At 44.8% G+C, this 144,179-nt stretch overlaps 1 protein-coding gene and 1 long non-coding RNA gene across 2 annotated transcripts; one reads left to right on the forward strand and one right to left on the reverse strand.

The window, feature by feature from the left end:
- Positions 1 to 47,559: 47,559 nt before the first annotated feature.
- LOC148684572 (uncharacterized) lies at positions 47,560 to 69,128 on the forward strand. Its single transcript, XR_015945938.1, has 3 exons — positions 47,560 to 47,634; positions 65,681 to 65,758; positions 68,997 to 69,128. It is a non-coding gene; the product is annotated as an uncharacterized LOC148684572 (long non-coding RNA).
- LRIG3 (leucine rich repeats and immunoglobulin like domains 3) lies at positions 56,622 to 116,734 on the reverse strand. The gene is made up of 19 exons (XM_035127224.3): positions 116,303 to 116,734; positions 103,908 to 103,979; positions 103,500 to 103,574; positions 78,884 to 79,018; positions 78,232 to 78,375; positions 77,519 to 77,662; positions 77,121 to 77,264; positions 76,584 to 76,727; positions 72,679 to 72,759; positions 71,226 to 71,297; positions 70,511 to 70,582; positions 68,673 to 68,836; positions 63,909 to 64,229; positions 62,594 to 62,875; positions 60,954 to 61,406; positions 60,576 to 60,740; positions 58,775 to 58,918; positions 58,376 to 58,651; positions 56,622 to 57,999 (listed from the first exon to the last, which is right to left on the reverse strand). The coding sequence occupies exons 1-19, from the start codon at positions 116,605 to 116,607 to the stop codon at positions 57,752 to 57,754; spliced, it is 3,441 nt and encodes a 1,146-aa protein (XP_034983115.3). The 5' UTR covers positions 116,608 to 116,734; the 3' UTR covers positions 56,622 to 57,751.
- Between the last annotated feature and the right edge of the window lie 27,445 nt (positions 116,735 to 144,179).

A 144,179-nucleotide genomic window follows, 5' to 3' on the forward strand; every position in this document is an offset into this window, starting at 1 on the left:
TATGTTCACCATGCTTCGTTCTGTATCATAGCAGGCCAGTTAGTACTATTTGCCACTCTGCATTTCAATTCTTTGTTCATCTTAAGAAAATTGTGGCACTTAAAAGAATTCAGTGCAAATCAAAAGACCTAACTTGCCATTTGAAGTTCTTGCTAGAGAGTTCAGAAGCAAAAGATTATTTGATGTGGGAGGGATTTCAGCTTTTCTGTCACTAACTATAATTAGCACAATAAGACAAATGGGCTTTCCAACATTAGATCTCACAACAATGACACATATAGATCTCTTGTATTTGAAGCAGATTTAAATAGACACAACATTTTGTGATTAACGCATCCAAGCCAGTTTGATGAAGCACAGTGGGGATGCTACCCTGAGTTTGACACTTCTTTCTAAGCAACGTTGGCTCAGCTTCATGGCATTGAACAGACATAAAACATCCTCAATTATTATTGTGGATCTAATCCAGGCCTACAAACACTTATGTCCCAAGAACAATCCAATATAATGCATTAAAAATAAACAAATCTCCAGGCTGCATGGATATGGATTTTTTCCCTTTTGCAAAGTGTGGAAATGAAGCCAAATATTTTATGAGGTTATAGTTTGTGAAGATAGTGAGGCACAGAGGCAAAGAAAACACCGGAGTCTGCTCCAACCAGACGGTCTACCGCCCACCTGACCTCTGCTGGGACAAAGGACATCATCACCTTGACAGAAAGATGGAATATAAAAGTACTGGATGAATCAAAAAACCCACATGTTAATGGTTGAAAATTATATTTTGTTAATGCAGTTAGCTGCCTTGATTTGCTGAAAGGCAGGATACACATCTCTTGAATCAATCACTATTAATCAAGCATGCATATGGGCTCAATCAAGATCAATGAGTTGGGTCTCAATCCAGAGATAGATGTGGACAACAAGTAGGTTGCTGCACATTCTTATCACAAGTCCCCAGCCTTCCAACAGGATGATTTGGAAGGATGGAGGGTGAATGGAAGTCCTCCTTCTGTTGTGTCCCCTGGTGAAAAAGTCAAGAGGCTCACAAGCATCAAAGGTGGTGATCAGCACCATCAAAGGTGGCTGCATCTGATTGTCTGAGCACTGATGCAACGCCGGGGGTTGTCCATCCCATTTCACCACCTAAGGCGAAACAGAAATGTGCTGCCCCCCTGCCTCCTCTCCCCCCCCACTTCCACCCCATGACTGAGACACCCACCATCCTGGGACAGAGAAGATGAATGGCAATGCTGTATGCAGGGATGCCCTGCTCTCACCAAACCATTCAAGAGCTGGTAAAAGGGCTAAGAGAATGGCAGAGCTGCACGTGTTTTACAGACCCTCCACATGCTTTGCAGACCCTCCAAGTACCTCTATTTTCCAGGGACAATCCCAGATTTACAGAAGCTGTCCCAGTTTCTGACTTGATCCCTGAATGTCCTGCTTTTCCTTAGGATGTCCCTATTTTCATCAGAGAAGTGCTGGAGGGTATGGAGTTATGCAACCCCCGAACCAAGGAGATAAGTAACTATACAACCTTTAGGACAGGCATAGGCAAACTCGGCCCTCCAGATGTTTTGGGACTACAACTCCCATGATCCCTAGCTAACAGGACCAGTGGTCAGGGATGATGGGAATTGTAATCCTAAAACATCTGGAGGGCCGAGTTTGCCTATGCCTGCTTTAGAAGATGGTCTTCAGTGAAATTTCTCCGATGAAAATATAGATGTCAATAATAATAATAATAATAATAATAATAATAATAATAATAATAATACCGGTAGTAGTAGTAGTAGTAATAATAATAATAATACTATTTACCAGTTTCTTATGAAAATAGGGATGTCATAAGGAAAAGCAGGACATTCAGGGATCAAATCAGAAACCAGGATGGCTTCTCTAAGTCTGGGACTGTCCCCGGAAAATAGGGACACTTGGAGGGTCTGTAAAGCATGTGAAGGTATCTGAACACTGAAAGCACTATGCAAATATTGAATCTTCTTACAACATAGATAGGGCCATGTCCCCATTTCTAAGCAGGGCCATCTTTACCCGGGGGTGCAAGGGGTGCAGGCCACCTGGGCGCCAAATTCTGGGGGGCACCATGTGCCCGCCGCTGAAGCCGTCTAAGCCATCTAAGCTCTTAACTGTCTACCTGTTATGAAATAATAAATAATTTTGATCAAGCTAGAAAAACAAAATACATATGTACCTAGGTATTACCGAAATGTATACCTACTGTTTCACTAAAGGACTTTCGACTTTGTGTGCTCTTTTACCAAAGACGCACCGTGCCAGTGGTGGCGCTTGTCATTCACAATGGCGGCGCTTAACTCAACAATGGCGCCGTGCATGCAAAATTAACTCTTACATCATAATAAAAGTTAATTTGGGGGCTAAACTAAATTTGGGGGCGCTGGGTGGATCTTTGCACCCTGGTGGCATATATGCTAAAGACTGCACTGTTTCTAAGCACTAGGTGCAAACATTCTGCACTGGGAGTCACATGTGCGGCTCTGTTCACATACATAACCCCCGCTGGATCAAGGCAGATTAGAAAATTCACATGTTTGTGGATTTCACAGTTGCAACCACTTTGTAGACCATGTGATGCAAACTGACTGGATGGATCCAACGTCCCTTAAGGATAGCATGTGCAATTTTCTGACCCACTGATGTACACTTTTATCTGCCAATATTTTATTTATATATGACCTGCACAACCCGTTTTATCCAGGGTAAAATCACCATCCCAGTACAAAAGTGTCTTAATCCATGCTGACCTTGCATATGGCTAACTGCACATTTATTTTGCATTTGGTTGCACTAAAAACGCCCCTTGGCATCATCTCTCCCTTGGATACGTCGGGGTCCTGGAAAATTAGTTCCATGTACATTTTAGGAAATCTTGCAAACAGCTGCGATTTTCCATTCATGATGGTTTCAAAGGCTGCATAAAGGAATGAAAGCCAAATGAGGCAAAGTTTAAGGGAGAAAACATGTGTGTGACTGTCGGCCAAAGAAAAGGAACAGTCCTGTTTTTAGGGAAGCAGGGAACATTTCTGCAGAAAAAAGAGAAGGAAAGTCAGGCACAAATTAGGAGCCACAAGCCAGATGATTAGTTGGTCTAAACACAGATGCATTAAATAACAACAGGCCCCCAGTCCAGATATATGGACATGCAACAATGGGATGGTGGTAGACTGCTTAGAGGGGAGGGGGTACATTTAAAGTCCTCACACCAGGCCTTCCAAGTGTCCCTATTTTCCAGGGACAGTCCCAGATTTACAGAAGCAGCCCCAGTTCCTGATTTGATCCTGGTATGTCCCACTTTTCCTTAAAAAGGTAAAGGGACCCCTGACCATTAGGTCCAGTCGTGACCGACTCTGGGGTTGCGTGCTCATCTCGCATTATTGGCCAAGGGAGCCAGCGTATGGCTTCCAGGTCATGTGGCCAGCATGACAAAGCCGCTTCTGGCAAACCAGAGCAGCACATGGAAACACCGTTTACCTTCCTGCTGTAGCAGTTCCTATTTATCTACTTGCATTTTGACGTGCTTTCAAACTGCTAGGTTGGCAGGACCACTTCTCCTTAGGACATCCCAATTTTCATTGGAGAAATGTTGGAGGGTATGGAGTTATGCGACCCCTGAGCCAAGGCGATAAATAACTCTACAACCTTTAGCAGACATCTGAAGGCAGCCCTGGAGAGGTACCGTAAGTTTTTAAATGATTAATGTTTTATTATGTTTTTTTATATGATGGAAGCAACCCAGAGTGTATAAATACAGTAATACCTCTGGTTACGAACCTAATTCATTCTGGAGGTCCGTTCTTAAGCCGAAACCGTTCCTATCCTGAGGCATGCTCATTTGCATCCTGGGGCAAAGTTTGCAACCAGGAGCAGCTGCTTCCAGGTTAGCAGAGTTCGTAACCTGAAGGGTTCGTAACCAGAGGTACCACTATAATAAAATTTATTATTATTATTATTATTATTATTATTATTATTATTATTATTGAGATCCTTAGTTTTATCAGAGAAATGTTGGAGGGCATGTTCAAAATGTTAGGGCCTAAATATCTGAGACCACCCCTGAAGACCATCTCAGATATAAAGATGAGCAAAGCAGCCTTCTTGGTGGTTCCACCACCCTCAGAAGGTTAAGGTGTGTAGAGACCTGGGAGAGAGCATCTTCTATGGCAGCCCCATACCTATCAAGGGAGGATTGGCAATAGTTTGGCACCCTTTTTGAGTGAATTGGATAACTTCAGGTTTTTGGTGAAATTCTGATTTTTCATTAAAAAAATTATTTAAAAAAAATGTGTTTTCGCGGGTTAAGTTGTCGAGGCCTGATATTTTTGCCTATGATAAAAACCCTTCTGTTTCCTAAGCCAAACATATCAGGGGAGGATTTGCTACACCATTCCTACACCACAATGGTGCATCTGGTATGAAATAAACTGCCATGTGAATGCAGCCTAAGATAAAGGACAAGACAGCACACAGGCACAACAATTCCACTACTGAAGTTGACTGGATTGGCAGCTGAATTTTACTTCCACAATAGGTGTAGGGCAGCATTCCCACCACCACACCTCAGGGCAGCAGATGGTGCATGGTGCATACAACTAGTGGCTCCTATTGCTGCCATCCTTAATCGGCATGTGCCACCTGAAGCACTTGCCATACTCTGCCTGTTGTCAGGGCTGGCCCTGGCAATGAGCTAGCTCCAGGAACAGGGCACACAACCATATGCAGACATGGTCCTGATCTATTAATCTGGCGCAATATATAAATTAAGATTTCACCCTATGCATTGATCTCATTCCTCGTGTAGGTTCCTTCATGCTGACTTGGCTCAGCTGGTGAACCAAGTGCCTGGAAGATCTTCCTACAAGATCTTGTACTTACATAGTAGGCCTAGAATTAACTTGTCCCAGTAGCACAAACACAAGATCTGCTTTTGCAAATGTCTATAGAGATACACACAATTCTTTGGTGCCTAATGTGGGCTAACAGCTGGATGGCAATTTTACCCAGACGACTTTCTGAACATATGGGCTTTCAAAATGTTATTGGTTTCTTGTTTCCCTTATACAGCACACTACAGGGCTGTCCACAGTTCCTCAGCTCTCTCACAGACTGATTATGAGAGGCTAACACAGGGCACCTCTCACCAGGTCCCCCCCCCCTCCCCTGGAATGTGTTGGTGGGGTATGAATATAAATATATTTATGCTTTCAATTGAAACCAAGTCATGGTCAGACCACATTTCCACACCTGAGCTATGTTTACATTGGAAATAGTTTATATGTAAAAAAAATAAAAAGGAGAGAGAAAAAGAAAAGCATCCGAGCTTAGGTCTCTCAAGCAAATAGTTTCCAGTTTTACTATTTTTAAGTTGGTGTTATGGTAAACTTTGCTCCATATTCTGAAGATTGCTGCTTAGCAAGAATCTCCAGAAAGAAAACAAAAGCAAGCAAACATGCCGGACATTCTTTCCACAGCATCTGTTAAATTTGATGATCTCAGGAGAATTTGTATGCATGTGGCCATAAAGTTGAAACCTAATTGTAAGATTAATTAGCTACTGGTTGCTTGGTGTTAAGATGAACTAAGATATTTACCCCAGAAGCATTTCATGCAGAGCCTACCAAACCTGTGAAACCGAGGACAATGTGTGGCTTAGGAAGAAGTGGAAGAAACACTTTTTAATGGTTTGGTTTTTTAAAAAAATAAAACAAGCTATGCATTGCATTCTCTTTTGTCTGTGATTAAAAGTCAAAGTATTTGGATTATACTACCTGTATGAGATGGGACGCGGGTGGTGCTGTGGGTTAAACTACTGAGCCGAGGGCTTGCCGATCAGAAGGTCTGCAGTTCGAATCCCCATGACGGGGTGAGCTCCCATTGCTTGGTCCCTGCTCCTGCCTGCCAACCTAGCAGTTCGAAAGCACATCAAAGTGCAAGTAGATAAATAGGTACCGGCACGCTCTGGCAGGAAGGTAAATGGTGTTTCTGTGTGCTGCTCTGGTTCGCCAGGAGTGGCTTAGTCATGCTGGCCACAGTGACGGAGCTTCATGCAGACAGCAGGCGGGGACATGGCTGGTGCACATTCTGGGGGCGTGGTGTGCTACACGTAGGGGCGTGGTGCACATTCTGGGGGCGGGGACCGCCACCTGTGGGGGCGGGGTGCCCAGTGCAGGCGGGGGGGCAGCCGCGATGGAGCCCTCAGGATCGTGCTGCCCAGGGTGGAGCGCCCCTATCACCCCTCCCTTCCTACGCCCTGGCTGGCCACATGACCCGGAAGCTGTACACCGGCTCCCTCGGCCAATAATGCGAGATGAGCATCGCAACCCCAGTCGTCCGTGACTGGACCTAATGTTCAAGAGTCCCTTTACCTTTATGAAAACCCTTTCAAAGTTCTTTTATTGCACAGTCCTATAAATGTCAACTCAGAAGTAAAACTGACTGAGTTTAATTGGTTTACTCCCGCGTAAGTGGAAATAGGGTTGCAGTCTTGCTTGGAAATGTTTCAATGGAACCTGATTCTAAATATATTACGTCCCACAAAGGAGCACAAGAAAAGTCATACTGGATCAGTCCAAAGGCTTATCTAGTCCAGCACTGGATAAGTTGGGTCTGGAAAGCCCAACAAGACATGAACACAATAGCCCTCTCCTACCCTTGTTACCCAGCAAGTGGTATAGAGCCACAATTTCCGTAATTCCCATTTATAGCCACCTATATTGGTATGGTAGCCATCACTACATTTTACGGTCCCAAATTCTGAACTTTAACTAGGCACTATGTGAAGAACTAGTTCCTTTTGTTCAATGATGATCTCCCATCATTCAGCTTCACTGGATGAGCCTGGTTTCTAGTGAGTGAGAGAGAAAAACTTCTCCCTACCCACTTTCCCCACACAATGCCTCATTTTATACCTTAGTCAAGTTTCCCCTTTTATCTAAGCTAGAAAGCTCCAAATGCGTTAACCTTCTTTCTAAGGGAGTTGCTTCACAAAGTCATACATTTCTGAACTTGTTGATAATGCTGTTACGTAGCCATACACATACCCCCATCTGTATTGTGATGCTCGTTCGAACCCTACCAAATATAGTCTTTAATATGGTTTGAGTGAGCTCCACAGTGCAAATTAGAGTGTGCATGCAGATGCATAAGTGAATCACCATTTGAATGACTTACGGTACTCAGGGTCAGTGGTTGCTACATGTTGTTACATGTGACTAGTTGCCCATCTTAAAGATATAAGTTTAATATGCATTGAATTTTTAAAAACATATCTAAAGGTTTGCATTTGCAAAGTTGAGAAGTTTGCATTATGCAGGAGGTTTCTGTCTGGCAAATGTGGCAGAAAAGATTGGATGTTTCCATTAGGCTAATAGATGACTTGTTGCTGGAAATCTGAGAGATCTCTCACAAGATGAAACCTGAGAAGTCAGCATTGAAGGTAGCTGCAAAAGTAAGAACTCAGATCAGCATTGTTGAACAAGCAAGTTACTTAGGAATTCTCTCTCTCTCTCTCTGGGACCAGAGAGTGGAAAGTTGAGTGGACTGCATTAAGGACTAAAAAGAAGGCTTCACTTGCTTGTTTGAAGCAATGTGTTACTTTGTACTCTCCAACATTTTTTTCTAACTGTTTTAAGATTGTTTCCGGTAAAGTTTCTCATGAGCAATGTCATTTCTACACGGCACAAGGTCCAGATCAGGGATTCCTCTGGCAGCAACTTTAACAGCCCACAGATACGACTGGATTGGGAATAGTGCAATTAGGATTAATGTGTGAACCTGCTTCGTCTAGGAGCAGAAATATTTCAACAAACAAGGAAAATAACACACACATGTTTATTTTTCCTATTGGTCCAAAGTAGTGATAATGAAGTGGGGGGCATGCTGTCAGTGACTGGAAGTTCAGCCAGTGGGATGAAGAAGGTGATGTCTTGTCGCTAAAATGACTTGAACCTTGGAGCCCCTGCTCCAGTTTAAGACTTGCCAAGGGGAAATAAGAGGGATGGGCTATCTAGTACAGGGTTGGCCACTGTGGTGTTCCCAGATATGGTTTGACTGCAACTCCCATCATCCTTGACCATTGGCCATGCTGGCTGATGGGAATTGGCTGTTGGAAGCTTCAGCAGTAGCAAAGAGGGAGAATCAAGCAACATCCTTCATCCTTTCCAATACTGGAGAGAGATAGCCAACATATTGGATCACCCAGAACCCATAGGATTGCATCCTTGGGTGGTTATCAAAAGACCTTAGTTTCTTGGAAACTCATCCCTTTGATGGAAGTCACTTATATTCCCATTTTGCAAATGAAGAAGTGCGCCTGAATGGTAGTAACTTCCCAGAATAATTTGGAGGCAAGGCTGTGTTTGTGTGAGGAAACAGAAGGTGCAGTGCTATGACACTTTGTTGGGTGTACGCCCCAGTCAACAGAGTGGGTCATAGTTCTGAGAAAACAGGCCCAGGTTTATGCCACACATTTCCAAGGCACATGGGTCAGCTTGCTGTGGAAATGTGGCTTTTGTGGTTTCGACTCTTTTTCATGGAGGAAGGGAGATGCAAGACTGACTTCCTTGAATTGTTCAGCAACACCATATGTACAACCAAATGCTGTCTTTGTTCAGGCTTGCAGCCATTGCGCCACACCGCCTCGTGCTCGATTCTAGACACATTGCACCAATCTGCTTGCTAAATCGAGGCTCGTTATGTCTCCCTTTAGTACTGTGCCAGTCTCCGCCTCGCCTCTGACAGAAGCTTGGCAGCTCCTGCAAAAGATCCAAAAGCGGGGGGTAAAGCAGAGAGACCCGCAAGCAGGATCCAATAGTGGGGGAGGAGAGCTGGCAGGCAGAAATGGAGCACGGATAATATCACCAGCAATCAACGCTTTGCACCGGGTGCCAGGGACATCTCACTGAATCCCACCAGGCAAGTCACTGCTGGATTTTACATCCAGAAACACAGCCTCTGTATTCCTCCCCAGCACAAAATGGTGGCTTAGAGCCACAGCAAAACATCGTGCATGGCTCAGAAGGTCAAAACCAAACCGAGAAAGGAAGATAATTTCCAAGTTGTTTGTTTCACCCCGAGAAGAAGTGTAATATGTATTCATCTGGAAATCATTAGCTTAAAAGAGCAGCCTGGGAGAAAACTATTTATATACGGTATTTTGAAAATGGAAAACAACATAGCATCTTGTATTTACTTGACATTGTGAACCTAAATAACAGAACAGGTGGTACACAAAGCATTTAAACCGGATTTAAGTTATGATCCTATACCAACAACTTATAATGTAGTGTGAGTTGGAGAGCTTTGGGTAACGAGTGGCTTACAAGTCTAAATAACAACAACAACCTGATTTAATGGGGCTTACTTCTAAGTAGACATACATAAGACTACACTGTTGCATTAGTAAAATGCTTTCCTGCAATATGATTCAGTTCACCTAGAGCACGGGTGTCAAACACAAGGCCCGGGGGCCAAATCCGGCCCGCCAGACCTCGTCATGTGGCCCGCCAAGCGCCCCAGCCAGCGGGACCCAGCAGTGGGACCTTGCTGCTGAAGCGCCGCGCCAACAAAGCGCCGACAAACAGCTGGGGCCGGGGAAATGCTTTTTGCCCCTGGGTCCCTTCGTGCTCTTTTCTGGCGCTGAATCAAGGCGGCGACCCCCCCTTTCCCTTTCTTTCTTCCTCTCTCTCGTTCTTATTCTTTCTTTCCCTCTACTTCCTTCCTTCTTTCTCCCTTTCCGTCTTCTCTCCCTCTTTCTTTTTCTTTCCTTCTTTATTCCCTTCCTTATTTACTACTCTTCTTTCTCTCCCCTCTTTCCTTCCTTCCTCTCTCCCTCCCACTCCCTCTTTTCTTTCTTTCTTCCTTCTTTCCTTCCTCCCTCCCCTCCCCTCTCTCTCCCTCTCCTCAGAAACATAGGATGCTGCTTTATACTTCTGGCCCTTAAACCCTGGAACCAGGAGAGCAGCTCCAGCGAGTCAACCTCAGCCAGTCCCTTTGGTGAAGGGTGGTGGCTCACTGGCAGAACATCTGTCCTGCATGCAGAAGGACCCCAGCATCTCCAGGTACCAGTAGCTCTGCAAAGCTCCTGCATGCATGAAACCCTAGTGAGCCTCCACCACCCAGTGCAGTTACCAAAAATCATTTTTCAATAAATTGTACAATAATTGTACACTTGAATATCTACTTGCCATTATTCTGACTATGTTTCTGCTTTCAGAGCTAGTTATTACTTACATTATTACAAAAAACAGTAATAATTGAATGCAGTGACAATAATTTATGATAATAAAGAGTGGACACATAGTCCTACAGATACAACCGGCCCTTTGAGGGTGACCAAACTGCTGATGCGGCCCCCAATGAATTTGAGTTTGACACCCCTGACCTAGAGAGTTCACCTAGAGAGTTCACCTAGAAATCTATACATGTTGTTGCCCATACAGACGCTGACCAGACCCAGACCTTGGCTTCAGCAAAGTAGTGACCACATGCAATTCTGAATATTATGAAGCAGATTCTCAGCAGTGGAATAATAAAACCATTTCTACCTGAAATTTGCAAGCCTCTTGGTACATCTTGCTTCAGGCTTTTAACAAACACAGGAGTTCTGGCAGTAAGCAGAGCAGAGAGCTAATGAAACTTCATGTTCCAATAGGTTGCACATTGAGAAGAAAGAGCAATTGAAAAAGCAAGCCAATAGATTTTCAGAATCTGCTGGCTGCATTTACAGTGGGGGGCATGAACGGTTATTGATAATACTAATTGTCCCCCTTTTACATATTACAACTCTAGACTAGTTTCTTTTGCACCGTAGATCTGAAGCATATGTTTACAGAGATTTGAAATGTGGTTAGATGACAAATTGTCAATAACAAAATTTGAAAAAGTTCCATCCCGTGCCAAGGTACAATCCCACGCCAAGGTACATTCTAATGATGAGGAGCCTGATCAAACATTGTCCCACCTAGCCTGCAGGCCAAGTACAGGTAATTTTGAGGTTAAGGTCCTGAGGAGGAGATTGCTGGATGAGTCTGGAAGAGGGACAACCAGGCTTTCCTTTCTCTGTTTCAACTATTACAACTTGATCATGCAACAACCATTTGCCAGGAGGTCAGGTAAGCATACCTGGTTTTGACCTATAAAGCCTTAAACGGCTCAAGACTGCAATGCCTCTTTCCATATGCAGTGGCTCCCTGTCTGTGGAATGCTCTCCCTAGGGAAGTCTGTCTGGTGCCTTCATTATACACCTTTAGGCACCAGGTAAATTTATTCCTTTTTAACCAGGCCTTTGGTTGACCTGATTGACATCATATACCCTTTTAAAATGTGTTTGGGTTTTTTTGGGGGGGGTGTTATTGGGTTGTTGGTTTTATTTTTATTATGTATTTTGTGGTTTTATATCTTGATTTTATTTTGTGAACTGCTCTGAGACCCCTGGGTATAGAGCGGTGGAAGAAGAAGAAGAAGAAGAAGAAGAAGAAGAAGAAGAAGAAGAAGAAGAAGAAGAAGAAGAAGAAGAAGAAGAAGAAGAAGAAGAAGAAGAAGAACTGTTTGAAGCATAGGTTCTAGATGGCCACCACTGAGCTATTGAATTTCATGCTAACTCTGTTCATATGCATGCTCATGCAAAATATTGTCTTAAGAGAAAGGTCCAAGGGCCTGTAAGCAAGGTTCACATATGAAAGACCTGAAAGTAAAAGAAGCTTGCTTCTGACTTCAAGTGGTCAGTGGTAAAGAATGATACTTTGGAAATCAGGAGATAAGCAGTCAAATAAACTTCGTTCACAGGTGATGTGCAATCTATGTCATTTACAACACATTCCCATGCTTTAAACAAGGAGCTTGAAATGAGAATGTGTGGAAGCAGAAGGAGAAATGAATCAGTTTAGGACAGGCATCCCCAAACTTGGCCCTCCAGGTGTTTTGGGACTACAACTCCCATAATCCCTAGCTAACAGGCCAAGTGGTCAGGGATTATCGGAATTGTAGCCCCAAAACATCTGGAGGGCCAAGTCTGGGAGTGCCTGGTTTAGGAGGCAATGAATCTAGAATACAGCCCTGCAGTAGTAAGCAGACAGTGTGTTCCAATCCAGCCACAAATATTAATACTTCTTAGGTTCTTAAATTGAAAATAAGAAGGCACTTCCCACTGGTAGCTAGAGCACTGCTTTTTTAAAAAAGAAAAGTACAGGCGCACAGGAAAGACTTCTCTGATTCATTAGAAAAAGTGATCATGTTACAGGCAAGACAATCACAGCATTGAGTTTAACATAAAGCTTTTTCCAGCCTCCTTACCTCTCTGATACATCATGCATGGAAAATCTCCTTCCAGTAAATGGCATACCTGTTCCACATATAAGGGGAAAGTGTTCATGTGTGTTTTATCCACCCCCAAACTACCTTGTCTTAATCATTGTACTTACTTATACCAAGCTAATAGAGATGTGCTACAAGAGATATTCATCATGGGCTGTGAAACATAGGAAATTCTACTACATAAGAACACAGTCAATTAAATATGCTTATCCACATTGGGTGTTTCAATTGCAAAGTTTATTAAAAAGGGTTTGTTTGTTTTGAATGGATTACTTTAATTTTCACTAGTTTGGAATAGCATACTCTACTTTACCAGCTTGGTAAAGGTAAAGGGGCCCCTGACCATTAGGTCCAGTTGTGACCGACTCTAGGGTTGTGGCACTCATCTCGCATTATTGGCTGAGGGAGCCGGCGGGTGGCGCTGTGGGTTAATCCACAGAGCCTAGGGCAGGCACCCCCAAACTTCGGCCCTCCAGATGTTTTGGACTACAATTCCCATCATCCCTGACCACTGGTCCTGTTAGCTAGGGATCATGGGAATTGTAGGCCAAAATAGCTGGAGGGCCGCAGTTTGGGGATGCCTGGCCTAGGGCTTGCCGATCAGAAGGTCGACGGTTCGAATCCCTGTTGCTTGGTCCCAGCTCCTGCCAACCTCGCAGTTCCAAAGCACGTCAAAGCGCAAGTAGTTAAATAGGTACCGCTACAGCGGGAAGGTAAATGGTGTTTCCGTGTGCTGCTCTGGTTTGCCAGAAGCGGCTTTGTCATGTTAGCCACATGACCTGGAAGCTGTACTTTACCAGCTTACTACCTGTTAAAAACACATACACTGGGCCTTCTGTAGGGCTAGGCAGGTCTTCAGTTCCACTTTGTTTCTCATTTTTCCAATCTTAACATCAGCTTTTCACCATTCTACATCAGTTTCTTTGTTTACGTCCTTTTGCAAATTCATTAGCATTTTAGCATAAGTGTATCCCGATGTACATATTTTTCTATGCAGTTTTGGTTTGCAATTTTGCCTAATACACATGGGATTTTTTTATTTTATTTTTTGCAAAGCGCTTCCCCTGATATAATGTATTTTTCTTTGTTTTCACAAACAGGCATTTTTATGCACCCCAGAGCTTTCCAAACTGTGTGTTGTGGTGGTGGCTGTTGCAGGGAATCAACAGGATGCTGAGGCATAGCCTGGGGGAGGGGGAAAAAGGAAAAGAAAGTTGTGTGAGGAGAGGTAGCTGAGGCAGTTCTCAGTGGAGGCTGCCCTTGCCCTGGTTGCCAAGTAGTGCTAAAAATTAAAAAAAAAAAAGCTCAGCAACTTTGGTGTCCAGATTTTCACTTTTTAAAATATGACAACCCTTTAGTTAAATGCATGCTATTAAGTAGCATCTGGAAACATAATCTATGATGGGGACCCCTGCTGCTGTTCTTTTTTTATGAAAAAAATAAATCCTACCAATAATTGGATTATATTATTTCATTATCTTTTTATTCTCCCCCCCCCTTATTATCTGCCTTGTGGTTCCCATGTTGTAGGGAAAGCAAAGGAAAGGAAAGGAGTTTTTAAAATATTTTAATAAAGAAATAAAAAATAAATGAGCTAAGTAATATTCTGCTCTACATGCCATCCATCAACACCAATACCCGATAAACTACAGGACAGCAAAAGCACTAGGTTCCATGCTCCAAGGCCAATGAAAAAAGTTTAGGAAGCAGCTGCAAATGACTCTTCAGGTGGAATCTTGCTAGCATTGCCTACAATTTGAGCTTATCTTGCCCTAGCTTTGAGGCTGTGCATCACTACTCAGATCTGGCAAAAGGAGCTTTGGTGAGATTATCTATAGCCACAAACCAAATTGTTCGCAGCAATAGACTAGGCTAGCTCAGGTGGGGGGTGGTTCATTTAGTGCAAACAGGGCACTGCCTCACCAACCTCTGCCTGCTATTAGCAAGCCTCTTCCTGCCTTATATGCAACTGGTCCATGTTGTAGCATGACCTGCCGGCTTCCTCCACCTCCACCTCAGTTGTGAGTAGGATAGGAGCAGTAATTTTGCTGGTTCTGGCTCCACCTATTCTGTCTTGCCATCTAACCTAGTGCTCCTAATGGGCACCAGTCAACCACGGTGATAACAAACCTGGGGAACCTGTAGCCCTCCAGATTTTGTTGAACTCCCATCAATCCCAGATTGCTTGGCAAGTGGTATAGGAGTTCTTCAACCTTGGGCCCCCAGGTGTTATTGGATTCCATCTTCCATCATATCACTGGCTAAAATGCCTGGTGCGGATAGGGGTTGTAGGCCACCAACTTATAGGACCCAAGCCTGCAGATCACAGATTAAGATGGCCACAGGCTGCTCCCCACTGCCCTAGCCCCTATAATGCCTCTCAGGCCGGTCTCACATATTTGTCTGCCATCTGAGTGCTTCAGAGATGCTGCTATTGTCCTGGATAGAAATGCCATGCTGCCTCTTTGTCTGTTTGTACCTCCCCAACTTTGCCTACCTCACAATCTGAATGAAGCCAGTTATGCCAACATTTTGCTAATAGGGCACCATCATATCTCTCATAGATTGTGAGTTATATTAGGAAGAGCTTCTCTGGAACAGCCAGATTTATTAGTGTATATCTCCATTCCTATAAACAGGCATTACTTAATGCATTTTTTAAGCATAGCAAGTCGTTGAACTATCCATTTATCTGCCGACTGTGGAAATCTCAAGGTTAATATTAGGACTATTGTAAAAGACAGAAAGTAGCTACAAGTGCAACTAGCATCTTTCATTATCGTTGTTTGACAAATGCGCCATGAGCTCCTTAATGACACCATGATAAATCAATGGCAAGCTTCCGAAAGTATTTTTAAGGAAATCAGACGTGACAAATGTCACAATCCCACCCACCCCCTGAACTGTTAACTCACAGAACAATTTGCTTACTTGCTGCTTTTCTCCAAATGAAATTCTTGCAGATTCCCTTTGATTTACTAGTCTAATTTGCAGCTATAGCAACTGCCACTATCCGCCTTATTTATGCTGCTCTGCGTTTGTCACCCAGGAATCTGTAATTGCCAATACTGTGCTTCTTTGCAAGACAAAAGGTTTTTATTTCTCCCAGCGGAAAACTACTGAGCTGTAGTACAGTTGAGCATGTAACATCTTATAGCTCAATCCTATTGCTTTAGGCCAAAATTCACCAGGAAATTCCCTGGCCACATTTTTTTAAAAAAACCCATAAAATAGAGATTGCACAAGATCATTCAGTTCAATGGGGTAGGTTCAAGAGATGTTTGCAGCGGTTTATGCTCTTTGGCTGCAATGCATTGTGCACTTAGCTGAGCATAAGCCCCAAACAGCAAGATTTACTTCTGAGTAAGTATATATAGAATTGTACTGGTATAGAAAAATAAAACCACTCTTGCTCAAAGCAATAGTATGTAATGGAATAGATGTAGACCAATGAGGCAAGACATATAAAGGGTATAAGGCCAATAGCCCATCTAGACCAGCATCTTGTTCTCACAGGGTATTACAGGGCTTTATTTCCAGCTGTAACTCACCGGAACTCAGTTCTGGCACCTCTCTGGTGGGCCACCACTGTCATTCTAACAGAACAGGCATGCAGGTGGCACTGTGATCTAAACCACTGAGCCTCTTGGGCTTGCCGATCAGAAGGTCAACGGTTCGAATCCTTGCAACGGAGTGAGCTCCCATTGCTCTGTCCCAGCTCCTGCCAACCTAGCAGTTCAAAAGCACACCAGTGCAAGTAGATAAATAGGTACCACTGCAGCAGGAAGGTAAATGGCATTTCCGTGTGCTCTGGTTTCCGTCACGGTGTTCTGTTGTGCCAGAAGTGGTTTAGTCATGCTGGCCACATGACCCGGAAAGCTGTCTGTGGACAAACACCAGCTCACTCGGCCTGAAGCAAGATGAGTGCCACAACCCCATAGTCGCCTTTGACTGGACTTAACCGTCCAGGGGGTCCTTTACCTTTTTTCCTTTTTTTTACAAGAGAACAAGGGAGGTGTTCAGGGTGAGTTTCAACACCCTCTTTTTCTAGAAAAATAGCACTGGGGTATTATACCATGCACATGATACCCCCCTGTCTCAAAGAGGTGGTAGCACTGGGCACCAATAAACTACCAGGCCAGGTTGAAGGCCTAGAGTTCAAAACTCTTTACAAACATTTGCTGTGGTATACCCGGAAGCTGTCTGCGGACAAACGCTGGCTCCCTAGGCCCATAGAGCGAGATGAGCGCCGCAGCCCCAGAGTCAGAAACGACTGGGCCTGATGGTCAGGGGCCCCTTTACCTTTACCTTTTACCATATAATATACTAATATAGTAGTTCCCAAAGTGGGTGGTCCCACCCCTGGAGGTGGTAAGGTTACCCAGGAGGAACATTAAGAGACAAGAGGACAGCAGGGGCAAGTTGGAGGTGTAAATGGCGATTAGATTTTGAAAAGCTGGGATCACTGGATCAAGTTCATTAATTTAGTTGCCTTAATCAAACTTACTAGATTTAATTGGATTTTGAATAAATGTGATGATGATGATGATGATGTTTGGTGTTTTATGGCGTTTTTATATTTGCTGGAAGCAAAATAAAAATACAGTATTTATACCCTGCCCATCTGACTGGGTTGCCCCAGTCACTCTGGGTGGCTGTTTCGAATTGTTACTACGTTGATTTTTGTGTGTGTTATCATCTTCCTTAGCGGGTTGTGCAAATAATGCTTTTTATGGCGTAGGGTACTGGAATGGGCACTGGAATGGGTTTATTGAACTAAAGGGGTGGTGGCCCCAAAAAGTTTGGGAACCACTGGACTGATATTCCCAGCAAAGTACCAAAGCACAGTGGCTAATAATAACACTTGTCAAATATTCGCCAGACTCAGGTAGGAACTGGAGGTTCTTTATAAGGAAGCAGGTTGCCACAGCAATAAGAATTGCCTGCCAGCTGCATAATTAGCATTAGCTTTGCCAAAAAAAACCATCCACCTTTCTAAGAGTTCTATTATGGATGGGAAATAATTGCTGAAATGCACCAGATGAGCCAAAAGGATTCAGGATAACCCACGTGTGATATTTGCGTCTCATTTTCATTATTTGCTCCAGCCTGATGAAGGTCTTTGTTACTTTTTTTTCTATTAAAATCTGAGGGCTGACTGGAAGTCTTTAGCACACACAGGCCGTTCCTTCAGAGGCAAGAACAAAGACATTAAATGTGATTTTTTATTTTTTGTTTTCACAAAATTGTTTCACTGTTTATTCTATCTCGGTGTTTTCAATGGAGCCACTCAGTCTACTGAAAGAAGGCTGCCAATTTCTTAACCATGAACTGACATTTGAAATGGTTTATTAGATGGGAAGGAGAAATGGGGGGGGGGGGACAGAATACTAAAAACATAGCGATTAATTTTCAGTATGTTTTAGTTAGTAGTACACCTCAGAGGATGTGCTAAAATGTTCAGCTCATAAATTTGGGAAAGGTTAATTAATATAAAGTGTCTAGGTTTGTGGACAATATAAACTTCTTCAGCTAGCTGCTGGTTAGCTGGAGAAAAACTTCAGCACTAAGCCAGCACTGTCCGGATATGTCTGGGGAGGTGGGGTAGAAATTAAGACACAAAGCACACCTTTCTTTTTAATTCTGTTGTTTTTAGTTCCCCTTCTCTTCCAGATCCTTCACTTCCTTCCGGTTCCTCCACAGCAGAAATACAGTGCACCCTCTAAGCATGTAGAAAGACTCTCTGAATAAAATTTGGCTTACTCTTTGGTGAGTTCAAGACTGAACTCCTCAGTCTTTCCCCTTTCACAGCTGTAAGCAACAGTGACAAGCCTCTAGGTCAGGGTTTCTCAAACTTGGGTCTCCAGCTGTTTTGGACTACAACTCCCATCATTCCTAGCTAGCAAGATGATGGGAGTTGTAGTCCCAAAACAGCTGGAGGTTCAAGTTTGGGGAAAATTGCTCTAGATCAGGCATCCCCAAACTTCGGCCCTCCAGATGTTTTGGACTACAATTCCCATCATCCCTGACCACTGGACCTGTTAGCTAGGGATCATGGGAATTGTAGGCCAAAACATCTGGAGGGCCGCAGTTTGGGGGTGCCTGCTCTAGATCCTGGTGGCCAATGTGCTGCTCTCTAAATGTTGTTGGGCAATATCCCTCATCAGCCCCGGCCAATGGTTAGGGTCACCTTGAGGGTCCACCTTCTGCTATCCCTACCCTATTAGATACATGTTGCATTTTCTGGACAGGTTATTTTAGGACATCTAGAGCAGGGATGGGAAACTGGATCTAGCTAGCAGGCTAGATCCATTGGCTGGATCCCACCTGTCAACTACCTCATGTCACAGTCTTGTCAGGTGAGCCATTTTTGCCAACACAGCTTGAAATCAATCAGGCTGTGTTCGCAACCTCCCGTTTTGGCCCAACCTGCACCACACCTCCATGTTGCATCTTGCCTCAGGTCAGTGGTGGCAGGTGTCTACTGGGACATATGGGGCAGAATGCATGAAGCCCAGCAGTGGGTGGAGTAAGAACCTACAGTGGGTGGAGCCAACTCTTTATCATTTTGTCCCCGTTCTCCTCTAGCGAGTTTTAGAAGAGCAACGCTGAGGCTAAAGAGAAGGAAGCAGATGGCCAGAGCCAACCTCTGGACTGGTTATAAGTAAGAAAGCAGGTGGGCATGGATGAATTAAGATGGTGGTTGGTGCAGTGGTGCCCCATTTGCATAGCTGCCAAGTATCCCGTTTCCGCCGGGAAAACCCCTTTTTTCCTACCGTTTCCCGGCGGTCTCCCGTTTAGGTTTTTATCCCGATATTCTCCCTTAAATCTGCTTCTGCCGGCGGCCATTTTTCTGGTGCCACTTTGCCCTTCTATGGGCACCAGAAAATGCCGGCGCCGGCGCCGGAAGTCGCTTCCACGCATGACCGGAAACGCGTAAAAGCGACTTCCGGTGGAGCTTTGCCCTTCTATGGGCATCAGAAAATGGCGGTGCTGGCGCTGGAAGTTGCTTTTATGTGTTTCCGGTCATGCGTGGAAGCGACTTCCGGCGCTGGCGCCACCATTTTCTGGTGCCCATAGAAGGGCAAAGCGCCACCGGAAGTTGTGTCTACGCAACTTCCGGTGTCGCGGGCTGCCAATCCTGGATCTTTCCGTCCAGGACTTGGAAGATATGCCCATTTGCCCCATTGGACCAGCCTCCATTCCCTCAGGTTAAAGGCAGGTGGCCGTGGCTTGACAGAAACAGACATGCAGCTCGAACAGGGAGGTCTGGCCTATAGACTGGAGGTTCCTCACTGCTGAGGTCATTCTGCCACTATTCTTGGGCAGTAAGGGGATGGAATGAAGTGAGGTGGCAACGCTGGCCTTTGCAGAAAACTTAATGGGAAGGCAGGGCTTTCTTCCTAGCCAGGCACACATTGTACCACAAAGCCAATCTTGTAATGTTTAACACGCCTGCTTTCTAGCAGCAGATTTCATAGGAGAAGAATTACAGCAAGACAGTTTGTGACTGCGTAAGCCAATGGCTTCGAGCTGTTTCAAGATTCTTTGCCAAAAGGCATTTTCACACAAAGCGGCGGTTGCCTAAACCAGTCAGTAATGCAAATGTTTAATCCTCATGTCTTGAGCTTTTTGCATTTTTGGAAACCTACCTAAGGTTTGTTCCAAGTCGACACCACCCAAACACTTTCCATTTCTCTTTTCCCCACCCCTTTTCTTTGTCCTGTATTGATGCTTTTTCGAAGCTCACTGTATTTGAGCAAGTTAGAGCCCAAAGATAATATAATGCCATGATCCTGGCTTTGTGTCATATCCAAATGTTTCTGAAAGAGATCAAAGAAGAGTGAAGCAACTCAGCTTACTGATCTACAGGTGATGGTGCTCTTAGAAATTAGAGCTTTCTCTCTATTATCACAGTGCTCAGGACAGTCTTCCACTTCAGGAAATCTTGGGAACACCAAACAGACTATAACTGGTGGAGGAGACGTCAAGAGCTGGCAGGCTTCTCAGCATGAGGCTGCCCCATGTGGTGAATCACTGAACTGCAGATGGAAGGCTTCTCAGTGAAGACTCCAGAAGACTGACTCCACCCACCCAGACTGACCATTAGATCCTTCTAGGAGCGCTCCTGCATCCTTGGTCATTCATTGGTCCTAACCATACCTGCCAAGTTCCTGCCGGAAAAATAAGGGATCGGCAGACCGGAAGTCGCGCTGCGGCCATTTTGGAACTGGGCAGAGCAGCATCGGAAGTCACATCTGAGCATGCTCCGCCCAGTTCCAAAATGGCAGCTGTGCCAGAAATCACTTCTGCGCATGTCCAGAGACTCCAGACATACGCAGAAGGAGCCTCCCCCGGCCAGTAAGTAAACCGAGGGGAAACAAAAAAAATCTGTTTTTCCAGCTGGGAACGGCTGGAAAAACGGGGGTTTCCCAGGGAATACGGGAGACTTGGCAGCTATGGTCCTAACTTGTTCCAGAGCATCTGGTTCCAGCTCACAACTCACGCCAACCCACTTCTCCACCAGCAATGGGGGCAGAGGGTGGCTGCCCAAGGCTCAGCAACAAGGAGAGAGGGTCCAGTAGACTGGTCTCATTCCCTCCAACATTTTTCTGATGAAATTAGGGATGTCCTATTCAATAACTACTACTACAACAGCAGTTTCCTTATTTGTACCCCGCCCATCTGACTGGGTTGCCCCAGCCACTCTGGGTGTCTTCTAACATATATAAAAATATAATAAAACATTAAACATTGAAAAACATCCCTATACAGCTGCCTTCAAATGTCTTCTAAAGGTTGTATAGTTACTTATCTCCTTGGCTTGGGAGTCTTATAACTCCATACCCTCCAACATTTCTCCAATGAAAATAAGGATGTCTGGATAAAGGGGAAACCATGGAGGGGTGAATGGGAAGTAAAATATGTAATTAACTTTTGAAAAAAAACTGTAAAATGAAAGAAATGAAAAGGAAAAGCGGAACATTCTGGAATCAAATCAGAAACTGGGGCAGCTTCTGTAAATCTAGGACTGTTCCTGGAAAATAGGGACACTTGGAAGGTCTACCTCTGGGGGGGGGAGGGAGTTCCACAACTTAGGGGATATCACAGAGAATGTCCTTAGGAGGAAATGGCCCATGTGCAGTTTGGGGTGTGCCCTGGGAAGTGGGCATTGACTATGGAGAATCCTGGGAGCCATATAGGGAGGCCCAGAAAGCTGCATTCATCCCTTGAGCCTGATGCTCCCCTCCCTTGGCACAAACCCTATAGCTGCCATTGGCAAGGACACAGCGAATGGTGTTTTTGTCAAAGCATCTATATTTCTACTTTGCTGATCATTCAGCACTGGCCCTAGAGGCACCCAGCTTCTGGCACACCTGATCACACCTGGCACACCTACAAGGGGAGGGGGGAGGATTTTGATTCATCTCCAGGTGCTGAACAAGGTGTTTGAGTTGGTTTGCTTCATTGTCAGGCCTTCATTTTAAAACTTCAGGTGTTTCTAGGTGAATGTAGAGGCAAATCAACGAAAGGCTGGGAAAAAAGGCGGGGCGGGGCGGGGGGCGCGTCAATCAAATATATAAAATATTATGATGAGCTTGGCAGCCTTCTGAAGCTGAAGGCAATGAAATTTCACCACTAGAGGAATTGCATAGATCTCGATTAAAAAAATAAAATGGCTTGCAAATGGGTGTAAATAAAATTATTGATTTGCTTATTTATTTAGTAATAGTTTTGTATTTGTGCCCTGCTTTTGACTTTACAGTGGTACCTCTGGTTACAAACTTAATTCGTTCTGGAGGTCCGTTCTTAACCTGAAACCATTCTTAACCTGAGGTACCACTTTAGCTAATGGGGCCTCCCGCTGCCGCCGGTGCACGATTTCTGTTCTCATCCTGAGGTAAAGATCTTAACCCGAGGTACTACTTCTGGGTTAGCGGAGTCTATAACCTAAAGTGTTTGTAACCCGAGGTGTTTGTAACCCAAGGGACCACTGTACTTCTACCTGCAAATGTAAATCACATGCAGGTTGTTTGTTTGTTTTTATTGAATTTATATCAGGGGCGTCTTAGTCATAGAGGCTAGTGGCGCGGGGAACCACGGCGCCGGGCACTGGAGGGTGCCAGGGAAGAGGTCCAGGGGTCACGGCTCGGTAGGGCTGGCAGCCTGCCCATGAGCTGGGCGCGCAGCGATCAGCCCTCCCTCCCTCCGCCCGTCCCTCTCCGGCTGGTCAGCGCCGCAATTGGTGGCCGGAGCGCTTCTCCAGCCTTCCACAGCAGTCAGCCAGCTCCCTCAGGGGCTGCCCTGCCGCTTCGCGATGGAGCGTGGGGAGCGTGGAAGCGAACTGGCACCAAGCGGCGGCGGAGGAGGAGAGTGGCGGCGGAGAGAGGAGCTTCCCGGGGATGCAGCGTTGGCGTTTCTCTCAGCCTCGCCTGCGCAAAGAGCCCCGCTGCCTTTCCCACAGCCCCGTGCCTGTTGCTGCTGCTGCCACCTCCGCCTCCGCCTCCTCCTCCCCATCCCAACTGTCATCTTCCAGCCCCTGTGGCGGCGGCGGCTTCTGCCTTCATTTCCCTCCCTCCCCAATGGCGTCCTCCATCCCAGGCTAAATTTTGGGAAGGGAGGGGGCGCCAGAGGGACCTTTGCGCCACGGCGCTGGGTGTGGTTAAGATGGGCCTGATTTATATACCACCCTATACCCGGAGGCTGTACCAGGCCTGCTGTAAGCAGAGCAAGAGATCATATGTAGCAATGCAGGAATGAATTCCAAGAGGTTGTTCACACTAGAGTTTACTGTGTGTTTGTCCTCCCAATTAATTTCCATAGTCCACATGACATTGCCTTCAAACAATGCCAATCTTGAAGCTTTCCCCTTGTAAATGTGTGTTTATCTGAATGGGGGTATGCCAATAGGTTGAGGGTAATCGACAGGGGAGGTGCATCCCATTTTGCTGCCTGAGGAGAAATGGAAAGGTGCTACCCTTGCCAAGGCCTTCCTTACCTGGGCCACGCATGGGAAATGATATATAATGAATCGAAAATAATGTTGAAAATAATGTTTGTTTAAAAAAAATCAGAAGCTTTTCTTTTGGGAATGATAGGGGCAGAACTACCTAAACTATATAGGAATTTATTTGTGTATGCTATTACAGAGGCAAGAATGCTACTCGCCCCAAAATGGGAAGAAGCAGAAGTCCCAGCAAAGGAAGAATGGATACAAAAACTGATGGAATATGCAGAAATGGCAAAACTTACCGGAAGGATAAGAAATCGAGATAACAAACTTTTTATAAAAGAATGGAAATGGTTTATTGAATATTTACAGATGAATTGTAAACAGATAAGAGCATTGGCATGATTATTGTAATAACCTGCAGTTTTATAAGAGTATTGTCACAGTGGCCGGAGTGGACTACTTCAGAGTAACGACGCTACGCAGCTCTGCATTTTATTCTTTTATTGGTGCTGCGTATTTACAGTGCTGAAGTCATTGCTATTTACACGGAGTGATGTGATCAGTCGGTTTCAGAACCTCCTAATGGCTTTTGGCGCGTCTTTCTCCAACACAAAAGCTTTGGCAGACCCATCCTCTTTCCCCTCCTCTTTCTGCGTAGTTCTGGCGTTGGGGGGATGGGTCTCCCTCCCTTATTCGCCCCTTCCTGTCCCACCTGGGACCCTGGCTCCTCTACCTTGCCTGAGCCTCGGACACGACTTCCTGCTTCCCCACTGGAATCGGAACTCTCTCTGCTTTCCCCTGTGCTCGGTGATTGGCTTGAACTCAGGAGGGGAGGGACTTCGCGATATCCCCTGTCCCTCACATCCACCCCCCTCCCAAGCTCTCCTTCACCCCTCCCCAGGTCCCCCCCAGGTGTCGGTGACGACTGGAAGCCTAAGAACTCAGTGCTTTCCGAGCCCGTTGGTGTGAACACCTCCCCCCAGTCCTGCAAGCCCCCCCCTTCCGCCTGGGAGGATGGGAATCCCAAAAAGTCCGTGGCGTCAGAGCTGGTGGGGGTAAAAATGTTCTGCCAATCTGCTCCTTCCTCTGACTGGGTGGATCTCGGTGACACCCATACCTCATCCTCTGGTTCCTCAAACTCCGCTTCCCAGCGCCATGGTGAACTGCTCTCCCGTGCTTCCTCCCCCTCCCCCTCCCTTTCCATGTGCCAGGGCTTGGGTCTATGGGGAAAGAGGGCGTGAAATTCTTCTACCAGGAATTCCTCCTGTATCTGAGTGGCTGGGACCCATTCATTCTGGGACGGTGGAGCATCCTCCCATGCCATGAGGTACTCCAGTCCCCCCACCCCCCACCTTGAATCCAGGATGGCCGTGGCCTCATTGAGTTGCTCCCTGCCTTCCCTCTCCCCCCCTCCCTCAGGGGTTTGTTCGCTGTCTCGGAGCCTGCTGCTTTCCCTGTACGGCGACAGCAGCGATCTATGAAACACCGGGTGCACCCTCATGTCCTCTGGCAGTGCCAGCCTGTATGCCACTGGGTTGACCTGTTGCGTGACCGTGAAGGGGCCCAACCTTCTGGGCGCCAGCTTTTTGCATCGCCCTCTGATGGGAAGGCCCTCCGAGGACAACCAAACTTTGTCCCCCACCCTAATGACCTCCCCCGGTCGCCTGTGGCGATCTGCCCCCTTCTTGTACGCTTCCTTGGCTCTCTCTCCTGTAGCGCTCTCACCTGTTCCGCAAGTTGTAGCCGGTCGTCCTGGACCTTCTTAGTCTCTTCTTTAGCTGCCTTCAATTCCCCCTGCGCCTGCAGCGACAGCTGCTGCAGTTCTTGCTGGGCTTGCTCCGCGATCTGCCGCCATCTCTCCGCCTCTGACACGCTCATCCCGGCAACTCCAAAGTAGCCCCAAAAGGATTAGGAGGTTGCTGTCACAGTGGCCGGAGTGGACTACTTCAGAGTAACGACGCTACGCAGCTCTGCATTTTATTCTTTTATTGGTGCTGCGTATTTACAGTGCTGAAGTCATTGCTATTTACACGGAGTGATGTGATCAGTCGGTTTCAGAACCTCCTAATGGCTTTTGGCGCGTCTTTCTCCAACACAAAAGCTTTGGCAGACCCATCCTCTTTCCCCTCCTCTTTCTGCGTAGTTCTGGCGTTGGGGGGATGGGTCTCCCTCCCTTATTCGCCCCTTCCTGTCCCACCTGGGACCCTGGCTCCTCTACCTTGCCTGAGCCTCGGACACGACTTCCTGCTTCCCCACTGGAATCGGAACTCTCTCTGCTTTCCCCTGTGCTCGGTGATTGGCTTGAACTCAGGAGGGGAGGGACTTCGCGATATCCCCTGTCCCTCACAAGTATATATTTAAAGAAGGTGAATAAATGAGCAAATTAAGTTAATTTGGATATGCTGAAGATATTAAAAAGAAATTTAAGGAACCTCAGAAGGAGGGGGAAGGAAGTCAAGCTTTGAAATGTTAAAATGATTGTAAAATTAGTGAAATGTATAAACCTGGAAAGTATAAAATAATAATAATAAATACCTGAGCCACTCATCATCATCAGCAACAGAGGTGGGGGGGGGGTTCCCCTTCAGGAGCAACCCCTCTTGCAGTTCTGCCACATGGGGTGGCTGACCCTGGAAACCAGACTCCAAACTACTCCACTCAGGGTCACACACAATTTTGGGGGTGGGCGGTTCAATTGTTACTTTCAGGTGCTCCTCTTTCCATGTCCACTATTTCTTCAATTCTTTCATTTCTCTTCTGGCTGTGCTCGTACCTATTTCCAGTAGATGCTTGAACTAATCTTCTCTTCTTCTTCTGTTCCCTCAGAGTCACACTAATGCAAAAAACCTGCACATGCAAACCAGTGGTGTAGCGCAGGTTGTTAGTGCCCAGGGTATTTGTGTGCGCACCACTCCAGCCCAAGTCTTTACCACTGACCAAGTCACAGAGGTCTGAGCCAGTGATGAGTGAGGCAAAGCAAGGGAAGGGAGAAAGAGGCTCAAAGCTGCCCCATGGGGGAAAGTTGTGTGTGTGTGTGTGTGTGTGTGTGTGTGTGTGTGTGTGTGTGTTGTGTTTTCTCAATCTTCTTGAAACCTAATTAAAAGAAGTTTGCTAATTCCCATTTAACTATGGGCAAAATTACCCCTCAACAACCCCAAAAAGTGCTTCCAGGCAGTCGCCCCATTTCAGGATATATAAAATTATAAAGCAAGGTGGGCTGAACACTGCAGCCAATTTAGAAAGGTTGCTGTTGCAGTCTGCTATTCGTACAAAGAGGGAATGTGCAATAGGGGTGTGCTTTTGTGCTTTTGTATGGTAATGAGTCGGACAATGAAACAATTGGGAACCATTCATTTCATTTATTGCTAGTAAAGAAATGAATGTAAGACTTTCAATATTCCATTCATTAGGAAACAAATGCCATATATTCATTTGGAACTTATTTGGAGTCACTTTAATTTTAATTTTCTTCTAGTTGCTGCAATAGCTCACAGGAGAGACAGGGGAGGGGAGTGGGGGGATATGTTTAAACCGGGATGGCATAATTTGTGACCCTGTTGCTGGACAATAACTCTCCCCCTCCACTGGAAATGATGGGGGAAGTGTGATCCAGCCCATTCTCCTTGACCTCTCAAGAGTTTTCAATACCGTTGGCCACAATATCCTACTGGAGTGGCTCAGGGAGATGGGGTTGCAGGCACTGTACTTCAGTGATTGAGGGATACGGGTGTCGCTATGGGCTAAACCACTGAGCCTCTTGGGTTTGCCGATCAGAAGGTCAATGGTTCGAATCCCCATGACGGAGTGAGCTCCCGTTGCTCTGTCCCAGCTCCTGCCAACCTAGCAGTTCGAAAGCACACCAGTGCAAGTAGATAAATAGGTACTGCTGCGGTGGGAAGGTAAACGGTATTTCCGTGTGCTCTGGTTTCCAACACGGTGTTCTGTCATGCCAGAAGCAGTTTACTCATAGAGTCATAGAATCATAGATTTGGAAGAGACCACAAGGGCCATCCAGTCCAACCCCCTGCCAAGCAGGAAACACCATCAAAGCATTCTTGACATATGGCTGTCAAGCCTCTGCTTAAAGACCTCCAAAGACCTCATGCTGGCCACATGACCCGGAAAGTTGTCTGTGGACAAATGCTGGCTCCCTCAGCCTGAAAGCGAGATGAGCGCCGCAACCCCATACTCACCTTTGACTGGACTTAACTGTCCAGGGGTCATTTACCTTTTACTTCAGTTATTCTTCTCCTGCCTCCAGGGCCATAGTTCGGCACCACAGAAGTTGTTTGGTGTCTCACAGGATCCCACTTTCAGAGCCTCCATCTCAATCTGGAGAGAAGCTGGTGTGCGGAACGACGTGGGGTGGGGTTGGGACTTGCATGTGTGCCTCCACGCTGCTTTTAGTCCACATGCATCCAAGCAAACATCGGGCTTGTGAGTAACTTCGAAATAAATAGGATGAGGATTACAGGCAAAACCTGGCTCTGAGAAAAATGGCCACTGCTACTCATTTTAAGAAGATTTGCACATTCAGAGACCCTCCCATGCATCCAACCATCCCCCACCCCCCCAAAAACCCTTGTCATCCTACCCTTTTCACACTGAAGTAATAAAACATTTCAGTAGCCTTTCTCCCAATGTAAAATTTCCAAACGCTGACTTTCCTCCCGATCCAAGAAGAAAATGTGTGAGGCTAAAGGGTCAGACTTCCTCAGAGAACTGGAAATCCATTTCTTTGGCAGCCTTGCAAATGCTACAACCCTGTTTTCAAAAGGCTGCTTCTTCCCTTTTAGGTTGGTATTGGATTCCCCCCTTCTTTCTATTTTCTTTCTGTGCTTGCACGCTCTGTTCTGTTTTTCATATTGCTAGAACCACTCATCACTTCTCTGCATGATCTTTCTATTGGTCGTTAAGGGTAGGGCATCAATCAATCTTGAGGTCACTTTTTAAAAAACCACACAAAAAAACCCAGAAGTGTGGAGTTTGTATTTAATAAATCATTTAGCTGTGCCCTCAGCCACAGAAGTTCTATAGTTAGTTTACAATCATTAAAAAAGGAGTATAAAATAATCGCAACAAATTTTTAATGGCTGTGTTAAAATAATTGCAAATGTCTAAGGTCTCCTGCTCTTGAAAAGATGATGATGTAGATGCCATGTTCTCCTCCTATTGAAGATATTTCAACATTTAGGTGCTGCAACTAAAAAGGTGGTCTCTGGTTGATACCCAGCTCACTTCAAATGGCAGAAGAGCCTCAGAAGATGCCCTTTGTGCAGGGATGAGAACCTGTGGCCGTTCATCTGTTGTTAGATTCCAACCCCTTTCAGCCCAAGCTAGCCAGGGATGATGCTCATCCAGCAGTGGTCCCCATAGTGAATGGACAAATCCACTAGTTCTGCACCTCTGCTGTAGAAGCTGCAACTTTCAGGTGAGGAAGGAAGTAGCCTGGGCTCTATTTTAGGTGGAGTTCAGCAGGACAGACAGAGGGAAAGTTCCCTTGAAGAGCCACTTCTCATGTAAATGTTTTGGGAGGAGAGCTAGCATTCTTCAGAGGCATGGCCAGATTTAGGTTTGATGAGGCCCTTAGCTACAAGGTAATGGGGCCCTTTATATGTCCAGCTGTCCTTTGTCAACAGCAAATTGTCGCCGGTTTTTTGTGTTGAATATATGCTATATGGTAATTTATGGACCTAATAGGTCCATACACAACACATAACACTGTTGGGGTATGTAGGTTTTATTTTATTTGTTTTTTATCTTATATTTTGGAAATGTACATCCAGTTCTTTTTCTCTTTTATTTTTTTGGGGGGCCCCAAGAGAATGGGGCCTTAAGCTATAGCTCGTTTAGCTTATACATAAATCTGGCAATTTTCAGAGGTGTGTGTGTGTGTGTGTGTGTGTGTGTGTGTGTGTGTGAGAGAGAGAGAGAGAGAGAGAGAGAGAGAGAGAGAGTTCTCATTTTTATATTGCAATATATTTACAAGAGAGTTGGTGAGGGAGCATTTAATTTTTAACAATAGAGGTGAAAGGAATGGTTCTGCTTTCCCCCCTTAGTTACGACAATCGATTTGTATCAGTATCTGCAGCTGAGTAGAAACATGGGACCCTTTCTATAGCTCTATTCCCATTCCTACCAAGCATGCAGGCCTTTACACCTGCATACCTGGGTAGCTGCTTAATGTGTAACAAATGGAAACCCTCAGTGGAAGTGAATGAAAGCAGGGCTTGGACTATCTACCCATTACATTAAACAAAATACTGCTGAGAGAATTACTGTAATGTAATGGATCCTAAATAAAGCTACTGACATAAAACTCGGCCACTCTTTTCTCTTCCGGATTAAAAATAAACTGGAAATAAACAACCCCTGCCCATACCTCGTACAAATGTCATTTGATTCTCACGAGGGGCACGCGATGACATTGTTATTGTTTCTTTACTCTCAACAATATGTGTGGTGCTCACATCACTCAACTGGATACATGGGCTCAGGAGAGCTGTTCCCTTCCATAGGTGCAGCGTTCTTTGAAATTAACACCTCGCACTTGTCACATCAGGTTCGTAATCTGTTATTCTGGTGTCGCCTGTATAGATACCGTTAATCATTCTCCTCCCCCCCCCTTTCTTGGCCTCCATTCTATTCGTGAGAGTGACACCAAGGGAAAAGTAAGTTGTTATGGCGTGACAATCCTGGGCAAAGATAAGTTATAGTGCCGTAAACAGAGCCGAGGAACGAGATTATGTTCCACACAGTGATGGATATTCTGCTCCGTGTTTCACGCAGAAGGAATATCTGAAGTGCAACAAGGGTGGGTGGAAAAGGCTTTTCTGTTTGTCTGACTTTAAATAATATGCTATAAAATGTTTTCAGTGTTGTTGCTGTCGTGTTTAATTGCTCTCTCTTTGTTCCATTTAGAGTAGGCATCCCCAAACTTTGGCCCTCCAGATGTTTTGGACTACAATTCCCATCATCCCTGACCACTGGTCCTGTTAGCTAGGGATCATGGGAGTTGTAGGCCAAAACATCTGGAGGGCCGCAGTTTGGGGATGCCTGATTTAGAGCTTTAGAAAATGGGAGCCCCGACTTCCTGTTTCGGGACAAGTCCAATTTGAATGGGAGATTGATGTCAAGAATACTTCTGTGAAGTTGTATTCCGCAGAGAAAAGGAATGTTTTGCTGAAGCCATTACCATAGCCCAATAATCACAGTGCTTCAGTTGAAATACTTGATGCCTTTTCGTCCTTTCCATGGCTGATATTCAGAGAAGAGCTGCTAAAATTAACGGTCCTAATTTATGGTACCTTAACATTACAGATTGGAACGCTGTGAGGTCATTTCCTCCCACTGTGTTTCTAAGCTGCTTTCTTCAGCTGCAGTTCACACAAGATCGGGGGCAGGGATGTCTTCTCCCACATCAAGCTTCAATTCAGTGAAGATTTCATCTGTACACAAGCCAACATCTGCACATGTGCAAAATCTTCCCAATCTGTTCACACCAAAATGGAAATGTGACTTCCATATTGGAATGGAACGGAAGCTGCTTTGAGAGGGGGAAACACATCATACAGGCGTATTTCTCTAAAAGCTATGGGATACAATCAGATTGCAACTAACATTGTTTGAACCCATCTTAAAAAAACACTGTGCCGGCAGCACACTGGAGCCACAGTATGCAGTAATGTGAACACACCCTTAGTTATGTTCATTAATTTCAGTGGGTCTACTCTTTGTAAAACTTAGTGGAATACCACTCCATGATTTTGCATACAGGTGAAACTCCGAAAATTAGAATATCGTCAAAAAGTGCATTTATTTCAGTAATGCAACTTATTATTTTTTTATTTTTATTTTTATTTTCACAAATGCTTTCGTTTGGAAATTCCACAGTAATAAAACAAATAGTTACAATAATACAATAATAAACATGGCTATTACATTTCATTAATTACATTCCATTTATAATTGACCCGCCTAACGACAAATAATTACAACAAATAAAGGCTTGACATATCTTGCTTTGCATGCCATGCATCTATCTCATATATTGGTTTCACCTTTTAAGTTGCATTACTGAAATAAATGCACGTTTTGACGATATTCTAATTTTCCAAGTTTCACCTGAAGATCTCATCAGTTTTAAGGAGAACTGCCCTGTGGATTGTACCCCTACTTTTGTGACCATGTTTTTGCTAATATTAATATTAATATTTTGCTAGCTAATATTAAGAGGGAATGGGCTGGTTCTTGACAATTTCATTCAACTGCAGCTGTGTGCTAGTTGCCTGTAACTCAAAAAACCAAGATAATTCTCTGCCACCTTTCTCAAAGCAGCCGCCACCCATCTTGCCCCTTCATGTGGCCCAATGAAAACCCGTGTAAATTTACTCAGCTGGGAGGGGGGGGGTAAATGTGATTAAAAATCCTCTCAGAGACTTCAACCTCTTGAGGCAATTTGACTGCCCTTGAACAAACTGTCAGTAAGTTCTCGCTCAGAGATTACATTACACAGATAAATTACTTCACAACACATGCATCCTAGATTTTTTGTTGTTGCTGCTTGAAATAGTTTGAAAAGGGGGTGAAGGAATCAATCCTTATCTATCTGATTTTTTTGAAAATAGCACTGGCCCACCTGAGCTCTGGAGCTGTTGTAAAAGAAGGGAGAGGGAGTGGGGGAATCAGATAACACCTGGGCCTGCAAGTGGTGTCATTTAATTACTATTGATAGGCAAGAAAGGAGGACACATTGCTATGTCACACAATCAGATTTGTTCCCTCTTTGGGCACCTCCCCATCCTTTGGTCATGTAGAAACTGCATCCATCTGTTGGTCGTGTGTCTGCATGTTGAAGAACAACTTCCAGAGAGTGGAAATGGGACAAAAATTGATTTGGTTCACATTTAAAGGCAAGCCTTCCTAATTCCCACTTTCCAAAACCGAAAAGCAGTGAAAACGGCGCTTTGAAATTTGCAGCCTAGTAATGTGTACAAAAATGCACACACTATGGCGACATAAATCCACATATTAGTAAAAATAACATACAAAATGCATTACATGAGGGGAAATTGATTTGCAAAAATGTATATATTGCGGGAAATTGCATACAGAATTTTTCATTAAAATGCTGGTGAATTTCCATGATTTTAAAAAAAAAAGCAAAACAAAAGTGGGAACTGATATGGAGATGTGGAGGAATGAAGATGGGGAAAATGAGAAAGAGAGAGAAACTGAAATTGACATATCCAGTTGTCCCTCCTAAAGGGTAGTCTATGGCAACAAGACTTTGTAGCACCATGCAGAGTAACAGTGGAATTCTGTAATCTCAACTCAGAAGTCCAGTGGTACCTTGGTTTTCAAACAGAATGCTTTCCGGGAGTCCGTTCGACTCCCGGAACTGTTCAAAAACCAAGTGTGGCTTCCAATTGGCTGCAGGAATGTCCTGCAGCCAATCAGAAGCCACACCAGACGTTTGGCTTCTGAAAATCGTTTGAAAACCGGAACGCTCACTTATGGGTTTCGATCGTTGGTGAGCCAATCTGTTTGGTAGCCAAGGCGTTCAGCTTCCAAGGTATGACTTTAAATCCCATTGGGTTCAGTGAGCTTTACTCCCAGCCAGCTGAGTGAGCATGAGAAGGCAACCTTAAACAACTGAAGCATAGAGTCCACCTCTCATTGGTAACTGGCAGTATAATATTTACTGGCCCTAAAGGTTGTTCAGAAATCATTGCTGATATGAATAACATGAGCATTTGGCACTCATACAATAAGTTCCATACATAGATTTTTCAGAGTGTTTTATGGGTTACTTTAATTAATTCAGTGCTCCTAGCAAATAAAATGTATAAAACGAACAAATCCTGGAAAGCCATCAAAGCTGACAGAGCCAGGATTCTTTAGAACTAATTGGAACCTGTTGAAATTTGCAATTAACCAGAAGGACTTGTAACAAAATGTTGCAGTATATTCTCATCCCTTAACAGTAGAGCTGCTTTCCAGGGTCCCAGTCGGCTAGTCATGCCCATCTGCATGATACTCCATTTCGTTCACCCCAGTTTTCCATTTTTTTCTTTTCACAAGCGCTCTCTCTCTCTCTCTCTCTCTCTCTCTCTCTCTCTCTCTCTCTGTGTGTGTGTGTGTGTGTGTGCACTTCTGCAAACTTTGTGTTGTCCTGAGAACATACCCTCTAGCATTTCTCCAAATGAAAATAGGGGTGTCCTACAATCATTCCATATCTTAGTTTGGATTTGAGAATCTCAAGCCAAATTCTCATGAATTTTCAACTCTGCAACTGACTGCCATTTGCGGTTCTAAAATCATGTTAAGGTCAAATATAGTATGTCCAAAACACTGAAATGCCCCTCAGCCCAACCATCTGCTCTTGTCTTTAATGTTCAGTCTTTTTTTCATTCATCCATACTTTTGAAATATACATTCCCAATTTGACCATGCAAAAACAAAGGGTTAGTTGTGTTCCAAGAGTCCTGAACTGACCCTCATTCTGATGGGACTTTCCACGCAACTGGTTGAAGTGAGAACCAATTCCATGGATTTCCTACAGGAAATGCCACAGTACTTTGAGACTCAACTTACTTGGTTCAGGGTTCTCAAAAGAAAGAAATGGAGCAGATAAGATTTCAAACTTTGGAGCTCAAATCCAAACCACTTTGGTCTGGAACTTGAGACTTGAAATAACTCAAGCAGGATTTCTTGAAAGATTTCCAGGACGTTCTGGGGTTTGGCTTGTCCAGTAAATACTCTAGGAATAGCCTTTTGGAGGGATATTTTTCAGCAATGTTTGACTTCCTGTTGCATGCTGAACCAGAATATTCAATTTATTTTCTCTCCCTTTCTTTTCTTTTTCAAAGAAAGAACTTCCCACACTTATTTTAGAATTCTAGAAGGTTCATGCTCAGTTCAGCTAGAGGTTAGGCCACAGATTCCTCTTTGGTCAAAGGAACTGGTCTGCTTGTATGTGCTGCGTGACCTGAAAGCAATTGAGAACATTGCTGAATAGTAATATTTCCAAGATTTGAGACAGGAACAGAAGAATGAGAAGGCAGCTCGGTGCACTTTTGAATACTTTAAATATTTGTATCCACCACACAGAGTCATTGAAGGGGAGGAACCACATATCCATTTATAGAGCTGTAAAATACAGCTATATAAACAACCAGTTCATATAAACAACAACAGCATGGATTTCCTGCCCCTTCAATGTAATGATGTCTCGGTCTCCAAAGCTTGTGTTATCCTGATACAATGGGATAACTCCCACATGCTACATGGTTGTAGTCCGACGCCTCAAGACCGATATCTGTAGGATCATCAAGGAACTTCTGCAGAAGCTTGAAGTGAAGCTCAGAACACCAATAAAGAGAACAGAAGCAGGGAATAACCAGAAGCATCTAAAATCTGAAGCAGGACTACACAGCTTTGTGGCCCACCATACACTCAGGAAACTTCCTGGATCTCATGTGCACACAGAAGGTCCCAGGTTCAATCGCTGGGGCTCTCCAGGCAGGGTTGAGAATGTCCTTTGTCTGAAGTCCTGGAGAAGTGCTGAAACTGCCAGTCAGTATCAACAATAGTGAGGTGAATTGACCAATGATCTGACTCGGAATAGAGCAGCTACCTCCTTTTCTACTAGGAGGTTACAGGCAAGTGTATCGAACTCTGTTTTCATCACTGTCATCTTTCAGGAAAATACCTTTAGGCAGCTTCCAACTTGGCTTGTTGCTTCTTCACTTGGGTTAAGCTGGTCCTCAAAGTTTGAGCAGGCCCTGGCAAAATACCTTCTGGCGGACCTAGCGATTGAGCAGAAGCATCACTTTGATCTGCTGTGGGCTGCTCAGATTATCCACACGGCTTAGTGTTGCTGCCAGGGCATTCTGGGAAATTTAACTTGCAGCCCCATGTTGGAGGTTCTGTAGATGACTGAAATGGTGGGCAACTCACAGACTGAGCTGCTTGGTGTAGATCAGGGATAGCCAATGCAGTGCCCTCCAGATGTTGTGGACTCCCGTCGTTTCTGACCGTTGGCTAGGATGGCTGGGGCTGATGGGTATTGCAATCCAAAATATATGAAGGGCTATATTTGAAGCACGGGGACCAGCCCCTGCCCAAAGCTGATAGTTTGCACTATTTCATCCATTTACGTTCAAAGAGCACTATCTTCTGCCTCTTGGAAATGCCCGTTCTCACAGAGACTTTTATTTGCACCTTGAACAACTCTTTTCTCCCATAGACTGCTTCCTTCCTCCTTGTTTTAGTTCTGTGCTAGTGAAGTGAAGTGGAAGCAGAAAAATTCTTGCAGGTTGACGTGCCTTTAGAACAGGAGCTCACCCTGCTTTTGAATATGTTCCACTGAAACCAACAGGTCTTCCTCATGAAGGACGTATATTTAAAATACCTCCAAGCAGGAGAAGCCACACACATGCATCTGAGAGCAGTCTTTTTCCTTTTTCTTTTTCTAAAGCAACCCTCACCACATGAATTCTACAGCTGAGGTACCACTGAGTATTACTCACAGGCTGACGCAATGTGTGGCATTACACACACACACACACACACACACACATCACATATGTACAACCTTGGGGGTCGCTGATGGTACTCTTTCTAATTTCCAGGCCAGGAACAAGAGTGAGAGAGGATGGGCTGCGCAGGGGTCTGCAGAATCAGAGCTGCTCTTTCTTGAAGTGAGTGAAGGATAACATTGGCACCAGGTTTCCTTTGACTTGAAGCTAATTAACACACCCATGGCCACACACAAAGCAAGCCTGGCAGCGGATGAGCTCATAAACCACACTCTGTAATCGACGTTGCTGGCAGCACTTTGCTCTTGGGTTATGTTTGCAAACGGTTCTCTTGCTGACTCGGCTGAATCTTTCTGTGGCTGCCTTGGATAACATAGCGGGCCTAAACTGCTTTTATTAGCTATAGCTGCCAAAGGTCTATTCTAAGGCTTCATACAAAGTGCATGTGTGTATATGCATATTTATTGTGTGTTTGTAATTAATTAATTTGTGAATCACCTTCTGCATTAGTCTTAAGGTGATTCCACAAAACAACGGAGTCTAATTCTAATACTATTTTAATTCTATTTGTATTTAATTACATTTTCTATGTTTTTAGCTTGTTCTGTTTTATATGTGCATACCGCCTTGTGTCCAGACTGGGGAAAAGGTGGGAGATGAATAATAATAATAATAATAATAATAATAATAATAATAATAATAAATTTTAATTTATACCCCGCCCTCCCCAGTGAGAGCCGGGCTCAGGGTGGCTGACATCAACAAGATCACAACAAAACGTAAAAGAAAGAAAAACAATTGATTAAAATGTGGATTAAAATACAAACCAGATTCAAAAATTTTTTTTAAATACAGCCTCATTTTAAAATGGCCCAAATCAAAACCACAAGGGAGGGGAAAAATAGTGGTCAGACTGAGTCCAGCCCAAAGGCCAGGCAGAACAGCTCCATCTTGCAGGCCCTACGGAAAGATGTCAAATCCCGCAGGGCCCTGGTCTCCTGTGAAAGAGCGTTCCACCAAGTCGGGGCCAGTACTGAAAAGGCCCTGGCCCTAGTTGAGGCAAATCCAGCCACCTTATGGCTCGGGATCTCCAAAATATTGTTATTTGTGGACCTTAAGGTCCTTTGCGGGGCATACCAGGAGAGGCGGTCCTGTAGGTACGAGGGTCCCAAGCCACATAGGGCTTTAAAGGTCAAAACCAGCACCTTAAATCTAGAAGAAGAAGAAGAAGAAGAAGAAGAAGAAGAAGAAGAAGAAGAAGAAGAAGAAGAAGAAGAAGAAGTTGTTCTTCCACCATTGGACAAGGAAAAAAAGGTTTAAAAACAATACAAAATGACCTTTCCATTCCATATTTATATGCTTCTTAAGTTGATGAAGACATCGCATTAGAAAATAGGCATGCTTTGTTGAAGATAGAGGAACAATCCAGATGTTGCTAAACCACAACTCCCATCAGCCCCATTCAAGTCTGGTGGGAATTGTAGTTCAGTGGCAACTGAATGCCAGAATGAATCTGTGGGATGAGGAAGGAAGCAACTTTCAGGAGGCAAATGGCGGGCAGCAAGTCCACCTCAGAGAAAGACTGAAAATCTCACTCTCATATGCACAACTTGCTTCCTCCTTACTGAGCCAACCGGTGATTGGACCAATTCTTACTCCTCCCCCCCCCACTATAAAGAACCTTAGAAATGTCAGTGCTGTGGCACCAAAGTATGATTCCCTCCCCCCGCCCCCAAAGCAAACTGAAGAGGGATGTTCTCCAGGACCACAGCAGGGAAGGAAGGAGTAACCCCTCGCCCCATCCCTGCTGTTTATCAGTTTTCCCTCAGCGGATGATGCATCTTACATTTAAAATAAACACACACCCTGAACTTTAAATGCAAAAAACCACCACACATTTAGCACCATTTGCTTCTTTTAATGCGGCAGTGGGGAGTGGGGGAGAGAGAGAGAGAAACTTTCAGTTTTGCAGTCTTGGAAAGTAGGTGAGGTGGAAAGATGGAATATTTGCTGCAGTGGCAATTTAGGCTGGAGAAGGATTAAATCCAAGGTAAACCCTTTATCTAAACAGAGCTGGTGTTTGATGCCATCTCCAGCAATAGCTGGCCTAATCTGACATGTTTCCCTCACTATCAGCTTTTGCCTCCAGAAGATTTAGTCAGTGGGTAAATTTGGGTAAATTTGGCTTTTCCAATTGCCTTTAATGACATTGATCTTTATACCCAAGAACAATCGATGGTCTCCATCTCCTCTGATTTTTTGTTAGTTTTGGAGTACTTATTATATGAGCAGTTAATGGCACTTTGAAAAAGCCACACCTGGGTCATCAATTCGTACCGATGGTATTGCCCTAATAACAAAATATCAGCAGTGTCTGTCTAGATGCCAGGGCTAAATAGATGACAGGCTGACTGGAGAGATAACAGGGTCAATGCTGAGGGAAGAGATGCTTTGGAGACAATATCATTTGAAAAAAGTAAAACCCATAATCCAGGATTTCTGCCCATTATTTTTCTTCCCCCTCCCAGAATCAAGGACATTCAGCTGTCTCTCCCCTAGCTAACTTTGGAACACAGGATGACAATTAAGAATGGCGGCTACAGAGATTTAGATCCATCTCCTTACCATGTCGTAAGATCACCAATCTCAAAATATAAGGGTGTCTTCTCTGCTGATCAATCTTTCGCCACTACACAGTGAGAATATAAACATAGCCCCTTACAGACATGTGCGTGTGCATGTCCAGGTCCAAGAAACACCACCCAAAATATTGCTGTGACTTTGCATACAAAAGCATGGGAGTGATTCAACGAGAAGAAAATTTATGTTGTACCTATATTATATATATGTTATGTTTTGTATTATTTTAAACAATAAAATATTATTTTTTAAAAAAAAATCATGGGAGTGATGGGATCCGTTGTTAAATTCCTTCTTTCTTTCTTTCTTTCTTTCTTTCTTTCTTTTGTTCTTCTCTTTATCTTTGTTTTGTTGCACCTCCAGTTCTTTTTATTTATTTTCAATTGTTTTTATTAGAATGGTCCAAGGTGTCATACACACACTGTGTGTTGCTGCGGCAGCAGCCGCAAACATCGTTTCCCATGGAAAGGTCAGCACAAAGTGATACGCAAGTGACCAGACATGATGAGTCTCTCATATCATCAAACTGCAAATGAGAATTACAAATGGGGAACTGGGTGTAATATAAAACTAGCTGGCCAACCAGAGCTTTGTAATCACATATGGTTCCAACATGTTGCTCCGCGAAAGACATTTTAAAAATATAACTCATGGCGGAAATGTAATTTCCAAAGCAGAGTCCATTTTATCTACAAATCAGCGTGGCAGGGGATCTCTCATTGACTACTATACTTAAGTGCTGGTCGACCTGAAAACATTCAGATTATGTATCACAATTTGGACCAGAGCAACAATATTAAAACCATTTCTGTTGTTCCAACCCCTTTCAATGTCCATGAAAAAAATGAGAACTAAGTTCCATTAAGTTCTAAATGAAGATAGCATGCAAAAATAAGAGACTCAGGGCCAATGCAAGACCTTTTGCAGTCACTGCCTTCACCCTACTCGTAGCCCCCTCTCCACTGACTTCCACCCACCTCCTCTTCTGGTTACTATTAGCAGGTGTCCTCTGGGGGCCTTCCATTCAGCAATGGAAGCAGAGGATGTTTTGACTAAGGGCTTATCCACACACACTTACATATTGCCCCACACTTTCCAGGCACAGTTCTGTGCTTTAAAGCTCTATGTCCAAACCCCGGATCTTTCCCCGTGAAACCCCACTCTTTAAAGCTGAAGTGCAACAAATGCCAATTCAGTTTTTTTGCAGGTTGCAAAATCCAGCAGTAAAGAGGGGTTTCACAGGAAAAACTCTGGAGAGAGGTGGGGGAGGGGCTGAGCCACAGCTTCAGCCTTATGGAAACAACTGCACATCCCTTGGAACAGTGTTTCTCAACCTTTTTTGGGCCAAGGCACACTTGTTCCATGAAAAAAATCACGAGGCACACCACCATTTAAAAAGTTGAAAAATTTAACTCTGTGCCGCCCTATATTGACTACCGTGTTTCCCCCTTTTTAAGACACCGTCAGGGGATGTCTTATTTTTTTAAAATTTATTACTGTTTTTATTACAGTACTTGTATAATACAGTATTACAACTTGTGGCGGGCTGGACCATGTGTGTGTGCGCGCACACACACACACATACGTCCATGCCTTCCCTTCCTCCCCGCGTTCAGATGGAGCAGGCTGGGCTGGGGAGGGGGCACCCCGTCGACACTGGGTCTCAGCTTGCGCTGAGGGGCCGCAGCCACCCTGTCAGGAAGGGCCCCTATCCCGGGGTGTCCATGACCGTACTGCTAATGTGCCACCGCCAAGCAGCACAGAGGAGTCCTCCTCCTCCCTCCTCTCAGGCTCTCTGCTCCGCGGCGCTGCTGGGCTCTCCGAGCGTTCTGCGCTGCAGCAGCCACCGGTTCTGGGCTGCAGAGAGAGCAGGCAGGGCGAGCACGCGCAACCTGCGGGAATTGATGCACTCCCGTCTGCGGCGCGTGCAAATGCAAATGGCCCGGGAGGCCTGCCTCCGCTAGGTCGGGTCTCCACACAATGCGCCTTCGCCGCCGTAGTTGCAGGCTTCCCGTGGGGGCCGCCTGCAAAGCGCCGCGCCGAGGCTCCCCGGGAGAAAGCGCGCAGGGGCTGAAGCCGGAGGCAGCGAGGGGCAGATTCCGGCCCCGGTGATGTCAGGCCTCCCCATGGGACCGGGACCGGGGGGGGGATCTCGCTCAGCTTTGTCACTCTCCCGGACAGCAGCAGCAGCGAGAGGAGTGCACGCTCGGCCCTGGCGTCACGGCCTCGAGGCAGGCTGGGGAAGAGGAGGCGAAGGAGGCGCGTTCAGTGCGGTGGGGGCTGAGGCATGGTGGAGTGCCCCGAGCCTCTGGGAGCCGGCAGGAGGAGGAGGCGGCTTGCCGGGTCGTCACCCAGCAGCGCGCGCAGAGCACCCCGAGCCTCCGGCAGCCAGCAGCAGCAACAACAATCCCAGAGGCTCGCGGCACACCAGCCAGCGCCTCGCGGCACAGTAGTGTGCCGCGGAACAGCGGTTGAGAAACGCTGCCTTGGAAGATGCAGTTCAGAGTGAAACCAGGGACTGTGTGCCTAATGGTTAAACTCTCTTTTTAAAAAATAATAATAATAATTTTTATTCAATTTTCCAAATAAACAAACAAAATAAAAACAAAAACAAACTTTTTTTATACAATTCATCTTATGTTCACCCATCTCATTTCATTTCGCTCTGCCGAGCTGTGACTTCCCTCCCTCCCGTCATTCGGCTTTATTTCTCACTCTTATCTCGCAGTTCCTTTTTACCCACATTTTAAACCAGTTTGTAGGATTTATTTCAGTCCTGCAAGTGTCTTTAAGCTTCTACAGTTCTTCTCCATATAGTCAATGAATTTACTCCATTCCCTTAGGTACTTTGTCTCTCCCTGGTCATGGATCCCGCAGGTCAACTTTGCTAACTCTGCATAGTCCATCATTTTCATCTGCCACTCCTCAATCGTCAGTATCTCTTGTAATTTCCATTTTGGGGCTAATAAGGTCCTTGCCACGGTCTCTACATGAATAGTCTCTGATCTCTTTTTAGTATTTCCTCTCCTATTAGTCCCAGTAGAAAAGCTTCCGGTTTTTTGGGAAAGGTATACCTAAACATCTTTTTCAGTTCATTATATATCATTTCCCAAAATCTTTTAACTTTTTCACATGTCCACTACATATGATAAAATTCACCATCTTTATCTTTACATTTCCAGCACAATTTTACTACTTGTTCTATACATTTTAGCTAATTTTAGTGGTGTTAGGTACCATCTATACATCATTTTCATTACATTTTCTTTCAAAGCGGTACATGCAGTAAATTTCAATGTTTCACTCCACAGTTTCAACCACGCGTCATATTCAATATTGTACCCAAAGTCTCTTGCCCATTTTATCATCACATCTTTTGTCAACTCATCCTTTGTAAACCACTCTAACAAGAAATTATACATTTTCGACAACAATTTCACTCTGCCTTCCAACAATTCCTTTTGAAATTTGGACCTTTTATCCTCAAAGCCTATTTTCCTATCATTTAGCAATACATCATTCACTTGGTGGTACTGCAACCATCCTGTCAATACCTCTTTTATTTCTTCGTACAGTTTTAATTTCCAACCTCTATCTGATTTCATCAAAATTTCCTCGTATGTGGCCCTCCATATTTATCTTCTAATGGTTAAACTCTCAATGCCCATATGCACATAAGTCAACCTATTGGATCCTTAAGGAAGACACTTTGCAGGGCTCCCCACCACATCCCTTCTTCTTTCCCATGCCTCTCTGTGCTTCTCTTCTCTGTGGCCCCAAAGCACAGGCCACATGCTTCTCAGATTGCCCTGCAATCCCTGCCTGCTCCTTTCCTCTGGCCACCCTGGTCTATTTTTCTGCAAGCATTCAGGCTTCTCGCTTTAGTTAGCGCTCTCGGCCACACATCTAGGAGGACGCCAGTTCAGTGCACTAACTGCTCCTCGACATGCTGGGCTGCCATTTTCCTACAGTGTGCGTAGAAATGCTAAGTATGAAAAACAAGAGTTGCCCTCCGAGTGACATCACCCCTGGAAATCCAAGCCTAGAAGGACGCACCATCTGCGATTATGGGTTGTGCAGGTTTCATGTGTATAATTATGTAACCCAGGGGTTTCCCACTGATTCGTTTTAGAATGAAAAATCCACTTTGTCACTTTCGTACATCTAGCCAGTGTATAATTATTGGGGGTGGGAGTGGGGGAAGAGATAGTAGTGGAATCCACAAGCCCTACTCCCGACTTCCCTTAATTTTAGCCCTATTACATTTCTAAAAACTCAGCAACAAGGGGGAGGGAAGCCCCCTCTGCCCCCCACCTGTAATTTGAGCACTGCCACCAAGCAACTTGCTCTTTAGTCCAAAAATGTTACATTAAAATAGGAAATCAAAGCACGCAGCCATCACTAGAAACAAATGCATGAATCTGATGGAATTGTCTTAATTGTCATGTTCCTATACTACCATTTTATTTTATTTTTGTTATAACTGCACATATAAATAACTAAGGGCAGTGCTTTTTTCTGGGGGGACGTCGCAGGGGTATGCACACCCTTAAACATTTTGTGAATCTAATGGGAGAAGAAACTAAAAATATATACAGTGGTACCTCGACTTACGAACGACTCGACAACCGAATTTTCCGACTTACGAATGGGGGTAATGGCCGCGCGCTTACGAATGTCTCGACATCCGGGGGGAAAGCGGTGGTTTTAGATAGGAATTTTTCGACTTACGAATTTTTAGATAGGGTTGCTTCGACTTACGAATTTTCCTGTTTTCAATGCATTCCTATGGGAAATCGCGTTTCCAATGGCGTTTTTCGACTTACGGATTTTTCGACTTACGAAGGTGCCTTCGGAACGGATTGAATTCGTAAGTCGAGGCACCACTGTATAAATTTTTAGATTATTCTCTAGCATGGTGAATCGTCAGTTCCATTGCTTCCCGCAATGGCGGCCTTATTTCCTGTCACAGTGTTTCCTGAATCTCAGATGGAAGTGAGCGTTTAATGTGTCAGCTGTGTAATATGAGGTAATGCATGTTCTTTGTACTTTTGTCCATTTACTGTATTTATTTTTCCCGATTTGAACTATAAAATGGTGATTTTCTCCAGTCAAAATGAGAGTACCCCTAAACATTTTTTTTTCAGAAAAAAAGCACTGAACTGACTAAGGGTATGCCACAAAATTATTGCATTAACTTTGCTCTCTGCCTATAAGCTGCTGCCCATTACAAACATATGGTATACCAAGAAGAAGGGGGATTATTTGAAAGCTACCTTCTCTCAACCAGCAGGCGCATAACATGGTTAAAAATCTAGGAGATTTATGGTCACAAAGAGACAATTGCTAGCTCAGAATGTATAATCTGGGTGCCCTGTGGTGTGCTTAGGGCCCATGCTTAATTTGTCACAAGTTTATTGTAAGTAGCTTTTCCTCTACCCGGCCCAATTTATCACATCCAACTTCGCAGGCAGATAATGGGAAAAGGAAAAGGAGAGAAGGAAGAACGTAACTGAGTTGCAGCCCAATGGTAGTTTGCTATAGCTGTGACAGTATTTGACAGCAAGGCCAATTCTGTGCATTTGGTCAATTGAAAACACTGGGGGAAATGTGAAAGATAATAGCAGATTTTAGTATTGTGCTAGACTCTCTCACACACCCCTTGCTCCCCACACACTTTGTTAATTATGTACAAAATTAAAAATGGAAGACACTGCCAGAACACATAGAGAAAATACAAAAGATGACAGGGTGGTTTGTTCTGAAAAATGAAACTACCTCTAATGACAAAGGATATAAAAAATTAAATAAAATACTATCTTATGGAATATGGTTGTGTCAGCATGAAATATTTTATAACCAAAGAGAGAGGGGGAAACTGCCACATAAGCCAAAAGGGAGGATTTATATTTCAGAATTCAAGTCTCCTCATATGAAGTTGTACAAAAAGCTCTGTTAGCGACATGTGTCGATGACTTCCTCCTGGTTCCCATCATGCCCTGCTTTGCTGCCATGATGGCGTGAAAAAAAATCACATGTAGGCTGGGATGGGTACAGTGGGATCTTCTGCTGATGCACTATGTAATATTGCTTGAAGTAAGTTTTGGCATTTGAAATCAGATCTAGGGGCTGCACTTCAATTCAAATTAAGATATTGTTTCTAACAGCTTTGTGACGGTGCCAGAATTGCTTGAACCGATGTATCAGTTATTCCTGGTTGCTACTCAACTTAGTGGGTGATATCCAATGGTACGCAACTGGGCATCTGCTCGTGCAATAGGACCTTCCTTCCTTCCATCCATCCATCCTTCCTTCCTTCCTTTTCCTCCCCACCCCCTGCATGCCTCTTGTCCCAAACTGCCTCAGAGGGTTATGGGAGCAAAAATTCATTGCATTTGTGATGAACATGATTGGATGTCACACAATGATGTATGCCTTTGGATATCTTTAGGCACAGACACTGTTCTCATTTCCTTGGGAGGAAGAGTTAACTAACAGCTTTGTGACTGCTCTGTTTTGTTTTATAATTATTTTCATTAAGGATTTTCTTGGGTTACAAAGGTAGTGCAGTGTCTCATGCATCATTTCTACACATCAATTTTACTTGTTGAGACATTATGAGGAAGGGGGGAAAGAGGTGGGTGGGATGGGGATTTGGGTGTGGCTGATATCTAGGTCCTAACCCAAAGTCCTGCCACCCTCTTTGATAATCCAGTCCTGGCTAAAATGGCCTCAAATCACCATTGAGTGAAAAATGAAACCGAGTGCAGAAACAAGTACAGATAATCTCAACTGCTCCTCAGCCTTCTGCCTGAATAGAGATCATGGACATCACCATGTGAGAATCTCTGGTCCAGAGGCATGGCTTTCATCATCATCATTGGTTTAAATCACAAACAAACCATGTCAGTGGGGAGAAAAGACAGTACATTAACAATATAAAAAAAATTGAAGGCAATATATGATGGAGTACTAGCTTCAGAGAACAAAAAACAGAGATTGTTTCCTTCATGTCCTGTCCTGCTTACAAGTTTCCCAGAAGCATCTGGCTTGCAACTGTGGGAAGCAGAATTCTGGACGAGGCAAACCTTTTCCCTAGCGCCGAACTGAGCATTCTCAGCCAAGAATTTCAGTTCTAAAGGAGAGGTGGGGGAGAGAAGAGGAGTGAAATGTCTCCCCTTTCTTCACCATTTTCATTGCAGCTAGTTTAACAGCAGTGGTTGTGACAAAGAGAGCTTTTCTCAGCACAGTGACCAGCTGGCAGCTGACATTTTCCCCACCAGAAGGACCTGAGAAGCATGTTAGGATATGATGTAGCCACATTGCCAGCGTACTTTGGGAAAGTGTGTGCGCATGGGGTGAAATGGGCAGTTTCCAGCCAGTCATAATAATAATAACTTTCTTTCCAACCACCACCAAATATGATATTTTAGTTGCATTTTCACCACCCACTTCGATGCCCACGAAAAAATTATTTTCATAATGATTAGATCTGAAGTTGGTGGTGGTTCTTCAAGGTTTCCTTTATAGATTTGGATGCCAAATATTTGCCAGAAATTCTATGATGTGTGTGTGTGTGTGATTGTGTATGAGGTGTATAATTTATAATTTAATAAGTTAATTTAATAATTTAATTTACCATTTAATGTTTTACAGTCATACCTCGGTTTAAGTACGCCTCGGTTTGAGTATTTTCAGTTTCAGTACTCCGCGGACCCGTCTGGAACAGATTAATCCACTTTCCATTACTTTCAGTGGGAAAGTTCGCTTCAGGTTAAGTCCGCTTCAGGTTAACTACAGACTTCCAGAACCAATTGTGTTTGTAAACCAAGGTACCACTGTATTGTGTTTTTATATACAGTGGTGCCTCGCTTAACGAATGCCCTGCTTAACGAAATTTCCGCTTAACGAAAGGATTTTTCGAGCAGAGGTTGCCTCGCTAGACGAATTCGTTTTACGAAAACTTCGTCTAGCGAACCGCGGTTTCCCATAGGAATGCATTGAAATTCAATTAATGTGTTCCTATGGGCAAAAAAAATTCAAAAAAAAATTCAATGCATTCCTATGGGATTCGCTAGACGAATTTTTCGTTATAAGAAAAGACCCGTGGAACGAATTAAATTCATCTAGTGAGGCACCACTGTATGTTGGAAGCTGCCCAGAGTGGCTGTGACAATGCAGTCAGATGCATGGGGTACAAACAAGAACAAGAACAAGAACTTATTATTATTAGCATTGACTATGTATTGTATATTGATTCCTGAAGTTCATATTGCAAATATTCATTTAGGGTGATATTCAATGTTATACTCAGAATAGACCCATTTGAAATAAGTGGGACTATGTAACAAATCATTTTAATCCAATGGGTCTACCCTGAGTATGGCTATCATTGGCTATCATCATAAGCTATAAGGACTGTCATTTCACGAGCATTTCTTTGCCAACGTTTAGCACAGTTCTAACTTATTTAGCACATTTTTTTTAAAAAAAGGAAGGTGCATTGCTAAGCTCTGAGACAAATATGGATTGCACCTGGAGCTTCTTCTGTGAGATCAGCACACCACATACACAACAGTTTAAAGCAATCATTAAAGATTTTGACTGGAGTCATAAATACAGAGAAGTCAATCAATAATTCTAAAATATAGCATCTTTTTCTTTTATCAGCCAAGGGTGAAACACAGGCACATCCACTGAACATGGCTTTAATTGAATCACAGTTGCTTAAGTGTTCTCAGGAGGTGATGAATTAAAAAGTGTTATGCATGAAGGAAATAGGTTTCCACAACCTGGAAAAAGCAATAAGGCCTAAACTTGGTAATAAATTGCTGGTTATCCACAAAAACCAAGCTGCTACCAATAAAAATTATCTGTACACCTTTTTTCAAAAAAGAAGAAGAAGAAGGCAAGAAGAACATGTTTGCTTCTGTTCTCAAATTAACAAGGATATCTATAAAAGAGGCAGAATTATTTCCTGCAGCCAATGAATGTTGCTTTTTCTTATCCTTTGTGTTGTTTACAAGAACACCATTTAAATCAAGCACAACGACACCATTTAAATCAAGCCATAGTTAGAGACCTTCGAAGAATCGGCAAAGTGTATACACCAAACTCAGCAGATGTCACAGACTTTTCAATAAGATGGTAAGTGCACACATTAGATTTACTTTGGTTACTTAAACTTATCACAGAGATGTTCCAGCTTAGGTTTCAATATCTTGTGGGTTCTGAAAAAGGCTGGTACTTTCTGTCAGGCTAGTATTAATCTGCCTATTGTCCTTCTGACCCCCCACCTTTAGAAATCTCACACCTGAGGCTCCTCTATTGGAGTCAGCAAGGTTTATTTCTTTTAGCTGGAACTCGCCAAAACTCAGTTCCGACACTTCTCCGGTGGGCGCCATTGCCATTATAAGACAACAAGAGCGGCATTCACGGTGAGTTCTGAAACCTCTCTTTTTCTAGAAAAATCCCAAACCTAGAAAAGCTAGAAAATAGCGCTATGGCTCAGTATATTAGACCAGGGAGATCAGTGCACACTCCCTTTCTAAGTGGTTTGGGATGATTCTTCTCTCACTAGGAAATCTATTCCCTTCCTACGGCATTGGGAGTTCCCTCAGAACTCCACTTCTCTTCTTCCAGAATTCAGCTTTCTCATGTCTGTATACCCCTTGAAAAACAATAACCACTGTCTTTCAATCTAGCCCCCAAGCTCAGAGACTGCCTTCTCTGGCTGAAAATATCAGGGTGGACTTTCCACACCTCAGATGTTATACTGTTTTCCCAGCCCAATGCCATGAACAAAGGCCTGTCCCCACCCTCCTTCTGGCTAACTGTACCTGCCACCAATCACAGTGAAGCTCTAGCTCAGCATATTCCACTCTGGCGGAATTCCACCTGCACTGCTTTTCCTGGGCTTTCCATCACACCTACGCATTTGGAAACTAATGCAATCAACACCATTACCCAAACGTGTTAACATGTTAAGACGTAGGAACAGAACAAACCACCCGCTTCTGTAAATGAAGAAACAGTAAAAACACCATAGAAATGCATGAAAGGGTAAGTAGAACGAACACCCCAGCTCCGCAGTAGCACAACATGTGGGCAACCCGAGGAACAGGAACAGCAACTCGTGGCATACTACAACTACGGAAAACCACAAGACCACCCACAGTCATCGACAGTGCTGAGCTTAGCAGACATTTTTTAAAACTGGCAAGCCTCTCCTCGTTTCTCAGACGGTAAGCTGGTAATTTGTATTCAGCCAATGCGCCTCCCTGAATATTCAGGAATATAGAGGAGGAATGGAAGGTGACGGACTTTAGTTGTTTAAAAAGCAAACAGAAATTATTAAGTTGTTGTTTGTTTGTTTTTGCAATTGCCTGGCCCAAATGAGGACATCTCAGAAGTTCGCTGGCAGTGTAACTGACAGGTAAAGTTCAGAGAGGTGTGCATTTCTGATGTAGGGGGAAACATCTAATGCATGCATCTTGGTGGAATCGACTGAATGCCCATAATGGGGGTAAATTCGTTGTTGGAAGTCTTAGGTCCCATCCACACTGTACATTTGAAGCTGCATCATACCACTTGGCTTTCCCCAAAACATCTTGAGAACCGAGAATGCTGAGAGTTGTTATGAAACACCTATTCCCCTCATGGAGCTACAGTTTTGACAGGGTTTAACAATCAATCCTCCTTTCCCAGAGAACTCTTGGAATTGTAGCTGACAAATCTCTCCACCTTTAACTAACAACAGTTCATGGGATTCTTTTGTGGAACCCATTACTGTTTAAAGTGGTCTGTTACTGCTTTAAATGTCTGCATCAGCAACATGACATCAGCCAACATGACATTCCTGAGCTAAGTTCAATGTTTTAGTTACAGGTAGATAGCCATGTTGGTCTGATGTAGTCAAAACAAAATAAAAAAATTCCTTCCAGCAGCACCTTAGAGATCAACTAAGTTTGACATTGGTATGAGCTTTCGTGTGTATCTGAAGAAGTGTGCATGCACACGAAAGCTCATACCAATGACAAACTTAGTTGGTCTCTAAGGTGCTGCTGGAGGGAACTTTTTAAGTTCAATGTATTAGTGCTAGTGACCAGCCAGGTCATTGTCATCATGTGGAGAAGCTCTCTTGACTGTCTCACAGGTGTTTGTTTAGCAGTCAGTGGTGTAGCGTGTGTTGCCCTTGTCCGGAGCGTGCAGAGGGATGGATGGGAGAGAGGAAAATGGATGGAGTACGCTTGCACATTCAACTGCCTAGCAGAGATTGCAGCCAGAGAGATAAGAAGAGTCATTCTGTTGTCTGAAGAGGTCACTTCCTGATTTGCAAGGAGAAGCCGTTTTCAATGGAGCCCAATGACGGAAGTGCACAACTGTATTGAGGCAGCACCTGGTGTTGAATTTTTGCACCCCCTAACAATTTTGTGCCTGAGGCAATTGCCCCTGCCCCCCCCCATGCCACTATTAGCAGCTTCTGCTGGAACTACAGCTTTTAGAACAGTAGCACTAACCTTTGGGATACACTTCCTGTTGAAATTAAACAGGCACTTGCAAATCCTGATCTGTTCCATTGTTTGCTGAATTTTTTTTGTTTTGTTATGTCAGGAGTGTTTAGAGAACGCACTTAACTGAATTCCTTGTTGGATCACTTGATCCTGTCCATTTGCAAAATGAAAGGTGATTGTAGATGTTGCTTTAATTTGAGGAAACACTTCCACAATATTTCATTATAATGAGCTGCTGGTTTAGAAATGCCTTTATAAGTACAGTCATACCTCGGTTTAAGTACACCTCGGTTTGAGTGTTTTCAGTTTAAGTACTCCGTGGACCTATCTGGAACAGATTAATCCACTTTCCATTACTTTCAATGGGAAAGTTCGCTTCAGGTTAAGTACGCTTCAGTTTAAGTACTCTGTGGACCATCTGGAACAGATGAATCCACTTTCCATTACTTTCAATGGGAAAGTTCGCTTCAGGTTGAGTACGCTTCAGGTTAAGTACGGACTTCCAGAACCAATTGTGTTTGTAAACCGAGGTACCACTGTAATGGTGAACAAATACATTCACAGGTAATGCCGTCAAGCAAGCAGTCACCTTTCCTGTATTTGTGCATCCGGTTCTTCCTATCAAATTTCAAGCCATGCTGACACCAATTTGGATTCAGAACCAGTTTAATATAAGCTTCACCAGTTTCCCACTACATAAACCAGCCCCCCGCCCATTCAAAGAGCAACCATGTTGTGACTGGTGCCCACATAGTATTATTATTATTATTATTATTATTATTATTATTATTATTATTATTCTGAAAGTCTCAGGGTGGTTCACAGAATAAAATCTAAATATAAAACCACAAAATGCATAATCAAAATAAAAACAACAACCCAACAGCACTTGAAATGTGCTCACAGGTCTCAAAGCTTGAAAAACCTCTGATATGACAGCATGGGCACTGCCAAAACACAGTCTTGTTTTAGTTATTCCATACCAGGACCGGATGTAGGTTTGATGAGGCCCTAAGCTACTGAAGGTAATGGGGCCCTTTATATGTCCAGCCGTCCTTTGTCAGCAATAAATTGCCGCTGTTTTTGTGTTGAATATATGCTTTATGGTAATTTATGGACCTACCATAATAGGTATCGAAAGCCATTTGCACATAAGAAAATATGTATTTTATCAAAGTAATTGTTGAACTGAAATACAATGAAGAAGTATATTAATAGTGAAATGCAATGAAGAAGTATATTAATAGTAAACTAATTATTAAGCTCTAACTTAAAATTATTTTTTATTCAGAACAAACTTAATGCAAACACATTGGCATTACATCATAGGAGCCTACACAGCACAAAATACTGTTGCTGTATGTACGTTTTATTTTGTTTTTTATCTTATATTTTTGAAATCTACATCCTGTTATTTTTTTTTATTTTTTTTTGAGGCTTACAAGAGAGTGGGACCCTAAGCCAGTCTTCCTCAACCTCGGCCCTCCAGAAGTTTGAGACTACAGTTCCCATCATCCCTGACCACTGGTCCTGCTAGCTAGGGATCATGTGAGTTGTAGGCCATAAACATCTGGAGGGCTAGGGTTGAGGAAGCCTGCCCTAAGCTATAGCTTGTCTAGCTTATACGTAAATCCGGCACTGTTCCTTACTACATAAACCAAATTCAAAACTTTACCCATTTCCTTCGTCCTGCTGTATATAATTCCCATAAAATGCTTGGCAGGTTAAACCAAGCTATTATTATCCTAGAATTATCAATGACACTTAGCACATTAAAGCCAGACAATTGCAGAGTTTCCCCCCTTCCTTATCTGTTGGATTCTCACAACCTCCCTGTCCCTCCTATCAAAATATACAAAGCTCTTGTTTATATGTTATCATTAAGATTTCTTGCTGGGACACCAGTCTTCCCCGGTCTCTTTTCCATGCATGTATGTTTCTAAGCAGCGCAGTATTTATGCTCATCAGATGCCCAATATACATTGTAGACCATTTCTAACACAAAAATGTAATTAAGATAATGCTAATGACTTTATCAGATTTTTTTTTTAAAGTAGTTGAATGAAGTCATGGAATTTGGCTCATAGGAAGAGATCTCTCTACACACTTTTTATTTATGACTTGCTTTCCACCTACGCTGACACAGCTGGGAATTTACAACGGCACCAAAAGCATTACAAGTAGTAACCTCAGAAATTCCACATTTTTATCGGGCTGCATTATTATGGAACGTTTGTCATGCAGCCCAAACGCTGTCAGTTCTGTAAGTGATTTACGGCAACATCTGTTTAAAAAAAAAAATCATGGGGGGAAGGGATAGGAACTCATCCCTGTATTGGACCCTACTGTTTCAGAAAATATTCCTGCCACATCGCATTGAGGAACACACAGAACTAGAAAAAGCAGCATGCTTACAAGTGCATATCAGGAAAATGTGGCTGAAGAGGTCTAAAAGCAAAGCCCATCCTTTTCTAAACTGTAGTCCTATGCTTGCCTATCCAACAAATTCATTGAGACTTACTCCAGAATCACAAGTGTAGGATTGTGGCTTTAGAAATGTCACACACTAGTTGTATAAAACATCTGTTGGGGAAAATAAATTGAATTTAGGTCCTCCCTGAAAAATACACACACAAAATATGCAGCCTAGGGTGAACGTAATTATTTTAACAGGTGGGGCTCAATGAGCACACTGGTTTAATTTTTGATAATATACAGATGCACACAAATCAAAGCAGCAACAAACAACAAAAAATGAAGGCTTTTCTTTCTAAGAAGTGTCCAGTAAAGCTAATGAAATTCTAGGCTGCATCCACAGAAGTATAATATCCAGATCAAGGGAAGTGATAGTTCCACTCTTTGCTGCCATAGTTAGACCCCCACCTGTGTACTGTGTCCTGTTCTGGGTGCCACAATGTAAGAAGGATATTGAGAAGCTGGAATGTATGCAGAGGAGGGTGAAGAAGATAATAAAAGGTCTGGAGACCAAGCCTTATGAGGAATGGCTGAGGGATGTTTAGCTGGCAGAAGACTGAGAGGTGATATTAAAGCAGATGATGGGAGCAACCTTGTTTTCTGTTCTGCTCCAGAGGGTAGAGCCTGAAGCAACGGATTTAAATTGAAAGAAAAGAGCTTCTGATGAAACATTATGTCATTTCAAACTCGTGTCCTATCACCTGTGCTACACCTGTATGAATATCAAGCTACAAACTTTATTCGATATCTGTGTCAGACGGAAAAATAGCACAGCACAGCTCTGCGTTCCATGAGCGCAGAGTGTCAAGGTCAACCATTTAGACTCTTTCTAACTAATAAAACTCAGGTGCTAGAAATTGTGCGTGGAAGCAAACTAAAAATATATTTTTTGTAATGTTTCTACCTTCAAAAATCAATGTGTGGCAACATGTACTCTGGAACTGGTTCCTACATACAGGCACAAATCAGAATGAAGGGTGCCTTGTGAGGAAATAATAGTTCTTCCTTTCAAAATGTGCACAAACAGTGTATTTGTCCAGAGGCAACCTTCACAGCCAACATAAGCAGCAAATGTTTTTTTTTTTAACTCAGGAATTCCATCTGTAAGACATCTTAAGAGGTCCTCAGTGTCCAGCAATTGGGAGTTGACAATTGAAACTGGAGCTCCTCTATTAGCTGAAAGCGTTGCAATATGCTTAACAGCATGATACACTTAAGCATCATTAAGGCCCATTGAGGTTAATAGGAGATTTTAAGTACAGTATATGCCTATTTACTCTACTTAAAATCAATGGAAATCAGAGGTGCCCAACTTTGGGTAGACTGGGCCTTCTGACAAGATGTAAAGCCCTAATATGAAAAGCAGAATTTCACACTTGTTAGGGTCCCACCCTCCTCTATTTTGGTTTGGTGTCAATTCTTTCTATCCTTTTCTGGAATTTCCCAGGATTGGAAAGCCAACTTGTTGAAAGCCCTCTTCTAGGAAGAAGAGGGAAAGAATCCAAAAGTCTGCCTATCCATACACATCTCACTCTGCGGATCTTTAGCTCTTTAGCCTGTCTGTAAAATTAAACTCTCGTTAGTGTAAATCTTTAGTCTGTCTGTAAAATTAAACTCTCATTAGTGTAAATCTAGATAGAAGTATTGAAAATTGTTGAGTATGAGCATCCAATGAATAATAGGCTTACTCTCAGGAAAGTGAGTATAGGATCGCACCACTAGCAAGCAAATCTAATTTAGGGTTTCTTACATTACTGTCTCGGAGCTGTGTGTCTAACCCTGGAAAAATTAATTTCTCTCAAAACACCGTTAATTATCCCCAAATGCTGATATCAGTGTCTGCCACCACATAACCACATCTGGCAACAATGAAGACAAATTAACAATAACAGTCAGAAAACCTGGCAATTTGATAAACAAAAGCATGAAAAATCCATTCTGTACAGTTAAGACCACCGGTGACTGAAGATGGATTAGCTTCCTGTCTCCAATGCTAGGGCTGAAATTAAAGAGGGAAATTACACTGCAATCTGGATGCCAGGTTCCTGGATGGGGAGAAAAAGACAGAGCTTTGACTTCACTGGGAGGGGCAATGGGGAGGGGAAAGGACCTTTTGCTCCAGACTTACTCTCTGAAAGATGCAGCCTACAGAGTTCTGTTCCAACAGCTGCTTTCAATTAAGCTTTAAAAAGTCTGACAACAATATAAATTTGCACCTTCAAAGTGAAGGTTTTTTTTGTGTTTTTTTAAAAGAGACTCATGATATTAGCCTACAGGGAGCCACATGGGTTTAAGCACATTGTTGAGATGAGGATTCACAACTTTCAGGAGCCCTCGAGTTATGAACACAGATGGGGGAGGGTAAATTAGGCTTTCGATACCTTGACATACATTTCTTACCACTCCCTTTTTTGCTTAAAAATGGCGTGGTTGCGGGGTTCCCCCACTTTAAACCTGGTCTAGATGAATTGTACCATTTAACTGAATACTTAAATATGTGTCTTTAAGAGAAAAGGGAATCATGTGATTCCTCCATAAGTTGGCCTCCAATTCCTATCAACTGCAGCTACCATGGTCAATGGTTAGAAATTGTAGTTCAGCAGTATCTGGAGCAGGCATCCCCAAACTTTGGCCCTCCAGATGTTTTGGACTACAATTCCCATCATCCCTGACCACTGGTCCTGTTAGCTAGGGATCATGGGAGTTGTAGGCCAAAACATCTGGAGGGCCAAAGTTTGGGGATGCCTGATTCTGGAGACCACAGGTCAGCCATCCCCGCTTTACTTTAGAGTAATACATGGATAACATCCACTTAATATAGGGCTGCAAATACAATGGCTTCTCTGTAATACATGAACTTTGCACATGCAGGGAGAGTAGAGAACATTTTCAAGTAAGCCCTCTACTGTGTGTATATTTGGAGGTGATGAAAATCATCTCACACAGCTTGAAAAATATTTTGAGTCCCCCTTAACGCACTATACACAGGGACACGGGTGGTGCTGTGGTATAAACCACTGAGCCTAGAGCTTGCTGATCGGAAGGTCGGCGGTTCGAATCCCCGTGACGGGGTGAGCTCCCATTGCTCGGTCCCAGCTCCTGCCAACCTAGCAGTTTGAAAGCACGTCAAAGTGCAAGTAGATAAATAGGTACTGCTCCGGCGGGAAAGTAAACGGCGTTTCCGTGCGCTGCTCTGGTTTTGCCAGAAGTGGCTTAGTCATGCTGGCCACATGACCAGGAAAAACTGCGGACAAATGTCAGCTCCCTCGGCCAGTAAAGCGAGATGAGCACCACAACCCCAGAGTTGTTCGCGACTGAACTTAACTGTCAGGTAGTAGGAAGTAGCTTAGTCTCTTGAGTAGCACCAAAGAATCTCTGGCCTACAGGCCAAATGAAGGCATCGTTTGGTCCATGAGGTTGCTTAAGCCAAGCTATGCCCACCTGTCCTGTATGATCTCAATGTTGGGCAAGTAAAGATGCAGCTCCCTACCAAAAGGGACCAGCTGATCATCATCACCTTCAAAACCCTGTGCTTTTGCCCTTTCGGTTTGTGGAAAGGTAGTTTCCCCACAGGTATTGGGACCTGTGGTTTTTAACTTGTAACCTGGAATGCACTGTGGACATCAAAACTGTTCTGGGTCTTCCCAAACTGGGTGGACAAGGATTGAAATGGCAAATGTGATTCAACATAAGCAAGTGTTAAGGGAAGTACATCAGGGCAAAACAGTCTAACTTCCCATATACAGTGGTACCTTGTGTTGCATAACCTCCAGGTTTGGGTATACTTCCAGGTTTCGCCGCCCACACATGCACAGAAGTGCTCTATCATGCCTGGCGTGTGTGCAGAAGTGGTGCCTTTAGTTATGGATTTTTAATTAATTAAATCCGTAACCAGAGGTACCACTGTACAGCTTTGGAGTCTGAACTGACAGCGACTGACGACGAAAGTGTTTGGATATGTGCAGTGTAGCCCCACCACAAATACTTTGCCCATCAGAGTGTTTTGGCTCAAACAGAGCAGGGTGCCTTTTGTTGTTTTCGAGTGAGGATACATAAGAAGTAATGTTCCCAGTTACTTCTTTACAATTAGAAGACTTCACCAGTTGTAAGCTTTGTTCCGTTCCTAGGCAGGTAACCTTCTGAAAGTGTTATGAAAATACTTTATTGGGGTATGCTTTCATAAAGCAGGCTTAACAGACTGTTGAATGACATGATAAACAGGGTTTTAAATTATTTTTCGATCTTCGGCAAAAAAAGAAAAGAAAAAAGGATATTGGTAGATTTTTAGACATGATTTTGTTTGGGAAACTGAAATGGTAAAATAAGAAGCATAAAATGATTAACTCATATTTGTTTGGGAACGTTTTCCAGTGACTCAAGTGGCACCAAGATTCTTACAAATCAAACATGTTTGCCTTAAGGAATGCATCACATGTGGATGAGCTGTTCCTTTGCATGTGCAAAGCTCTACAGACAACTGGGAATGAGGCCAAGGTATGGTGGGTTTGAATATGCTGTTGCTCATTTTGCTCTGCAGAACTGTGATGCACATTAGCGAAACTGCCTAAATCAAAAGTAGCAGCTCAAGTAAAATAATGAACACTATCTGGAAAAGGAGACTTGCAAGTGCCTTTGTTCAGATGCCAAATATTTTGCTATGGGCGCTTATGCACTGTACAAATTGGTGAAAAGATGGCTGGAGGAGGGAAACGGCTTTTTCATTTCTCTGAACATAAAAAGCTGGTTGTATTTTTCTTTTTATTACAGTGCTTCAAGTGCACAAGGCAGCCCAATGTATTAAAAAGTGATATGGAAATATGACCATTTTACCTGCTTATAACTTTGGAATGACCATTAAATGCACGCATGCGTGCGCGCACACACACCTTGGAAGCAAAACTTGTACATATGTTGGTATTCCTTTAGAACACTTTAGCACCCATTTCAACAAAATGAAATCTGTCTTAGTAACAAATGCATAGTTATTATTCACACCGTTAATTTACAAAAAGGTACCATTCAGTTAAAACAAAGCTATAAAATTATTAGAAATATATTCTATAAGGAATGTATAATCTGCATAAAAATGTATAATGTTTTGGCAATAAAACTGCATCTGTATAAAAAAATGTATTTCTTTCTTCCTTTCTTTGAATCATAGCTCTAATAAAAAACAAGTATGGAGTGTCTTCTTTCCTCTCCTTTTTTAAATAATGTCCACTTTGAGGTAGTATATTCCTTTGGTTCATAAATCAGCTTGCAGGGCAGAGGGGGAGCTATGTATCCAACTCAGAGAACCGAAAAGCAGGAGTCCTAAAATTTTCAGCAGCGTGTCCGTATATACAATTGCCACTGTCCCCTTCATGAAACGTCCGGTCCTTTCTGTTATCATCCTCAGACTCTGAGTCAAAATTCAATGATTCATGAGGATGATTTTGAGAAGCGTTTGGCTGCCAAATTGAAGGCTGCCTACAACTTGAGAAGGAATCAAGCTGATGTCTCCATATAGGTTTTCCAAATGTTCCTGAAAAACACACAGAGAAAATATGTTTGTCAACTGCTCTCCGTTAAGAAGGGACAAGAGGCCACCCCACAGACCAATGAAATGTAATTAAATCAGATTCACCTTTCTACCTCTGCCTTTTGACACAGTTAAATGTTGAAGCAAGTACTGTAACAAGGTGCATTTTTAAAATAGTCAGCTCCCTGAGTTTAGCCAGAGGCTGTACACATGTGGCTGCAGATTTTCATTCAACACTATCGCCAGCTGGTTGGGGAATTCTGTGTGCAAATGGGTGCTGAATGTTGGATTTCCCGACCCAACGTTGAAATGGGGACTGCATGCCCATGGTTCACATTTATTTGCTTTTTAAAAGCTATTTTAACCATTGAAAGCATACCCATGAAAGCGCCGCTTGTAGTAAGGGGAGGCAGCTCTTGGTTTCTGCTAAATTCACACGCATCCAAATTCAGGTGCAAGCTTTTTGTTCCACTGTCTTCACGCTGAGTGTAAGCAGAGGGGAGCAATTTGCTACTTGGAGGGTATATTCCAGAAATGCTGATATACTGGTCAAAAGGATCTTCAGGCGGGTGGGGATAAGGGTAGCATTCCTTTTTCTTCAAGCAGCTTGAGTCATACAGGTCCGCACACACTGTCCTTTCCTCTGGATTGCAGCCTTAAACAAACAGCATAAACCAAAAACAAGGTTTCGTTAGCTTCACGAAGCAAAGAGAGCCTTCAAAAAGAGACAATGAAATGCAGCAAACTATTTTATATATACATATGTAATGAAGATCACCTGTGTGGTATACGTCAAACATATCTGGGCCACATATATTGCTTTTCAAATATATACTTCCTGAAGTTCCCAGATAATGACATAAGAATGGATCCGTTACAGCGTCCAAGTCATTTTCGCTGCAGTTATCTGCATGACAAATTCCTTCAAAACAGAAATGGTGTATAGGTCAGGATCCCTTAACATTCATATATGAATACATAATATAAAAAAGCTATGCAGTGAATAATTTTTTTATTGATTTCAAACCAGTATTTATTTTGAGGCACTCGTTTATTTCTTTATTAAGTATATTTCGAGTCCACGCTTCACCCAAAAGTCCCAGATATCATACAAATTTGAGAACTTTTTGAGATTTTCCAGTGTTAGTGGTTTCCAGTGTTGAGAGCTGTGCACCCAAAACATCCAGATCCACAGTGTCCATTTAGACGGTGTAGCACTGACCACACAGTGGGTCATCTCAGCTTTCTGTAAAAACATCCCTAAATTCTGTAAGTAGCTTGTCAAAAGGTTTTGGAAAAGCTGCTGCTTGGGCAGGGTGGTGGTGGAGAGGATCTCCTAACAACATTCCTTACAAAGAACTGGCTGTGTAGCCCTCTAGATCACAGTCATTGCCAGGGTCACTGTCGTAATGTTCCTTGTCAAGTTAGGTGCACTTGTCAACAACGAGAGCTAGAGCAAGGGCGGGAAATCTGTGGTCCACAATCTGTTGTCCCATCATCTCCGATCATTAGTTGAGGCTGATGGGAGTTGCAAGACCAGACTAATAAATAATAATAATAATAATAATAATAATAATAATATACAGTAATACCCCCATGAACGTCCACCTTGTCTAGCGTCCATTCCAGTGAATGTCCGCAGCAAACCCGGATGTACCGGAACGGGTTTTACTTCTGGGTTTGCCACTCGCGCATGTGCAGAAGCACAAACCGCTCCCTGTGGGTGGGCAGATGCAGCACTTTGCCCTGCATTCTTTTCAGCTAGCGGCTGGGGCTCCGGAACAGATCCCGGCCGCAAAACGAGATACGGCTGTATTGTTTATACCCTGCCCGTCTGGCTGGGTTTCCCTGGCCACTCTGGGCAGCTCCCAACAGAATATTAAAAACATGATAAAACATCAAACATTAAAAACTTCCCTAAACAGGGTTGCCTTCAGGTGCCCCTGGGGGGGGGGCACAGTCTCCCCACCTCTGATCTAGAGCGTTAAGTGTGGCACAAAATATGGTTGCCATGGTGTGGCCATAGAGTGTCACACACCATGTCCTTCTGTTGCATCTCACAGAAAGAGCCAGTGGATACAGACTTTGCCTTCTGGATATGGAAGACTAGGGAAAGTACTAACTTGGACAAAAGCGCCTCTGCTGGGGAATGGGGAAAAACAGAACTTATCCTGTCAAGACAGAAAGGTCTCAGCTGACTCTATTGCTGAAGACACTTGGTAGCATTCAGATCACAATTGATGTCCTTGGCCAGTGGTTGAAAAGCTTGGCTCCAGGTGGAAAATAAAAATGAAATAAAATGCACAGGAAAAACCTCCAAGCCATTTCCTGGAAGCACTCCTCAGCAGGATAAAAACATCTGAATTTGCATCTGTATACACCGATGATCTACTACAAAATGCTAAAAGATGGCAAGTGTTTTGATATTCCAATACCCTTTAAGGGATCATAGCCATGAGTTGACCATTTTCTCATCAACAGAGTCTATCTGTCGAAGAAGCTACCCTCCATGAATTAAGGACAATAGTGATTGGATCGCTAGCTTTTGGATGGTACATTTCAACATTCTGAATGCTTACCGCTGCTGTCTCTTTGTTGTAAGAAATATCCTCCCATGGATGAGGATGAAGATACAAAATGATGTTGACTTCCATTCTCCAATGACCCATATCCATCTTGCCTTTCAGCTAGAGTTCCCTGGGATGACAGATAGCTTGGAATATCAGCAGGCAGATTTGTCTCATCTGCGATTTAAGCAAACACACGGAGCTATCAGCATCGAGATTCTTTGCCACAGTTTAAGGCTAATGAGCAACAGAGGGATGTTATTTGAAAAGCTATTCGCTCTTCTGAATCGGAGTCAAGAGACACAAATAAGCCTGGAAGAAAAACCTCGGTAGGTTAACCACAAACATATTTCAGTCTGCTCTTCCGGTGCCAAGTTTCAGTTTACACACCTGTGTTTGTGATGCTGCAATCTTCATTTCTCCTTCTTGTGTGGTATATGATGACCACCCACACGAGGGAAGTGCCCACCACACAGCATACCACAGCTATGATCACAACGCCCACAGTGGCCCATCCATCATCGTCCAAAGACGGGGCAGCGTTCTGAGGAGAGTCACAGGTTGGCGTGGGAATGACGCTGAGGCGGATGTTGCCTCTCTCTGTCCCAAGAGTATTAGACATTTCGCACGTGTACTTCCCAGCGTCTTCAAAGTCTGTGTCCACAATGATCAGCAACTGGTTTCCTGCAGCAAAGAAATGCCTCTCGGTCACCATCAGAGTGCTGTCATCTTTGGTCCAGTTGAGCCGAGGCGGGGGGCTACCACCGGCAATGCACTGCAAGACGGCCGTTTCACCTTTCGTCACCGTCCGGTCCAGCAAAGGCCTCAAAAACGAGGGCGTTTCTGAAGGAAAGTGGGAAGGGGGGGGGGAGCAAATATATGAATGTTACCAAGAATGAATCTTTATTTGCGTCAGCCATCAGCAATAAAAACAACAACAATATGATATAGAAGTAAAAAGTCAATTATATAAAATATATTTTAGGGTTTTGAATCAATAGTCAAATAGTGGATCTTATTGTGATTGCCCCATCTAAAAACCTTGCAACCTTTGCTGTCACCTGCTGATCTTTATCTGCCAAGAGAAAGGACACTGTGGCAGTGGCTGGGCAACCTGGAATGGACAATAAAAGAGGGGTGATGATCTCATTCCTCAAGTCTTTATAAAGAGTGCAAGCCAGGAGGGCATGCACCACCAATGTGATACTGCCATATCCACAGGGGCATAAGCGTTTTTCGTGTAGAATCTGTTGGAATCGTCCCTCAAGTACAGCCAAGGGCAATATATTCAATCTTGCAAGAGTAAAAGCGCGTCTATATTTTAGAATTGCTAGGTTATGCAGATAGGGTGCCAGAGAGTCAAAATGGGAAGGTGGAAAATAGTCATACCATGGGCAATATTTCCATATTGTGGCCAAGTTGTTCCGACGCTCGGTATCATTTAGGTAAAGGTAAAGGGACCCCCGACCATTAGGTCCAGTCGTGACCGACTCTGGGGTTGCGGCGCTCATCTCGCGTTATTGGCCGAGGGAGCTTCCAGGTCATGTGGCCAGCATGACAAAGCCGCGAACCAGAGCAGCACATGGAAACGCCGTTTACCTTCCCACTTGGAGCGGTACCTATTGCACTTTGGTGTGCTTTCGAACTGCTAGGTTGGCAGGAGCTGGGACTGAGCAACGGGAGCTCACCCCGACGCGGGGATTCGAACCGCCGACCTTCTGATCAGCAAGCCCTAGGCTACCCGCGTCCCTTCATTTAGGCGCTGATATCGTTTAGGCGCTGACAAATTGTTTGCTTCATTGAAACCCAAAGTGAGTAGCCGTTGCGGTGATAAACCACAAGAGGGAAGTTTCTGATAGACAATTTTAGTCCAGGTGCTCTAGTGACAATCTTGCAGCACTAGGGATATTAGACCGGGGGGATTTGAGTCAAAGTCCAAAAATATCTCTAAAACTTTAATCATGTTATCAGCAAGCAAAGACAAACCGGGGCACCCCCAGTGTTCAGTTGGCAGTCACGTTTTATCTTACCTAACACAGTTAATGTTGCATTAGCAGAGGTGCTCCCAGCAGTGTTCTGAGCTGTGCAGCTGTAGACACCAGTATCTTCGATTTTGACATCCACTATAAAGAAGACATCGTCCTCGGGCATCACATGCATACGCCTCTCACGTGCTGCGGGAAAGTCAGTGCCGCCATCTTTCTGCCAAGCGATCTGGGGCACCGGGTGGCCGACTGCAGCGCATTCCAGTCGTGCCATCGCCCCTGCACGGATGGTAAGGTCCATAGGCATCTTGGTAAATGAAGGAAGCACTACAAAAAACACAGAAGATGCAAAAAAAGATACAAGTGAGTTTTCTTATTGGTTAGCATACAGATCGGTTTTCAGTATGCCCATACAATGTGAGTAGAATCGGTGTCACCATCGATTCAAGGACAATTGTTTCCCCTGCTCTCTACCAGCTCAACTGGGGTCTAGATTTTTCAATGCCCAACTCAGAAGGAAACATCTGCAAGTTGCTTTTGAAATACGGACTGGTTTCAGGGAAGTACATACAGGGCAATCATTTCCTCATCCCGAGCACTAGCAGCATAACATTACGAAGTAGCTGCTTTCTATGCTATTAATTCTGTTGCTGATTCTCTAGTTTATTTAGGGATAGATGAACCTGTCAATATCAGTTTCTCTCAGTGTGCCTTGTTTCTTTATCAGATTTTTTTAAAATAAAAAAGTCTGCATGAAAATCTGTATGCAATTCCTGCCGATATGCACATTTTGCATTCATACTGTGATGTGAGAAAGGCATCACAAAATTTGTAGATGTGCATATTTTGAATGATTGCTGCCTCCTGGTTTACGCATTAATTCTGGGAGTGTGAATTGTGTGAATTTCTCCCCCATGATAATGTATTTCATTTTACTTGAATATTTGACTGAATGTTCTCTTTAACTGGGTGTTATCTTGGATGTCAATTCTTTGAATCTTTGATGAACCAAATGCAGTCTAATTTCTAAAGAATCAAATGAGGTTTAACAGGTTGTGACGTACACAACTCAGGAAAACATATATATGAATTAATCTTATTTTAGACAGACCGTATTCATTCACATTTCACTCCATGGATAATTCTGGGACAACTTTGTTGGATACAACCCACTGAATCCCAGCTATATATGGTTTTGGTGCATTCAAATATAATGTGCTTTCACATTTGTTCCCCACGTGTCCAGAGAAGGCAGCAAACAGCACCTCAACTTCCAGTATCCAAATATTTCGGGTGATGCCTTTTGGATTACATACCATATGATTTTTGTTTAATGTACAGGTAATCACAAGATGCTTACTGTTCACTGTGAGTTTAGCTTTGACAGAGTAGGATGACCCAAAGTGATTGGAAATAACACATTGATATTTCCCCTCGTTGCTGAATTCCACATTGCGCAGCCTAAGAATGGTGGTATATTCCATCACTTCGCCGCCCTGTGCCCTGAGATGTGCGTAATTCTCCATTTCAGCATCATGCAGCAATTCATTGTCCTTCTTCCAAGCAAAAGTCATCGGGGAATCGCTGCTGCTGGCGGCTGAACATATAAAACTTAAATTGGAACCTTTGATTGCTGACTGTGTTTCAGGCTGTACAGTTATCTGTGGCTTCGGAAAATCATCTGTGAATATAAGAGCAAAAGGGGGGGGAAACGAATTGCAATAAGCTCACATGATTTCTTGTCGGAGACGAAAGTGAGAGACCAGAGCAGACCTTTAATTATAGGTTTGGAAGAATAAAGTACTTAAAAGAGATATGACGCGGATTTCCAATCAGCAGTCTAAATCAGGCATCCCCAAACTGCGGCCCTCCAGATGTTTTGGCCTATAACTCCTATGACCCCTAGCTAACAGGACCAGGGGTCAGGGAAGATGGGAATTGTAGTCCAAAACATCTGGAGGGCTGAAGTTTGGGGATGCCTAGTCTAAATCATGGATGGCGAGCCTTTGACTCCAACTCCCATCATACCTGACCATTTGCTACAGTGGCTGGGGCCTGATGGGAGTTACAATCCAACATCATCTGCAGGGCCACAGGGTCCTCCATCCCTGTTCTAAATTGTACTCTTGAGGGAGGTTCTTTTACCAACAGCTGGGGAAGCGGGTGACGCTAAACCACTGAGCCTCTTGGGCTTGCCAATCGGAAGATTGGCAGTCGAATCCCCACGACAGAGTGAGCTCCCGTTGCTCTGTCCCAGTTTCTGCCAACCTAAGGGTTCGAAAGTACATCAGTGCAAGTAGATAAATAGGTACCGCTGCGGCGGGAAGGTAAATGGCGTTTCGTGCACTCTGGCTTCCGTTACAGTGTTCCATTGCACCAGAAGTGGTTTAGTCATACTGGTCACATGACCCGGAAAGCTGTCTGCGGACAAACGCCGGCCAACAGCATCTGGTGCAACACTAGTTCTCCATCTCAGGTCTACAGAGTAACTTCGTCTATACTTCAGTTCATCTCAGAAACTGTGTCCGTCAAAGGCACCATCCTTTCCCAAATAAGGAAGCAGCACACATACACAAATGGATCCTCTGTTTCTTGTCTACAGAAAGAGGACGTTGCTGGATTGGGTGGGGCTAAGAGAAGAAGATAAACAGGGGCTCTACTGAATCCCGTCGGGAAATTGTTGTACTCTGAACACGATAACGTTTTGACCAATCAACTAATGTTTAGCATTTCACTCAAAAAGCAGAATTACATTCCAACTGCAATCCTCTGACAGCTGAGTCCTACTGAACTCAATAGAGCTTGTTTCTAAGTAGCCTAAGATTGTACTGCCAGTTTCCACCGCTTGTCAGCTATTGGCTTCGCCACTCTGCCAAGGGAGTAGGAGGTGGCATGTTAAAAGTCAGGTGTAAAATTTCATTGTTTATAATCGCAGCAACTTCCAAATTGCCTTTTCACCTTTGGGTTCCGCAGCTTTGGCTCAGGGGATACCAGCTGACAACTTCTATTGCATAATCATATGAGGATCATACACAACAATGATATACAGGTAAAGCCATGGATCAGCAAGATTATGTTATATTTTAAATCTCATTTTCACCACCTTCTTTTTTTTTGAAAAATTGCCTTTAGGTCTTAAATTTATCATCTTTTGATAGCTGGGAGAAGTACAAATTACATCAATTTTGAATTATAAGGACAAAGGAACCGGTAAGCACGCACTTTCATTTTGTTAAAATGCCCTCATTCTGTTTCCTTGGCTTCCTTTCTTCCCAGAACTTTAACCTGGCATGTTGAATTAGCTTCTAAAACCACATACACACAGAGAGAGTTGTTTTCATTACATTTAGAAAGGCATGTGGTATTTTTCTCCTGCTGAGCAATCATTTTAATGAATGCAAGGATGAATATTTAAATTACTGTCATTCAGCTGCAAGATCTGAGAATTAAGGAGCACAATTCTTCTTGACTGAAAATATATCTTTAAGCAACATTTCCCACTGAAACATTAACGTGGTAACTAGGATATGGAGATCAAAAAGTGTTTATATTCAATTCAATTAATTTGTTTAGTCCATTAAAGAAACCAAATATTTGTCCAATTCTTGGTATATGATGCAAAGAAAGTTTAATTCAAATAGTAACTCTCTCAATTAGACATGAGGGATTTATTTTAAAAGTTATTAAGAAGCTGTATTGCAAAGATGCTTTAGCATATATATTTGCAATGTACTGCATTTCGGTCCTTCCCAGTTGAATGCCTGTAACATTGGTTCAGCTGAAAGCATGTCTCTTTCTTGTAGAAGTGATTTTTTTGTGGCTTAATTTCCCATCTCTAATAATTAGGTCAATTATGCTTTCTGACCTACAGTTTCATTAGTTATATTTTACAGCACTTCAGAGCAAGCCATGGTAGGTTTTGCTTTTTACAAAAGCTGCATTTCTGCTGCCCGTTATGCATTCATAAATCATTTTCTTTTAATGCCAGTGTTAACTGTGTACAAAGCTTCAGCCCAAGTTTGCTTAGGGCCACCAACTATGGCCATTAACTGTGGCTATGAAAGAACACTTTGGACAGCGGTTCAATGAGCAGCACATAAATAACAGAAATCCTAGAGCTGAACCTCCCTGCTATTCAGCACTGGTGTGTTTTTCACTGTAAGAAAGATAAACCAGAGTTAACCCCTCAAAAATCCACAATGCATGACAGATTGTTTGCTCCTTCTGGTCAGTTCCTGTTACCACAGGCTCCCTGCTTCCTTAAAATATGCTCACATTTCATTGGCTGTCAGGGTTGGACAACCTCCCTCCCTTCCATTGTGAACCGAGAGATGCAAAGAGCTTCTCACTGTGAGTGAGGTGATGCAGCGGCCTTCCAATAGGGTCTAATGAGGAAAGTGCCCACATCATTAGGGCTGGGCGATATATCATCCATAATAATAATAATTTATTATTTGTACCCCGCCCATCTGGCTGAGTCTCCCCAGCCACTCTGGGCGGCTCCCAATAGAATATTAAAACAATACAGCATTAAATATAAAAAACTTCCCTAAACAGGGCTGCCTTCAGATGTCTTTGAAAAATAGGATAGCTGCTTATTTCCTTGACATATGTTGGAAGGGCGTTCCACAGGGCAGGTGCCACTACTGAGAAGGCTCTCTGTCTGGTTCCCTGTAACCTCACTTCTCGCAATGAGGGAACCGCCAGAAGGCCCTCGGCGCTGGATCTCAGTGTCCGGGCTGAATTATGGGGGTGGAGACACTCCTTCAGGTATACAGGACAGAGGCCATTTAGGGCTTTAAAGGTCAACACCAACACTTTGAATTGTGATCGGAAATTGTGCTCGGAAAATCAGTTTGAAGTCCATATTATGATATTGGTTTCATTTTTTTTTTGACCTGGTGATATATCGCGAATCATGATGTGTGTGCTATGCCAAAAACATAACTTGAGGAAAACCATGAAGACAGCCAATGTCTCCACATAACTCCATCCTTATTTCGGACATTGTGCTATATCAGTATATTGTGAAGTTTAGCTGGGGGTATGCTGAAAACCAGATACCGCCCAGCCCTACACATCGTTTTGTGGTCCAATCTCTTTCTACTCTTTTAGAAATGAAACTATGCCCCCACAAAATTGATAGTGGAATTAGAGCTGGAAAAGATATTGGAATTCCCTAATTTTGGGGGTGGTGGGTGGAATAATTGGGCTGAGTTGCAAGCACAGAAAAGTGAGTCTGTGTGAGAAAATAATTCCCTATAGATCATGAGCTCAATAGAGCTTCCTGGTCAAAATAGAACGGATGCCTTTGTCCCACCTCTGACTCTTCAGTTTAAGAGATGGGAGCCAGGAATGCTAGAGCTTTGTTAGAGCTCTCAAATGTTCTTAGATGTAGGAGCGCACAAAGACCATAAAAATGAAATATTGTGCTTAAAGATGACTTTGTGGATTCTGTAGGTGAACAAAGCTCCTGCGGAATGTCTTAACCTCTGCACAATGAAGGTGCTATTTATTCCTTCCAGTAACAACTTAGAGACCAACTAAGTTTGTCATTGGTATGAGCTATCGTGTGCATGCACACTTCTTCTTCAGATACGTGCATGCACACGAAAGCTCATACCAATGACAAACTTAGTTGGTCTCTAAGGTGCTACTGGAAGGAATTTTTTTTATTTTGTTTCGACTTCGGCAGACCAACACGGCTACCTATCTGTAACTGGTGCTAAATGCATTTTTGCATTTAAGAACACTAAGCATGCATCTGTCTAAACATTTCACAGCATGCCAAAATATTTAGAACAATGCTTACCTAAGTGGCATTCACATTTTAAACCTAGCAGCATATGCATTTCCCACCTCAAACCACTGAGCCTTCCTTTGCACACAATATGCAACTATGCAGTACACAAAACTTAATCCTAAACTGTCCTTTCCCCATCTGAAATAAAACCACAAACTTGAAATATCTGTAGTGCAGAGCTCATGAACAGAGTATTTTAAACAAACAAACAAACAAAACTATTAACCCTCACAGTTCAGATAATAAAGCTAAAGCTGTTTAAATCTGGACTGAAACAATCTAGACTCAATGAAAAAGGATTACAAAAAACAACAACCTTACCACACACAAAATCTTCTAGGCTGACAGCAAGCACATTCCTCCCTTTTAGTATCTGAGGGTGGGCACAAGTGGCATTGACGAAAGCCTGGAAATTGTTGTCCATCAGCCACTCGGGTAGCCATTTGAGCTGGCAGTCGCACAAAAGGCTAGACGTGTTTAGGTACCTATAAAACGAAACAGGAGCGGATTCCATTCGTAGGGAGCAGAACTTCACAGCTTCCAGAGCAGGAAAGCAGTATTAAATCAAACCCGAAGAGAAGTTAAGCACCAAAACTGATCACAAAAATCAACGGCGTTGCACTGATTTATTTATTTCGTTTGCAGCCTGGCCAGTCTCAACACCTCAGGGAAGGTTCATGGAAAGGTGAGTATCATGGGCTATCAGACGTACATGTGTTGGAGGGAACATATTACAGGCTTCTTGCTCATTCTGGTCTAACACATACATAAGAACCGAGTGTGGCAGTGTGCACAAGCCTCCTGCCTCACTCCTAACCTACCCAGATGTGCTACAAAGCCAGCATAGGAGGATTAACTTTTTATACGAACATAGGAAGCTGCCTTATACAGAATCAGACCATTGGTCCATCTAGTTTATTATTGTCCGCACTGAATGGCAGTAGCTCCCAGGGTTTCAGACAGATGCCAGGGATTGAACCTGGGACCTTCTGAATGCAAGGCAGATGTTTTATGGCCCTTCCCCTTAGAGGAGAACGAGGGGGACAGAAAGGAAACCTTCCCCTACCTTACCTCACTGCGCTAAATCCTGTGTTGGCTCCCTGGTATCAGAACCAGGATGGTGGAGGAGGAAATGACTTAAGCAGAGTCAAGCGTGATTAAGGGTTTGGCTTTGCTTCCTGTACATGCAGCTGAACAGGCATATAGCTTAGGGCCCCACTATAGCTTAGGGCCCCACTCTCTCCCCCCCCAAAAAAAATGAAAGAGGGAAAAAAAACCTGGATGTACATTTCCAAAATATAAGATAAAAAACAAATAAAATAAAACCTACATACAGCAACAGTGTTTTTGTTGTGTAGGCTCCTATGATGTAAGCAATGCCCCACCCCCCCGGCTAGCCTGTTCCCTAAAATATCACTGGTTTGCTCATTTCTATATATAGGGTGCCTACATTCTGCATGTGCAAATGGCTTTAGATACCTATTGGGTCCATAAATTACCATATAGCATATATTCAACACATAAAAAACAGTGACAATTTGTTGTTGACAAAGGGCCCCATTAAACCTAAATCCAGCCCTGGGTATAGTTCAGAGGTGCCCTTGCTTTAGGTAGGTGGGGAAATAATTTCTGTCTTATAGGACCAAACCAGAGTATTATTACTTGTTGAGCATGAACTTCTAGAATTATCCTTGCCTTAGCTGTATCCCTCAAAATACATACAGTGGTACATTGGAAGCCGGACGGAAGCCGTTCCAGAAGTCCGCTCGACTTCTAAAACATTCAGAAACCAAGGCACAGCTTCTGATTGGCTGCAGGAGCTTCCTGCAGCCAATCGGAAGGCACACCAGACGTTTGGGTTCCAAAAGAACGTTCGCAAACAGGAACACTCACTTCCGGGTTTGCGGTGTTCGCAAGCCAAAACTCTCGAGTCGCAAGGCATTCCAGAACCAAGGTACGACTGTATTTCCTTTTTCAGATCCACAACACTTTTTTTCTTAACTATGCCCTATGTTGTTCGACAACGACGTGAGAAAGTTGCTAAAGGTACTGCTTTTCAAAATAAGTGCATTGTCATTACTACCAATGTCGATTGCTATGATTATCTGATATATTCAAACATAACACACGTCTCATTGGGGCAAAGTAGAGACACTTACAACTCTTTAAGTTTCTTCATTTGTGAAAACGTGTTTCCTTGAATTGACATGATGGCATTGTTACTTAGATCTCTGGGGGTGGAAACAAAAGGAAAAGACAAAATGTAGGATCACAAGGCTAACAAAGTAAAAGCAAATTCTCACATTCTGCTACGGGGCTGGGGTAAAATAAAATGTGAAAAAGAAGCAGCTTGTACCCTATTTAGTACCACTACATAGAGGCTCATTTAAAAGATAATAAATCATAGAATTGTAGAGTTCCAAGGGACCATGGGGGTCATCTCATTCAAGCCCTGCAGAACAGGAATCTTTGACCCAATGTGGGGTTCAAACCCATGACCCTAAGATTAAGAGTCTCATGCTGTACCAGCTGAGCTACCCCAGTTGTATGATTTGACCATATTTCCTAGATACAAAGCCATTTGGCAGGGGAATGCCATCTATAGACCCTATGCTGCAACACAGAAAGTCGTCTCATACTCAAACCCTCTCTAGCTCAGTCTACACTGATAGGCAGCAGCTCCCCAGGGTTTCAGAGAGGGCCTTCTTCTCAGCCCTTATTGGAGATTGAAACTGGGATTGAAACTGGGAACTTGGGCGTGCAAAGCAGGAGGTCTACCACTGAGCTATATTCCCCCTTTGAAGGTTATCATCAAGTTGGCATCATTGTACATTTTAAAAATTGTCTGGTTCAATGTGATTTTCAACTACTTACAGGTGTTCAAGAGCATCCAGACCAGAAAACGCTTTCTTAGTAATTGACCTAATCCGGTTTCCTTGGAGTAGCCTGGAAATATAAAACACTTAACGTGTAACACTTAACGTGTAACAGATGAAAATGAAAATGAAATAGGTGCATGGTTACTGGAGAGATGACGGCATGTTCAAAGTCTTTTAATGTATATCATTTTGTGAAGTTGTTTTTTTTTTTTGGCAAGGACTGTCAGCTAATTTATTTCTACGTCTGTGCATTGTGAATAAAATCTTTGCATTCTAACAGAGCCATTGCCTCTGAATGCTGGATTGCCCTGCCAAACATCTGCCCTTGTCTGCCTTATGTAGCTTTCCACTAACATGACTGCCTCTAATTTCTACTCTGAAGAATCCTGGTCTTATGTGAAAGGTATAAGGACTGATTGCATGACACCATGCATGCAGTTAAGATAATCCAAAGTCTTTTTAACCGAAGAGTATTTGGAAACTATTTTTTATATTTAATGAAAAGAGAGATGTACTGAAGAGAAGCACATCAAGGAAGGCCAGGTTAAATTAAGGGGACTCCAAAGAGCAAATTAAGAAAACATCCTGGGGTTTCTGGACTTTTGCTCCAAGGTTTCATAGGATGTGTTATTTCCCACTCTGCCTGCCTCCACTTTAGCTAATTTCGTCTTTCCTGATGACCCTTCTCCCTCCAACTATAAACTAAATCAAGCATCCCCAAACTGTGGCCCTCCAGATGTTTTGGCCTACAACTCCCATAATCCCTAGCTAACAGGACAAGTGGTCAGGGATGATGGGAATTGTAGTCCAAAACATCTGGAGGGCTGAAGTTTGGGGATGCCTTAGCTAAATAAAGCAGATTAATAAAGCTTGAGAATCAAGCTTCTGGTAGCTTTGCACTGTTGCAGCTCAGACCTCAGCAGAGAGAGCTGTGTCAGGGAAGTTCAGTGGTACCCCAGAAGTTGAACAGAATCCATTCCGGAAGTCTGTTCAACTTCCAAAACCTTCGAAAACCAAAGCGCGGTTTCCGATTGGCTGCAGTAAGCTCCTGCAGCCAATCGGAAGCCATGGAAGTCGTGTCGGATGTTCGGGTTCCAAAGAACATTCGCAAACCAGAATACTCACTTCCAGGTTTGCGGAGCTCGGGAGCCAAAACATTCAACTCGCAAGGCGTTCATGATCCAAGGTACGACTGTAAATGTTAACGTACAGTCAAGCACCCTAGTGGCCAAATCCACCTGACAGATGACTTCCAGCTTCCCTCAACCACCAATCCTAGCAATCTTTTCTTTCCCACCCTTCCTGCCTGATCCTTCTTTATTCTTTACTTTTGCCTCCATTGCCTCTCTCTAATGTGCGAAAGAGGAAAGAGATCTGGAAGGACAATAGCAGCTGGGGTGGGGAATACAGAATCTGCATTTGAAGATAAAGCTGTAAGTTGTACTTACAGCCACCTAAGTTTGTCAAGTCCGGAAAAAGCGCCATTCATATCTTCAATTGTCCAGGAGATTTCATTGTTTTTAAGATCCCTGTTGAAAGAAATAGAGAAGTCAGATTCATGATCTTCAAAGTGTACAAGTACGTTTAAATCACAAAAGCAATTGATTCCTAGAAGGAAGCACATTGGGAACCCAGCGGCATGTTCACCCCTAGTCTAAATGTTTTACCCAACTGGAAACCCAGGAAATTGGTGACTCTTTCCACACACAGTGCTTAGAAGCACCCTCTTAAAAGTCATTTTCAAAAGGAGCAGCTGCATGTCATAAAATCAGCAATGTAAAGCAGCCCTATTATGCCATGATTTTACTTTTTGCTCAACTGATCGTATGACGGTTTTATTTTTTGCTTTTGTTTTTTGCGGCCTGTTGTGAGGAATTATTCTAAAACGTGCGGTATATATATATCTGAAATAAAATCCAAACAGCTAAAGTAGCTTCAACAGTTGTTGTCAATGCATATTGTAAGAGAGAGGGCTTGCAGAGAGCAGCCCACTCTGCTTACTTCCGTCAGATGGGAGAGCAGCAGCAAGTCTGGGAGTTCAAATCAGGAACAGGAAGGGTTAAGACGGGTCCAGGGCTCTGCAGAGTCCTGGTGGCTCAGCTCCAGGTTGGTAGCAGGGAAGCAGGGGAGGAGCTAGCTTCAGCAGGGGCTGGAAAGGAGGGAGGAGAGGGAACGGCACCTCAGGAGCCTGGTTTGGGACCACGGAGGACCCATAGAGCAAGGAGGAGGGGCGTTTGGAGTCTTAAAAGGGGGGTCAGAGCCCACAAGACGCCATTGTGGGCTTCTGCCCCATGCAGAGCAGACATGATTTGAGACATCTCACCACTGTATATAGCATGCACAATAAAACTATGAAAATCCAGAGGATGTGTGGAGTGCTTACTCGGGAGTAGCCAACACCCCATCTGTGACAGCAAGCCCACCATCTCTTGATGGCTACCCCGAGGGAAGAGGGCTGCAAATGTAGCAGCCGGCATGAAGTTGGCAGCATCTAAAGCAGAAGAGAGAGATGCCAAGGGAGGATTGGCATGCGTGAGGGGTGTAGCAGAGAGCAAGCTGCAGCCAGCACCCTGCAACTATGGAACGGCTCAAGCACCAGGTAGGCACCCGGGCACAGGGGAAGCCAGGCTTAGTGAACAGAGCAGCTCTGAACACAGCCAAGCCGGAGGAGTGGAGGCTGGACAAGCAGAGAGGACACTCGGGACGGGCCAGCACTTTGTAGGGCGACCCTCAGCACAAGCTGGCTCTAAGGCTGAGAGGCATGGTGGTGTGGAAGTGCAGGAGGCTGAGAGGCGAGTCCGGGCAGAGGGGACAGACGGAGGGGAAAGGCAGCGGCCACAAGCTCCCATACAGTCCCTGGAAGGCAGCTACAGCTCAGCACAGACCCCTCCAGCCAGATGTGATGCAGAGGGACAAAGCCCGCGCGCGGGTACTTTCAAACGCTGACGCGGGAAAACAGAGGGAAGAGAAAGGCGGGAGATGCCTTTACAATGCACCCAGCCACTGGGTGGAACACTGCCCCCAGAGGAAGGAATGGCGAGAGCAGGCAGGCACAGACACAAGCCTGGATGCCAGATCAGGAGGGGAGAAAGAGATGGAAGTAAGTCTGCAGCTGCCAAGAGGCCAGACCCAGGAGACAGTTGGGCTTCTCTGCAGGGGCAGCAGCAATGATTTCCTATCGGTGGACTTTGCTAGGCAGAATCAGATTCCCCTTTTCCCAAGGGAGCTGCCCATGAGCGTCTTGACCGTAGGCGGCCGGGAATTGCAGGAGGGTGAGGTCACGCAACAGACCCCCTCTCGGAAGATGACAGTGAACAAGCACGCAGAAGTGCTAGCTTTGGAATTAATGGACAATGACCCTGTGGGCAGCCAGCGCCGGGGAGATCTCACCTTTGGAGATGCAGACGGCAAGGAGCACTGCAGGAAAGAAGGAGAATCCTCAGGATCGCACCACATCAGCTCCCCAGGCGGATGGAACGACGCAGAGGCGGGGATGCAGGAAGAGAAACTGAGCCAACTCACCAAAGAGGACACTTTTACCCAGAACATACGGAGGGACTTGAGGGAGGGAGAAGGGGCAGGGGAAGAGCTTGCAGAGAAAGAGGGGTTACTCTTTAGCAATGATGCCCGGTATATGCCCCAGGACTCCCTCAGAGGGAAGATTCTCAGGCAATATCATGACAACCCCACGGAGGGGCATGCAGTACATGTCTTCACGAGGCTCACACCCAGTAAGGCCAGTCTTGGGCGAAACCCCAGAGCCTTCCCAGAGCAGGGGGAGGGGGAGATTGGGGGACCACCTATTGAGGCATGGGGTGAGAGGAGGGAAACAGTACACCAACAACTGGATGGAGACGTGGCAAGGAGCAATGAGGCTTACAAGGAGGGGGGCAGACCATCACGGGGGACTGGAGAAGGTCTTCCACGGAGGGGACAGGGTCTGGCTGTGGTCAGAAGGCCTTCCCATGGGGGGAAGGGGGAAGAAGCTGGCACCCAGAAGGCTGGGGCCCTTCAAGGTTCTGACACAGATCAACCCTGTCACCTTCAGGGGGGAAGTACCTACAGCGAGAAAGGTCCATCCCGTGGGTCACAGGTCTTTGCTCTCACACTTTAGGGAAAGCCCAAGGTTCAGAGGACGTGACACACATCCAACACAAGACGCTGACAGGAGGAAGGGGGAGGAAATCACACAAAAGACACTAGACAGAAGGGTGGAGGGAGAAGGCAGCCAAGAGGTTCCAGAAAGAAAGGAAGAGGAGGAGGTCTACAGTGCCACAGCGAGCCCGGGCTCCCGGTGGGGGGAGGGGGGGTTAAAATGTCTGATGGCCAGGCAGGGCACTCCTGCTTCCCAAAACGCGGAGGCAACCACGCACACCATGCAAGGGGAGGACCGCACACTGGAACTGCACGCTCCTTTCTCCCACAGACCCAAACCACCACACGTCAGTAGCACAGGGAACACAGAGGGGGAGGGCGATCCCAGGTGGGGAGCAGGGGAGACGCAGACCCAAGGAGCCCTCCGGGAATCGGAAGCAATTTTCCAGAGGGAGGAGGAGGATGACAATGGAAGGAACTACACGGACCAGCCACCCAGCACCGACTGGGAACAGGATTTTACACACACTACAGAGGAGGAAGACCTGTCAGGCTTCCAGCCCTCTTTACAGACATCAGACCAGGCAAACCAGGCCTCAGAAAGGGGGGGGGAGCCTGGAGGGGGGGTGGATGTAAGAGAGAGGGCTTGCAGAGAGCAGCCCACTCTGCTTACTTCCGTCAGATGGGAGAGCAGCAGCAAGTCTGGGAGTTCAAATCAGGAACAGGAAGGGTTAAGACGGGTCCAGGGCTCTGCAGAGTCCTGGTGGCTCAGCTCCAGGTTGGTAGCAGGGAAGCAGGGGAGGAGCTAGCTTCAGCAGGGGCTGGAAAGGAGGGAGGAGAGGGAACGGCACCTCAGGAGCCTGGTTTGGGACCACGGAGGACCCATAGAGCAAGGAGGAGGGGCGTTTGGAGTCTTAAAAGGGGGGTCAGAGCCCACAAGACGCCATTGTGGGCTTCTGCCCCATGCAGAGCAGACATGATTTGAGACATCTCACCACTGTATATAGCATGCACAATAAAACTATGAAAATCCAGAGGATGTGTGGAGTGCTTACTCGGGAGTAGCCAACACCCCATCTGTGACACATATCAATGGCAGCAGAGACGAAGCCTTCCATATATCAAGACGTATTCATCGTTTGGAATTCCTTCACATTCATCTACACTAAGATAGTATTGCTATTGTAGAGCTTTGAGAGAGAGAGAGAGAGAGAGAGAGAGAGAGAGAGAGAGAGAGAGACCCTACTATGAAACTTACAAAGTCTGCAAACTTGATAGTCCTCGGAAGGCACAATCGGCAATGTAGCTCACTTTGTTGTTCCCAACATTCAGCCTCACAAGTAGGCTTAAACCAACAAAGCTTGAATCCTCTAGTCGGGTTAAATGATTATAAGTTAAATCCCTGCAAGTTTGAGAGGGGGAGAAAAGTTTGCTTTAATCAGCATTAATAAGGAACCAAACCCAATTCACAATTCATCCCCTGATTAATTTCAGCCTGATAATTTTTGACAAAACCTTGCACACTATTTTCCATTACACAGAAAATAGCAGAATGGGTTTCCTTATTTTAAAAATTACAGTAACAAACATAACTTTTATGAAGAGGGGCGGAAAACGCAGTAGGCTTCAGCTTCACACAACAAAATATCATTGCATTAACTAACACACAAACAGCTGTTGCCACCTTTGGAAATCTTGTTACAAAAAATTCACAGCTCACTGGTAAGCTGCTCATGCTTTGGCTTGTACCCTGCTCTTAAAAATGGAAGAGTTTAAACACAAAACTACTACTCACAGCTCACTGAGTTTTTGGCAAAACTCCCAGGCATCAGGGCTGATTCTGCTGATAGCATTTTGGCTAAGATGGAGCTGCTGCAACGTGAGCAAGCCATAAAGCCAGCCTTTGGTAATCTCCGTTAGGTTGTTATGATCCAGCTGCCTGTACACACACAAACACATACGTAGAAACAAAGAAGACGAAAAAGACCTCAAGTTTCATAGGAAAACTTAAAAATCAATACATAATCAGAAGAAATTAAGGCTCCTCCTACTGGAAACAGAAGCCAGAAAAGTTTTACAGGTTGGTGGGTTGTACATTTATATATTGTTAGCATCACAGTTACTCAAAATAAGCAATGAACTAAGGGATTCAAAAATGGTTATTTTTTGAAGACTATGGAAGCGAATACTTACAGGATTTCCATGCTACTTAATCCCCAGAAAGCTCCATCCATGAGCCTAGCGAGCCCATTTCTTTGTATTCTTAAAGATTTCAAAGAAGGAAGTCCTTGAAACGTAAGCCCATCTATTTTTTTAATTTTGTTACGGTTCATTTCTCTGAGGGAAGAAAGAAAGAGAGTTCCAAGTTAACTAAAACAAGCTCAGACTTCTAAGCATATATATATATATATATATATTCTGGGCAGCTCCTCTCTTGGTACAAATCAGAACATGTGGCCCCACAAATTGTTGATTACGTACGTTGTTAGTAGTGAGATGGAAGAGCAACAAATAAAAGCCATATCTTCCTGATGTACCAGGATAACATTGTGAGCTGCAACAGTATGTTAGCATTCTTACTCAGAGCAAAGCAAGCAGATCATTATCAACATGAAACCTTAGGACAGGGATGGTGGAAATTGTGATCTTCATTGTCTTGTTGGACTACAGGTCTCATCATCCCTGACAACTGGCCACACTGATTGCAGCTGATGGGAGCTGGTGTCTAGCAACATCTGGAGCACAACCAATTCCTCATCCTTGGTTTAAAACATGAATGCATCAAGAGAACTATGCCTCTGTTCTATCTAAAGCTTCCCTGCCTTTATGTGGTTACTACTGAGGTTGATGCTCAACCGCTGCCAGAAGCCTGCAAGACTAATTTAAAACAGTTAGGCTGTACTTACAGATGCTGGAGATGAGGGAGTTTAAACATCTTCTGTGGGATGGCTGAAATTCGGTTCCTGTTCAGCTTTAATACTTGAAGTGTGCTAGACAGGTTGTCAAAAGCGCCTGGTTCCATGGAGATTATTCGATTATTATTAATGTGGCTGTGGAAACAGTGACAGTTAGCAACTATGGAAATTGGAGCAGATTTCGTACCAAGACCTCATTACCGACTACGTGGTAACTGCTAATCCTAACTTAAGAACTTAATAATCGCTTTAAAATATCCCCCACCTCTGTCAACTTCCAATCAGTGGTTAAGTGGAACTTTGAATGGAAGCATACGTTTTGCCTTCAGTCAACGTCTATAGCTCCTAGCAGACAGGAAATAACCAGAACTGATCCAATGGCAAATAGAATTTAAATTCTCAAATAATATTTCAATGACTGAAAAATATTCTGCCCTTCCACTCGTAGAAGGGACCATTCGATTCAACCCAATGTCTTTATAGGACAACTTTTTAAAAATAAAAATAAAAATTCACACATACTGAAAAGACTGTTTTTACTTTAGTCTACTACTTTATCTATGCTTATCAGACAGTCAATTATTTTATGATTTTAGAACTCAAGATGTAATGAAAGCCTTGTCTTAAATAAAGTTAAACTTACATGTACTTGAGCATCAGAGAAGGAAATGAATCCACCTTAAGCACAGAAATATTGTTGTTGCTCAAGTCCAAAGTTTCTAGAGACTGGAATGGTTTCAGGTCTTCAGGCAAGATGTCTGTAATCTTGTTACTTGTCCTAAATTAAAATTTACATGTCAAATTTAAGGCAGTTTCCAGACAAGTAATGAAATGATTGCACTTCCCAAGAACTTAGTTTTGCCAGAATGAAGTAGCAATCCTATATTCATGCACCCGGCCGTTTGTTTGTGTGTACGATAGGGTGCCACCAGCAAAAGAGATACTGTGTGCCATGCTTAGGATAACAGAAGGTGCTTTAAAATTTTCATAGTGATTGCAACATTTCATCCTTCCACATAATTTCAGGGTGTTTTTCTACATTCAGCATCCGACAATGACCCTCTGAAAACTCCTGCCCAAATTGGCGAAGGTCACATAGCAGCAGCTATTCTATCAGGCTACAGATGGGGGAAAATGAAAACACAGCTATTCCATTGCCTCTGGCCTATGCTCAACAGCCAGTTCCATCTTACTTCCATTCCAACTGGTCGTCATAAGAACTTTGTCATCAAAAACTGGTACCCGAGTTTTCTACCAACCCATACATACATACATACATACATACCGTGTTTCTCATATTATAAGTCATGTCTTATATTAATTTTTTCTTCAAAAAAACACGACATGGCTTATTTTTGAGGGATGTCTTATTTTTTAATAAAGTGCACGCGGCCGCTGTTTGCCGGGCTTGTCAAGCCCAGCAAACAGCGCCCGCCGATCTTCGGTGACAGGCGGGGGTGGGCGGAGAGCGGAGAACGATCTCCGCTTCCCCCCCCACCCCCGCCTGTCACACAGGACAGGTCCGAAGATCGGCGGGCGCTGTTTGCCGGGCTTGTCAAGCCCAGCTAGGAGCGCCCGCCGATCTTCGGTGACAGGCGGGGATGGGGGGAGAGCGGAGAACGATCTCCGCTTCCCCCCACCCCCGCCTGTCACACAGCACAGGGCCGAAGATCGGCGGGCGCTGTTTGCCGGGCTTGTCAAGCCCAGCAAACAGCGCCCGCCGATCTTCGGTGACAGGCGGGGGTGGGGGGAGAGCGGAGAACGATCTCCGCTTCCCCCCCACCCCCGCCCGTCATACAGCACAGGGCCGAAGATCGGCGGGCGCTGTTTGCCGGGCTTGTCAAGCCCAGCAAGGAGCGCCCGCCGATCTTTGGTGACAGGCGGGGGTGGGGGGAGAGCGGAGAACGATCTCCGCTTCCCCCCACCCCCGCCCGTCATACAGCACAGGGCCGAAGATCGGCGGGCGCTGTTTGCCGGGCTTGTCAAGCCCAGCAAGGAGCGCCCGCCGATCGTTGGTGACAGGCGGGGGTGGGGGGAGAGCGGAGAACGATCTCCGCTTCCCCCCCACCCCCGCCTGTCACACAGCACAGGGCCGAAGATCGGCGGGCGCTGTTTGCCGGGCTTGTCAAGCCCAGCAAGGAGCGCCCGCCGATCTTTGGTGACAGGCGGGGGTGGGGGGAGAGCGGAGAACGATCTCCGCTTCCCCCCCCACCCCCGCCTGTCACACAGGACAGGTCCGAAGATCGGCGGGCGCTGTTTGCCGGGCTTGTCAAGCCCAGCAAGGAGCGCCCGCCGATCTTCGGTGACAGGCGGGGGTGGGGGGAGAGCGGAGAACGATCTCCGCTTCCCCCCACCCCCGCCCGTCATACAGCACAGGGCCGAAGATCGGCGGGCGCTGTTTGCCGGGCTTGTCAAGCCCAGCAAGGAGCGCCCGCCGATCTTTGGTGACAGGCGGGGGTGGGGGGAGAGCGGAGAACGATCTCCGCTTCCCCCCCACCCCCGCCTGTCACACAGGACAGGTCCGAAGATCGGCGGGCGCTGTTTGCCGGGCTTGTCAAGCCCAGCAAGGAGCGCCCGCCGATCTTTGGTGACAGGCGGGGGTGGGGGGAGAGCGGAGAACGATCTCCGCTTCCCCCCCACCCCCGCCTGTCACACAGGACAGGTCCGAAGATCGGCGGGCGCTGTTTGCCGGGCTTGTCAAGCCCAGCAAGGAGCGCCCGCCGATCTTTGGTGACAGGCGGGGGTGGGGGGAGAGCGGAGAACGATCTCCGCTTCCCCCCCACCCCCGCCTGTCACACAGGACAGGTCCGAAGATCGGCGGGCGCTGTTTGCCGGGCTTGTCAAGCCCAGCAAACAGCGCCCGCCGATCTTTGGTGACAGGCGGGGGTGGGGGGGGAGCGGAGAACGATCTCCGCTTCCCCCCCACCCCCGCCTGTCACACAGGACAGGTCCGAAGATCGGCGGGCGCTGTTTGCCGGGCTTGTCAAGCCCAGCAAGGAGCGCCCGCCGATCTTTGGTGACAGGCGGGGGTGGGGGGAGAGCGGAGAACGATCTCCGCTTCCCCCCCACCCCCGCCTGTCACACAGGACAGGTCCGAAGATCGGCGGGCGCTGTTTGCCGGGCTTGTCAAGCCCAGCAAGGAGCGCCCGCCGATCTTTGGTGACAGGCGGGGGTGGGGGGAGAGCGGAGAACAATCTCCGCTCCCCCCCCTGCCTCTCACACAGGACAGGTCCGAAGATCGGCGGGCGCTGTTTGCCGGGCTTGTCAAGCCCAGCAAGGAGCGCCCGCCGATCTTTGGTGACAGGCGGGGGTGGGGGGAGAGCGGAGAACGATCTCCGCTTCCCCCCCACCCCCGCCTGTCACACAGGACAGGTCCGAAGATCGGCGGGCGCTGTTTGCCGGGCTTGTCAAGCCCAGCAAGGAGCGCCCGCCGATCTTTGGTGACAGGCGGGGGTGGGGGGAGAGCGGAGAACGATCTCCGCTTCCCCCCCACCCCCGCCTGTCACACAGGACAGGTCCGAAGATCGGCGGGCGCTGTTTGCCGGGCTTGTCAAGCCCAGCAAGGAGCGCCCGCCGATCTTTGGTGACAGGCGGGGGTGGGGGGAGAGCGGAGAACGATCTCCGCTTCCCCCCCACCCCCGCCTGTCACACAGGACAGGTCCGAAGATCGGCGGGCGCTGTTTGCCGGGCTTGTCAAGCCCAGCAAGGAGCGCCCGCCGATCTTTGGTGACAGGCGGGGGTGGGGGGAGAGCGGAGAACGATCTCCGCTTCCCCCCCACCCCCGCCTGTCACACAGGACAGGTCCGAAGATCGGCGGGCGCTGTTTGCCGGGCTTGTCAAGCCCAGCAAACAGCGCCCGCCGATCTTTGGTGACAGGCGGGGGTGGGGGGGAGCGGAGAACGATCTCCGCTTCCCCCCCACCCCCGCCTGTCACACAGGACAGGTCCGAAGATCGGCGGGCGCTGTTTGCCGGGCTTGTCAAGCCCAGCAAGGAGCGCCCGCCGATCTTTGGTGACAGGCGGGGGTGGGGGGAGAGCGGAGAACGATCTCCGCTTCCCCCCCACCCCCGCCTGTCACACAGGACAGGTCCGAAGATCGGCGGGCGCTGTTTGCCGGGCTTGTCAAGCCCAGCAAACAGCGCCCGCCGATCTTTGGTGACAGGCGGGGGTGGGGGGGAGCGGAGAACGATCTCCGCTTCCCCCCCACCCCCGCCTGTCACACAGGACAGGTCCGAAGATCGGCGGGCGCTGTTTCCCGGGCTTGTCAAGCCCAGCAAGGAGCGCCCGCCGATCTTCGGCTCTGTCCCCCGATGCGCGACGGCTCGGGGAAGCAGGCAGGGAGCTCCTGCTGGGTCCCGCGCCTTCGCCTCTCGCTCGGTCGGGGCTACACGACATGGCTTATTTTCGGGGTATGTCTTATTTTTCACCAACCCTTAGAAATCCTGTCATGGCTTATTTTTGGGGGATGCCTTAAAATATGAGAAACACGGTACATACATTCCTTTGGATGTCAAGCCTGAAAGCAGCAGGGATTACCTGACTATTGCTCTTGGAAGCTACTCTGGGACCCTTTTCAGCTAAAGGATGAGGGTAAAAAGGCTTGAGATCAACAAATAATTGGCAATCCTTGTTGAGATGCCTGCCAGCAGAGCCACCTCCAGGTTTGAGGGAGTACTAGGCAAAGAGCTTTCTGCTGGGCCTTCTCCTACATCAGGGTCGAGGAGTCCCCTTTGGGTATTGTTGGGATTCCCAACTCCCATCAGCCTCGGTCAACATCACCAATGCCCAGGCATGATGCGAGATGGAGTCCAACAAACATCTGGAAGGTCGCAGAGGTTCCTCGCTCCTACCCTTCATAGATAGATTGTTGGGCTTCTGAGGCAAGATGCCATGAGCTGCCTCTTTTAAATTGCCTTCAGTACTCCGCAGCAATGCAGGAGCCTTCTGGTAAATTAAAAATGGTGGTTCAGAGACCTAGCTGCCTATAGCAAGAAACCCAAAGCAGGCATTGTTGCTGGCGACCCAATTGCTGGGCACTGGGTTACTGGAAGTTGCTGGGAGCTGCCAAGTACTGATGCCAGGGCCCGTCAGGCTAATTTATGGGGCAGATTAGAAAATATGAAAGGGCAGAAACGTAATGTGGTTTATCATGTTCTAAATCTAAGCAGAGAGAGAAGCTGGCTTGCCCACCTCGATTCTGCTAAAATTATACCATTTGAGGGTAACTCTGAGCACATCAATGGGACTGTTCCTTCAAAATAAGTTGTTTCTATTTAAAACAGGATGTCTGGCAACTGAGGTACCCATATAAGCACTTAAGGGAAGTTAGAGGCTGAGATTAATCACCACTCATTAAAACCAAGAAATTGGCTAAAGAAGAAGAAGCCAGAAGTTGTGGATTAACTAGCCCTCACACCAGATGTGTTAAAAAGAAGTGATATTTTGTTACACCTCAGACATTGTTCTCACTCAGCATCAAGTTTCAGCCCTTGGCCTGTCGAGTCTAGGCTCTTTAAATTTAACTCTTAGCTGCAAGGTCTTATTTAAATCTTTTTTTAAAAAACCCAACGGATGAGCCGTGCGGCAGATTTATGAGTGAGCAAGACAAAGTTAGATAACAAGTTTAAGAGGCTTTAGTTTAGACGTTAGTGTTCATAAGGTAATTACTAATAAGGTACTAAAAACTGCCAATTACTTGAGTGACAAATAAAATTTTCCTTGCAGTAAAACTGTGCTTCAGCCTAAGCCAGCAATTTCCTGAACTGCACGCCTCCTAAATTGCAGTGTGAAAGTATTCAGTTAGGGAGAGTGTACACACTGCAGCCTTTGTGTCACCATTGCTTCATAAAAGAGAAATTTCTTACAACTGGCTGGATAATAGCCCCCGTAATCATGAATTTCAGCTGTTCCTAATGGATCTGAATAATCTCACCTTCAGATTAGATTTTAACTGACTGGCAAATTACTCCAAGGCAGCCTCCTTTACAGATAAGGCTTGCTGGAGCTTTATTGTGGGAATATGGGAAGAGAAAGAACATTCGTTTGTTAACTAACAGCGGGCAAGACATTAGTAGTTTAATTACATCTCAATATAGTTCAAAGGCAGAGTAAGTAATTAAACCACACTGCAGTTTGGGTGATGGTTATCTGAAAGATGCACTTGAAAAAGAAAGCTCTCTCATCTCTGCACTGAGTGTTACACTGTCTTAAAGGGCAGTCAGAGGTCCTCAAATCTTTCTAGGCCCACTGGCGCACACAGAGTTTTGAGAGCATGTCACTGGCCAAAAAAAAAAAACATTTTCTCCCTTCTGTTCTTCCTCCCCACAACAGGCAAACTCTCTTTTCCCCATGGGGCCGGAACAAAAGTCAAATCCAGCAAAATGAAATTAGATTTTAGTAAATTCACATAATTCTATATCCTCCTCTCCAAAAAAAAAGCCATAAAAATTAAAACTTATACTGGTAGAGTGCACCGTTAAAAAAACATCACAAATCCAAAGCTTGTCAGAACCACAAAAACACTGATTCCAATGCACAGATCCATATGGGTCCTCATGATTTATTTATTTATTTGGCAAAGGATTACAAGAAAACCTCCAATGAATTACAGAACACACCTGCGGATCACAGAGGTAACCTATAATTTGAGGGGATCCCCTGTTTTGAGGGGATCCCCTGAAAAAAATGAGGAAAATAAATTCAAGCTCTCACATAAACTAACCGGAGTTAAATTAGATTTGAATGTCTCTTATTAGCAGGAACACCAACAAAACTTTGACGTTTCCTCAGACCTCAAATATTTCCTTACATATAACAAGTATGTAAGAGCGCTGTCATGCTGCAGTTTGCATAAGTGTCAACAGGTGGTGCTACAAACTACAGGGGGCAACAAACTGGGCTGTCAGAGGTGTTGAGCCATCACTCCAGAATCAGAGAATGAGGAAGAAGCTTGAGGTAGCTGGCTGGTCCAGGTGAGTCACAGAGGAAGAGTCAGGAGAAGACTATCGGGGCAGGGCAGCTTCCCAGCAACCACTGTGCTCCGCCGCCGCCTGTCTCACACCGATGACGCCTGTTAGTGGGCATGTTGTGAAGGGACAGGGTGGTTTGGTTGAGCTGTAAGTGGGGGGTTGGATATTGTGAATGGAACAAGCACAGATACAGCTGTTGGGGCTCCCAGTATCGACACCAGTCTTTCTCTGCCTTGGGTCCTCCAATGCTGTTGGACTACAACTCCCATCACCCCCTAGCTAGTAGGACTAGTGGTCAGGGATGGTGCAATCTGTAGTCCAACAACACTGAGGACCGAAGCCTGATCTATACCAAGTGCTGACCTTGCTGGGGAACAGAGGGCGTTAACTGAAGTCAACTGGTGAGTGCAAAGGAGGAGGAACCTGAAGGATGGACACAAATCCCCAGATACTCTTATTTAATTGTGTACTTTTTGTTTCAAAATTAGCATTATATCTTAAGCACAAGAATGTGCCAATCATGGCTATAAATCACATCAAAGCTCAGAAAGATTATCAACAGTTGTGACCATTTACAGGATGTCTATCATTACCTTGAGCTTGTGGAGAGGAAAATAATGATTTGTTGCGTAAGATACTAATTAAAAAACAAATTAAAACATCTTTTAAATCTGGGTTGGGCAACTTGCAGTCCAAGGTCATATGTGGCCCTCTGTATTGTTTCATGCAGCAGAAAGGACAGACAAAAACTTCATGAAAGATGGGTGGCAACCCCCCCCCCCAAAATATACCTACAATAAAAATAAAACCACACAGCTATTATGAATGTGCTGGTGGTGACTGTATCCTTAATGAGAGCTGATAATTTATCAGTAGCAGTATTCAGATATTACTGTACCGTATTTCTTTTCCTTCCCAGTGGTACCTCTAGATACGTACTTGATCCATTCCGGGTGCCATTCTCACCCCGAAAAGTACGTATCCAGAGCGGCGCATTTGAGCATGCGCAAAGCACCGATAGAGCGCTTCTGTGCATGCGTGTGCGGCGAAACCCAGAAGTAAACACTTCTGGATCCGCAGCGTAATTAACCTGAAAATATGCAAGCTGAAGCAGACGCAACCAGCGATATGACTGTATTTTTTTAATCATCTTATTATTTCTCTTCATTAAATTTGCAAATAATATATATAAAAAATTAAACTAAACTTTAACAGAGTAGGGACAGAACAGGGTGTTCACTCATTTCAAGCTGTACTAGTAAAATCTGCCATTTTTGTAGTTGGGCCTAATACAGGTTACTCACACTTTTTGATAAAGATCAACTCCCTTCTTACTGCATTACGTTTTGCTTGGCAAGCATTCCGATTTGATGTCAGACCATTTGTGGCTCTACCTATGTATCTTATTTAGAGAGGCAGTATTGTATATTTTTAACTACTGATTTTATTTATACTTGGATTTTTGTTTAGGCCAACTTGTTTTCAACTTCTGAGTTTTACTGATAATTTCAATGTATCTTTTTTTGTTTCCAATGTATCTTTTTGTTCTACTTTTTGTTTAATGTACAGTATATTATTTTTGTTCTAAAACTTAAAGATTTCAATATTTAAACAGTGTATATATTTTTTGTTTGTTTGTTTGTTTTTTTAAAAAACCCTTAAAAGTACAGTCGCATTTTGGAAGTCGAACGGAATCTGTTCCGGAAGGCGGTTTGACTTCCAAAACATTCAGAAACCAAATCACGGCTTCTGATTGGCTGCAGGAAGCTCCTGCAGCCAATCGGAAGCCCTGTCAGATGTTAGGCTGCCAAAAGCCGGAACAGTCACTTCCGGGTTTGCGGCGTCCGGAAGCCAAAACATTCGAGAACTAAGCTGTTCGAAAACCAAGGTAGGACTGAACAGTGATTAAAGAAATAGAAATTCCAAGGTCCAATAATCTATTTGGTTTAGGACACTGAACATCTTCTATTGGGTTGTTTCTCTTGCTAGAGGACTCTCACTATTGTGCAAACAACTAATTTCATATCTTTCACCTCCACTTCTCTTAAATGCCAAAAGGCCCATGCCCTTTGAAAAGGAGGACTCCAAACATGACTGGCTCTCTTTGTGCCTGGAGAAGGGAAGCAGCAGCAGAAGCGAGAGAAAATGTCAGGAGAGATTCTGCTGTCTCCTTTCTCATCCAAATCATAAGAGAATCATAGAATGAATTGTAGAGTTGGAAGGTATCCCAAGGGTCATCTAGTCCAACCACCTGCAATGCAGGAATATTCAGCTATCCCCATAGGGGGATCGAACCTGCAACCTTGGTGTTATCAGCACCACTCTCCCGAGCCATCTCTCTGACTCTCTTCCAGGGCTTCCATGTTTCATCTGCCTGCGTCCAGAAAACTGCAGGTACTACTACAATAATAATAATAATAATAATAATAATAATAATAATAATAATAATACCCCGCCCATCTGGCTGGGTTCCCCCAGCCACTCTGGGCGGCTTCCAACAAAATATTAAAATACAGAAATCCATCAAACATTAAAAGCTTCCCTAAACAAAGTGGACCCCAGCTGTATTTTTTGCCTCCTGCAACTTCAGCACAAATGAGAGATGCTCAAATGGGAATACTGTAAGAGGAATCCTGGTGGACCAGATCAAAGGCCTGTCTGGCCCAGTATTCTTTCTTCCATGGTGGCCAACAAGCAGGACAGGAAGCCACGAGTTGTTGCTCAGTAACTAGTCCCCAGGTGGCGCTGTGGTTAAACCACTGAGCCTTGGGCTTGCTGATCAGAAGGTCGGCGGTTCGAATCCCTGTGACGGGGTGAGCTCCCGTTGCTTGGTCCCAGCTCCTGCCCACCTAGCAGTTTGAAAGCACGTCAAAATGCAAGTAGATAAATAGGAACCGCTACAGCGGGAAGGTAAACGGCGTTTCCATGTGCTGCTCTGGTTTGCCAGAAGTGGCTTTGTCATGCTGGCCACATGACCTGGAAGCTATACGCTGGCTCCCTCGGCCAATAATGAGAGATGAGCGCGCAACCCCAGAGTCGGTCACGACTGGACCTAATGGTCAGGGGTCCCTTTACCTTTTACCTTTAACTAGTCCCCATGGCCATACTGCCCCTGAAACCAGGAGGCAGTGTATAGTCGTCATTCCTTACTGATGAATCTTCACTTCCTTTACACTTCCGTGACCTCATCTATTTGGCAGGCGTCATACACGCTGGTACTCCCAGATCAGCCTTTGCTTTCTGTTACCCTTCCAACTTGCTCTACCACAGACCAAACATTTAACACACAGGCGTATTCTTCAGCTTTACCATGAACCACATTTAAGAGCCTGCAGAACCTGCTCCTTCCTCCCTCTGTTTGGAGTCCTTTGTCTGGTGACTCCCCCCCCCCCCCCGCAAGTAACATTTTACCACAATTTTCATTCCTGGGCCTGATTCCAAGTGGATTCCAAGAATGAAACCTTGCCTGTAATTCAATAGGTCATGCCTCCACCTTCGTCTCAAGTTCACAATTTCTTTTTCAAGGCTCACGTACCCTTAAGCTCATCACAACAAGTTGCTAGTACATGACAATTTAAACATCTGATTAAAAAAACAGTTTTGCTCGTTTCAGATATAAAAGCTTGTACTTTTAGACTTGTGGTCTGAGATCCCACCTATTTCCCCCACCCCAGTTAGGCCAGAAGACCAAAGCACTGGTCATGTTCACATCACTTGTACAGCTGCGAGAAATGTGACCATATGTGTCACAGTGGACATACAACTTTATACCTTCTCAAAGCACACTGGTTAACAAGGAGTGCAGGTTATATCTTATGGCTCAAAACAACAACAACAACAACAACAAACTCCAAAGGGATGAGAAACCAAGTTTATATATAACCACAAGAAACAAGGGATAAGCTTGTATGTGCACATCCATCACACAAAAACCATGCCATCAAGGAACGACTAACATGTGAGCAGCAACCATCAACAGATCAAGCAACACAGAACTTTTGTGCTAACATCATTTCACTGGAGGTAGTTCATATATTCATCTCCAACCCATCAGGTGGTGAATAATAAAATGCTGCATATGCCAAAATAAATCAGAGTTTAGTGTGCTATGTTTTTATTTAAAAAATGGGGGGGGGAGGGATAGCAGCTAGGAGCAACCTGGAAATCACTGAGATTTGCCCAGATAGCCAATTATTGTACATAGTGATCAATATCCACACAACACAACTAGTCATCTGGTCCCCTCCCAAAACAATTTATAAGCAAACACCAGAAGTAACCAAGGTGCCACATCAGATAAGCTCACATGATTAAATAAATTATTTGAGAAATAATTTAAACAGCCTAGAATGGTTAAAGTGACTGTGCCAAACTTTGTGTTATAAGGGAAAGTTAAATATTAATTATTGGGGGGGGGCATTCTTTTCAGCCTCAGATGTGAATGTTATTTAAATATAAAGTAGCATGCATTCACACCAATGCTCTTCAAGAGCTGATTTCCTTGGCCATCATAACACAACTGCAGGTCAAGGAGTCACTGATCTTAAGTTGTGACTAGCTGCAGCGCACAAAAGGGAATCAGAGTAACAGTTACACGCTTCCAGCAGTAGGGGAGCTACGTTCTCTGAGATGGGGTGAGGTTGGGAAAACTCTGGTTTCACAGTGGTGGAACCACAGTCCCTCCACCCACACGCTCATGTACTGCTGTTGGTTGTGACATTCTCCAATATCCCACTGGGGATAATAGGAAAACAAAGTTATGAGGATGAGGAAATGGTTGCTGAACTCTTCAGGTTCCAACTGAAATAGAAAGTCAAAGAATGCCAATCATTGATCAACTGGGCCAGTCAGCTCAACAGCCAAACTCTTGGGCACTATCTTATTTCCAATGGAAGGGGTTCTTCCAGTTTTTTCTAGGACAAAATTTGTCAGGCAAGAATAATCTAACATCTTATTTCCCTACCTGTTGCCCTCCAGCTGTTTTGGACCACTTCCATCAGCCCCAGTTGTAGTCCACAACAGCTGGTAGACACCATGTTCCCATTGTTCAGCCTGGACACTTAGGTCCAGCTCTGAGGGCCTTCTGGCGGTTCCCTTACTGCGAGAAGCAAAGTTACAGGGAACCAGGCAGAGGGCCTTCTTGGTTGTGGCGCCCACCCTGTGGAACGCCCAACCCATCAGATGTCAAGGAAATAAACAACTATCTGACTTTCAGAAGACATCTGAAGACAACCCTGTTTAGGGAAGTTTTTAATGTCTGGTGTTTTATTGTGTTTTTAATAAACACAGAGTGGATGGGTGGGGTATAAATAATAAATTATGATGGTGATGATTTACTCTATACAGAAAGGTGTCCCAAGGCAGCTACCTCCCATCATGCACATTTGTATCAAGAGCAAAGTTAGGATGGAATCGCACAGCTATTTACAGCACAAAGTCCCCTTGAAAACTTAACACGTGGTGACTCTAATTGTGCAACAATCTGATCACTTCTAAACTTCAGTAATGTTCAGAGGCGACATTCTCATTTCGGATGAGGCACGTGGAAGTGCGGGAGACATGCCAATATCCCAGCCCTCAAGGCGTGAGGATACAATGGACTAACTCTACGCAGTTATCACTACCATGCAGAGTTTCGGCAACCATCAAATTATAGACATTATATGGTCTGCTTGTCTTAACTCTACCACCACAAGATAACTACCAACCGTATTACATGCCTTTCTCAGACATTCATTACCAAGGCATACATTTCATCCCATTTATGACAGTTAGCAAACAGTAAACCTCACAGAAGCTGTAACTGCCCTCCTTGGGAGAGTATCACAAATGTACCCAGGAGAAAGAAGACAGCCAGGTATGCATGAAGTGTTTTATGAAATACAGTGGCACCTCAAGTTACAAATGCTTCAGGTTACAAACTCCGCTAACCTGGAAAAGTCACCTCAAGTTGAGAACTTTGCCCCAGGATGAGAACAGAAATTGTGTGCCGGTGGCACAGTGGCAGCAAGAGGCCCCAGGAGTGAAAGCACGCCTCTAGTTAAGAACAGTTTCAGGTTAAGAACAGGCCTCTGGAATGAATTAAGTTCATAACACTGTACTTAAAACCACACAACAGATGGCCTCACAGGTGTTTTGTTTCACTCATCACCGTTCTTATTGCAAAACTCCCTTTGTTCATAGGCTTTGTTTGCCCACCATTAGGTGTCTAGTACACACTGTAAGACTCTGACAAACAATAATATCCTATTACCTCACAGGTAGGTAGCCGTGTTGGTCTGACGTAGTGCATGCACACAAAAGCTCATACCAATGACAAACTTCGTTGGTCTCTAAGGTGCTGCTGGAAGGAATTTTTTTATTTTGTTTCTATTACCTCACAGTCCTCCCTCAGGCTTGTATAATAAGTAGACTGGACACAAAAGCCAAGTGGGCTGAAATGCTGAGCCACTGCTATGTCATTTTCACAGCGTAACCTTGTGCATGTATATTCAGGAGCAAGTCCTGCTATGTTCAATGGGGCTTACTGCCTAGGAAGTGAAGGACAGCAACCTTAGGTCCAATGGGTCCTCTCATACAACACATATATTCACATCACATTCCCAGCTCTAGCAAGAAGTCAGGATGCAGAAGTTAAGTGCATTAGACAACCGAAACAACCTGTGACAAACAGGTCTAATTTATGCAAGCACTTGAGAAGGAATTCCATCTAAAGCAACCCCACTGATGATGATAATAATATTTATACGCCGCCCATCTGACTGGGTTGCCCCAGCCAGTTTGGGTGGCTTCCAACCAATTAAAACGTCAAATGCAGAACAGCATCAAACATTAAAAACTTCAAATGTCTTCTAAAAGTCATATAGTTGCCTATCTGTTTGATATCTCATGGGAGGGTGTTCCACACGGCAGGCACGGCTACCGAGAAGGCCCCTCTGCCTGGTTCTCTGTAACCCTATTTCTTGCAAAGAGGGAACCTCCAGAAGGCCCTTGGAGTTGGACCTCAGCATTTGGGCTGAACAATGGAGGGTGGAGACGCCCCTTCAGATATACAAAAGATAAGGTAAGATTTCAGGGTATGGCAATTTGTAAGTCATTCATTCACAAGGGAGCTTTTTTAAATTCAAAAATGGTTTTGTGCATGAAAATGGAATGGCAAAGACACTACATGAGGACCTTAACAGAGTCAAAAATAAATGAGTGGATTGACCTTTAAATTCGTGATTAACTTGCACAACAGATTGTTCTATGCTGCCTACAGAACCACTCATTGACTCCAGCTTATCTACAGCAATCAGAAGGTCAATACAAATGTTAAATGTAAGGCCCTGGAGCCTTATTAGAACCTGTGGGATCCCACCCCTGTGCTGCCTGTAACACACAATTCAAGCATGCTTGAGGTGCCCTTGCAACATATTGCTTTCCTTGTACTATGAACTAAGTCAACCAGACATCACAAATCAGATTTGATAGTGGAGTCATTTCCAAAGCCTTGTTCCTTCCCTACCCTAGCAGGAGTATCTCTTCTCGAGATATGCAGTACTCCAGGAAGAGAAACACTTTCCCATAGTTAACAGCAAAAAGAGAATTTTGGGGACATGCTTTCACCAAAAGCACAATTGACTTTTTTCCCATAGCAAAAAAATACAGTGCCAATGAACATCTGTCAGGTACAGAATTCTGTTCTTATGAGCATCTGTGTTTTACACCCTACGGCCTACTCCATGGTGTAAATCCTTTCAATGGAAAAAAAAGGTCCTAGAGTCATCAAAACACAGTGGCTTTGATTGTGAGAATATATTATCTATCTTGAGTTGTTAACTTACTCCTGGTTAATTGTTCTGAAGAAACACCATGCATTCAGATAGGCAGGCTACTCCTCTGGCAGGAAAAAATACAGTGCACACTAATTTGGATGAAGATCTTCTATACCAATAGCAAACACATACTCCATGTGTGGGTCATTATCAGCCTCCATCACAGGCAGAGTGGGTTCTAGCTGCTCAGCCCCACTCCCTTGCCTCAGAGGACCTCAGTGGGAACTGTTGCCTGCTACCCACAGAACAAGTCTTGTCTCCATCACCAGCTGAGTGAGTGCCAGTTACTTAGCCTGACTCTCTTGTCTCAGATGCCACCAATGAGCTCTGCTGCCTAGTAGGGAAGACCAAGGAGGACGACAGGGAATGCCACCTGCAACACTCTGTTGGGAATCTCACTTGCCCTATTGATTTCAGTAGCACTAACCTCCCAGTTTAGAAGGCCTGAGCTGCAAACTCTATGCAAAAGTTCCCAGGGAGTAAGTTGCATTGAACCAAGTTCGACTTGGGCATTTTTCTGCACAGCTCAACTCTAAAATCTGTTTTTATCTGTTTGACATTCTTTGTTGGCTACTCCAGTAAGAGCCATACTGAAGGGCATGGTATATATATTTAAAAATAAACAAAATAAACAAGTACTCTCACTTCAAGGTAATCTCCCATGTGAGGAAGATGACAGCACAGTACTTACTTCAGACTTAATGAACGCTGGTAAGGTAAAAGGTAAAGGGACCCCTGACCATTAAGTCTAGTCGTGACCGACTCTGGGGTTGCGCGCTCATCTCACATTATTGGCCGAGGGAGCCGGCGTATAGCTTCCAGGTCATGTGGCCAGCATGACAAAGCTGCTTCTGGCAAACCAGAGCAGCACATGGAAACGTTGTTTACCTTCCCGCTATAGCGGTTCCTATTTATCTACTTGCATTTTGACATGCTTTCGAACTGCTAGGTTGGCAGGAGCTGGGACCAAGCAACGGGAGCTCACCCCGTCACAGGGATTCGAACCGCCGACCTTCTGATCAGCAAGCCTTAGGCTCAGTGGTTTAGCCCACAGCGCCACCTGGGTCCCTTAATGAACGCTGGTAGCTTGTATCAAATCCATTTGTGTCAGTATTTAACCCCAAATCTCCGGGTCATAGTGTTAAGATACACAATTATTATTATTATTATTATTATTATTATTATTATTATTATTACTGTAAACCTAAATTGCTCTATTTCACTGAGTCATAAAGTGGAAGATGAGTTTTTCCCCCATCTTGCACCAGATTACAGTAGCCTTTTTATTTTATATATAGTTATTCCAGTCATTTGCAGCCTAAAACCAAAAAGAGCCCATTTCATTCTGAAATTCAGCAACCTTTGTCACCTCAGAATTGGTGACCCCGGCTGCAAGTTACATCCAAATCTGGCAGAGAATTTTTTTTTTTTTAAAGCCACACAGACACTACTTTTAAAGCTGTGGTGCATGAAAGCCCCTAGATGTATCTGCCTACAATCTGGCAAGCTCCGTCCACTCTGGAGGGGAGGCTACGTTTGCAAATTTTATCCGCTCCTATGAAAAGTTTTCCAAACAGTTATAACCACTTTTAGATGCCCTGTTGTAGTAAAAAAAATTGTGTTTGGGGGGACGACAACTTTGTTTTCAACATATCTAATTCTGTTCTGCATGAGTCAAAATGGAAAGACACAGAGCAGCCCCAAAACAGATTGGGCTGCTTCCCAAAGCTGCCGAAGATATAGATACAAGTCAAATCTTGTTGCTGGTGCACACCCCTAGAGAATATTGTCAAAAGATAACAAAGTTTCATCCTTATGATTCATGTGCAGTCAACAATAAAGAGATATAATTTAAAGTAGCCTAAGCCACTGAGAAGCATATTACCAGGAAACAAGTGTGTGGGGGGATTTGCTCCTGCCTCCAACATTTCTATCAAACAGCATTTTGCAAAAACCTCCTTGGAGGGACAGGGCCACACATGGGGCTCCTCTAGCAGCAGCAACTTCTGTGAAATTACTTTAGCGGAAGAGAACGCTCCATGCCTTGTGGGGCAACTCACAGAGAGTTGACATCCTCTTGCAGTGAATTGGAAAGCACACTCTGAAAACTCCTCTGGGTGTGAACATCACAATGCACAGCAGGTTCCATGCCAAGTGTCCAGAAGCAGGGGAAAACTGGCCTCGCCATTAATATAACCGGTATGCGCATGGAAGAATAGAGCGTTTATTTTACCATTTACTCAACAATGTCAACCACACATACTGTTGCAAGACAGAAGGCAACCACTCCCTCTTACGTAGTGAAATATAGCACAGATCTGAATGAAAGCCAATGCAATCAAGAAGTCAAATGCTCTCTGAAAAGTGACAGCCTACTGGATGTATTGCAAAGCTTTCCATCATTCTTCATATATTGGTTGGCTATGTCAAAGCTGAAGGGTGAAACTTATTCGCTGGTGCCCTCCAACTAAAGTTTGAGAAATAGCAGCCAAACTGCACGGAGAAGGCAGAAGGCTGATCTTGCCAGTGGCGCAACAGGCTCTTGGCAAAGCACACTCCATCACTTTCTCTGTAGGACTGTATGAGATACAGCACTACTGAAAAAGTGCAAATTTCCATATAGATATATGAAACCCCCTGTTACGCAGGGGTTACCTTCCGAGGCACTGTGCGCATCAGTGAAAGCGTGCATATTTGAAACACCACTGAAAAAGCCTGCAAACACGCTGCTCCACACTTGTCCTGCCTCCATGCCACTCTAGAATATTAGTAGTAGTAGTAATAATAATAATAATAATTTATTATTTATACCCCGCCCATCTGGCTGGGTTTCCCCAGCCACTCTGGGCAGCTTCCAACAAAATATTAAAATACAATGGTCTGTTCAACATTAAAAGCTTCCCTAAACAGGGCTGCCTTCAAATGTCTTCTAAAAGTCTGGTAGATGTTTTTTCTCTTTGACATCTGGTGGGAGGGCATTCCACAGGCCGGGTGCCACTACCGAGAAGGACCTCTGTCTGGTTCCCTGTAACTTGGCTTCTCGCAGCGAGGGAACCGCCAAAAGGCCCTTGGTGCTGGACCTCAGTTTCCGAGCAGAACAATGGGGGGTGGAGACGCTCCTTCAGGTTTACTGGACCGAGGCCGTTTAGGGCTTTAAAAGTCAGCACTAACAGTATTATAAGAGAAGGCAGCAAACATCTCCCAATCCACTTTCTCCCCACCACACATGATCTTATAACACCTCTACCAAAAAACTCACACCATATGTAATCATAATTTCTTCAGTCATAATGCCGAGGAGTTGATTAATGGGTTGGGAGTTACCAGAGTTCTTATCATGACATCCCATTCTCATAGAGGCTGTCTATGTTATGAACCCTCCATGCATCTCTAATGGTGGATGGCTTTGAAAGCAGGTGGGGTAATGGCAATAGAACCCCTCTCCTTCCGCCACGCTCAAAAATTTATTGTGTCCAGACAGGAAAACCTTTCCTGAAACTTTTTAAACAAACAAACAAACACATCAGAGCATAACTTAAGACTGAAACCACATTTACAAAAGGAGATTGTCATGGGCATGCACCTTCACTTTTAATGAAACAAAGGAAGTATAACAGAAACCAGGTGAGCATCACTGCTACTTCATCTCACATCCACTTCTCAACTACAGGGCCAAGGGAAGCCTACAGAGCAGGAGTCAAGCTTGTCCACATTCACAAAAAAGTGCCTTTTTCCAATTCAGAGACTTCCATTCAAGCACAAATGTACAGAATGGAGAGAGTGAGAGTCTGCTTCTGTGCAGAGAAGAGAGTGCAATGTGCAGAATCTGTGATCACACTTCACAAGTGCAGAATTAAGTACCAGACACAGAATTCTGCATGCTAGAAATTTGAGGATATGTTTGTTTACAGCGAGATAGAATGGAATGCAGGTGGTGAGGGCAGGGTGGGGTTTTACTGCCCAACATAGACCTGAGAGCGGCAGAAACAGAATTATGCAACAGATGCATGTGCAAATTAGCTTCATTTCCCTAACTGATGCAGGCCACAGGCTCCAGCTTTTCTCAGCGCATTGTTTGGGGTATCCTGCTTCAGAATCTGGATTTTTCTTATTAGAAACATATGCCACGCTGGTAATAGCAGTCTTTCCCCAGAGTCAAGCTGCAAGGGTGCCAGCTGCACTCCTATCCTGCTCCAACTCATCGAGGGATTAGTAGTAGAGAAAGGAAGAAAGAGAGGCTGCCAGATATGGAGACAAAAAAGAAGTCCGTCTGCTTTCCAAAATAAGCCAAACGTGCTCTGGGAACGGGAAAATCTGACACAACGGTGGCAGGCAGCCCAATGCTACGCCCATTTTGAGGAGCAGTTATAAAAGCTCACTCAGTTCAATTCCCAGCTCGCATTTACCGTCCTCCCAATTCAAAAGGCCACTGGTCAGACTGGGTTGATACAAGCCATGCAGTTTTGAGCAGAGCGGTCAGTCTGCTTCCATGCCAATTGACAGGGCAGCGCACGCAAGAAAGGTCACACACAGGCATTGATGGGAGCAGCATTTATCTGGTTCAGTCAGAATTTGTGGAAAGATGCTAATGGGCACAGGCCAGGCTGAGATTAGGAGCAGTTGCTGCAGTCTGGCCAGAACACTAGTAAAAAGGTAAAGGGACCCCTGACCATTAGGTCCAGTCATGACCGACTCTGGGGTTGCGCGCTCATCTCGCATTATTGGCCGTGGGAGCCGGCGTACAGCTTCCAGGTCATGTGGCCAGCATGACAATGCCGCTTCTGGCAAACCAGAGCAGCACATGGAAACGCCATTTACCTTCCCGCTGTAGCGGTTCCTCTATTTATCTACTTGCATTTTGACGTGCTTTCGAACTGCTAGGTTGGCAGGAGCTGGGACCAAGCAATGCGAGCTCACCCCGTCACAGGGACTCGAACCGCCGACCTTCTGATCAGCAAGCCCTAGGCTCAGTGGTTTAACCACAGTGCCACTAGTACAGGCTGATAATCTGCACTGCTTAAAATGAGAAAGTGGTTACACAATACTGCCTGTTGCGCAGTGCTCGGCAAACTGAGACTCCTAATGCAGCAAGTTCTGCTCCTGAGCATACTTGCTATGGGGCTAATATTCTGCTCCTGGCAACACTGCCACTGGTTTTTGAACGTTTTGGAAGTCGAACTGACTTCCGGAACGGATTCCGTTCAACTTCCAAGATACAACTGTATATATACATTTAAAATAAATACATAAATCTCAAGAATGTTGACTATAATAGCAAGTTCTGGATGGAAGACCCAATTCTCTTTCACTGTGGGTTTTTTTTGGGGGGGGGGACAGGTGATCAGACACCTGTGAAAGATGCTGTCAATCCAGGTCATTCATCCCAATCTCTCATCACTCAAGTCTCCAAGACTGCAATATTGTGTTGTATGCTAGCAACACAAGCTTTAAGAGAACCCTGTGTTCACTCCACGTGGTCCTTCAAATATTTAAGGAATGCAAATAAGCAAATATTTTAAATATATCTGTTTAGGGATAAAGAATATGGCTACTGATAGTCGGCACAAACATTTATAGCAGTTTAAATCCAGAATCCCCAATATTGGAGGGGGGGGATTGCATTCATTCTGTGCTAATTTCTTCCAAAACAGTTTTTAATAAGGATGATAAAAAAATAAGTATTTAAATGCTCGTGTGTCAATGGGAGTGCATAAAAATTAAAGGGACTGTGCTGAACCAAAATCTTTTATGGCTAAATTTTAAGTAAAGCAAGGCAACACATTAGTATTGCGTTTAATATTCCCCCAGGAGGTCTAAGAGAGGACATATCCACAAGTACCAGTCAAATAGAAGATGTGGGTTCTCTGCTTTGAAAGTAATCCTCACTTTTCAGCGTTCCCCCTCTAAAACTCCCTAAAAGAGGGTACCCACACTGCCAAATAACTGCACTGATTATCTACACCAGGGGTCGGCAACCTAAGGCCCATAGGCCAGCAGTGGCCCACAGGGCTCGTCTATCTGGCCCATGATGACCACTGCCGCCACCCCCCACTCTTACCGGCGCGGTGCGGGGACCGACTTCTGGGTTGATGGCGCCTGTGCGCATGCGCACATCCTCCGACCCAGATGTGTGCCGGAAATAGCACGTCAGGGATAGAGAAGCACCTGTGTGCCTGCACACTCGCTATTTCCGGCGGACATCTGGGTCAGAGGAGTGCCGGAAAGAGCATGTGCGCGCGCACACACTGGAGCTCCTCCAACCCGGAAGAGTGTGCATGTGCACATGCTCCAGCTCCGGCCCATCCTCCGGTAAGCTTGCCAACCCCTGATCTACACAAATGGCCAGCTCTGGGAACCAGATGCTAGGGATATTTTTGCCTAGCAAAGGTCCCTTATGAATTGGTGGTTGGGCAATCCAAAAGACAACTCACAGAAGAATTCAGTGTGGCCTCTCCTCAACTAGGTGGGGTATGGGGTTTGCCATCTGATAAGCAGAAAAGCAATTTGCCACTTTATTTTTTTATTTGAAAAATCACCTGCACCTATTTTTGCAGAATTGTGGACTTGGAGGAGATCGTTTAGTCAAGCCCCCTTCCTCAATCTGCAATGCAACATGTTTCTAGAGCATCTCTGTCAGATGGTCACCCACCCTCTTCTTAAATATCCATAGCAAAGGAGATCCCAGAACCTCCTGAGGCACCCTGAGGAAGCCTCACCTATTATTTAGCCAAAATCTGTTCAATTGCCGCTGGTTGGTTCCAATTTTGTTCCCTGGGGCAAGAAAGAACAAGTCTGTTCCATCTTCTACTCTTCAAACACCCCTGTCATATCTCTCTTAATCTTCCCTTCTCCAGACTAAATATACCCAGCTTTTTCAACAATTCTTCATAGGATTTAGTTTACATACCCCCATGCCACCCTAGTCCTCTGGACACACTCCTGTTTATGTAGTAGCCAAACAGAGCACAGATTGACCAATGCAGAATAGAAAGAAACTACAATCTCGATGATAATGGTACCTCGGTTTACGAACTTAATCCGTTCTGGAAGTCCGTTCTTAAACCAAAACCGTTCTTAAACCGAGGCGCGCTTTCCCTAACAAGGCCTCCCGCCGCCGGTGCCCTTCCACCGTTCAGATTCCGTTCTTAGACCAAGGTAAAGTTGGCAAACCGGAAAACCACTTCCGGTTTTGCGTAGTTCGTAAACCGAATCGTTCACAAACAGGACTGTTCTTAAACCGAGGTACCACTGTAGATCTTCCTTCAACCGAAGTCAGCCTTTGAAAGGGGGGGGGCGGACATTGCCATAACAGACCCACACTGATTCATAAGATGTCTCTTCCAAAGTGTACGGCCTCAAAATCACTTCCAACTTGCTAGATACCAACTTGGCACGACGTATGGAAAATTTAAGATCTGCGGTGGCAGGAATTTCACAGTACAATCCCATACATGTCTACTCAATAGTAAGCACCGTCGATGGCAAGAGTCCTTACTCCCAGGTAGGCAGATACAGGATCTACAGCCTCAGCCATTCTTGGCACATTCCAAGCTGTGAGCTCTGGGAGAATCAGCGTCATCCTGGCAGGCCACAGTTTCGATTCTGCTTTGCAGGGGTTTTTGTGTGTGTGTGTGTTGTGTGTGGCAGGGAACAGTTAGCTTGAAGAATGTAGCGCGGACATCCCTGATTACACACTCAACCGCCACCTGATCCCTGTTCCTTTGCCTTTATTTTATTTTGTGCTCATCCCAAAGTTGGGCCCATGCTGTGCTGACCTAAAGGTGGCTTTCATGTCAAAGCAGCCATAATAAATTGCTACTATTTCTAATTCCAGTCATTCTCTGCAGAGGTCAGGAGGTACACGGTACAGACACTTGTAACCTCAGCCGAGTTCTGCTGAGCATAATCAGAAGCCTTTGGAGGCCATTCAGAGGCACTGTGTGAGTTTCAAAGGACAATGGTAACAAGACACCTCTTCTCAAGCAGCCCAACTGTGCCGCATAACAATTCCACATCTTTTCAGGAAGCCCCTTAAAAGAAATGTGTACTTTTATTTTATTTGTAAGAAGAAGAAGAAAAAACACACCATACACACAACCAAAATCAAATAAAGATCTTTATATTTGGCCGACACAGGCTAAACTAACATAAACTCACAAGTTCCAAGATTGTAAGACTTGACTTTTAAAGTCTTTTCACAGCTGCAGAGGAATAATTTCAGCTTTTCCTGAGCTACAGTTACATTTTCCTTGGAATGTAGAAAGTAGAGGACACAACAGAGAGCTGTGGCGGCTGGTGCTGATTGAGACAGGGGTAGGGTGGAAAACAGGGAAACCAACAGTGGATGGAGCCAGAACCAAGCAATTCAAGTTTTGTCCCTCATCTTCCTCCTCGTGGTGTTCTGTTCTTCGTGGTGTTCTGTTGCAAGGGCAACTCTGAGAAGGAAGCCAATAGGCATTGCTATTCACTGGATTGGTCATAAATAAGGAGGCAAATATTTGAGGCCTTGCTAAGGGCAGATTGAGGTTGGTGGGGCAATGTCCCATTTGCACTAATGCAGCTTCCATTAGCAGATGATGATAATAATGATGGTGATGATGGTGATGATAATTTGTTTGCCGCCCATCTGACTGTGTTGCCCCAGCCACTCTGGATAGCTTTCAATAAATCAAAACATCAAACATTAAAAACTTCCCTAGACAGGGCTGCCTTCAGATGTCTTCAAAAGTTGTGTAGTTATTTATCTCCTTGACATCTGATGGGAGGGCGTTCCACAGGGCAGGTGCAGCTACCAAGAAGCCCCTCTGCCTGATTCCCTGTAACCTCACTTCTCACAATGAGGGAACCGCCAGAAAGTCCTTGGACCTCAGCGTCCAGGCTGAACAATGGAGCTGGGAGACGCTCTTTCGGGAACACAGAAGATCTAGCCTTGTTGTTCTTCAGAGCCCATGCGATAAGATTTCATGGTATGGCAATGTGTAAGTCATTCATTCACAAGGGAGCTTTTTTATATTTAAAAAATGATTCCGTGCATGAAAATGGTAAGGTAAAGACACTACATGAGGACCTTAACATAGTCAAAAATAAGCGAGTGAACTGATCTTAAAAATCTTGATTAACTTGTCCAACAGTTTGGGCTGAACGATGGGGGGTGGAGACCTTAGAAACCGAACTTTTATGCCTAGTTGAGATTTCACCCATGGAATTCTATAGTATTAGGCTGCTGTTAATTTTATGGACCAGCTCTCTGCTTCTGCTTCTTCTCCCCCCCTCCCCCAATAAACCACCTCCCTTTTCTTTTCAGTTCTCTCCTCCACCCAGGCTAATCTATATGAAAGCCACACCAATATCAAATGTCATTCAGCTCTTTCTCAAATAGGAGCAGAGCAGACACAGCGGCTGCAACCAGCTGACTTAGCTGACCTAGGCTCAGAGCAAAAAACAGCAGGATAATAAGTCACCAGATGTAAGCAATTGAATACTGATCACTTTCATTAACTGAACAGCTTCCCAAAATTTACCATATTATTTTAACCCTTTAGCACCCTCTACCAACAGACACCGTGCAACTTGTACTTAAGTGCAGATTTTCACTGCTGGAAAAAACGAGACAACCATGAAGCAATCAAATGGCACTTCCAAATCACACAAAGAACACCATTTTTCACTTACTAAGGATGGGAAAACCGAGACTGAGAAGTTCTTACAAACATTCCATTTCACAGGAGGTTATGAGTTGGAAAGTTGCCAAATTCTTGAGAAAAGGGAAATTATTGTTATCAATATTCAGAATTGGATGCTCAATTCTGCTTTTCTTAATTTCTAACTAAATATACAGACCTAGAATTTTAAAAGCAAAAATATGGATAATTAGAAAAAGGTAAAGAGTCTTGACAAAGAGGTGCTCTATTCAAACACTCAATTCAACTGGTGGGTCTTCAGCCTTTTTTCTTTCTTTTTTAAAAAAGAAGTTCTTCATGTATGCAGCTCCATATGTTCTGTTGGACTGAAGTCTGCATGTTTCCCATAATATCTATGACATATTTTTGGAAGAAGCCGCTCTACGAAAGCCAGCAACCAACTCCAGGCAAGCAGCAGCATAGGAAGCTACCTTACACAAAGTCAGAATGTTGACTCCCAGTCACAGACTATACAACTGTAGGCCTGGTTTGCACGCAATGCTAAACCATAGTTTAGCTCTACATGCACAAGTTAGAATGAGCCTAAGCACACCCAACCCTCATCTCTCCTCCCACGCAACTAGAAGGACTTCTGCAGTATTTAGTCTCACATTTTATGAATCCAAGAAAGTGAGGAGCTGTCCAGAAAGGAGAGGGAAGTATGCATACTTAAGGTTTCATTCACTCGGGCTCATTCTACCCTGTCTGCATAGTGTTAAATCATGGTTAAACATTATGTGTCAATATGGCCACTGTTTTCAAATATGAATAAAAATATTTTTAAAATCGACTTACAGAGACAGGAGAGTGATGTTTGCCGAAACAGGTCCCAAATTTGGTATGGCTTCAAATTCATTACTGTTTAGTTTTCTGCCAACATTAAAAAAAAAAACAACCAGTCAACTGACACAGAAACAAGAGCCAATTGGTATTTTCTGATTTTCCCTTGACCATTTTAACCCATCGCACTAACTTAAAGTAGCCTCCCCCCCCCCAAGAAAAGGGGAAGTGGGGACAACCTATAGCAACACTGACTTACATAGATACCCTCTGGATGTGCCCCCTGCAAGTTATAGCCTCATTTCACATTGTATAATTTTGTGCCCATGCATCGCTATGAATAACACCACCCCAAATCATTTAAAGGAATGTATCTTACAATATGCATATTATAGCCAAACAGAAGACCATGCAGCCACTTACATTTCTCGTAGTTTACCAAGGTGACTCAAGGAACTAGGTTTGATTGAAGACAATTTATTGTGGCTCAGATCTCTACAAGGATACAAGAAGAAAAAAAGACCTTGTGTCAACTTTCACCAATATCAGGTACATTTCAAAGAGAAGAAACGAGTAGCTTGCACAGAAGGAAATTGGATCATATATTGAAATCTAACACATAAAATGCACACTGGTTCTGTTGTGCCTCTCTCCTCCATATACAGATAACCTTGTTATTGTTCTTCTAACGCAGGTGTGAGGAACTTGTGGCTCTCCGTATGCTGTTGGACTGCAACTCCCATCATCCCTTACTAGTGCCTTTTCATTCTCCACCATCTGATCCAGGGATGAGGAACTTGTGACTTGCCCAGCGTTTCAGGGCTACAAGTCCCATCATCCACAATCGCTGGCCATGCTGGCTGGCTGGCTGGCTGGGGAGTGTTGAAGGCCCACAGGAAGATACTTTTGCACCCGCTTAAGTTGGTTCAATTAATTGCCAATAAAACACCGTCACAGTTCTACAACTCCTATTCAGTATATGAGCCAAACTCTCCCCCGCCCCACCACCACCATAGAAGTCTAGGGGGCCAAAGATTGTTGTTATAGTCTAGCGACATCTGGCAAATCCAACATAAAGCTGTTGCTCAATTTATGGCTTTCACCTGGTAAGTCTAAATTTGCAAAGTCTAGGTATATTGACGGCTGGGTGGTACGGAAACCTCTCCTCTCCTGTGTTCACGTGTCTTTGCACCATTAATTCTCACACATAAAAAATGTTAATGCAAGCCATATGTGAGTAGTGGAAAACAGGCCTGGATAAACACTCCAGCCTCAAGGCATCGGCATTTCGAATGCAAAGCTGAATGAAACAGCCCCATCTGCCACAGATGTCTCTCTCCTGCAGCAACGTAAGCCCGCTTCCTCGTGTGCATGAGCCATAATGGATGGAGGCATAAGTCTTTCCAGGGCACCCTTGACGGAACTGAAGAGATGTAAGGCCAACTAATTCAACAAGACTGAAACAGTGATCTGAATTAAGCTCACTTTAACACACAGAGAGAGGCCTTTCTCCTGCCTTGCGCCTCTCAACTGGAATAGTTGGCCTTGGCTCACAGGGATTAGAAGAACTATGCAAGCCCACAGCCAAAATGCTATGAAGTCATGGCTGTTAACAGTCTAATACATTGCTGTTCGTCCTGCATTAGACAAGAATCAGCAATTATTCCAACAAAGAGCTTTCAAAATCCTACTGCAAAAAGTGCTCTTTCCAACAACCTGCCTTTCTTCAGCTCACCTAAAAAAGAAGGAAAGCAGGGGGGGAGGGGGAGGACACCCTATGAAAATTTATTTAAAACATGCTTGTTTGCCTTAGGACCTACCAGACAGTATCAGACATGAGTGGATTTGTTCTGCTGTAGTTATAACATTGGGGCGAGGAGGGGGGGGGGGTAGAAATCTGGCAGAGCCTTTAAACTATAAAAAAAAAAATCTGCAATTACAACCACTGCTGTGCATGATCACCAAACTGGAGCCAGACACTTTCACTCAGAGCTCTAGCTCACCATCCATCTGGAGTCCATCAAGGCAACCATAAGCATAACAACTTGCATTATGTTTCAGACTAAATTTGTGTTTTCTGACACTGCCGATATCCACAGATTTTCCATGCACTGTGCCGCTTTAAAGGGGCGGGGGGAGGAGATGCAAATATCCCTCAAAAGCCCCTAAGGTTTTCTTAAGCCTGATTCGGAAAATTATGACTCCCATCCCAAAAAAGTTATAATGTGCCTTTATTGCTCAGCAGCCCAAATCAAACAATTACCAGCACTTTAATAATTCTGCTATTTATAGCACATTTTTACACTATCTAGAATCATCGAGGAGAAAGATGACTCTTTTGAAGAGATGAGCATTCTTGCAAAACTGCTAGAAACAGGATGGGAGCTAAAATAATAATATAATCCTTTCTGAAATCAGCTTCTCTCCTGATGTAATAGGTTTTTAAGTGTGCGCATTTGTCTTTTTAAAAGGGCAGAATCAGCAAATACAATTCCTTAAACCCGTAGAAAAATAACGTGAACAAACCTCCTTATAATTTAGGAGCAAGGAGCTGGAATCACAAAAGTGGTGGAAACACATTTTCCACTCCCAATTGCCTCCTCCCTCTTTGCCCTTCCCTTAAACCACAGTACATGGAAAGAAAAATCTCTACAGTGGTTTAAGCTTACTAGTAAGCAGCACTTTGAAACTTATAAGGCGTCTGGATTCAGGCATTTTCAGTGCAAGCTTCACTTTTGAAAGTAGAGCACATTTTAAAATGCCATGCTGTTGGTACAAACTCAAAAGTCCAGCTTCCACACGCTTCTCACCTTAGAAGACACATACTGTAGTGGACTGCTGGCTTGGAAGCTTTTTTCCTGCAAATGGAAAGCTCAGGAAGACCTTCTTGAGGGGGAAGCTTCTGCACATGAAACTTCTGGTGCAGTTTTGCTTTCAAAACAGAATTCCCCAGTGCACTCTCTGTGATGAATTATGAGAACCAAGTGTGTATAACATAAACTTGAAGGACATTTTAACAACCCTCTGCTAAAAGATAGCAATACTTGCTGCTGTATAAATTTTGCATTTAGTTGTATAAATGCAAAATTTAAACTCATCAGTTAAATATTTATTTCTGTTCATTTGTGAACTAGAAAAAATGTTATCTAGATTCTAGACACTTGAGTCTGATTGAGGGAGGGATTGACATTTGGGGGGGGGAGATACATCAGATAAACAGAAGGATGTTTGTATGTTTTCCATCTCCCTTCTCTATTGCATTAGCAAGGAGGAGAGCATTTGTTTCCAGTTTCAACTAACTATGGTTTGTTGGTATGTGGGGATCTGGTTAGTTTTCAAACCATGGTTTAGTGTAGCAAGTCAAGATCAGAAGAACCAAAGTTTGAACTCTGCTTATTTCCCAAACATGTGGTTAAGGCAAACCACAGTTAACCTGGTTTCAGAAATATCAATAAACTTCAGCCAGTTAGCAAAGGCACTTTTAAGAGATAGCTTATAGGAGGATGGAAAGTCAGAAAACAGGACAATCAACAAATGCATAAGACACCAAAGTATTCCACAATTTCAACTTTTAGCAATCCTTGGTTTGCGGAATGGTGCCAAGCCTGTGTTTGTCCAAGGAATTGCTCACCACGAAGGATGGTGTTATCAGCAACAAGATTCACAAATAATCTCAGCAAAGTGAAGTGGTGAAGAAACAGCTCTTTGGACATTTTATAAATGTGTATGTTAGGGATCAGCTCCATGTGTGCCATTTAGGTGCAATCAAAATGGTCTTTCTTGGAAATGCCTGAAACTTAATTCAAAAATTTAAAATGCAAATCCAGCAGCAGCTTCTTAATCAATTCCCGTTGGGGCCTTTATAGCTGCTAATTCAGCAAAAAGAAGGAAAGCTAAAAAACAAAGAGGCAGGCTGTAGCTGTTTTAAGACACAGATCCAAAGTGACTCATAAATCAGCATGCTATGTTCAGATTTTAGTCTGGAAAATGCTGGAGAACAGCTGTGAAAACTATCCAAACTTTTTTTCCTCTGGCAATTCTGGTAAGAACTGGAAGGTTTAGAAAATGTAAATACCAAGATGCAATACAAACATTAGCAGAAACCATCCTTTAGATTTCCCCCTGTCTCAGTGACAGCTTCAACATTCCTAGACAAACCCTGGTAAAATAATCTAGAATTCCAAAGAGAACTGAAAAAAACAGCAAAGATGTATGGCAACTGCTCAGAGTCTCTCTTCCTCTTCCATCCTGGCTGCTAAACTTTAAACCTAACAAAAGTGAAGTTCTTAAACTGTAGTAGAGTGTTCCTCTTCCTGACTAGCCTCCTGCCCTGCAAGCAAACTGTAAAGAAAATTTGTTGACAAACTATTACAAACACTCACCAGCTCTGAACAGTCTTGGTTTTATTTAAGTCTGTGAATACCTCTTTAGTGAAAGCCTGTAGTAAAAAAACTGTGTTAAAATTGGCCACTTTCCCTCACTCGGAGACTTTAGCTATGTCAACTGCAATTACAAGAGTAACCACAACTCAGACAACACGTACTAGATAATACAATTTTGGTCCTCCATCAGCCAGTTCAAAAAAACAGGCCCGGGATTTGCAGTTGCATCATTTGTTCCAACCCACCACCCAAAATCACATCCAGAAAAAACTTTTGAGTGTAAAAGGGGCGGGAGGTTTTTACTCAGATGGCTACCAGTGTTTAAGAATGCAAGAAGACCCTGCTGGTCCAACATCCTGTTCTCACAGTGGCCAAGCAGATGCCTGCAAGAAGCATTTGTGCACAAGGGCACTCTCTCCGCAGAAATGGGGTGGTTGCCTTGAGCGGGAAGAACTAAAGGGGCACATGTTTTAGGGGAAAGCTCTGGTCAAGTGAGAATTAATCAGCATCTATCTACAGCACGGATTAAGCACTTCTAGCCCTCCAGATGTTGTTGGACTCCTATCAGCACCAGCCAGCATAGCCAATAGTCAAGGACAACAAGAGGTTAATTCACAGAATCAGAGAAGTGTAGTGTTGAAAGTGACCCTGAGGATCATCTAGTCCAACCCTCTGCAATGCAGGAACATGCAGCTGTCCCATACAGGGATTGAACCTGCAACCTCAGAATTATCAGCTCCACGCTCTCACCAATTGAGCTATACTCAAGCAACATCTGGAGGATCCTCACCTCTGCTCTACAGAAGGACCTAAAAATTCTGAACTCATTCACTTCAAAAATTTGCACTGCTTAGGGCAAGCATCACCAAACTCGGCCCTCCAGCTGTTTTGTGACTACAATTCCCACCATCCCTGACCACTGGTACTGTTAGATAGGGATGGTGGGAGTTGTAGTCCCAAAACAGTTGGAGGGCCAGGTTTGGGGGGTGCATGTCTTAGGGTAACAAAGTCTATGAAAAATCTTACTGGAGTTAGCCTGCAATCCCCCCCACCCTTGAAGTAAATTCTAGTAGACTAGCCTACACCAGGCACCCCCAAACTGCGGCCCTCCAGATGTTGGCCTACAACTCCCATGATCCCTAGCTAACAGGACTAGTGGTCGGGGAAGATGGGAATTGTAGTCCAAAACATCTGGAGGGCCGCAGTTTGGGGATGCCTGGCCTACACTAAGCTTACTTCTGAGTAGACATGTATGGGATTGCACTCTTAGCATGCTATTTCGATCAATTTTACATACACCCTAATCCTAAACATGTTCGCTCAAAAGTAAGCCTGCATTCTGAGAAAGCAAGCATAGGATTGCTCTCTTGAAGTCCACACCCCAAGACTGCATTCCTTACACATTTGGGAGTAAACACTACTGAACTCAGTGTGGTTTGCTCCCAAGTGTGAAAAGGAATGCAGTCTTGGGCTGAAATGCTAAGCGCTCTCAAGAACACATTCCTCTGCACAGTTTACTCAGAAGCAACCCCACTGTGTCCACTAGAACTTACCTCCCAGTAGATGTGCTTAGAATTACAGACTTTCTGGAAAGTAAGATCCTCTGAAATCAGTAGGAACTCTTTCCTGGTAAATATATTGGTGAGGTGCCAGAGATTTAAGATTTTTGAAGCAAGTAGTTTTGGTTATATATAATCAACATGAACTCCCATCAAGAATATTTCGGCAAACATGTTTGCAGCCTGGTATTATTCACAGACAAAACTATCTGGGACAACAGTGCTCTATGTGCTAATAACAAACTACAGTATTTTGTTTCGTTATTGCCTCTTAACCGCCTAGAGTTCTTTAGCAGTCTCAGTTCTGCTGCATAAGAACAACAGGAGGCAAGAGAAGAAGGCCACATGTCTGCCTGCACGCTTTTTAAAGGGGGAGGGGGTGGAAAAGCAAGTAATGAACAGGAACTTCTAAAGGCATTTAACTCAAACAAAAGAAACATTTGCACAAAACCTAGCAGACCACATGGTCTGGTGACACCTACAAAGATGGTAACCCTGTGAGTTTAAGAACAAGCGACACAGCTGCCCAATGAGTGATCACAGCAGGGTTCCTTACAAAAGGCCAAGTGCTTATTTATACAAGTGGAGCCCATTTTTCACACTTCTTTTAAAGGAATGTGAATGTACATATGGACAATTTACGTCTCCAGGGGAAATCCAATTAGAAAGCTTCCACTGTGCTAACTGAAACAACAAAAGATCTGTTTGTTTTAGTGGCCACTAAATTAACTGTCACAGAGATACCTCGCTATTATTTCTGTTGACCCAATATCCGTCTTAGAAAACAACCCTTTAAAATCAGTTTTAATTCCTAATTAGTATTTTTCTATAAATTACTTGCTAGGATTTCCCGTGGTTCAACTCGTTTGTTAGATTCGTACTATTGCACCTTTAACTGAGTGTCCAGGAAAACTACCACCATATTTGACAAACTTTTGTTGTAAAGTTTACGGGATGTTTTTTTGTTTAAAATCAAATCTACAAATAAAAATTGTGAAAAACATTTCTTGTCAAATTATAGCTTGGCCTTTACATTCCTCAACTATTTGTGGTTCCAATCGTATGCACAACTTACCTGGGAGTAAATGCCATTGAACTCAATGGAACTTACTTTTGAGTAGGGACTGTTCTGTAAATGTTCCCCAGAGTCAAACCCAGGTGTTATGAATACAACAGTCATTTTTTTCTCAGTAAGGAAGACCTCCAGAGGAGGCAATTGAACAGAATTAGCCAGAACTAATTCAAAGACTTCCTGTTTACTTTAAAGTTCTTATCTGCACTTGCTTCTGAAGTGCAACAGAAAATTAATAAACCAATTGAGATGTGATTGAAATGACAAGAGGTTAAGCTCAACCACACTATTTTTCACCTACTTTCTGACTTCAGAAAATTTCAAAGTCTTTGTGGAGGAATCAGTGTTGATACTAGATACCGTGTTTCCCCTTTTTTAAGACACCGTCTTATAACTTTTTCCCCTCAAAAAACCACACGGTGGCTTATTTTCAGGGGGTGTCTTTTTTTCTTTCTTTTTTTTAAAGTGCCGGTACAACTGGGTCCCACTGGCTCAGGATGCTCGGCGCTCTCTTCCATGTGCATTATCAGCACCACACTCTAGCCAACTGAGCTATCCAGGTTTTACAACATAATCCTGTAACATAATGCACAACATGATGTACATAACATCCATTAAATGAAACAAGAAAATAAGGTGATTATTTAAATACAATACATAATACACAGCAAGCAATGGCAGCAATTGAAACTGGGATTTTTTTAAAAAAAAAAATATTCTTTTGTCATGCTACGTGTGTCCTCTACCATTATTGCTGTCAACCAGGCTGGCAGCAGCTCTCCAGGATTTCAAACTTGGGGGTACCTGGCGGTTAAACCTGGGATCCTTATGCATTCTCTCCCTTTCCCCTCCTACCCATCCTGAGTCAAGGGCTCTCCTTCCTTGGAGGCTTTTAAGCAGAGGCTGGATGGCCACCTGCCATGTATGACCTAGCTGAGATTTTTGCATTGTAGGGGGTTGGACTAGATGACCCCCGAGGGTCCCTTCTAACTCTACAATTCTACCGACTCAACAAAGGGCATAATTATCACCATCACCAAACTGGTCCAAGCAACTAAGGAGAACGTCTTGCATACACCCCTGTCCTTTTGATTGGCAGCTAAGCTTCGCCTGGCCGGCTTCCGAGTTGCAGCACCTGATTCTGCAAAGCTCGCCGCGCCGATGGGAGGACGCCCGCCTGCCTGCCGCGCAAGAAGTTAGGCAGAGCCGCACAAGCTGCACAAACTCTGCAAAGAGGCGGGGGCGGGGGCAGTCCTGCCGAACGGGTTGAGTAACCCCGCCGGCGGGATACGGAGATGGCGTAAGGGAGCTGCCCGCTTCTGAGACGGCCTTTCGAGAGCCTCACTTGGGCGGCAGAGAGGCGCTCCAGGGCCGGCGGCTCTCCTCGGGGACGGGAAGAGCCGCATTTCCTGAGGGGAGCAGCCTGCGGGCTGGGCTCTGGGGAGGGGTGGGAAGGTGCTTGGCCCCTGCTGCCCCCTCAGCTGTGAGGTAAACCTGCAACGAGCCCACACTTTTCTCTCCGCAAGCAACGAGCCCCTCTCTCTTTCCTCCTGACGCTCGTGCCCTTGGTGCTCCGTGCGGCGCTGCTTCGCGCTTTGTCAGCGCTGCAGCCGCCGCCGCTTCCGGACGCTGACCCGACCTGGCAGGCTTCTTCCTCCTGCCGCGGCCGGCATTGCAGGAGCTGGGTTCTGCTAGCTTGTGCCCTCGGTGCTCCGTGCGGCACTGCTGCACGCTTTATCGGCATTGCTGCCGCCGCTTCCGGGCCGCCGCCGCTTCCGGGCACCGACCCGACCCGGCAGGCTTCCTCCTCCTCTTACAGCCAGCGTGCTGGGTCCCGCTAGCTGGTTGGGGCGCTCAGTGGTCTTGCTCCGCACATCGCGGAAGTATGGCTTATTTTCGGGGTATGTCTTACATTTCTCAAATGATTAAAAACCCTGCCATGGCTTACTTTTTGACTACGTATTAAAAAAGGGGAAACACGGTAATAAAATACCAGCTCAATCATGTCCATCTCTCATGCTTGTGTTGATGACTTAATTTAACAGCCAGTGCAATCAGTAACTTAGCATAAGAGACTGAAACCCACAGCACAATGAATGAATGCTTGTCAAGTTACAACTACTTTGCTATGTCAATAAATCATCACGTGAACAAAAGCACAAGAGACCACAACTTTTCTAAAACTGCTCTCAGCTTGGAGGAATGTTGCTCAGGGACCATACTGGGTCCCATGTTTGCTTAAACAAGTATCAGCCAGCACAGTTCTCAAAAATCCAATTTTTTTATATAGCCAACATTTGAAGAAAAAGCAAGTGGAGTTGGAATGTGGTATACCTGAAACCCTTGTTTTAAAGCAACGTATTTAATATACATTTAATTCGAAAGCACTTCAAAATGCAAGTAGATAAATAGGAACCGCTACAGCGGGAAGGTAAATGACGTTTCCATGTGCTGCTCTGGTTTGCCAGAAGCGGCTTTGTCATGCTGGCCACATGACCTGGAAACTATACGCCGGCTCCCTCGGCCAATAATGCGAGATGAGCGCGCAACCCCAGAGTCGGTCACGACTGGACCTAATGGTCAGGGGTCCCTTTACCTTTACCTTTTTAATTAGCAGAAAGTCAGAGGCCCTATGCATCCCCTTGCCCAGGGGTCAGCAAACTTTTTCAGCAGGGGGCCGGTCCACTGTCCCTCAGACCTTGTGGGGGGCCTGACTATATTTTGAAAAAAAAATGAACGAATTCCTATGCCCCACAAATAACCCAGAGATACATTTTAAATAAAAGCACACATTCTACTCATGTAAAAACACCAGGCAGGCCCCACAAATAACCCAGAGATGCATTTTAAATAAAAGGATACATTCTACTCATGTAAAAACATGCTGATTCTTGGACCATCCGCAGGCCGGATTTAGAAGGCGATTGGGTTGTATCCGGCCCCCGGGCCTTAGTTTGGGGACCCCTGCCCTTGCCTATTAACACAATAGCATTTTGGTACATATTTGTATTGCTTTTAATTCTCTATGGAATCATGTATTGTTTCCAAGCCACATTTCTGCATCATTCTCCCAATAACAGAGATTCCCAGGGCAAGGGTGTCAACCACTAAGGATGTTACCAGCTGTAGATCAGCATCCTCCTTGTGTAAAAAGAAACTACGATTGGATGCTTCCCAGTGCACATGTGCACACAGCAATTTTCATTATGCGTTTGGCTCATCATACATTAAGTTATATGTACATGATATAATAATGCAAATTTCCACATGAAAGCACCACCCGTTTCTTTGACTTTTTAATGCACCAGGTAGTTCTTATAGGATAACGGCATTGAGGAAATGGAAGGGGGAACAAAATGGCATCATTTTTTCCAGGGAAAGGTACATATCAGTGTTAGAAACTGAGATACGAAAGCTAGGAGCTAAATAGCACCTCTAACCTACCGTAGGTTTATGGGCACAACAACGGAATGGTTTTTTTTATACCAAGAATACAAAGTTGAAAATGAATGAAGTGCAGCTAAAATATTATGTTCATTTTTCACATCCTTCCCCTGCCCACCGCCCTAATATTCTTAAGAGGGTCTCTTCTACAGTCTTCAGAGAGTAGCTGGAAGCGGGGAGGCAGAGAAAGGTCCTCCCTTTTGTTCCACTCTGCAGTTTTAATCTGAAATCTTCGGCGCAAAACTGTTGCAAAATGCGCCTAGAACAGGCATCCCCAAACTTCGGCCCTCCAGATGTTTTGGACTACAATTCCCATCATCCCTGACCACTGGTCCTGTTAGCTAGGGATCATGGGAGTTGTAGGCCAAAACATCTGGAGGGCTGCAGTTTGGAGATGCCTGGCCTAGAACAATGGGAGTTTCGGACACTGGTACAAATACAGTGTCCGCAATAGGCCTGGAATGCCATTCCTGCCCAATACACTCCTATATGCCATCCGTTCTATATGGAAGAAATCCACTTTGCCCTACAGACACACAACTAACCACATTTACACATCTCTCTGCCTCAGACCCCCCCCCACACACTGCACCACTCCAAAGTTTCAAGCTGATTACTTGCGCCAGTCAAGACTGACATCTGGAGCTGGTACCCTTGGGCAAGGCCCCAGCATCTCAAGGCCGCAGCACCTGCCAACATGAGAGGTTTGGACCCCCTCAAGAAGATAAGCTTCCACCCTCTTTGAGGCAACTTTTCCTCTTCTTCACCACCACCTCCTCCTCCTCACGGGAGGCAGAAACCAAAGCAAGTGGGAGATGCAAGGGGCAGCCATTTCCCCCCTCTCCCCCCCACCCCCCCACCTTTCCCTGTGCACAGCAGTGTGAACAGAACTCAGCCCTGCTTCCAGACGGACCACCTAGGTGGGGGGGAGGGGCTGCTCAATGCCACCCTGGCTGCTCCTTCACCCATCCAAGCCCTCTCCTCAGGACCACAACCTTCAAAGGAGCATTAGGCAAACTTTGTGAATGCAACCAGCAAATTACCAGGTACTAGTTACAGAAACCGTGTGCTACCTCCAGGAATAGAGGCAGCAACAACAACAACAACAACAACAGAAGAGAGCTATTGCTTTCCTGCCATGCTTAAGGGTCTCCCAGAGCAATTTGATTGACCACCGCAGGGAATGGGATGCTGGAATACATAGGCCTTGGCTCTGATGCAGCGAAGTTCTTACAGTGGGTTGGAGTTGTCCCCACCAGGGCCCAAGAGAGACCATTCCTCTCATTAGTCGCCCTGCCTCCCTATCTACAGCTGCCCAGAGCCAGTCAAGCATAGGCAGTGGTGTCTGTTTTGCTCCCTCTAGGAAGGCACAGCAGCTTCCACCCATACCTCCCTGCTGCGTGACAGGGAGAGGGTAGGGCCTCTTGCCTTCTCTCTCACCTGCTCACTTTCTAGCTGGCCTCTGGGCAATGCAACAGGTTGAGATTGAGCGCAACAGTCCCAGTTCCACATCCCTGATGCCCAGAGAGAAACCAAGAGAGGGGATTGTGTTGAGGGGGTGGGGTTCCTCAAAAGGAGAGGTGGCTCTCCATATGTTGTTGGGACTCCCAACTCCCATTGGCTCCAGCCAGCGCAGTCTATGGCCGGGGTTGAAGCACTGGTTTACCACCTCTGCTTTAAAACCATCCCTGTCACCTGACAGCTCACCCACTTTGCAGCCAGGAACTTCGCCTGGACGCCCTGCCATTTGGGTGGGTTCCTCTCCCCCCCCCCTAGTGGCAAAGCACAGACAGTGTGTGGAAGCCACTAACCTCTAGGAATCAGCCTGCTAAGAGGATGGGGAACACAAGGAGGGCCGCCCAAAACATGCCACTGCCCCTATGTGCAGCTCAGTGGCGCAGCATCTTCCTTGCCCACCACATAAGGTCCTGGGTTCAAACAACCAAGCTTTATTGGCAGACAGAGCAGACAGGAATATATGAATCGAAACGTACAACTGGCATCTGTTCACAGGAGGAGATGCTTCGAGATAAAACTATACAGGCCTATTAAGGTTAAAAAGCACCACTCAAGTCTAAGTCCTGGGTTCTCCAGGAGGCCCAAAATCTTGGCGAGCCGCTTGTCAGCCAGCGCAGACAACACCGAACTAGATGGGACTCTGCTTCCTAGGTTCGTCCCTTCCCCACTCCAGCCTATTTTAAACTTATTAAGCGGTGCAGAAATCAAATGAGAACAGTAATAAGAGCACGCGAAAGAATAAATCAAAGCCATTTGCTCCTCGGACGCGGGGAGCCCGGAGCGCCCCCTAGCGCCCCCAAGCCCGACAGAAGCGAAGCCCGCTCGCCCGCTCTCGCTACTCACAGCTGCACGACCCAGTCCGGGAGAGGCTCGGGGACTCGGCTCAGCTTCAGGCGGCTGCAGTCCAGCAGTTCCCCCCGGCAGCGGCACGGCAGCGCCGGGCACCCTTCGGCCAGCGCCGAGGAGGTGGAGAAGAAGGCGACCAGGCAGCAGCATAGGAGCAGCGGCGGCAGCAGCGCGGCGCCCATGGCCGGAGCTCCCTTGGTGCGCGTTGGCGCGCCGCACTTTCCGACGGGACGACTGGGCGCACTCGGGCGGCGCGGAGCGTGTCCAGTTTCTGGGGCGCTGGGCCGGAGGCTCCCTTTCATGGCCGCCTGCCCCCGCTAGACCCGCGGGCGAGGCTCCGCCGCTGCACAGCAAACTCCAGACGCCTCGCCAAACTTTCCGCCGCCGCCGCCGCTGCCTCCTCGTCGCAGCAGCGCCTGCCTGGGCCCGCCCCCTGCCATGTGATGACAACAAGGCGGAGGGCGGGCGCTCGGGAAGAGATCCTCGACGGCAGAGGGAAAGCAGCCTGCCTCGCCGACCAGCAGCAGCCCCAAGACCTCCAGGAAGCGCTCCTGGCTTCCCTCTCTTTTCTACCCGCCTTCGAGGGTTTCTCCCAAGACCCGTCTGCAGAAAAGCAACGCGCGCAATTTCAAGCAGAGCGGCAGAGACAGGGCCTGCGTATTTTAAAGAAGTCTCCCAGTCCTCAAACACCCCTCTCTCTCAGCCCTGGAGCCAACTAGCAATGCCCAAGCCGATGCTATTTTGCTAGGAACTCACCACGAACGCCTCCCTTGTTCTCTTATCGTGGCATTGGCACCCATCCGGCTGGAAAAAAGAAAAGCCCTACAACGGGTGCCATCAGTGCCGGATTTACACGTAAGCTAAACAAGCTATAGCTTAGGGCCCCACTCTCTTGGGGGCCCCAAGAAAATTCAAAGGAAAAAAACCTGGATGTACATTTCCAAAATATAAGATAAAAAGCAAATAGACTAAAACCTACATACAGCAACAGTATTTTGTGTTGTGTGGGCTCCTATGATGTAAGTAATGGGCCCCGTCTGCTAGCCTGCTCTTTTCTATATACAGTATAGGGTGCCTACATTCTGCATGGATAAAATGCATATTTTGTTATGTGCAAATAACAACAACAACCAATAATTTTGGGCGGCTTACAACAGAAAAATAAAACACAGTGATCTATTAAACATTAAAAGCCTCCCTAAACAAAAATGGCTTGGGGTATCTATTAGGTCCATAAATTACCACATAGCATATATTCAACACAAAAAACAGTGAAAATTTGTTGTTGATAAACGACAGTTGGACATACATAAAGGGACCCATTACCTTCAGTAGCTTAGGGCCTCATCAAACTTAAATGCGGCCCTGGGTGCCATCAATACCTGGGAAGACAGAAATTCTTAACCTGTGTTTTGTTCGCACGCACGTTAAAAATGGGTGTATGTGGAGAGTACTATATATAGGTATATTGAACAGGAGCTCCCATTCGCCGTCGTTTTAATTTGTCCAAATTGCAATGTTCCAGCTCATAGATCTGTGAAATGCTGTGTTTACTAGGTGTAAGCCCTACTGAACTCAATTTGGTTTACTTCTGAGTAAAATATATATTAGGATTGTACTGTTAGGGGGGCATATACACCCATTTTTGTCATGTACAGTATATGAATAGTAAACAGTCTAGAATGCTTTCCCCAGCAAGGCCTGCCTGGCACCTACATTAACATCTTGGTACCAGGTTAGACTTTCTTTATTCCCAGGTATTGATGGCACCTGTTGGGTTTTATAAGATGTTTTTCTATTGGGTATTAGCTGGCTCTTCTGCTGAGAGATAGGTATTTGTAGTGTGGGATATTGTTCTGTTCCTATTGCTCTGCTTGAAATTGTGTGTGTTACTTTTCTGTACGTTGTCTCGAGTCAGTCTTGATATAAAGCATCTAAGCAATGTAATAAATGATACTATGCAGCAATGAAATGAAATCATGAAATGCAATAATTATTTGTTTACATTATAAAGTGATGCAAACGCATGCAATATATGTTCTCTTTATATCTTAATTGAATGAAAATAACATACATCAATGAAAAAAGGCTAGCCTACTGACTGCATAATACTCCAATTCCTGGAGCATAGCTGCCAAGTTATCCCTTTTTAAAAGGGATTTTCCCTTATGCTGAATAGGCTTCCTCGCGAGTAAAGGGAAAACTTAGCAGCTATGTCCTGGAGTTCATAGGAAAGTGCTTTAAAAAAAAAAAAACACCATTTTTTTCCTTCTTATCTAGAGTGTTGGCAAGGGCAGTGACTCATATGCAAGTGTTAATAGAGGCATTAAGCTTTCAGCTTTCCCTTTCAAGAAAAAGAACAGAAACAAAGCTTGTCTGAACTTGTCAAGCCGATTGAAACAATTTGCATAAGTGTAAACTATAAATGGGTGGGAAGGTTTCAGAAATAAAGAATAAGCATAAACAAACTCTGATCTTTAAGGATCATTTTACAATAACAGGAGCTTAATAAAGCAATAGATACATTACAGATATACTATCTATCAAGGCATAGAACTCTTTTAACATGCTTAAGAAGGGGTGGAGGCAGCATTGGTAGTTATTATACACCCAAATTAGTGGCTTCAATAAAGTACAATGAAACCCTAATTCAGTGCATGCCCCCCCCTTGCTGGAATAACAGTACTGTACCATAATCTACAAAAAGATGCAGGGTGGGGCTCCTGTTTAACAGCCATGAACCATCTCCATCACCAGATAATACAATAATTGTTCCCTGCAAAAACTGCGTGGCCCAGAACTGGGCAAATACTGGATGTGTTTGGAACTTGTAACTATTTGTGTTATGACAAAATATGGTATATTCTCATGTTATTCGTATTGAAAGCTGTGTTTTGGTGTATGGGGGCAACATCATTATTAGGCCTACCAAAATGTCCACAGAGTAAAGTGTAGGTTTTCAAGTGCACCAGAATTCTTCATCAGGCTAGACATAATAAATGTAGTTGGGTAAGGGAGGAGAGAGAAAGGCCAGCTGCTTCTGCAACTGGAGTGAGTCTTTAAGATTGAGCGTGGGAGGAGGTAGCAGGCATTCAAAGGATGCTTTGCACCCAGGTCTCCCAGGAAGGGTAAAAGATAATGGCAGGTCCTCTCTGTAAATACATGGGACGCAGGTAGCGCTGTGAGTTAAATCACTGAGCCTAGGGCTTGCCGATCAGAAGGTTGGTGGTTTGAATCCCCGCAACGGGGTGAGCCCCAGTTGCTCGGTCCCAGCTCCTGCCAACCTAGCAGTTCGAAACCACGTCAAAGTGCAAGTAGATAAAATAGGTACCACTACAGCGGGAAGGTAAACAGCGTTTCTGTGTGCTGCTGTGGTTCGCCAGAAGCGGCTTTGTCATGCTGGCCACATGACCTGGAAGCTGTATGCCGGCTCCCTCAGCCAATAATACGAAATGAGCGCCACAACCCCAAAGTCGGTCACGACTGGACCTAATGGTCAGGGGTCCCTTTACCTTTACTCTGTAAATACAGCAGCCATAAGTTAGTTCTGTATCCAATTAGGCAAAACAGAAACATGCTTGGGTGCCTGCAGGCTCCGCTCTGCCCCAGACGGTCCACCCGGCGCCTCCCCCCCTCAGCTGTAGGGCGGCTGAGTGGGAGGAGGCAGGCAGACTCCTCCCTCCTGCCCTGCCTCACCCTGCCTTGCAGGCGGCTGGCCCCACCCCTGGGCGCAGGGCATGCACACCGCCCCAGACACCTGATCTGCTTGCTCCGCCGCTGGGTGGGAGATAAGTGGGACATGATTTAGAGAAGCAAATTGCCTGTTCAGGGGATCACAATTTCACAAACACAAATCCATGAAATCAATATAAGCAAAGGCAATTTCCTAATCGTTTCTTTCCTAGTTGTTTCACAAGAAACAAATCGAATTTAAGCTGCTTAGGTCACCCAGTGTGCCATGAATGTTAACTTATGCTCTGGAAAAGCTGAGTTCAAATCAGTGGAAGATCATGGGCTAGTTGATCTCTCTCAGGGGCAGGGCACCTCAGATCTAGCTGCCAAATGTGGCCCTCCAGGCCTCTCTACCTGGCCCTCAGAACCTTCCCCGGAGCACCTAAATATCCTCCTTACATGATTTTGCTTGGGTGCAATGGCCCTTGATAATGACTCTTACTTGCCTGGATGCAAGTTAAGAGGGGCCTGTGTAGAAACTAGCCTAGTGTACAGAGGCAATGCCCCTCCCAGCATGCGGCCCCTGAAATGTTGCCTAGAGGAGACGCGGCCCTCAGGCTGAAAAAATGAGCCCCTCTCTGGACTAGCCTATCTCACAGGATTTTGGTAATGATAAAAATTAGAACAACCTCCATGCATATCCAGAATGTCCTTGAACTAACATGAGTGAAAACACAGAGCAAATTATGTACCAATTTGTTTGGAGTGGATTTACTTCCTTTACTCTTGAGAAAATAAGTCATTTCTATTTGAGTTCAACAGGCAGCTTGAATGCTATGAGAGACGTGAAATATAGCACATTCATAGAGCAATCTACAGAGATGAAAGCTAACTACAAGCTAAGGATGAAACAGCCTGTCCTAATCATCTTCAGAAGAGACTTGTATATGCAATAGATGGGCTGACTTTAATCTTATATGATAGACTTCTTTTAAACTAGAGCCCCTGTCCTAGCTCCCACCGAAAACATGACAACAGAGGCTCTTACTTGCGAGTAAGAAAGATAACTTTATTCAGACAAGTAATGGTCCAGGCTCAGCAGCAGGCTTAGGAGTCAAGAGTTCAGGAGATGGGCAAAAAGTTCAGAACTGAATGAAAGCAATGGAGATGTCCCAACAAGTTTCCGTGCTTCTCCCACCAAACTTTTAAAAATGCATGTTAAACCTGCTTGTGGGACTCTCTTGTCTTAGGGGAATGGCGAGGATGTAGATCAGGCATCCCCAAACTTCGGCTCTCCAGATGTTTTGGACTACAATTCCCATCTTCCCCAACCACTGGTCCTGTTAGCTAGGGATCATGGGAGTTGTAGGCCAAAACATCTGGAGAGCCGCAGTTTGGGGATGCCTGATGTAGATACACATTGGATCTGAGCAGGTGACCCATGTCCCACCTATGGAGGCAGTGCCTGGTGTTGTGACGTGGGGTTTGTGATTTCAGCTCTCTTGACAAAACATGCTGGAGACAGTTCTCTAGTAACAGCTCTTTATTAAAGTGAACAAGACTGAAGACTGAGGAGAGGAAAGCTACATTTATAGGGACAGGGGACTAGCTAGGAAGGGATACATTTTGGAGGGAACAATATCAAGCAATCACAGTGCTGCCTTTTGGAGGAAACCAATAAGACAGAGGATCCAAATACAGCAGCTTAAATGAACCAATAGTAGCTGTACCCTCTGGAACCAAAAGGCAGTTACTTTATCCTAATGCAAATACAGACAATAATAATACAGATATAAAATCCTTTGACTCAATACACAACACCCCTCCCCCCCTAGTGAGCACAGCAGACGTAATCCCTCAGGTACTGTGGGGTCCTACAACTTCTACCTGATCTCCTGACAACAGGTGTTGCAGGTTCTGGATTGGGTGTTACCTGTGGTGGAGGGGCTGCTATAGGGGTTTCATCAGGAACAGATGGAGTCCCAGACATCTCAGGGTCCCCGACCTGTACCTCGTCATCATGAGGACTAGCAGACCCTGGGACTAGCAGACCCTGGTTCATTTGCTGAAGCCCCTGGTGACTGTACCTCTGGACCATTTTCACTCTGGTCTTGCAGCTGTGCGTCATTAGCCAGGGATGAATTATCTGACTCCTCCCTGCTGAGCGCCCGGCGCCTCAGCTGATCTATATGTCTCTTCCAAACTTGCCCATTTTCCAAGGTCACATAATAGGACACAGGTCCACTAGCCCGGGTGATCACACCGGCCACCCACCGCGGACCTCGTGAATAGTTCCTCACCCAGACCAGATCTTCAGGGGCGAGATACCTTGTTGTGTCAGTCTCAGCCTGGGGGGTTGCTCTTGAATTACGGTTTGGCATTTTATCTGGGTGGACATAATCCAGCACCGTTACCAGTCTTCTACCTAAGAGCAGCTCGGCTGGCGACTTGCCCGTCGCAGTACACGGCGTCGCATGCTGCAAAAATAACATTCGCGCAATGCGAGCCGACCAGTTACCCTCCATTAAGCGCGCAATGGATTCTTTGGCTGTTCTTACCATGCGCTCAGCCTGCCCATTGGAGGATGGGTGAAAGGGCGCGGATGTGACCCCTCTTATAAAGTTATCAGCCAAGAATGCCCTGAATTCTTGGGATACAAAAGCTGCCCCATTATCTGATACAATGGTCTCAGGTAACCCGTGGGTAGCAAACAGCTGCCTCAACACCTTGATTACGGCAGCTGATGCCATGCTAGGGACCATCGCCACTTCTAACCATTTGGAATATGCATCAACGATAACCAAAAAGACCTTCCCTTGGAATGGCCCAGCAAAATCTATGTGCAGCCGGCTCCAGGGAGTCCTGGACTGCTCCCACCAGTGGACTGGTGCTCTGGCCACTTCTGGCCGCACCTCTTGGCATGCCTTGCATGTTCGTACCCATTGTTCTATGTTCTGGTCCATTCCAGGCCACCACACATAACATCGGGCTAGCGACTTCATCCTGACCATTCCCGGGTGTCCCATGTGAAGCGTCTCAAGAACCCTGTTTCTCAGTGGTGCTGGGATTATCACCCTATCTCCCCATAGGAGACAACCCTTATGCATGGACAATTCGTGCTGCCTTGTCGCATAAGGCCTGAATTTTTCTTCATGCGGACCACCTGGCCACCCCCTCCCCACCCAAGTGAGCACACGGGAGAGAACAGCATCTTTCCTAGTTTTCTCAGCTATATCCGTAGCTGTTACAGGAGCCCCCGGAAGTGTTTCTAGCATCATAATGTGCTCCGCCGGAGCAGGATCCTCATTGCTCCCGCCAGGAAGGGGCAATCGACTCAGCGCATCAGCATGGCACAACTGTTTCCCCGGCACATGGGTCAAGGTGTACTGGAACCCATTCAGGAATATTGACCAACGCAACATTCTGGGGGAGAGAATTTGTGGCGTTTGTTTGTTTGGGTTGAACAACCCTAACAGTGGTTTGTGGTCCGTTTCAATGGAGAAATGGCGACCGTACAAATAATCATAGAACCTTTTGATTCCGGACACAATAGCCAGTGCCTCTTTATCAATTTGAGCATAGTTGCGCTCTGTGGGCGACAACGTACGGGAATAGAAAGAGATGGGCTTTTCCGACCCATCCGGTTCCCTATGACTCAGCACAGCCCCCAGACCGTATTGAGAGGCATCACATGCCAGGACCAGCGGCTTTGACTCATCATAATGAGCAAGGACGCTACTGCTACTCAGCATTCCTCGCAAGGAGTCAAAAGCCTTCTGCTGCTCCCGCCCCCATCGCCACACATTCTTTTTCTGCAATAGTCTATGTAATGGTTCAGCTACCGAAGCTTTCTGGGGTAAGAACGAATGATAAAAGTTAATAAGTCCCAGGAATGACTGCAACTCCGTCTTGTTCTGTGGTCGTGGTGCCTCGATGATGGCCTTAATCTTAGCATCTGTGGGGTGGATGCCTGATGCATCAATTTTAAACCCCAAGAAATCCACAGTTGGCACCCCAAAACTGCATTTTTCTTTTTTCAGTTGCAACCCCACCTCCTTGAACTTGAGCAACACTGCACGGACACGCGCAACCAGTTCCTGTGGGTCTTTTCCAGCAATCAAAACATCATCAAAAAATGGCAAGACCCCCGGCAGACCTCTTAACAGGCGTTCCATGAGCCCTTGAAAAATCCCTGGGGCCACACAAACTCCGAACTGTAATCTGTTAACTCTGAACGCCCCTTTATGTGTGACAATAGTCTGTGCTTCCGCTGATTGTGGGGTTACTGGCAGCTGTTGGTAAGCTTGTGCCAGGTCAATTTTGGCGAACACCTTGCCCCCAGCCAGTTTAGCCAACAGATGTGATACGACTGGAATGGGGTATGAGTTTCCCCTGAGTGCCTTATTGATAGTACATTTGTAATCTGCACATATCCTGACTTCCCCATTTGCTTTAAGGGGTGTGACGATTGGAGTCTCCCACTTAGCAGAGTCCACGGGTGAGAGAACTCCCTGCTTGACCAATTTATCCAGCTCTGCCTCAATCTTGGGTTGCAGTGCAAATGGCACTCGCCTTGGTTTGAGTCGGATTGGAGCCACCCCGGGGTCCAACTCGAAGTCAACTGGGGGCCCTTTATAACAACCCAGTTTTCCATTAAAGAGACCAGCAAATTCCTTGCATAATACCTCACTCATCTCAGGGCAGGTTTGGATTGAATTAAGCCCTGAGATACTCAGTCCCAGGGCAGGGAACCAGTCAGTGCCCAGGAGACTGGGGCGACTGCCCTTCGCAATCACCAGTTTGAGTACAGCCTGTTTGTCCCGGAACTGTACTCTCACGGCACACATTCCCATAACATGGATGCGGCCTGCTGAGTACGACTGCAAGGTTGCCGGAAAGGGCTCCAGAGGGGGCAACTTACCCCTGGGGAAGAATGTCTTCGCGGTCTGGTCCGACACGATGGTGAATGCGGATCCGGAGTCCACCTCCATGTCGCACTGCTGACCCTCAATCTTCACCTTGACGTGTGCCTTGCCTTGCGCTGGAAACTGCACGGCCCTCCCGTTGATCTCCGTTACGTAGTGGCAGTCCTTTAGAAAACGAGTTGCTGTGGGCGGTCTGCGATGCTCCAGTCTAGGTGCTCCTGTCGCTCCCGACGCCGCCGATCTACAGACCCTGGCGATGTGATCCGTCTTTCCGCACGTCCGGCAGATAGCATCCCTGAAACGACAACTCTTCCTTTCATGGTTTCCGCCACAACCTGGGCAACTGCCTCGGCGATCTCTGTGCACTGTGCAGGCCTGACGCACCGACTCGACCCCACGGGCTGGGCTCTGGCTCGGAGTAGCCTCTAGCTCGTCCATGGCATGCGCAACTTCTATCTGTGGCTTAGTGGCCTTGCAACTGGCATCAAGCTCCTCTCTTTCATAATTCTCCGTGGCGGTGGCCTCTTTCAAGGCTGAAGCAAGGGTAACCTCTTCTTTAGCCACGATGCGTCTTCTGGCTTTCTTGCTGCTCAGACCACCAATAAACCGATCCAGGAGAGTCTCTTCCAGATTTTGGAAGCCGCAGTGCTGAGCGAGCTTCCGGAGTTCAGCCAGAAATGTGGATACAGACTCCCCAGCATGCTGCTGCCTCTTATGGAACTCCATCCGCCGGGCCATCTTGGTCTCAGTAGGCGCCAAGTGGCTTGTTAGGCAGGCAAGAATATCTTTGAGAGATGTCTCACTCAGCTTCGCTGGAGCAAGTAATGCCTTGGCCAGCTTGAAGGTCTCGGGCCCACAGTAGCTCAGGAATGTGGCCCTTCTTTTGCTGGCATCGGTGATCCCTTGAGCCACTGCAAAGAACTCGAAGCGTTCGACGTAGTCTTCCCAGGTGTGGGGCTCTGATGGCTGGAAGGGCTCCAATACCCTTGGACTCTCCATTGTCCTAGCGGGCAGGGTCGTCTTCTCAGCTGGCCAGTGAGTCTTGTTCTCAGCTGCAATCCGGACTCTGAGGCAGGGTTGTGTTTAACCGCTCCTCAGCCTTCCGGATCCCATCCTCGTCGCCAATTGTTGTGACGTGGGGTTTGTGATTTCAGCTCTCTTGACAAAACATGCTGGAGACAGTTCTCTAGTAACAGCTCTTTATTAAAGTGAACAAGACTGAAGACTGAGGAGAGGAAAGCTACATTTATAGGGACAGGGGACTAGCTAGGAAGGGATACATTTTGGAGGGAACAATATCAAGCAATCACAGTGCTGCCTTTTGGAGGAAACCAATAAGACAGAGGATCCAAATACAGCAGCTTAAATGAACCAATAGTAGCTGTACCCTCTGGAACCAAAAGGCAGTTACTTTATCCTAATGCAAATACAAACAATAATAATACAGATATAAAATCCTTTGACTCAATACACAACACCTGGATCCTGGCAACAAGGCTGAACCTTTGCCTTCTGCTGCTGTCTGCTGCACAGTGGTTGGTTGAGGCCCTCCCCAGGCCCCCATAATGTTCTGCACTCTGAAGGAGTGGTGGAGGGGAGGGCCAGGATTCCTGCTCTCCCTTCCATGGTAGCTGGAGTAAAAAGGAAAGAGTCTCCATTTTCCAATCCCAGTTTCCACAATTCACCTCCTTTCTCCCTCACTCATCTGCATCTGAGACTGCCAACTCATGCCCAGTCCCAAAGAGGCCACAGGGATCATGACAGTCCCCTTGGTCCATTAATGTGCTTGAAATTTTAAAAGAAACATTAACAACCTAACAACTGTTTTATTTAAAGCCTTAGGCATCTATTGCTTTTTCTAGGAAAACAATATTCTCTGTTACTTTCTATTTCCTTATCTATTACTTTCTCCAAGAAGGACCCACAGCTGTTCCCATGGTGGTTCTCTATTTAAGTTCTGTACTATCCAGAACCAGATCCCGTTAGCATCAGAAGTTCAACTATATCATGTCCTTTCAGAATATTCCCAGGGCCGCATTTAAATTAATAAGTGACCCTGAGTATATACTCCTATGTAAGAACATCCCAAGTTCCAGATCCCACAATGGTGTTACTTTACTTGCCAGGATGTAGATGAGGCATGGCAGGGGGGCAATGAGATCAGAGCTGTGTGGAAACTGGTGGAGTCAATCCACCATTCCCACAGGTGCACCAACATAGACCTGTCACCCTTTGCCACAACCCTGACCCAAGCCAGCCTCATAAGCTGTAGCAATAGCAATGCTGGGAGGATTGCTCCATGTCTCCATCACCCTCCCCACACACATAGGATACTACTGGCCGGTACTAACTGGTCCACAATAAACTGGATAGCAACTCACAGGTCAACTGTTGTCTGCCACCAATAGATACTCTCTATGCAATCTCCCTCCACTTCCCAGAAAACCCGCCATTGTCTTCACAAAGCTTGAGGTGCTCAGACACAGAAAGTTGTAAGTGGACCATAAACTCTACGGGACCTTGCTATCTCAGTTAGATGAAGAGTGGCACCACAATCTGGGGAAGTTTCTTTCACAATTTTTTTACCCTTGCATCTACAGTCTCCTGAAAGAGATAGCGATAGAGATAGACACTTGAAACAAAATAAGACTGGCGCACTGAGCCAACTTCAACAGCAGTTTTCCCCCCCCTACAACATACGTGGTATATAATAATTTGTCAGAACCATTGTTGTTGTTCATTCCCCCCCCCCCAATCTATAGTTAAAGAAATCTTGCCTTAGAAACTGGAATATGAATACTATCCTTTTACAGTCATACCTCGGTTTAAGTACGCCTCGGTTTGAGTATTTTCAGTTTAAGTACTCCGCGGACCTGTCTGGAACGGATTAATCCACTTTCCATTACTTTCAATGGGAAAGTTCGCTTCAGGCTAAGTACGCTTTAGTTTAAGTACTCCACGGACCGTCTGGAATGGATTAATCCACTTTCCATTACTTTCAATGGGAAAGTTCGCTTCAGGCTAAGTACACTTCAGTTTAAGTACTCCACGGACCGTCTGGAATGGATTAATCCACTTTCCATTACTTTCAATGAGAAAGTTCGCTTCAGGCTAAGTACGCTTTAGTTTAAGTACTCCACGGACCGTCTGGAATGGATTAATCCACTTTCCATTACTTTCAATGGGAAAGTTCGCTTCAGGCTAAGTACGCTTCAGTTTAAGTACTCCACGGACCGTCTGGAACGGATTAATCCACTTTCCATTACTTTCAATGGGAAAGTTCACTTCAGGATAAGTACGCTTCAGGTTAAGTACGGACTTCCAGAACTAATTGTGTTTGTAAACCGAGGTACCACTGTACTCATATGTACTCATGTATTCTCTCGCCAGAGCAAGGGATACTTTGCTCCTCCTGTTATTCCTGTCCCCTCTTTCCTTACCCTTCCCAACATCTTTTTTTATATAATCAAAAATAATGCCTTTGCCCCTGGCAGGCATAAAAATATCAATTGATAATCCTTTTTATTTTATAATAACACTAAAACCTGATGACCGTTACCACAGTTCCTGTGATTACTCATTGCAATTTCACATGCCTTTGAGGAAAAACAATAAAACGTATTTAAATAATTTCCCAGTAATTGCAGTTCCTTTTCGGAGTGTGTCATAGGTCCACAGTGAATGCCCTAAAATGCATGTAGAATTCTCCTTTGTGGTAGTAATTATACTTGACTTTATGTGATCCAAGACCCAACCGTGAAAACCAAATTATGCATAATTTGAGCTGGGCTGATTACAACTAGCAAAACCATATGAACTCTCTCTGAAAGCTTTGCCTAGGGCACCAAATATTCAGCCATTTGTAGCGTTCGCCCAAATGTGGAGTGTTTGTCTCCATTACAAATAAACTCAAGTATCCTTCTGGCAATTCACATTTCATAATGATTGCTAATGTCTTCAAGATATGTCCTGCATATGGTAAATGGAAAGTTAAATGTAAGCTCGTGAGGGTGCTGCAGAGGGAGGGGCAGTCAATTAAATATTCATCATTTAAGATTATGTAACCATATATATTTTTAATATAGATCACAATCCTAAAACCAGGCCCTTTCAACAAGATGCACTGAATTTGTGTGTGTTTACTTTCTGATCCTATAAAGATTTCTTGGAAGTGAGATCCATTAAAATTGGCAGGTTGATGAAAAACAGTAAGATGCCATGTTTTCCGAGACACATAATTTAAATGCAATAAACTTTATAATGCTCCGTTGCAAGAAGGCACAAATAAGCCCCCATTAATTCCGAATATTGTATTATAATTATATCACGTTCCAGCTCTGTTTTTTTTTTTTTATAGGAAGGTTGACTTCTGGTTCTCTAAAGTTTACCCCTCCACATCTCCAGGCTGACAATTTCTCCTCCAAATTCTCAGATCATTGCAATACAGTGAGAAATTTGGAAAGAGCAGGAGCCTTCTCCAGGAAGCCACAAATGCAGCCATAGTAGAGACACTTCTCAAATTTTGAAGCAAATTTGGGGCTGGATGTAAAACGAAGGTCAACGAGATTTGCAGACTTATGCGTGTGTTGGGCACCTCAGCAATCACCAGTTCATACCCCGCAAATGTCCTGGAAAAACCAGGCCATTCTGGTTTTTTTGTCGCAAGAGAACGGCAGCCATTTTGGTTGCTGTGATCTTGCATGATTTTTGCAGCGTAATTCCCTCTCCCCAAAAAGCACTTTCCCCAGGGCTGCAATCTCACATGGCACTCCAAAACACATGCTCGGAACCGCTGGGCAAAATCATGTGAGATTACAGCTACCAATATGGCTGCTGTGCTCTCACAATTTTAAAAAATGGGAAGATGGCGTCCGGGAAGATGGCGTCCTGGATTTGGGCTTCAAAGGGTTGTAGGGTATGTCAGTTAAGTCAGGCACACATTGGTGGCTGGTGGCCATTGAGGATGGTGGGGCAAATGTTGGGGAGAAACCAACAGCTGGTGCAGCCAGAGCCAATGAGAGGAAATGCCAACTGATTCTAATATTATCCCCACCCTCCTTAGTTTCTGCTGAGTTTTACAAGTGCAACACTGAGACTAAGGAGGAGAAGGAGGCTGCTGGGAAGAAGTGGCACCCCTGGGCTGCTGGGAAGTAGGAAGGGAGAGCAAGTACGGCCTGGCTGTGGGCAGACTGAGGTTGATGGAGTGGTGCCTCAGTAGCCCCAATGGACCAGAGAGAAAGTTGCTTTCGAAATTACCGCTCCCATAACCCAAAGCAGAATTATACTTTGCAAGGAAGGTAGGACCTCCAGCATTTAAAGTTACAGTGGTACCTTGGTTCTCAAACTTAATCTGTCCCGGAACTCCGTTCCAAAACCAAAGCATTCCAAAACCAAGGTGCGCTTTGCCACAAAAAGTAATGCAAAACGGATCAATCCATTCCAGACTTTGAAAAAAAACTGCAATTTAACATGAATTTTACTATCTAACAAGACCATTGATCCATACAAATGAAAGCAACAATGTAAGGTAAAGTTAAAGGGACCCCTGACCGTTAGCTCCAGTCGCAGAGGACTCTGGGGTTGTGGCGCTCATCTCGCTTTACTGGCTGAGGGAGCCGGCGTACAGCTTCCGGATCATGTGGCCAGCATGACTAAGCCACTTCTACCGACCCAGAGCAGTGCATGGAAATGCCTTTTACCTTCCCGCCAGAGCGGTACCTATTTATCTACTTGCACTGGTGTGCTTTCAAACTGCTAGGTTGGCAGGAGCTGGGACCGAGCAACGGGAGCTCACTCCGTTGCAGGGATTCAAACCGCCGACCTGATCGACAAGCCCTAGGCTCTGTGGTTTAGACCACAGCGCCACCCACGTCCCAATAATCAATGTACTGTACTATAAAATAAATAAGACAGTATTGTAGATTATAAAAATTAAAATTCTTTTTTCTTACCTGCATGTATGTTAGTTATTGTTTGGATGGGGGGCTTTTATCCCTTTCTGCAGTCACACAATCAATCAATCAATCAATCAGTAGCTGAACTGGGTTCCACACAGTCACAAAAACAAATTAACCGAAAAAGCCTCAAAAACAAATACACAAAATAAATAGCAAAACCAAAAGTGTGAAACTTAATCTGTTCCGGAAGTCCATTTGACTTCCGAAATGTTCAAAAACCAAGGCACAGCTTCTGATTGGTGCAGGTGCCCCGGAAACAATAGCTGAGAACCGGATCAGATGTTCGACTTCCGAAAAACGTTTGAAAACCAGAACACTTACTTCCGGGTTTTCGGTGTTTGAGAACCAAGGTGTTTGAGAACCAAGGTACCACTGTACTGTGCCTTCCTGTATCAACATCAAGATGTGGAGAGGAGGGAGAGACCGGTCCATTGACTTTCATGAAGCAGTACTGTTGCAAGACTCTGCAGACTGAATGAAAACTTCAGAGCCTTGCAACAGTACATTACAAAAATCTATTTTGGAAAAAATATGAATTCCAATTGATCTGGCATACAGAACAGAAGCAGAGTGAAGCACTGCAGATAAAAGGTAATGGGTCACAGGCGGAGGGAGCAGAGCTTCAGAGAGGTACAGTAGTAATTAGTACAATAAAAGATTATTGGCTTTAATTGCTTTGTTCATTATAAAAAAGGATAAGCCACAAATTGCATATCTAGTAATGGAACATTTTGTAAATGTGAAACAGCAGCTTTAGTAATACTAATACAGGAAATAATAAGGGGCATGCATCCTGTCCTGGAAAATTAATTGATATTATTACTATTACATTCATTACCCAACACTTCAGAAGCAGGTCCCAGGATGGGTTACAACAGTTTAAATTTCAGAAATAAAAACAGTCAAAAAGGATTACAGTCATAGGAATAAGGCTGGTTATGGTTATGAAAACACACAGGCCATTTGTGTATCTGCTTGCATTGCACTATGGTCAGCAGATTGCAAAGGCAACAGCAACCCTCTGGTTTTGATAGTTGTGTGAACAATAATTTCAACCCACCATCATAGCACCATGACAGGCAAGCTACACTGGCCAAAATAAGCATGTTATTGCAGTTACTAGAAGATAGGGAAGTTTCCCCTCATAGTTCTTCTTTCATTCTTCAACATCAACTTCGTTGGACTGGTCATGTTGTTCAGATGCCTGATCATTGTCCGCCAAAGCAACTGCTCTATTCCAAACTTCAAAATGGAAAGCATAATGCCAGTGGTCAGCAAAAGAGGTTTAAAGACTCTCTCAAGGCAAATAAACACTGACAATTGGGAAACACTGGCCTGCAAGCGCTCCAATTGGAGAACAGCCTTTGCCAAAGGTGTTGTGGACTTTGAAGACGCTCAAACTCAGGACGAAAGAGAGAAGCTTGCTAAGAGGAAGGCACGCTTGTCAAACCATCACCATGATCAACTCCTGCCCGGAAACCTATGTCCCTACTGTTCCTCCAGAATTGGCCTCCACAGTCACTTACGGACTCAATGTTAAGACCGTGTTTATGGAAGACAATCTTACTCAGCTACGAGGGATCAGCAAAGCAGGAAGGACACTCTTCCTGTGGGGAAATGTGAGATGGCATTGGAACACCTGCCTGGGTCTGAGCCTCTCTACCATAGCTGCCAAGTTTTCACTTTTCTCACGAGGAAGCCTATTCAGCATGAGGGAATTTCCCTTAAAAAAAGGGAGAACTTGGCAGCTATGCTCTCTACGCTTGTCTCCACTATCACCTTGTATCTACAGCCTATGAGAGTGTGAGGGCTCCCATCCCCTTTGGTCACCACTCAGAGGCAGAGAGGTAGCTCTTCCGATCCCGAACCTCAACGCACCGTCAGTTACTACACTTCTAGATGCTTCCTTCTTTCAGTAGCTAGTCATTAACTGCACACTTCTCCATTTCTATTAACTTGGAGAGGCTCACACAAGCATAGTTCCCAGTTAAAAGCTGATTAATCAGCATATTACAGGGGGATAATATTTCTTTTAAAGTGTCCCTTTGTAATTACTGTCTCATGCTGTCTTCTGGCAACGTAGGCGTCTGTTTACTCCTGCAGTTTGACACATTGGAAAGAGCTTTGCGGAGCGAGGGCATTTGGCGCTCTTTTGGCCTCTGCATATTTTCATGAAAGCAGCAATAAAGGATGTGTTATGACTAGATAAATGAGAAATTGGTTAACGAGTTTCAAATTGCTTATTGCCTCAGGAAAGCTTTAAATAAACCTTCCTTAGATGTTACTTCATTTGTTAGGATTCCAAAATCAAGTTTAATACAAACAGTGGAGTGGAGCGAAGAAAGTACAGCTGAAAAATATTTCCTTTGAAGCTTAAAGAACATATGAAAGCACATATTGAGACAAATATTTTTCTTTGATTTGCGCATTCTTTCATTTTTAAGATGGGGGAAACAATCCTATGAAATAAGAACAAGGCCAGATAGCAAAATGTGAAGGCCTCTGATGAACCCCCCGTTTCCCTACACGTTCTTAGTTATCAGTTTTCTACACAAGTAAAATGTACAGCTTAATTCTCTCTGTCTTTACTCAGGAGTAAAACCCCATTTTGCTCAATGGGTTTGCTCCCTGGTAACTATATATGAGATTGTCAGCTCGCTGAAAGTTGCTAGTGTGGTCTTCTTTAAAACACTATACTGCAGAGCAGGGGCTGTGGGACCTCAGGCCTGGCGAATGAATGTGGCCCTCCACAACCCTCTACCTGGCCCTTGAGACTTTCTTCGGGCCATGCTCACTCACCAGTCTACTTTGCACCCTCACTGAATGATTCTGCCTGACTGGAATGTGCCCTTAAACTTTGATAATGGCTCCTGTCTGCCTTGATGGAGGTAGAGGGGTGTGTGCATGTGCATAAACCACTGAGCCTCTTGGGCTTGCCGATTGGAAGGTCAGGGGTTCGAATCCCCATGACGGGATGAGCTCCCATTGCTCTGTCCCAGCTCCTGTGAACCTAACAGTTCGTACCGCTACGGTGGGAAGGTAAATGGCATTTCTGTGCACTGTGGTTTCCGTCACGGTGTTCCATTGTGCCAGAAGAAGTCTAGTTATGCTGGCCACCCAGAAAGCTGTCTGTGAACAAACGCCGGCTCCCTCAGCCTGAAAAAGAATGAGCGCCAACAACCCCATAGTCACCTTTGACTGGACTTAACCATCCAGGGGTCCTTTACCTTTACCTTACTTTAGTGGCCCTGAAAAGGTTGCTCAGAATGCAACATGGCCACAGGTCGAAAAAGGCTCTCCACCTATAGGATATATACTATAGTCACATGAAAGTGAGGAGGAATTAAAGAACCTCTTAATGAGAGTGAAAGAGGAGAGTGCAAAATATGGTCTGAAGCTCAACATCAGAAAAACTAAGATCATGGCCACTGGTCCCATCACATCCTGGCAAACAGAAGGGGAAGAAATGGAGGCAGTGACAGATTTTACCTTCTTGGGTTCCATGATCACTGCAGATGGTGACATCATCTTGCTGACAAAAATCCGTATAGCTAAAGCAATGGTTTTCCCAGTAGTGAGGTATGGAAGTGAGAGCTGGACCATGAAGAAGGCTGATCGCCAAATAATTGATGCTTTTGAATTATGGTGCTGGAGGAGACTCTTGAGAGTCCCATGGACTGCAAGAAAATAAAACCTATCCATTCTGAAGGAAATCAGCCCTGAGTGCTCACTGGAAGGACAGATCCTGAAGCTGAGGCTCCAATACTTTGGGCACCTCATGAGAAGAGAAGACCCTGCAACAAGCAAGCAGTCAGGTACCAGATTCAGAGCCAAAGTTTACCATAATAAACCAAACCAGGCAATAAATGCAAGACACTACAGAACTAAACTAAGCAGAACCCTTTAACCTTAAAATTGCAGAAGAGAGATACAAAGATGCCTTTGGGAATTGAAGTACAGATTTAAAATAGCAAGAGATAGTTTGCCTTACCCTAATACCAATCACGGACCCCACCAGCAAACAGTTGCAAACAGTTGTTGCAACATCCAAATTGGGATTATTAGACCCAATTCTTTGGAGGTCTTTAAGCAGAGGCTTGACAGGCATATGTCAAGAATGCTTTGATGGTGTTTCCTGCTTGGCAGGGGGTTGGACTGGATGACCCTTGTGGTCTCTTCCAACTCTATGATTCTATGATTCTATGACCCAGGTCAAAGACCAATTTTTATACAAAAAGCCCTTGATACAGGAGGGTAGATTTTCCTTTATCGAATCTGGGTTTAGGGCCTGTCTTCCAGCTCTAGTGAGTGTTCTTGCTGGAAGATCATGCAGCTACTAAGTGGATTTCTGCACTGTCCCTGTGACCTTGACACAATCTTGCATCAAACACCCCACACCATAGCTGCCAAGTTATCCCTTTTTTACAGGGATTTTCCCTTATGCTGAATAGGCTTCCTCGCGAGAAAAGCGAAAACTTGGCAGCTATGCCCCACACGTTGGTAAATTGGACTAATTAAATGGAGCTTTTAATTAAATGGAAGACCATAGCCAGAATCCTAAGTAAACTGAACCATAGAAATTGGAACTTCTTTACAAAAGCAATGTGCTTTATTTACATTTTTTGCTATATATATATATATATATATATATATATATATATATATATATATTACTTGGGTCAAAATAAGTTACTCAACAAAATCAAAAAGCTCTCCCGTCTCCTGTATGGAAAAGGAGTGCTACAGAAAACTTGGTTAAATTTAGGGCCCACTGTGGGGTAATTTGAACTTGTCTCATAATAAAGCAGCAATTTCCATAGCAGGGGCTGAATCTGTGGAAATACTTTAAGGATTTAAGCTGTCCAAAATGTCTGGTATTTTGAAATGTCTGCTAATCGTTTTGCTTTTCATAGTCCTACTGTCACCTTCTTTCATGAAAATGCTTTTTATAGCATTTTTCTCCTGCAGCTTTTTATATCAATTTTGTTCTCAGTGTGGAATAAAAGTGAATGTCAGAATGCCATGCACTTTGGAAATTTCTTTCTTTCTATCTCTCTGAAGCACACCTTTCAACAATGTACGATATTTTCCGAAGGCCAAAATTGCCCATGAATCAGCTAAACATGCAGCTACTTGAAGAAAACTTCCTCTCCAGTATATTCGGTAAACATATTGCAAGATTGTACAGGGTTTGTTCTAAGACGTTTGGCAGTAGAGGGGATGTGTTGAAAATATTGGTTCAGGACAAAAACCCTCACAAACTTCCCCATTTCCCCTCGGGAGAAAATTTGATGCAAATCTGATCCCATGCAGAAATGGGATTCTATTCATTATTTTAACCTGTTGTTAGGTGGGTGAAGAAAACTTGAAGAACGGCTACAGGCCGGTGTGATAGTGACTTTCTGGAACTGTAAAAAGACCTTATGATCTTAGTGGAGGCCTTTTGCAACCATCTAGGCTTCTTGGATGCAAGACCTGGACCCACCTGCTCTACACAGTTAAAGCAGTATCATCCCACTTTAAACATTTGCGGCTTTCCCCAAAGCATCCTGGGAACTGTAGCTTGTTAAGGGTGCTGCGAGTTATTAGGAGACGCTATTCTCCTTGCAGAGTACAATTCTTAGGGTGATTTAATCATCAATCCCTCTTCCCCAGGAACTCCAGGAATTGTCACTTTGTGAGGGGAATAGTGGGTGTCCTAACAATTATTAGCACCCTTAACAAACTATGATTCCCAGGATGCTTTGGGGGAAGCTATGGTTGTTTAAAGTGATATGATGCCTGCCAGGGAGTTTTTGCGGCTACTCTCAAGTAAAGACGCTCCAGTCCGTTGTGTCTTTAAAGGTTTTATTGTGCATACTATTTACAGTGCAGAGATAGCAGAAAACATGACCTCCTAGTCACTCTCAGAATCCGGCAGTGGCGCCCTTTTGCTTCGGGGCCAGCATAATAGCCTGGGCACCCCGAAATGCCGCCCCCCTAACCCTGCGTTTGGGTGCGCGCCTCAATTCGGGCACCAGAAGGAGCTGTGCCCCTTCTTCCCCTTGCTGGCTGGGGCAGTGCCTGGGCTCCGACACCTCCCTGAGCCGTCCCTCCTCCACTTGTTGGTCAGAGTGGTGCAGGGGCTCTGATGCCTCGCTGAGCCCTCCCTCTGCCGTCTGTTCCCCAGAGCGGTGCCAGGGCTCTGATGCCTCGCTGGGCCTTCCCTCCTCCATTCCTACGGGACCGCCTCTCCCGGTATGACCCACAGAGGACATTACGGTCCACAAATAATAACATATTGGAGATCCCGAGTCACAAGGTGGCTAGGCTGGCCTCGACCAGGACCAGGGCCTTCTCAGTACTGGCCCCAACCTGGTGGAACGCTCTGTCTCAGGAGACTAGGGCCCTGCGGGATTTGTCATCTTTTCGTAGGGCCTGCAAGACAGAGCTGTTTCATTTGGCCTTTGGACTGACGCAGTCTGACCCCACGGTTACCCTCCCCTAAGGTTTTATTTATAATGGTTTTATCTTATTCGTAGATTTTTAATTTTAAAATTGAATTTTAACATTGTATTATTCTGTTGTTTTAACTGAATTGTTTCTTTTATATTTGTGTTGATATTATTTGTTGTTAGCCGCCCTGAGCCCGGTCTTGACTGGGAAGGGCGGGGTATAAATAAAAATTATTATTATTATTATTATTATTATTCCGCTTCCCCCTGACCCGCTGCTGGCGCTGGGCGAAGTCCTGGTCAGGATGATGGGGGGAGGCTCCCTGTAGGGAGTTCCCCTGACAACGTGGCTTTAAATGTATAGTCCGGATGGGGGCTTAAGATCTGAGATAGTGGCAAGACCTGACATTTACTTTGCAAAGACTTTAAGACTGAGTATTTGTTATTTATTGTTATTAATTACATTGATATCCTGCCTTTAAGGAGACGAAGGCTGAGTATGTTGCCCATTTCCTCAGTTCCCAAACACAGCACAACAAGCATGGTTGCTGCTGGGATGCTGTCTCCAAAATGCCTTGCTGCTCAAAGGAATGACCCCTTCCTGGTCCCTTCTCAGAGAGAGCTGAAGCAAACTATTATCGTTATTTATGATATTTCTATACAGCCCTTCATCCAAAGATCAATATAAAAAAACACAAAAAACCACCAAAACAAACAGAAACAATACCCTATATTAATTAGCCAAAGGCTTTGGAGAAGAGGGATGTTTTCGCCTGGCGCCTAGAGGAGGAAGAGAGCTCGTTGGGTGTTGCCACTACACCAGCAGAACCAAAAGTAAACAGGCTCCGATAACAGGTGGAGATGGAGCTGTAGCAAGGATGAAAGAAGCAATGGGGCTAGCGGAAGGAGGAGGCACCAGGCCAGGGGGAGATAGCTGTGACACTTACAATGCACACAAGTGAGGATGGAGCCCATTGCTTACAACCCATAGCATATAACATATATTTTCGTGGATCAACTAGAGGAAACATGATATGACTTATATAGTCTGACAAACCATCACCTTAAAATCTGCCTTGAATATGAAGAACTGCTTGTATGGCTCCCCCCCCCTTCTTTGTGCAGCAGTGCCGATCCCTGAGCCAAATCACAAACTGCTTTTCAGTTTCGAAAAAAGTTGTTTGCATGAAGCATGGGCAGCTGCTGTTCGAGAAAGACACCCTCAGAGCTTCCTTGCTGCATGGAACTAGTTGTTTTGGATCCCGGCCTAAATCTTTTAACTTCGACAGTATGGCGAGGGGCAGCCATTGAGAGACTTGCCATCCACCCGAGCTGCTTTTAAATACTTGCATGCCAATTTAAATGTTAAGCATTTTGCTTTCTCTCTCTGAAGCAGTGGAAGACATCCAGATGATATCCAGATGATTAAATGTCTTTATCCTGTTAAAATCAGTCTGAAGCTCAGCTATAATTTTCTAGATATCCTTTCAGCTTTTCCTGTTTATAAGCCTTTTATGTCCATTCTGGGGAAATGCAGAACACCTGGGATAGTTCATTATTAAAATACTTAATAAAATACATTTCTAAAGTTCAGCAGCATTAATCTTCCAAATGACTAAATTCAATAATTTCCTTGACAGGACAATCAGCTACTTTGTTCCCAGTGGGTGAGTGTTAATGATTAAAATAAGGACATTTGCCAAAATATATAGTTTGTCAAATAAATTACCCCAAATAATTTCATGTAGAGACAAGGTATTCAGCCCAGCAGTGACCAGCTGGGTGCAAGACGAAACCTTCCTCTTAGGGTGAAAATAAACATGATGACAAACATGGCGTTGGCTTCAAAACCAACAAACCTGTGTCAGGTTTGATGAACTTAGTACAGTGATACGCTTTACTTGCAGAGGGTTCCAGGTTCAGTCCCTAGAGAGAGTGGGGAAAGCCTCCTTTGAAATGTTGGAGACTGTAGACCAGGCATGGCCAAACTCGGCCCTCCAGATGTTTTGGGACTACAACTCCCACCATCCCTGACCACTGGTCCTGTTAGCTAGGGATGATGGGGGTTGTAGTCCCCAAACAGCTGGAGGGCAAAGTTTGGACATGCCTGGTGTAGACCAACGTGATGTTCTTCAGATGTTCTTGGACTATGGCTCCCATCAGTTCCAGCCAACATGGCAAATGATCAGAAACAGTGGGAGCTATCATCATCATCATTTAATAAATCTCTATACCGCCCTTCAGCCAAAGATCACAGGATGGTTTACAATAAAAAAACACAAAAATACATAACATTATAATAACAAACGCAATCAATACCACCACCCCAAGTTTAAAAGGCCATTGATCTAATTAGCCAAAGGCTTAGGAAAGAGGAATGTTTTTGCCTGGCACCTAAAGATATGCAACAAAGGTTCCAGGTGAGCCTCTTTGGGTAGAGCACCCCACAAGTGGGGAGCCGCCAAAGAAAAGGTCCGTTCTTGTGTTGCCGCCCTCTGGACCTCTTGCAGAGAAATGAGTGTAAACAAGTATGTATTTAAGCTTGTGAGGTTTTTTTAACCCACACCCTAATAAGTATGAAATGGTGAATGTGATTCTGGACAGTATTCAACTACAGTGGTACCTCTACTTACGAATAACTCTACTTACGAATGTTTCTACTTACGAATGGAGCTCCGTCCGCCATCTTGGATGCGGTTTAGATAGGATTTTTTCTACTTACGAAATTTTATATAGGGTTGCTTCTACTTAGGAATTTTTTCTCCCAATGCATTCCTATGGGATTCAACTTACAATTTTTTTCGACTTACAAATGTGCATTCGGAACACATTAAATTCATAAGTAGAGGTACCACTGTATATCTTCCCATCAGCACAAGGATTGTCATTGGAATGATAGAACTTCCCCCTCCCCCTGCCTGCCCTTAATCTGTTCAGGGCTCCCCACCCTCCACAACACTCCAGAGCAGATTGAGGGAGCACATGAGGTCTGCATGGGGAGAGGAGAGTGGAAGTGTAGATTCTTGTATTGATGTAACCACCCGGAAGCACAAACACCATTCTAGATTTATTAGAAGCCAGTTGGGAAATCACGAGCATCCAAACATTATTGCTTATATTCATTCATTCATTTATATATTTCCAGCTTGTCAGTTCACCATAGCTGGAGAATCAGACCTTTTCCCTTCTGTATATATATTGCACACCAAAAAGTTTGGAACCCTTAACAGATGCTTGAAGCTTTTTTTTTTTTAACGGCCTTTAATCTTTCTTATTTCCAATGTAGTGAATGGAGTTTTAAACCAAACTTTAAAACCGTCCATTTTACATAGAGGAAATTATGTTTGCCATTAACATAAATAATAACATGCATTTAGGAACGCTTAGCTTTTAATGATGGTTAATTTGCTCTATCCTTTATTCTGACACATTTCAGTGTCTCTATCATTGTTATTGATAGCGCCATTGTTCTGAGACATTCAGCAGTCAATCAAGGCAGGGAACAAAGACATGAATATTTTTTTTTTAAATGAAACATTCTTCTCATTAACTAAGAGACTCACATATGAAAATGCATTGGATGAAGCTCACCTGTTCATTTCAGACCTGGGAGTGCAAAGGTGATAACTAGATTGCAGTCAGAAATGAGAGTCAGGTTTCACAATAAGCTTCAACTAATTTGTAAACAAACACAAGCACAAATCTTTTGGTAGCCTGTAGGAGGATTGGGGGGGGGGGGACTGCTCCCCAGCCAACCATCTCGTGAGAAATATAGCTTAGCTGATCTTGAGATAAAAGGATTTTTCCAAATATATTCAGCACTGATTGCCACCTCCCTCTTGGAACTGAACCAGGCAGTGATCCTTGAGGAACTTGCAACACGAATACGCAAGACTGTCTAATTTTTATGACGGTAGCAGTTCTACAAAAACCTTCCTAAAGGAGCTTAGCAAGAGAAAGCTGCCTTTGCCCTAAGCATCAATCCAAAGACTTGACCTGCAAGTCCCTTCTCCTATCTGTGGCCTGGTGAAACTGGAGCCTTTAGATTTATTATACCAGTGTAGTCAATACAGCAGTCGATCATAATTCCCAATTTTATTGTTGGCTCATATTTTTTCATTGGTTTGGTAAACTCTTGTCTGTTCACGTATCTGCCACTCTGTGAAACTGGGAAGCAAATTTATTAACTTATTATTCATGTAGAGCTATATTTAGAACCATGTTGGAGCTATCTATGCACATCTGAAAGAACAAGTTGGACAACTCCCTACCCCAAGGAGCATACCATCTGAAATAGATACAATGGAATAAATGCAAGCGGGGATAGGCAGTGGAGGAATATGTGATTATTGCATCATTTCAGTCTGCATGTGCTACTAATGCCATAACCAATGAGCATCACCCTGTGTGTGTGTGTGTGTTGGGGGGGGGATGGAGGCATTGCGGTGCTGGCCTGTGACATAGTTGAGGAACCTCTGATTCATATCATGGCAAAGGCATCACTGGGAGCTGGGCTTTTTTTCAGGGGGAAATCACAGGAACTCAGTTCCTGCACACCTCTCAGGTGGGCAGGGCACCATTGCCATTCTAAGAGAATGAGGGAGGTGTTCATGGTGAGTTCTGGCACCTCTTTTTCTAGAAAAATAGCACTTATTGGGAGGTTGCCATCGCCCTGGTGCTCTGCCATCTGCCGCTGCTGAAGGATAGGGGTTTCGTGTGAGTGCGTGGCAATTCCAGAGAGAACAGGAGATGTAAAGCAGTGGTGGTAGGGGGAAGAGAAGAGAAGAGAAGAGAAGAGAAGAGAAGAGAAGAGAAGAGAAGAGAAGAGAAGAGAAGAGAAGAGAAGAGAAGAGAAGAGAAGAGAGAAATGAATAGGAATGAGATTAGGAGAAAGAGGGTAGGTAGTTACACTTGAGTCAGGTAGAATCAAGAGTTCAAGCTGCCAGGGCAACGCAACTCCTACCTGTTGCTCTTGCTTGCATATTTGTTTTCCTTTATATCTCCCCGTTCCACAAACAGCACTCAACAACACTGTATGAACGTACAGTAAAAATTCTATGTGTGTTAATAATACTGATAAAGGAGCACATAAAAACTAATCAAAAGGCTGGTTCATAAATGAGCAGAACAGTCATACCTCGGGTTACGGCCGCTTCAGGTTGCGCATTTTTGGGTTGCGCACTGCACCGAACCTGGAAGTCCCAGAATGGGTTACTTCCGGGTTTTGGCGCTCACGCATGCTCAGAAATACTAAATCGTGCTTTGCGCATAAGCGTCGAATCGCAACCCACGCGTGTGCAGATGTGGCGCTGCGGGTTGCGAATGTGCCTCCCGCACAGATCACGTTTGCAACCCGAGCGTCCACGGTAAAGTCTTGAGACAAATTGGTACATAATGTGTGGAGGGGAGTGGGGAAAGAGACCTCCTTGGACACTTGATTTGGTCCCTGAACCTGAATTTGCTTCTCCTCAGAGTACAGCTACCACCCCAAACACAATTGCCCGTCCCAAGGAGTTTACTGAATAATCCTCAAGGCATGTTTCTCTTGATTACAGCTCCTATGGTTTTATAGAAGGGAGCCACTTTGCGTTGTCATCAAGCAACAGAAAGAGCTAACATGATTATTATGCCATTATGTGTTTAGAGAAAGTCCTAGAACAATCAAAACGTGCTTAGCGAGACAATTTGCACTTACGCAACATGTCTGCCTCAAGAATGTGTCCTTAATTTGGCTCCTCTGGGATGATCGTTTCACACAACGTGTTTGGCCTGGTGAAATGAGGGATGTTTACCCGTTGTCTGCTCTGTTATTCTAAGTTACCGCCCACAAAAAGGGCTGTGTGGGGTAGTTAATAGTGTCACAAAACACTTTTGGAAGAGTTTTCAGAGTCACAAATCAATCAATTTATCTGCAGTGCGTCATCGTGGCATCACAAACAGTTTAGTGGTTTTTAAAAATATTGTTACACAGCACCCCAACCTCCACAGCAGTGCGAGATTCCAGTGGTCCAGGCACTTATTCCGGGGTTCTTCCTTTATCTCGCACACTCCTGAGTGTGCCCCACCTGAGGGAGGTGCAGAGAGTGGCCAGGGGACATGCCTAGTGCCGTTATTGTCCGTCTTTTGGCACCAGTCTCATATCTTTTTGTTCACTCAGTTGCTTATCTTTTAATGGGGTCAGTTGTCCTTATTAATAAGTTTTTGGATGAGCATTTTATGTATTTTGCATTGCTCATAGTTGTGTTTTTTTAAAAAAAAATCCTGGTCTTAAATTGCTTTTATTTATTGTATTCTGCCTTGTTAAGTTGCTATGAGAATTTATTTCTTTTGCATAAAACGAATGACAAGCATAATAAATACAAATTGAATGTGTGCACGAAAGGGACCAAAACAACACCCAGGCCCCATTTTATCATTTAACCTTTTCTTTTTGGATGGGATTCTGGCACCAGAGGTTCCATGTTGCCCCCAAGATTGAGGGGCAACGGTACGCATTGCACGTGTGATGTCACACACATCACATGTGTGTGATGTCACGTGTGTGACATCATCTGAAGGAGGCCAAGCACTCCGGAGGAGTCAGCCAATGAAGCTGTGCCATGCTTGACTCCGTACTCAGCCTTCTCTGCCCTCTCAACAATGAAGGGTCCCAACCCCCTTCCACCAAATTTTTAGGGGGCTGAAGACACTTTGGCTCCCAAGAGTTGGCACACCTGCCTGGCACCATTTACCTCCTGCAACCAATGGGAAGGCCATAAGGTGTTTGTTTCCTTTGCTAATTTATGAATGGATCTGTTGGCAAAAGTTTCACTTGCTTGATGGCTTCTCCCCATGTCTAAGCAACCTTTATATCTGTTGAATTTCCACAAAACTTGCTCAGTTAAGA

The sequence above is a fragment of the Zootoca vivipara genome, chromosome 9 (assembly GCF_965207765.1).
Source record: "Zootoca vivipara chromosome 9, rZooViv2.hap1.1, whole genome shotgun sequence".
NCBI classification, from domain to species: Eukaryota; Metazoa; Chordata; class Lepidosauria; order Squamata; family Lacertidae; genus Zootoca; species Zootoca vivipara.

Bases quoted from the DNA above. Each gene is read 5' to 3' on its own strand.
- LRIG3 (XM_035127224.3), bottom strand. From the start codon at position 116,607: ATGAAAGGGAGCCTCCGGCCCAGCGCCCCAGAAACTGGACACGCTCCG. The intron at 70,583-71,225 runs GTAAGTAGTTGA...TTCCACCCCCAG, and splicing joins CTGGATGCTCTTGAACACCT to AGATCTAAGTAACAATGCCA. The intron at 62,876-63,908 runs GTAAGCATCTTG...TGTTTTTTGTAG, and splicing joins AGCTAAACTCACAGTGAACA to TGCTTCCTTCATTTACCAAG.